Here is a 144,179-nt window from a genome sequence, read left to right as displayed (position 1 = left end):
CAGCATACAAGGTGCTCGATGCAGGTGTAACATGGGCAGGCTGAGAAAGACGGAATGGAGCTGCGGAAATCACCCCAGCTGCTCCAAAGACCACCCGCAGCCCTCAGGCCCCTCTTCATTCAGACGCTTAGCATGCTGCCCTGTTTACCACGAAGCCACCCCACTGTGTCAACAGGGCCTCAGAGGCTCATTTGTACATCAGCGCAGACCACGACTGTGTGAGTCCGTTCTCAGGGATGCCTGGGAAGCCACCCGTTGATAAAGATGATTGTGTGTAGACGGTCATCTTGCCAGGCCATAAGCAGACTACGTGAGTCTTCTTGGTGGAACTTGGTTTACAATCCAATGGTGCATCTTGTTGTGTCTTCTCAAAGCCTTGCAGGTGCCACCACCTTTTTCTTTTATCCTTCTGATACGTATTTTACAGTATTGGCGAAGAGAGACGGAAGGATAGGGAACAGTTGAGATAGCTAAGGAGTTAGGAATTTGAGGGGTGGCTAGCTCAGGAGAGATTGTCGTGGAGGCTTGCTATGAATGGTCCGCAGTTGGTAGCACAGTAAGGCGTGTCTGAGACCCTCACACACACGGCCTCTATCTGTAAACTGAAGATCCCGCACGGCCCAAGCGCCCTCCTAGAGGGCCTTCATAGGACCGACAAGTGCGTGTCTAGACAGCACAACTCAGTGGTTCTTGAGCACAGCGCTTGGACAGATCATTCCTCAGGGTCTCTTTTCCTCCCCACTTCCTTGGGCCATGCTCCTGCTGTTCCCCCTATAATAAACCTATGAGACCCTACATGCTCTCAGCCTCTCCTAACAGTCTGCCACCCCGGCCCACCCAATGGACCACTGAGTTTAGGACTCTGGACTTTGAAATGGCTTAACGATAGGTCAGTCTTGCGCTGGGATTAGCCCCATCATGCTTATTTAACCAGGAATGAAACTGGCCTCTTAGGCCTAGAGGCGGAGGTCACTTGGTGGAAGAAGAGAACAAAGTGGGTGCCTAGGTGGTTCAATCGTTAAACATCTGCCTTTGGATCAGATCATGATCCTGGGGTCCTCGGATTGAGCCCCACATTGGGCTCCCGGCTCAGCGGGGAGCCTGCTTCTCCCTCACCCTCTCCCCCTGGCTCTTGTTCCCTCTCTCACGGACTTTCTGTCAAATAAATAAATAAGATCTTAAAAAGAGAGAAAGAGAAAAAAGAATTTCTTAGGTATGGGACTAACCATCAAAAAAGTTGAAACAGGCAAAATTTACATCTGCTATGTCCCATACCCTCTGTATCCTTCTCCAACATTTAGCATCCTGATCTCAGGGCACAAAAGTAGGAAGTGCCTACAACCTTAGTAGACCTTGTAGGTCTGCCCAGCCCCCACACCTCCGCAAGTCCTAACACTAATCAGCCTGTCCCTTGCCCTTCTATGGGAAAATGAAAAACTGGACTCCAACTCCTACTTATGCTAATTTTGCAGAAATACAAAAGACCCCTGCCCTGGAGGTGAGCTCTCGAACCTCGGAAAGAATGGCAACCTCAACTCCCAGCATAACATGGCTCAGATTAAGAATCCACAAGGGAGTTCCTGTGCAGGTCAACAGGGTTAAGAAGAGAGCTGGGATATGGTCAAGCAAAAGGGATTTTTCCTCCCAAAACTAAGAAACTAAATGATTAGGGTAACATAAGAAAGTTTTGAAATTTGGATGCAAAAACACACTTACATGCCTAATGAACATCAGATTAAGAAAATTCTTCATTAAGATGGTTTTATTTCGCATGTTAGAGTCCTAACTCACAAACACAATATTCTTAGGAAAGTATCTTTTCGATTCACCTGTTTTCTAGAGCAGCCCAGTTTTACCCAAATGATTGTTTCTTAATTATAAAGTCTAATAATCAATGATAGGGAATTTTGAAAGTCTCTCATTGCATACAACTTTAAGCATTGCATAAATAACGAACTTTGATATTCTTCAGAAATCAAACCTCCTATCCTCCTTTCATTTATATTTACACAGATCTACAAGTCAAACATGGGTTTATTCAGCTGATGAGGTAGAATGCACAAGGACATTCACACATGGCTGTGGACATGCTGGGATCAGACCCACATGTCCAAATGGTACTGGACAGCAGAGAGCCTTTAATGAATGGGCATTCTGGAAATTAAAAATTAGTATCACTAAGAAACTTTCTTTAACAACAACAACAACAACAAAAATCACTAATTAAGACATCAGTGATTTATACCTTAACAGGAATGATTTTAAATAACCAGTTAAGATTAATCTTTGACATTCTGACTGGCAACTTTTAAGAAATGGAAGTTTAAGACAGGAAGAGGAGGTTATTTGAGAATCTAAAATACTAAGGTAAAAATAAAATAAAATACTGAGGTGATGTTGCTTCATTAGTTCCAGAAATATATATTGACTCCCTATTATATGACCCTGGGTTGAGAATATAGCCTCTCCCTTGGCAGAATTTACAGACAAGGGAGGCTGTAAGCACCTGGGAGTTTTGCTCCCTGAGGGGGTGGGGTGCAGAATTCAGAAAGGGGAGCCCCAGAGACTGGCTTGCTCAGGGACTCCAGATTCAATCTGTTCCTATTTTGCTCTGTTTCACACTAAAACAACATTTATTCTTATACTCAAAAAATTAGTTACCCCGTGGGTGTAATAATTAAATTTTATTAAATAATTTTATGTATGCCATATATTATATATAATGATAGATAATATAATATAAATATAGCACACATAATATATATGTAATATATACATTTTATATAAAATTATATAATAAGCTCTGAATTAGCTTGTAGTAATAGTCCTGAGCTTATTACCTTCCCTTCTGTTCTCAAATCATACCATATTTTATGGACATTGACAAGCATCTTCTAGGATGTGAAAGTGTTTACCTTATCAATTATCTCTGTTCTACCAAAAGGGCTCAGGATTGGACTCTTTCTCTACTGACCATGGATAATTCCTACAAACCTTTAAATTATAATAAATGGACTAACATCCTAAATTGTAGCTCTGTCTCCTCAAGTGGAATACCTAAACATTTCAGATTTCGGTTAAATGACATTTCCTATAATTATAAATAGCTGTGTATAGCATCAGCACCAGTGTTTGAGTGTTATCTCTACGATTATTGTCCAAAATCAAGGCATATCATCTTGCATGAGCAATGTGTGCTGCTATTTTAAGCAAAAGCTTCATGGAAGAACTTCAACTATGCATGGTACAAATGCTCATAATCGTGTTTTAACATTACTAACTTTGAACGATTACTTTCATCCAAATAAATATTTAACTACAAAACAAAATTGTTATGAAATTCATCTGGGGTCTTTCTGAAACTTCTTCTTCTTTTTTTTTTTTTTTTAAGATTTTACTTATTTATTTGACAGAGAGTGAGATCACAAGTAGGCAGAGCAACAGACAGAGAGAGAGGGGTAAGCGGACTCCCTGCTGAGCAGAGAGTTGGATGCGGGGCTGGATCCCAGGACCCTGAGATCATGACATGAGCCAAAGGCAGAGGCTTAACCCACTGAGCCACCCAGGTGCCCCTTTTCTGAAAATTTTAATGTCAGTAGGAGCCAAAGGATAGGTGTCTTTAAAGGGCTCATATCAAAACTTTCGAAGTTTTAGCCTCCTGAATGATACTCTTTGGGAGTAATTATGTTGCTAGAACGTCATATACTTCTCACCTTGTATCATGTTATATTTTATCCCAATCTAGCTACTTTCCAACTGGCAACCATGGGTAAATTACTTAACTTCTTCATGCTTGAATTTTCTCATCTAGAACATGAGGATAATTATATTATGTGGATTAAATGAGTTAATACATACAGAAAGCATTTAGAGAGTACCTAGCATTTTTGTAAACATTATTTAATCATATTTGGCTGACTGAAAAACATCCAGGCCAAGTGATATTAATGGTATTAGAAAAACAGACCCTTCTTTTAGTAAAAGAAGTACATAATATAAATATATAATCAGCATGCCCTGGGGACAACCCAGATGGGAAATGTTATACTGTTAAGAACTTCATTTAGAAACTCTGGAATTTAAATAAGCATGGATTTTTTTTCCCCCCTGGGGCAATGTGGGAAAAAATATTTTGAAAATTTTACAAATGTGTATACCTTTACCCATGCCCATTTGCTATGGGAAAATCATTCTAAGGATCACGTGCACAAAAATAAATTAGAAATAACTGAGGATATTTGCAAAAAATATATAGTTATGGTATTTGTCATATCACAGTATCCCTTATAGAGCAAAAAGAGAAAGAAAGAAAATTGTATTCAACAACAGCCAATTGATTACCTCACTGTGTACAATTAAAATTAATGGAACGTTATACAGTTATTCAAAAATGATATTTTAGAGGGGTATTTATTAAATGAGAATATAAGCTAAAATATCAAGTGAGAGTCATAAAGCAACATGTATTATGATTCCATTTTGTTAAAATTCCCTCCCTGTGTATGTATACATAGATGTCTGAATATATAGAGAAAAAGTGTGGGAGCAAATCCCACAACGTGAATAGTGAATCTCTGCGTGGTTGACTTGTCTGAAGTTTTAAATTTTTCTACTGCGCTATTACTAACATTGAACACGAACTGTTTATTAAAACTTTGTGTTTCTTCCTACTCCCTCCCAAGGAAAAGAAAATCCTATGGGTGGCAAGTTTTGAACGCGTACAGCCCCTCTAATGTCTCAGGCTTAGAGACTCTTGCTGCCTCGTGTCCTGGTTGACAGATCTAGCCTACAGCCAGTCTTCATGGTGCAACTTAACTTTGCCAACCAGCCGGTAAGTAACCAGTTAGTAGCAACTTCAGCAAACACAATCTTGATGAGCTGATCTCCCCAGCCCTAAGTCAGATCATCAGAACGGGAACCGAGAGTTCAGCCTGGACTGTCAGTCCATTTGCTGATCAGACATTAGGGCAAGCCTCTCCGGGCACGGGGTAAGTCCGCACTGCTAAGTGCAGTTCAGATAGTCCTTGCCTTAGTTATTTCGATCATTGTCTCTTTTTATCGAAAAGCATTCTTACTCACTTGGAAGGCCTGACTCGGTTCACATGTCTGGAAAGAAGCCAGTAAGTTTAAGTGATGAAGGAAATGGAAAATCATTTCTTTGGATATAAAGGTAGGAACATTAGCATGCTTCAAGATTGACTGAGACCTTGGCAGGTTTCTGAAGCTTTATGGATTGTTACGACTAGAGTAGCAACTGAGTTTAAAGTAAGAAAAAGCAAAGCAACCACCTTTCAGTGTGTCTGCATCTACTGACTGTTTTTACTTTTCATAGTTTAAAAAATCTTGTGGGGGCGCCTGGGTGGCTCAGTGGTTGGGCCTCTGCCTTCAGCTCAGGTCATGGTCTCAGGATCCTAGGATCGAGCCCCACATCAGGCTCTCTGTTCAGCAGGGGGCCGGCTTCTCCCTTCTCTCTGCCTGCCTCTCTGTCTACTTGTGATCTCTCTCTCTGTCAAATAAATAAATTAAAAAAAAAAAAATCTTGTGAACCTTAGCTCAGGATCATTCATAGATAATGGTTCGATGGTTTTGTCGGAAAGATATTTCCATTTACCTGTGTATATATATCTTAAAGGCAATTTTATTATATCCGGGGACCAATTTTTTAAGTGTCATAATAGAAATTAACGTGCAAGTGGGAATTGTTTAACAGAAATTTGCCTTGAAGCAACCTAAGCTCTACTCCATCTATACTGTTAAATGTGTAATTATCTGTAAAGCCAAGACTTTTCTTTTTTTCCCCTACTGAAAATAATCATTCCCCCTCCCAGTTCCTTTTTTGAATGTTAAGTTTTTCATACCTGGTGCCTAGTTTCTGTATCTGGATTTCCTATTTTCTCCTGCTCCTAGTTCCATATGTAGACATTCTTTTCCATGGTTTCTTTTATAGCAAGACAAAATTTCTCTTACGGAATCCTGTTAAAAGCAGCGATGATAATTATGGGACCCTTTTCATTTAACTAGTGTTCTTCTCCTGGAGTGTTTACCGCTCAGTGATTTTTAGGGGAAAAACAATGTGTCCTTCAAGAATGAGGAAGAAGTGATTTGAAGAGAAAAGAAACCTCTGAAAATAGGAACACTTGACTAGTTTCAAAATAAACAAAATCCGTGTTACTTATAGAAGGTTCTTTCTTGGGTTATCGCTTTATGCTTTACAGCGGCAATAAAGAGAAAAGTTACTCCTCCAAACATTACCGAGACACTTTGTAAATCTCTGGTGGTATCTGAAAACCATTTCTGCGGATGTGGGTGCTCTCTCCATAGGGAGCATTTTCTAATCACGGTGTCAGTGTCTCAGGGAGAACAAGCACAGGAAAAGATAAGCCTCATTGCATATTACTTTTATTGTATGTATGTTATTAACTTTGAAACTGGAAGTGACTTGAAGGACATTAATTCACCTTAAGGAAACTTTCTTGAGCTTCTCTTCTGCTTTATTTTCAAAGTCAGATTACAAGCTAATTTAAATTTCAAGTATTCGATTACATTCCTCTTGAACTGACTGCTCATGATCTTTGCCAAATCAGTGCTCCCATTCAGGGAGAAGGTATTTTAATTCTACTGCAGGCAGGTCTTCTAATGAAGAGGAGAGTTTAAATTCTTTCTACATGGGATAGCACATGATGAATGTTTTTTATCATGAAGTCTGAGTCAAGCCTACATAGTAGTTTGTATACCAAATTACATAGAAGGTTTTTAAATTAACATCAGAGAAATGTTCTGCAATAGGAATAAATGGCATAAAGTGCCTAACAGATTAGTGGAAAAGCACTATAGGAGCCCAGAGGGCAGCAAGAGAAACTGCTCACCCCATATCTTGATGGTATTTGGCACATGTTATAGACTAAAGGAGCATTTGCAGTTTTAATCATCTTCCTCCAAAAGGTAGGCATAATATTTGCATGTGTTCTTTTTTTTTTTTAGATAGATTTATTTATTTATTTATTTATTTATTTGAGAGAGAGAGAGAGAGAACACAAGCAGGCAGAGTGGCAGGCAGAGGCAGAGAGAGAAGTAGGCTCCCTGCTGAGCAAGGAACCCAATCCCAGGACCCTGGGATCATGACCTGAGCCGAAGGCAGCGGCTTAACCCACTGAGCCACCCAGGCGTCCCTGCAGGTGTTCTTAATGTCGTTTAAGAACATATGCAATTTGAATATGTGATATGAGTCAATGCCAGGATTTAAGAAGATAGTACCCCGTGCTCTGTTACCTTGAGGGTGAGTTGGGGGTACAGGAGGAAATTAGTTAATTTCATTTTGCCTACAATGAGCACAGCTTATCCACAAAGAGTGGATCCTGCGTTTTTGGATGAAGTAATTAGAAATTCCTAAAGGTCTTGATACTTCATCGGTAGTGATGGCTGGTCCAACAGCTCAAAATCAATACTCTAACTTTTTTAGATGTTCCAGGCAAGAGTCAGGGCCCTGAGTAGATGGGCCAGAGCCTCTGGCCAAAAAACCCCAGCCTAGGACAGGAACAGAAGAGGAAGCACAGAGAAGGAAGATCTTTCTTGATTTGTAATTACTACTCTTCTTAATTTCCTCATTTTTAGCAATGGAACTTGAGCAGAATTTCCTCTATTATTTTTTTTTCTTCTGGACAAACAACTTCATTTCTGTCCTCCCAAAAGATATCCAAAGATGTATTTTATAGGGAAAAAAAAAATACTCCAATGACAACCAAGAAGGAGCAATACTGAAGCACTGTCATTTCAAACTCTGGCTGGACTCCGTGGTGTGAAATTAATTGGAATTTCAATTAACCTATCTTCTTTTTTTATATACTACTTTTGTGCTGTTCTGTAGTCTGTGTTCACTCAGGCCTTCATACATATTTCTTTCCAGCATTATTCTCGGACCTAAATTGCAATGAAATGGAATGTATTACACCGGATTTTTCATATCTGAATAAACCGAAGTCATCCAACTGCAAAACACATTCCACCTGCAAAATTCCATGTCAAATATTAGTGATGTTTCACATTTTGTGGAAACGTGTCCCACTGTGAGGAACCTGTACGCTGGGTCATCTGTGCTTCCATTGATAAGAAGGGGTCCTAAAGAAAGACCATAAGCTATTGCATAAAGACAAGGAAATTCCAATATTATGGCATTAATAAGAACAAACTACTGGATCAGTGAACCAGAAGAGCCTAGAAATATATCCATAAATACACAACTGATTCTGGACAAAGGAAATCAGACAACTCAATGGAGAATAAAAAATATTTTCAATAAATGATGATGGATTAGCTGGATATTCATTTAGAAAAACAGTAAACGTAGACCCCCTACCTCACACCAAAATGATCAACTTGAGACAGATCACAGACCTTCAAGTTAAAATCTAAAAGTGTAAAGCCTCTAGAAAAAAACATGAGCAGGGCGTCTGGGTGGCTCAGTTGGTTGAGCGACTGCCTTCGGCTCAGGTCATGATCCCCGAGTCCCAGGATTGAGTCCCACATCGGGCTCCCAAATCCATGGGGAATCTGCTTCTCTCTCTGACCCTCCCCCTTCTCATGCTCTATCTCTCATTCTCTCTCTCAAATAAATAAATAAAATCTTAAAAAAAAAAAACGAAAAAAACATGAGCATATTTTTGCAACCTTGAAGTAGATTAAGATATCCCAAATTCACACACACAAAAAAACTCACTGTTAAAGAAACAATCGACAAATTGTTTCTTAAAAAAATTAAAAACCTCTGTCCATCAAGTGATGCTGTCCAAAAAAAAAAAAAAACAACATGAAATGGGAGAAGATAGATCTAATACATATATCTGAAAAAGAACTTTTAGACAGAAAAAATAAAGGGCTACACATTAATTACAGAAAGACCAACAATCCAACTTTTAAAAAGGGGAAAAGACTTCAATAGACACTTTGCAAAAGAAGATACACAAGACATGTGTAAGCACCTGAGGAGGTATTCAGCATTAGTTATGAGGGAGATATGAATTCAAACCCAGTAGGGCACTAGTTCATGGCCACTCAAGTCACTAAAAATAAAGACAATACGAATTGTCGGCAAAGATGTGGAATAACTGGAGCTTTCGCACACTGCTAATGGGAAAGCCTGAAGTCAATCACACATTTGGCCCCTGACCCAGAAATTCCACTCAGGGGTATAAGCCAAGATACAGAAAAACATACGTCCACAGAAAGACTTGTGCAGTGTTGTTCCCAGCAATTTTATTCCAAATGCCCAACTGGAAACAAGCCAAATATCCATTAACAGAAGACCAGAGAAAAGGCAACTGCACTATGCCCACAGAATGGGATACTACTCAGCATTAAAAGGAACCAGCTACTGAGACATGGATGAATGTCTAACATGGATGAATCTGGAAGACATATTATTTTTTTTTTAAGATTTTATTTATTAATTTGACAGACAGAGATCACAAGTAGGCAGAGAGGCAGGCAGAGAGAGAGGAGGAAGCAGGCTCCCTGCTGAGCGGAGAGCCCGGTGCAGGGCTCGATCCCAGGACCCTGGGACCATGACCTGAGCCGAAGGCAGAGGCTTTAACCCACTGAGCCACCCAGGTGCCCCTGGAAGACATATTATTGAACTAAAGGAACCAGAGCAAAGGGTATTTACTGTGATTCCACTTATATACATTTAAAAACAGATAAAACTAATTTATGGCGCTAGAAAGGGGAAACTGACTGCCAAATGGCACGACAGAATTTGCTGGGGTGATGGAAATGGTCTACATTCTGATCAGAGTGGTTCTACGAGAGTCTATGTTTCTTAGACCTTATTATCAAACTGTACACTTAACATCTGTAAGTCTTACCTCAACAAATATCCCATACTCTATTAAAGGAACGCTATTTCCAACATAGTCTCACTACAAAGTTTTTAAAGTCTTACTGCTGATTTTATGTCTTAATTAAAAACTATTTTTATTTCAAATTCTTCTAAACTTTCCAACCTCTTATTTATACATAGTATGCCATGCATATATAAAGAAGAAAGAGGACTCAGTCCCCCATGAATTCATGTCAGTTATAATTTTACTCATTTGAATGTCATGTTGCACCTTTATGCTTAGATTTAGATGACTCTATTAGGACCTGAGAATTTTTTTTTTTCTATTTATAGGCCCTGGGAAAGCTTATTTTCAACAGTTAACCACTGTTAGCACCCATTTAAAACACCTCTCTTGTAAGTTATTGTTGACTCTTCTGCTTTTTACCCGACCATTTTTTCTTTTATCCATCTCACATTGGTAATAAAGCAGTTTTCTGGAAGAAATTAAAATGTATTTCACAGGAATATTCTATATCCCTTTGCCTTTTTTTTTTTTTCTGACTTGTATGTCACATACACAAACTCACAGTTAAGCATCTCAAGGTCCTAGGAGGCTTTAAGACAGTCTTGGGTTTGAATACCTATTCTGTTCTTTACGAGTTATGTGGATTTAGGTAAAATTACTGAATTTCTTTATGCCTCAGTTTCTTCTGAAATAAAAACAGCTGTATGGATAACTAGTTCACAACTTTGAGAGGGGAGAGGAGAGAAGGAAAGGTGGGAGTTGGCTTCCTGAAGCTAATAAGGGGCTGTACCATCTGTAGAAAATTAAAAAAAAACAAAAAACAAAAACACCCCAGCCAAGCCACATGCAGACAATTCCAAGACATATCAGTGATAAACTGCCTGTCCCCAGGGACAAAGCAGACGAGATCAAACCACTATGGTCGGCCCACCTGTGAGGGTGAGGGGCAGGAACAGGAGAACACAAGACAGGGGGTGAGTCTTCTATTCAGTTCTGGCCCAGGAACAGCCAATCTTCACCAAAAACTTTCTCTGTGCCTGGTCCCATCAGGAAACACCTGTTCCTTACTTCACCCTTGCCACAGTTCTATGAAGCAGACACTAACTACTGTCACCACTTCATAGGTCAGGAACAGAGAGAGGTCTGTAACCTCAAGGCTGCCAGTGAGAACCGGTAGAAGGAGGGGCGCGCGGGCAGCGGACCCTGCCATACACCTTTGCCACCATGAGGCCACACTTCTGCTTCTGAGCCTCTGAGCCTTCATGGGGACTTCTAAAGGAGACTGGGAAGGGAGTGGGATGGGTCCACCAAGGGGGTCTCGGGACTGGAAACTGTCGTCTTGGAGAATTTGGATCCTCAAGCTTGATGCACAATGGCACAAGAAATCAGAACAATGAAGGGGGCAGGGCCTCCAATTAGATTCCTTAGGAACATAAACTAGTTTCATTTCCCAATATCCAGGAAATGGGGAAGAGCAGCCTTGCCAAAAACACTGCGTGTAGCTGTTTCAGTGTGGGGTGTGTGTGTGTCCAGCAACCCCAGCATGACCTCACCCATGCCAGCATCAGGTGCCTGAAGGGCCTTGGCCTGATCTCCCCTCAGGGGCCCAAGACTTCAGCAACGAGAGGAGCCACCTGCTCCAGCAGCCAGCAGAAGCGAGCAGAACTCTCAGGCAGCCTGTAACCAGCCAAGTGTGCTTCATGGCAGTGAACTCGCCCCTCGGCTACAGTGTGATGTGGCTATATATCAAGCAGTAATTAGATTTTGCCACATTTAACACAACCCCTCCGTTGCCCTCATTTACCAGGCCTGGATGGCTAAGAAAGGCAGACCGTTCCCACCGAAAACAACAGACTTCTTCACTGTGAGCCCGGTGTCCCGCCTTAGCCCTCGAAGCACAAGACAGCCACGGAGAGAACGTTCTCTGCGTCCGGCTTCTACGACGATACTCTGTAATTACACCGGTGATGGGGATGGAAAGGGCACAGGGAGGGAGGGGATCTATCCTTATCATACTGGAACACACATTAACCACCAAAGCCTATGGAAAATAGAACAGCCGTTCAAAGAAACTACGCATTAGTACAAAAATGTAATTAACCCATCAGAAAAGCATCGGAATCTTCACAGACACACACGCACGTGCACACACACACACACACACACGGAAAACTATGCAAACTAAGCTCTCATTTGATTTCAGTCAAAGCAAATGCAGCCTTCATTTTAGGCTATAAACATGTCAAACTGGGTGATAAGGGAGACCTTGGGCTATGTGTGAATTATGCCTTCACGAGGATTTTATTTCTAAATATGATCGGGCCCTGTGAAAATGCAACCTAATACGGAGGTTACAGAGAAACACCAATGTTCTCTTTTAGTGTGACCTGAAATGTTTTTTATTTTACATTTCCAAACATTCTGCTTAAGTTAAACAAATTTTGATAACCTGTGGAAATGGAAGTGGTAGTAGAAAAACAACAACATTGAATTTTTATTTATTTTAAACCACCGGCTCTTTTCTCTATGGACTCTTCTGGACAACTTTAAAAAGCTGGGGACATCAATGATTCCAAAATTATGTTATGGCTGCAAATTTTTAGTTTAAAAAAAGTTAGATATTTTAGACCACCGTTGGTGAACTTTGTGAAGGGTTAGATAGTATTTTAGGCTATGCAAGTCACACAGTCTTTGTCATGACTTCTCAACTCTGCACCTACAGCATGGAACAGCCACAGTCAACACTAAAACGGATGATTGTGGCCGTGTTCCAATAAAACTTTATTTACAAAACGTGATAGTGGGCTGGATGTGGTCCACGGGCCATCATTTGTCAACCTCTGACCCAGACTGGCCTAAAATCAGTGTGGAATCTGGTCTTTTAAATTGGAAACTGATGCTTCAGAGCAAAACAGATACACAAATAAACAATCCTTTGTATCAAAGTGTATAATGTTAGATGTGGCAAGTGTTTCTCAAGTTTCTGTAAGTTGCTAATTTTTATCAAGCAGCAGAAGACTTGAGGGTGTTTATCCTTTCTTGCACATAGCACATTAGCAAGCAGGTGTTAACGCTGATCACAGCTGGAAACAGAATATGTCCGAAAGTGTGACTCAAGATGGCTACAGAAAGTGTTCTTAAAAAGGAAGGCTTCAGGGGCGCCTGGGTGGCTCAGTGGGTTAAAGCCTCTGCCTTCAGCTAGGGTCATGATCTCAGGGTCCTGGAATGGAGCCCTGCATCGCATTGCATAGGGCTCTCTGCTCAGCAGGGGGCCTGCTTCCTCCTCTCTCTGCCTGCCTCTCTGCCTACTTGTGATCTCTGTCTGTCAAATAAATAAATAAATAAAATCTTAAAAAAAACCCACACACACAAAAAAAAAAAACAAAGGAAGGCTTCATTGGACAGGGATTGGATATCTCCCCAGGCCCAAAGCACCTTAAAAAAAAAAAAATCACCGCTGTTAACTTAAGAGCTCAACTGATTCACTCAACTTGAAAAGGGCACTGAAAAATGCTGTGCTTTGGCACACAAAACATTAAGTGTGCTTTGGCACACAAAACATGATGTATTCTCCAATGACAAAAAAGAATCTGTGTTCACAGGTTAAGGAAAATTAATTCAGATGTAATCTTTAGATGAGGAATGGTTAACTATTTAAAGGCCAAAAGGAAATGTAACCAGAAATGGGGAAAAAAAAAAGATGCTTGCGGGGGTGGGAGAAGGGGGATGAAGTTGGAGACAAAACAAGATCCTCGGCCATGCAGTCAGGTCTGAGCATAGCAATGCTCAGTGTGGGCAGAAAGGACAGGTACTCTGGACTTACAGCACCATAAATCAGGGTGCGTACATTCAAACAGGCTTGCCCTCTGACTCCACTGCTACTGTCCTGGGTGACAAGGCCAGCCTGGTGTCCTCATTCCAGAAGGTCAACCAGTTGAAACCCAAACTCTGAAGGTTTGCCGCTCGAGCCCTTTCTGGAGCAAGAGAGGGCATGAATAACTGTCTCCGTTCCCAAAGATTTTCTATCACCGCCCATGTAACCCTTTTTTTTAAAAAAAGGTACTACTTTGACAATGTAGTAATTCAATACTAGATTAAATCGCCCATCTGATAATATGGAGAACTGGGAAAGCAAAACAAGAAGAGAAAATGCTACAGAGTAATTGTTAATTTGGAAGATTTAGGAATAAATATGTTAATGAGCCTGAAAAAGAAATTTATGAACTAAAGGGATTACTTATATAAAAGCACATGTATCCACAGGTAGAGAGATCTTCTGTTTGTGAGGTACATGGCTCTCCCCACTCCCAGTAACTCCAAAGGGGCGTGAGCTCCATACACCAGCCCTGGGGCTCTTGATAAATGCAGATTACACAGGGGTCCAGAGCCTACTCCCTCCCCTCCTCTCAACTTCCCTGCTCTTTGGAGTCTCAATCTTTTCTATCTGCTGAAGTCCCAGTGAGCACCCTCCTATTTTTGTCTATTTCTCAGTTTAGTTGTGTCTAACTGAAGACGTATAGCAAATTAGCAGAGGCTGGGTGACTCAGTCTGTTAAGTGTCCAACTCTTGGTTCTGGCTCAGGTTGTGACATCAAGGTCATGAGATCGAGACCTGCAACGGGCTCCACACTGAGCATGAACCCTGCTTAAGAGTCTCTTTCCACCCTCTGCCCCGCTCCATTTGTGCTTGCTCGATTTCTCTGTCTTAAAAAAAATAAAAATAAAAAAGGCAAACTATACCATATACCAGCAAGTCATGTGTCTTCTGAAAATGCCATCTTGAAAAGCCACACTGATTGCTTATCCATTCTTTGGTAATGAAGTTGAGGTCACCGATAAGATACACAAATGCTCTGCTTGCTCTTACTCAGCTGGGGTTGGAAGGAGGTCTAGGCTTACACATCTATTTGCCCTCAGAAAGAAGAGATCTGCTCCTAGTTAGTGCTAGAATCTTCCCAGCATGAGGTGACAACAGGGTTTCATATCCAGCTGTACTTCCCTACCCACCAGGGTCCAACAGATAATACCATATGTTGAAAGCAAACAGGAAAAAAAGTGTTAAGAGTGAGTTGAAGTTCTGGAGAAATAGAAAACACATTTATCATGGAGATAAATCAATTGGAAATATGTTACTGGAGTACCAATGCTTCAGCCTTCAATCTTTTTCTTGCCTATCTACACTGACTATCTTGGGGTCCTCATGGCCTTAGGTCCCATACATGTGCTAACTAGTTCCCCATGTGTAAGTTCCCATGTGTATCTTCTCTCCAGAATGCCAGACTGGTACACCCAGAAGCAATCTGGTGTCTCCTTGTGCCTATCATCAGCAGCTCACACTTAAGGGGCCCAAAGCTGAGCTCCCGGTACCCCTCCTGACCCTATTCCCATCCTGCTCTTCTCAATAAATGGCATCATTTTCCTTCCAGCTGTCTTGGCCAGAAACCCTGGAATCATCCTTAATGCTCCTTTCTCTATCACACTATGCATCCAAGATGTCATTAAATCCCATACACTCAGTTTCAAGATACTCTCAGAACCTGACCTTTCCTCATCACCCCCATATAACTGAACCTTAGCCCAAGTTGCCAAACCTGTGCTCTGAGTTACTTCAAGTGTCTTACTGGTCTCATGCTGTCTCAGCACAGAAGTCAAGGAGACTTTGTTAAAATGAAGGTTGGACTCTGTCACTCCTCGGTCCTTACCCCTCTAATGACTTCCCATTGCCTTCAGGGCAGCAGCCGAAACCCTAACAGCTCAACGTCCCTTTCCACTCTGGCTCCAAACACTCTCTGACCTCACTTCTGATAGCATACCTCCCCCCACCCCCTCTTCCACCCCATCAGTGATGCTCTCCTGGCTGCTCCCTCTGCCTGGGGTCCTTTCCCACAGAAACCTGCATGACTGGCTCACACTCTCTGAGGTACAGGCTTGACTCAAGCATCCCCTCGTAATCAGGCCTTCCTTGGCCCCCCTACCTGTATCAGTTTTCTGCTGCTGTGTCATAAATTGCCACAAATTCAATTTGTGGCTTAAAACAGCACCCAGTTAACATCTCCCAGTATTTGTCAAGGCCCAGGTATGGTTTACCTCGGTCTTTGGCTCCAGGTCTCACAAGGTTGCCATCAAGGTTTCTCTCAGGCAGCTTTCCTTTAGGAGCCTAGGGTTCTCCTTTGAGTTCCTGTGGCTGCTGGCCAAATTCAGTCCCTGGGGCTGCAGGACTGAGGTTCCAGTTTTCCTGCTGGCTGTGGGTGGGGCCTGCACTAGTCGAAGCAGCTCCCACTCCCGCCATGTGGCCTTCTCATGGCTCACGTCCTCACGGCCAGCAGGAGAATCTCTACCCCAGTCTGCTGAGATGCCATCTTATATGACATTACGGAAAAGCCACAACATGCTCTGTGGGCCTCCCCACCCAATACAAGGGTTGTCCTAGAGCCTAGCATACCCTCTAAAATGCTACTGTCTCATCCTACAACACACACATCTATCCCCATCCCTGAGTTTCCTGAATGCTACTTTTTACCACTTGAAATATCAAATATTTTATGTATTTTTCTTCCGCATTTCTGCTCCATCTCACGGAAACAGAAGCCTCTCAAGGGCAGAACTCACTGTCTGATTTGTTTCCTACTATATCCCCAGCTGTAGAAGAGGCTCAAATACATATTTATGGAATGAATAAATGATTTCCTCTGTAGCTTTGCTTTAAAACCGTCAGCACGTCCACATCTCCGGTTCCGCCGCTACCCTGCAAATTACCATGTCCTCTTCGTACTGCAGTTGCATCGCGACTTTCAGTCGCAAAAGATGAAGCTAAATGCTCTCCTTCTCAGAGGTACAAAGCTCTGAAGTTTGAGTTTATGTATAGCTTTATCAGCCAACGATGTGGCGAGAACTCCACCGTGAATAGTTGCAAAAGCAGCAGCATTTTTTTTGCTTATGTGAATACAGATATGTTCCCTGTCTGGTTCCCAGGCTCAGAGATGGCTTTTATGTCTGTTTGTTTGTATCTTAAAAATTCTTCAGTCGAAAAATGAATGGAAGGAATAGGAAGTAAAAGCCAAACTCCCTTTGAACACTGACCCTGAGAAAACCAGGAGTATGTGATTTAAACAAGGAGAGAAGTGGGGTATTCCAAAACAACAAAGAGCCTATCACTATGGTAGTAAATTATCCATCTCATTTAAAGGGAGTGTTGCATTTTTTTTGCAAGGGATAGGGCAACAAGCAAAGCCAAATGCTATCAATGTGAAAGACAACTCCATGTCAGTTACACATCGGGTACTGGGCACCCATTTTACCCCAAGTGCTTCTGGTTAGCGAAGCTGTTTGGACAAGAAGAAAAATGTGCAGGCACTTAAAGCAATACTCATCAGCCCAACTGCATCAGCAAGTTAATAACAAATCGATCATTCACCTGACATGCAGCCTGAAAAACACTTATCCATGGTCTCTATTAAAATTAACCAAGTTCTACCCAGTTGATCAGAGATCGTACAAAGCAGCCTGATTCTTTTATCTTGTTTAAGCTCCCCCCACTCTCGTTTATTTTACTAGCAGCATTTCTATTAATGTAACTCAAGGAACGTAATAAGTTTCTAGATCTCCCTTGCCACTGATAAACATTCGCTTCTGAATTCCTGGCTGGTTCCTGCTTCTGGCTTCTCCCTCTTAGCATAATACAGTTTCCAGGTTCATCTGCCAAACACAGTAACTCTGGCAAGTCATTCCTCTGGTCATGAACTGAGGGCAGCTCCCTATGGTCTAGCTTGTCAAGTTCATAGCCTTCCCTGTGGCCCCGCTTGTCAAGTTCTTCTCCTGGATTAAGCCCTTACTTAACCTGGGTCAGTTTGGTTTCCGTGTTAATTGTAAGACTCTGCACACTTGACTCCAGTCCTCATCTGGCCCCCACTGGCCCTGGAGTGACTGGCTGAAAGAATACAGATCAATGATGAAAACCACAAACAGTAAACTGTAAACCTTACTGGCTATAAAGACATCTCTTAATATGAAGACAGACGACTGCTCTTTCCTATAGAACTATAGTAGGGTTGAGAAAGAGAAAGCCTATAAAACATAGTCTTCAGCTTCTCAAAGTAAAAGTGTGGAGGTACACTTGGCATTTCCCAAGTATCTTAACTGAACTTTCTGTGGAGGGAGAATTCTAACACAGCCCCCAGGAATTCCCAACCCCGTACACATCCTGCATAATCCCAGGACAGTCAATATAATGGATTTTACTCCTGTACTCAGGGATGTTATATGGTGCCTTACCCTTAGGATAGGGAAATTATCTGGATGGGCCTCACCTGATCTTATGAATTCTTTAAAAGCAGAGTTTTCTCTGGCTGGGCACAGAAGAGAAACTAAAGAGATGGGAAGTGACGAAGATCTGATGAGAGGTTCTGCTGGACCTGGGCAAGGAAATGCCAAAGGCTTCTAGAAACTCCTAGGAACTAATGGCAGCCCTTGGCTGAGGGCCAGGACATGGGGATCTCAATCCTGCCAAAAAACTGAAGGAGCTTAGAAACTGATTTTTCCCCAAAATCTCAACCGAGAACATAGTCCAGCCAATACCCTGAGTGTGAGATTGTGAACGGAGAATCCGGATGAGCCATGACTTGTGAGCCATGACTTGTGAACTAAGAAATGGCTGCTTGTGGAAATTTGTTACATAGCAAAAGAAAACTAATATGCTTTCATTTAAGCCAGACTCTGTTGACATAAAAATAACATTATCCTAAAAGTACCTCCTCCCATCAACGCTCAGGATTATCAACTGTCCTCATGGGCATGAATGTGTAACCAACAAGTGAAAAAAAAAAAAAGAAAAGTAGAAGCAGCACTGAAGGAAATCTCCACACCTCCTATAAAACCATGAAATCTGAGGACAAGCAGGACATACACATTTTTTAAAATGATTTTATTTACTTATTTGAGAGAGAGAGAGCACAAGCAGGCGGAGCAAAAGAGGGAGAAGCAGGCTTTCCTCTGAGCAGGGAGCCTAACGTGGGGCTTGACCCCAGGACTCCGGGATCATGACCTGAGCCAAAGACAGATGCTTAACAGACTGAGCTACCCAGGTGCCCCAGGACATACACATCTTTAATGATAGTGACTTTTTTTTTTTTTAAGACCGTGACTATTCTAAAGATAATCACATATAAGCAATACTTCTCAGAAATGTTAAAATAGGAATCAGCCCTTCTGCAATAGCTTACTAATGTTAACATCAGTAAGAGCAACATTAACATTACAACTTATTTAGGTTTGTATGATATATATTAGGAAAAGTGTTCATCTTTTATTCATCAAAGTAATAACTGATTATCTACTATATCCTTTGTAAGTGCTTATTGACTAATTCTAGGGAATGCTAAGACACACATGCCATCCACATATTATAAGAAAAGTAAATATCAGAGGATGTTTGTCCATTGCTTAAGAGTAGATATTTATTGTTAAAATATAAATATTCAGCATTTCATTTTGCTTTTATAAGCAATCCTGCTATTATTTCAATTTATAGACATTTGCTCCATTTCTATTTCATGCTAGGCTCTCTGCTAGGCACTACTGATAAATAAGGAAGCCCCTGCTTTTCAGAAACCCTCAGACTATTAGAAGAGAGCAAAACAAGTCTATTAGAATTAAAACAAAGGCACCTGAGTGGCTCAGTTGGTTTAGTGTCTGGCTCTTGATTTCAGCTCAGGTCATGATCTCAGGATTGTGAGATCAAGACCTGCCTGGAGCTCCTCACTGCAGGTAGCGCCTGCTTAAGATTCTCTCTCCCTTCCCCTCTGCCCCTCCTCACCCCCTGCTAATGTGAACACTCTCTCCAAAAGGAAAAAAAAGAAAAAAAAGGAAGAAAAAGAAGAATTAAAACAATTTCAATCAATACAGTATTATTACTGGTATGTGTGATGTATAAGATAGAGTATACTCTGAGACTCAAATAATGTTTGGTGTGATGGTGGTGTGATCAATTAAGAAAGTGTATACTTAATTTGTTTGTTTATTCACTTGCGTTTTTTCGGTTTCACAAATGAATGAAATCATATGGTATTCGTCTTTCTTTGACCTATTTCACTTAGTATAATATTCTCTAGGCCCAGCCATGTTGGCAGAAATGGGAAGATCTCATTCTTTTTGATGGCTGAGGAATATGCCTGTGTGTGTGCGCATGTGTGTGCACCACTTCTATATCCTTTCATTTACAGATGGCTACTTAGGTTGCTACCATATCTAGGCTATTGTAAATAATGCTGCAACCAACATAGGGGTGCAAATATCTTTTTGAATTAGTGTGTTTATTTTCTTTGGGTAAATACTCAGTTGTTGAATTCCTGAATTACTGGATCATATGTGTATTTATTTTTAAATTTTTGAGGAACCTCCATACTATTTTCTGGATGGGCAAACTGGGTGTTGGGAGTGGGAGCTGCAGGCTTCCAGTTATGGAATGAATAAAGTCATGGGGATACAGGCACAGCATAGGCAATATAATCATTGGTACTGGAATAGCGCTGTATGGTGACAGATGGTAGCTACACTTGTGATGAGCACAGCATAATGTGTAGAGCTGTTGAATCACTATGCTGTACACAGTAAACTAAAGTAACATTGTGTCAACTATAGTTCACTTAAAAAGAGAAATAAGATGGCATGAAACTAAAGAAAAAATGTTAGAGTAAAATAAAATCAGAATTTTGAAAAAAAAAAAGTATATATTTCCATCTATCCATCCATCCATCCAAGACTGTGAAGAGTTATACAGAAACATCTAACCTAATTAATGGCAGTTCTGACATTTGTTCTATGCTTAAGAATTGTGACCAACTGCATTTTTTTAGTTAAAGAAAACTAGCTTTTCATGAAATACTTGTATCCACTGTCATCTGCTTACATATGAAAGGAGACAGTTCTTAATCTGTCACAATCAAGTTTGCACATGTCTAAAACAATAGCCCGAGTACCACAAAATGGTGCCCATCCATGGGAAGGGTGCACCAATTAGTTCACTAACTTCTAAAATTCTCCAAATAAAAAAGTTATATTAAAACCAAGCTGACTTCCCAGAAACAGAGTAGAGTATATGAGAGTTTGGGACTTAAACACACGGAACATTTCATTCTTGACCCAGCAATGTAAAATGACAATAACCATGAAATTGGAGAGACAGAGTGATTATAATAGAAAATACTCAACATTACAGTTTAAGAACACACACACACCAAATATCTATCATACCAGTCTTGTTGAGAGGAAATAAAAATCCTCATCCCTATTATAAAGATTCTTCTTACATGAGAAATTACCCCCAGGATAATGCTTGTCTAATTTGGCATTTATTTTTAAAAGAATGAGCTATGACTCTTCACATAAGCTGTTTTCAAATTCCACCACTAAAAATTATTCCTAAAAGAAATGTCTTAAACTCAGTTGTCAGATGTTTCACATCTGCTGTGAGCGCTAGACAGAGTCAAGGATGCAAAACATCGTGTTTGGAAACAATAGGCACATAATGAATGCACAACTGAAGGAAATGAAGCAAACAATACCTAACCCAAGGCTTCAGTTTATATATCAGCTGTAGAGATGCAGCTAATCCACACACAGAAAATTTGAAAGTGATAATATAAAACAGTAACACACCACCACCAAGAACCGTACACTTAGATATTAAGGTGGTAAATTTTATGTTGTGTTTTTTTTTAACCACAGTTAAAAATAAAACAACCAAAAAAAAAAAAAAAACTCACCAATAATTCAAAACTAACTGTGAGATCATAAAACAATAAGGGTTATAAATTCAAGTAGAGTTTTGTCTTTAAAGGAGGCATGAGATTCTCCTTTGGTTTTGCTGACTACAGCCTGTATTACCATTATTTAGCTAGGCGAAGCAAGGGGGCAGGGACTCTACCCCAGGGTGAGAGTGAGGAAATGAGCAGCATTTGCAAAAAAGCATTCAAGATCTCCCATAGATCAACAGAGCTGAGGAGGATTCTGAGTTGGAGAACAGAAATGGCTAAAAAGGTAAATCAGAGCTTGCCTATGGCAAAAGGTGGGCACCCATCCTACCTTATTTGTACCTTTTACCCCCACAGTCTAAGGCAGTTAGCAAAAGGTTTTTAAGAATGAAGGCGACATGAAGACTATTTTATCAAGATGCCCCTACAGGCAACATACAAAGTAAACCAGAAAGGGAATGCCCGAGGGACGGAGTAACCAACTGGAGACAGCTTCAGCAATGTTAGATGGTGAAAGAAGACAGGTGCTTGACTTGGAACTCAGGAAAGACAAAAATTAAAGAGCAAATATGAAAAGTCCAAGAACCAAAATACTTAATGAGTGACTGCTGAGGAGTCCAGGTGATTCTCCAGTTTTTCCAAAGATGGTTCCTTAGTAACAACCTCAGTGGTACTCTAGCAGAAAAGCTAGGAGAATGGTTTTAGCAGGAAAATCTGGAGATCTGTGAACTAGTACATTTAATTATGGAGTAGATTATCGATTAAGTGACTCGAGCAAGTGACATAAAGGTTGAGATAATTGGGGTGCCTGGGTGGCTCAGTTGGTTAATCATCTGCCTTTGGCTCCAGTCATGATCCTGGGGTCCTGGGATTGAGCCCCACATTGGGCTCCTTGCTCAGCAGGGAGTCTGCTTCTCCCTCTGTGTGTGCTCTCTCATCTCTCTCTCTCAAGTAAAAATAAATACAATCTTTAAAAAAAAAAAAAGGCTGAGATAATCAATGTGTGAATAGTTGGAAGCAGGTATGGGTGTGATGTTAAGGGTGCAAAACGACCTAATGGCTGAGCCAGAGCCCTGGTGTGAGCGCACATTTCAGTCACAAGAAGTGGATGGACAAGAGGGCAGGAAGCAGAGGGGATGAGAGCCTCTGACCTAGCAAGACAAGAGAAAACAGCAGCAAGTCAGAAGGTCCTGAGGTCAGGGGTAAAAGGAATATAAGTGTCCCAGATCTATAAATCAGGATGGAGAACCTCCAGAATGTACCAAAAAAGAGGCAGTGCTGAGGGAAGGCAGAAGGGAAAGGAAGGACCAGGGTGAGCATGAGCAGGACAGCAGAACACCCAGACATGTTGTGAGGTTCAAGGCAGGGAAGGGAGATGGGTAGACTCCACAATGGAGATGACGGAGTCAGGGTTCAGCAAGGTGAGAACAATGGTGAGGTCAATGTAACATTCTTTTAAAAGTGAAAAATATTCAGCAGCACCAAAATATTCTCCACCAAACATGCACCAAAGGAACAGTCAATACTTCTATTTTTATCCTCAAAATATGCCTGGCTTTGTAATAATGGACTATGCTTAAGCACACTAGCATTTCAGGCTGGGTTTAGGGATTATTAAGCAAGTATTTAGAACCAAACACTGAATTTCAGCAGCACATATATACCCCAGGGAGTGTGAATCCATTAAGCTTTTATGCTAATAACTGTTCTGGGGAAGTTGAAAGAGAGTTAAAAGAAAGAAGCTAAAGTTTAAATTAAGTCCAACTCTGACATTAACATTTTTTCCCCCAAATTCTCAAATTGGTGACCAAGCACACCAACCTCCTACATGAAGAAGCTATTTTTAAAAACACTAAAATCTCAATATTCATTACTGGCATGAAATAGCCTCTCAAGTATTACAAGAGAGCAGTCATTTACCAAAACAAGTATAAACTGTACAAAGAATTCCTCTATTACTGTTTGAAAGGAAATTACTTCTTCAAAGATTTACAAAGAATCATTGCTTGATTAGCATCAGTTTAAAAAGAAGAGAGAAGGGAAAAGAGAACATGATTAATTCCAGTCTCAGGAGGCCTCTGGTGCCCCTGGTCAGCTTCGGTGCCTCAGTAACCAGAACCAAAGCCCAGGCCCAGTGGCTTCCAGGGACAACACTGAGGACACAAGAGAAAAAAACAAACATGGCGGCTCCCAGTACATCCCAGATACAGCTACAGTTTAGGAATATATACCCTAGCCCTCAAACCTCACGACAAGCATCCTACCAGATGCAGACCATGGATGCCACAGCTCAGGTAACTAATATTTACCTTTTCTCTAGACAGGCCAGGACTGCTAAAATAAGGAATGGGAATTACGTCACCATTTGAAATCCTTCAGAAGGCTCACGTCACTGCTTCCAAAAGATGGAGGGTATCTCATTCTTGTACAATCTTTACAGTTTTCAAAGGAAAGAAATCTACTGAGTTTCCCTTTTCCGCCCATTTGGGTTCACTCCAGGAATACCATTTCAGTATTGTTTGAAAATGCTCTCTACCATCACCCAAATTTGAAATCTTCCAATGAACTTTTGATTTGAAAGCATGTGAACATCACAATTGTTCAATAACACCAGCTCTTGAAATCTGTCACAGATACAAAACAGGCTCCTCAGTTTAAGCCATAAGACCTGCGGAACCTATGTAAGTAAAGCAAATTCCTTCCAGCATTTGTCAAGCCATCAAGCACCGCATATTCAATTGGACACTGATCACTACAATAAATCGTGACCCCACAACCGTCATTTGGCAGAATGCCACAGTCTAGTGTAAGACAGGAGATGTAGTCATTTGAGTGGCACAACTAGTGGTTGCTTGACTTGACATAAGTCATGTTCTTACAAAAGTGAATTGGGGTAGGTGATGCAAGTTGAAGATTAAGACATGAGAATACAAGTTCATGTATTCATCTGTGGTAAGAAGTGCACAAGAATTTCCTTCTTCAAATCTCTGCTCTAGTGGGTTCCTCAAGTTGAAAGGGCAGGGAAGAAATTATGTTAAGTGGTACTGAGACATTCTGATTATCTCGGGTTAACTGGTGACTACGTGCTTAATTAAGACTCTTGGTATACACGGTATAACAGAGAAAACCCGATGCATGGAAGTACAAGGCTTCACTATACATATGACAGTTAATGTCTGGGTTCTGACAACCTCTCTGTGCCTCAGTTTCTCTATCTATGAAGTGGGCACGCTTCAGAATTGCCACAAAGCGTACAAATAATTTTGGAGAATGCAGCAATCCTAGACGAGGAAACAGTTCAATTCACTCATTTGCTGTCTATTAGTAGAGTACCCGTTGGGTGTCAGGCACTGCTCTAGACCCTGGGGATAGAGCAGTCAACAGACAAAACTTCCTGCCCTCATGCAGTTTACCATGCATCTCGACTAGTCAAGACCCTCATGGCTGAGCAACACAGGAGCAAGGGAGAGTGTGATCATGTTTTCAGAGATGGGATACAGCTGTGTAGACCTGATTACCGCAGATGTATCCAGAACTGCTTTGAGTGTCTAGAGAATGCAATTCCAGTGTGCTCTGAACCACACAACATGGCGGACTCAGGGCTACGCCTCCCCATGTAATAAACATGGTCGTTAACTATTCTAATTACACAGATGTACACCACACTGACTTACTGTCTGATTACAATTAATTCACTCCACTAATTTTCACGAATTTTTTTTGAAGATTTTATTTATTTATTTGTCAGAGAGAGAGAGAGAGAGTGCGCACAAGCAGGCAGAGTGGCAGGCGGAGGCAGAGAGAGAAGCAGGCTCCATGCTGAGCAAGGAGCCCGATGCAGGACTCCATCCAAGGACCCCGGGATCATGATCTGAGCTGAAGGCAGGGGCTTAACCAACTGAGCCATCCAGGTGTCCCCACTTCACTAATTTTTAAAATAACTTTTTAACAGACTATTAAGCTTCAACTTCTAATTAATTAAAGCTGCTTAAAAAGAGAGCTTTATTTTACCCCATTAACTCAGGATTTCCTAAAACTAAATAGTGTAAGTGTTCTATAACCTCTTTACTACTCAACGTCTTTAAGAGATACAGTGGGTTGAGGGCTTTGTTTCAATTCACCCACACAGTATTTTGTCCTTATCTCATGAGGATTTCCAAGTGCTACCTGATTTGAAACAGAAGTGGGGCTTTGTTGAAGGATAGCCGTGAGTCTCTACAATCTGACGTGTGAGTGAGTTGTGTTGGCTTGAAGCTAAGTGACAGCTGAAATATTTCAAGCTGGCTTTTATTCTATGACTCTCTGTTGGGTGAGGTCTATAATTTGCAAAATTACTAAGCTGATTAGTTTGTAATTCTAATACCCACAGTCTGGCCAACTCATGTCCATCCAAATGAGAAATTAGTACAGGGACTTATTTTCATTCTTCTGTTGCAATCCTACCAGCCTCTTTATTTACCTGGCAGCGGCTGCTTTCATATGGGCATGTCAGCATATAGAGGTTTGCTATGTAAAATAATTTTTTTTTCACTTCATTCAAATGTAGCTTTGATACACGAGGGTGAGCTTATAAAGCATGAACTATTATCATAGGTGCAGTATGTTTTTCTATATGTGCATGGATGTTTTCTAAATAAGGCTATCAGTTAGCTTATACAGGGTTGGGGATACAGCGGTACAGGCGGCCAATGATGCCATCTGAGAGATGTCATGACCATGGTGGTCTGTGTTGAGTGGCACCCTAGGGCCATCCACGATTCATTTGTGCAAGTGTATGTGGTGCCTTGAGCACCCAAATATCTAAGTATGAATCCAGGCTGCTGCAGAAACTTATTTCCAAGTAGCACAGTGCTTTACGCAAGCCCCCCAAAATTTAAGTACCAAATGGTTGTCATATTCTTTGGTTCAGATACCTCCCAGGAAAGAATCAATGTATACTCACACAATCAAACCACTTACACAGGAATCAGGGGCTGTTGTACTAATGTTTCAGAAAGGGACAATCCAGCATGTTGTTTAAGAGAATGGAATTCTAGAATCAGTCTGATTACATTTCCCTACTATTTCTATTACTATTTCACTACTGTTAGCTGTGTAAGCCGGGATGAAGTCTTTCACCTCTCTATGCCTCAGTGTCCCCATTTATAAAATGGGGATAATAGAACATAACCCAGAGCCCTTATGAGGATTAAATAAGGTAATACATGTGAAGTACTGAGACCAGTGTCAGACCACAGTAAACAGTGTTTAAGTGTTCAAATTTGGAAATCACTGTCATTGGGTAAGAAAATCAAAGCAGGGAGAGATTAGGTAACCTGTCATGGGTTTAAGAATTAGTCAGTGATTTCCTCCAGAATGGAAATTAAACCTCTTGATTCACAGGACAGAGTTTTCATGAGACCAAACTGCTTGACATCCCAACTTTCTGACGAAGGTAAAACCCACGACTTGAAGTCATTCTCACATCTGAAAAGCAAACCGCCAGGCACCTGAGTGCTTTGATCACGGACATGACTCCTCCTCCACAGGCCACCAGGGCTGAGGCACGGGGCCTCCTGAAGCCACATGCCACCAGTGCCTGGGCTGACATTTACCAGCCCCCCTCTCCTTGTGGGGAGACACACACCCAGTGGACAAACAACTCCAGTTTACACAATCAGCCACCAAGAAGGCTCCCAACCCAGAAGGGAACAATCGTCCAAGAGCTCTCACGTCCTGCCCTGGCGAGCTGTCCACTGCTTTCATTCATGGTCTTTAAATATCAGACAATCCCTGAGGCGTTACACTCCTACCCTGGAAAATCATGTCATTCATCTCCGTTGCAAACAGTGTCCGCTCCCGGAGCCCTGAGGGAGAGGGATGTATTCTGAAGATCAAAGTGTCGCTCAAAGTCTCAGGGACCGAAAGGAGTCAGGCCCATTTCCACAGTGTGGGGGCGGGGGAGCAGCTAGACATCACAGGTAGGCCTGGCATGCTAATGAACAGATGCTTTTTCTCTATTTCAATTCTTCTACAAGGATCCAGGGAGATCTGATAACTGGTTTTGATGCAGATGGCAGCTCTTAGAGAGTGGAAAACAGCATGACATCCAGGAAACGACTTCCTCACCCACCTCTTCACCTAGTGGAGTGGAAATAGCAGTCTCATCCCATAAACTTTAGCACACGGTGGGGGGGCGGTGCACGCATTACCCCGGTGACACAGCTGTCCAGAGCACCTCTTAAACCCTTCCCTAGGGGCTGCCGTATTAGCATCACCGAACTAGTTACCCTCGCTTACGAGAGGAGACAGAGAGAGCTCACTGCGACTCTGCACAGCAGAAAATCCAAGTAAACCAGACGGGTGAATGCACTAGAAACAGACATGCTGTGTGAAACAGTCTGTGTACAAAGCAGCCAAAACCCAAATAGGTCACACCATATCGTCTCTGCAGGACGTTGACATCTTACCCACAATTCTCATCGCTGGTGCTTCTGGCTAGAAAATCAGGAAGAAGCACCCAAACCTTGTTCCTCAACAGCTTAATAAAAATGCAGACGTTCTATTTTTACATCAATTAACATCTGTGATTTTAAAATGTCTTCCATCATAAACGCAATTAGTGTAATATCCTGGATCAAGTATGGAGCATGGTGTCTAAAAAAAAGGAATAACAGGATTTTCAGTCCAGTAACATCACTTTTTCTAATTTACCACCTGATTATCATGGTCAAAATCAAAAATTGTATGTCTTGCGAAGCAGAGAAATCAGAATCTACTTCTCTGAGTGGTAAACACGAGGAGGTTAAGGCTTGGAGACTTTATACGGCCTATCTGAGGTCAAGTCCTACTAAAGAACTGAAGCCAGATCCCCGTTTACTCCCTGTATGACAGACTCAGGGACAAGGAAGTATCTTTGATTCTCAGTGCTGCTTCCAGACTCAAGCAAAAGTCAGCCGTCTGCCAACCATCTGGCGATCAGATCACTGCAGGATTACCAAGTCCTGTAGCTAAAATGGAGAACGTGGTGAGACACACGCTAGTTTGGGCAGCATCCACACTTACCAGATGGTTCACACCAGGAAGTGCTGTTGACCCCAAGTTCTTCCTCCACCAGCCAGAGTACCCCAGAACCTTGAAGCCACATGTCTGTGACAGCTGGTGACCACTATGGTGAGCACACTGCACCACCCAGGGCAATGCCTTCACCTTCCCTATCTGGCAATGACACCGCCCAGCATGCAGTGCACCTGCTGTGATTTCCTCTGGCTGTGGCTTCCGTAAGTAGGAATTCCCACCAATCCAAACGAGTGAGGGGAGAGACACAGTATCATAAAAGAACGTGTGCTGACGTGGTGGCTGAAATATCACCACGAATTAAGTGACAGGGACCATCAAAAATATCCAGTCATGGTGGAATGTTTACAGTTTTGGTAAAAGGGTAGAATAGGAGAAGAGGCGGAAACGTGACCATGGTTTACATTAGTGTGGTCCTATTTCTCGCTGGAGTGAACACTTCCACTTACTGCTTATTCACGTGGTTAAGTTACTGTGATGTACGCTAGCAATTACCATTTCCCCATTTCTAACCCCCCGCCTTAAACAAAAAACCCCGTGCATTTGTCACTAAAATTTATTTTACCAATAAACCATCATATGCCATCTGGGCTGCTCAAGTAAGGGCAACAGAGAAAGGAGAAACATCATGAGTGGACATTTTAAGCCTCGCTGAAAATAGAGTTTAAAAAATGCTTGTCCTGATCTCAGGAGAGACCATCCAGGAGCACCTGTGTCTCTGAGTGTGCGTATATCTTCTCTTGGTGAGCATTATCTCAGATATTGGTAAAAATGAAATGCTTAGAGAAAAACAAACTGCTCTTGCTTTTATGTTCAAAAAATAAACTGTCACAGAATGTAGATGAATTGGCTTTGGGGACAGAACAACTTGTGCCCAAATCAAAAGCAGGAAAAAGTAAATGCCCTGCAGGAAGAAAAGAAGAAGTAAGAGAGAGCTGAGGCAGGTACAGCGTGTCAAAACACAGGTGACCTTTAGAGAAGGAAGTGACCTCTCTAGGCAACTCAAACCACTGCGAGACAGCAGAGCGGGATTCAACTCTGAAATTCCAGTCACCCCTCCCAGGGTCCAACAGACGGGCCTGGCTCTGATCACAGCCGATACAACAGAAACAATTTACCAAATTACTATTTTAAAAATTGTGTGAAAAGAGTACCAGGGAATAAAAATTTCAAGACCGTGTGATCTCAGTGCGATCCCACATTGATAAGATTTTCTACATGGATGGCAAAGAGTTCCAAGGGGAGCAAAAGAAATCAGAGCTGGTGACAAAAGCCTTCCTTAGAACACAAAACCCAGGGTGCTTTGGGGCTGCCGTCAGCCCTCTGCCCCCCCAGCATGGGATCTATTAGGTATTAAACACATTACGTGAGGGAAAGGAGTTCAGTCTCTGAATCACACGGAGAATAATCTAAGCTCTTAGCAATATTCACAGGACCCACTCACGGGAGGCTCTCACAAGCACATTCTCCCAGCTCTCTTAGTATGAGGATGACTCAGGGCTCAGTTTACCTCCCTGAAGCAGGGCCAGTGAGGATGCCCTGGGATTTCCAGCCAGCCAGGATAACTGTACCCTAATCCCAGGCACTGCAGGTGACACCGTGCAGAATGACCTCAGAAGGACAAGCAGGAAATGCAGTTGCATAAACTAACATACCGGTGATAGGATTTCTTCAGCTCCTTCAGGAAATTTCTACCAAAAACATCTCTGTGGCCCAAGAGAATGCTAAACTTACAGAAGTCCAGGATTAGATGAAATCGATCTGGCAAATTAAGTGTGTTGTTTTCAAAGGCAGGAGCCCAATCTTTCCATATGGTTGGTACTGTGGACGCCCAAAGACATGTCTGTTATGTGAACTATTAGATGAAGACATAGAAATATGTGACTGTTTGGGAAATCCCAGTGCCAGATCGGCTCTAATAGGTCCCAGATAAAAGAAATCTATCCCTTCCTGGGGTGGGTACCGATGCTTAATCACTTTCAGTAAGATTTAATGTACTAGTTACGTTCCAGAAATATTTCAATTACATAAAAATACAGGGAGAATAACAATAGAAAATGATATCTTTGCTGAATTCCTACAAATATTTTAAGTGACGGCAACGAGAACATGGTCTCAATTTTCTCCTCCATAAAACCAGGGAACTGAAGTGAAATCCACATCTCTAACTTCAGCATGTCATGATTTCCAATGCAAACACAACACAGCTCCTGGTATAGAGAAGAGTCATCAATAATGTTCCCAGGGCTGAAGGGGAGGCACGATGGAGCTTCGCAACCTCATTCAGAAGGAGTAATATCTGAGATTTAAAATTCAAGTGAAAAGAGGCTAACACGCATTTATACTTGTGCTAGCTATCATTCAGGGAGAGGAGGACAGCTCATTTTTTTTCAATAGGCACAAAGATCCTCCGAATAGTACCTTTTGAAGATTGAGAAACAAAAATCGGGTGAGTTCTTAGGTCAGAACAATCTAGAATTCATTTGGTTCCTACAGCCTGCATTTCAAACCCAGACAGTCCCTGCTTTGTCATGTTTTGGTGATGCCACTCTGTCCCGCTGACAAAGGGAGAGGAGCTTCTGAGATGGAATGCTAATCAGGGTGGGTGGAGAGGTGTCCCTGAACAATGAGAGGGAAGAAATGTTTGCTCTCCGATTCTAATCAACTTAGGAAGCAAGTCAGAAAACATAGCAAAGAAGGGTACTCATTGAAAAGGGATGCTACTAGAAAAACTTTAAAGACTGTTAAAACAGAGCCTCTCATCTGTACGACTTAAGTGTACAACCATTTTAAAACAATAAAAAAGACACATTTCCCCTTAGAGAAGGAAAGCCAAATTACACATTTGGGTATGAAACCTGAAAAAGCACTAAGTGCTTTTTTAGAAGAATCATATGTAGTAAAAGTTAGAATTTATGTACTGTAGGTAACAGGCTTTCTAGGTTAATCAGAGCCTAGGATTAGAAAACCAAGTTGGCAAAAAAGGAAAATAACAACAACAACAACAACAACAACAACAACATGTACTTAACGCCACTCATATATGAAAGATCTATCAACAACCCCTGAAAAACTGAAACATACCATCAGATGTTTTTCTTCTTCAACTAAATAATAACAGAAGGAAGGAAGGGAGGAAGGAAGGAAGGTAGGTTGGCTGATTGGACATTAATCAGAAAATCTCAGTCTAGGAAAATCTGAGTTTACATTCCAGAAACTCAAAAAATAAAAATTAAAAAACAAAAACAAAAACAAAAAAACAGGACGCTCAGTACTTAGAAAAGAAAAATTCAAATATTCCTAAGATTTTAAGATTGTATATTACATATATACAAATATATTCCTGCTTAAATGGTTTGTTCTGTGATGGTACTCAGATTAGATCTATACCAAAAGCAAAGAAGTCTCCTTGAGAGTTTGAACCAAAGCTTACCTTAGGGTGGAGTGGGGAGGGGTACGGAGGGGAGGGGCTCACCAACATTCCATTCAGTACAGCAACTAAACCACTCCTGGTTTCCAGAAGCTCTGACTTGTCATGCTACAAATTTTGAGAAGTAGCTGCACTCTTTTTACTCGTTCAATCTCAGGACAAACCATAATTTCTGTGCAACCATGTAACAAAGTCAAATGTTTTAAATTGTGCAAATCTCCAAAAAAATCATAATGATTATGTCAATTTATATGCAAATACAAAAATTTTAAAGAGCATTGTGAAAAAAGATTAATGTCTACTGCTGGGAAGAATGCTAAGCCAGTTCAGGAGTCACAGTTCTAGATTTCTATCATGAGGAATAAATATTGGCAGATAAGAGAATAAGTCTGATTTCAAACAGAACTTCACACTTCTGGCTGAGCCTGGGTCTTCCCTGTGAAACACAATCATAATACTGTTCTCTGCCAGAAAAGAGTGATGTTAATAGAAGCAGAATGTTTTCTTCCCAAATTAGCTGAGGAAAGATGCAGCAGAGGGCATTGACAAAACTACTCTAAGAGGTGGACTTAAGGCTCAGCCACTGGGTGGCTCAGCAGTTAAGCATCTGCCTTTGGCTCAGGTCAGGATCCCAGGGTCCTGGGATCAAGCCCTGCATCCGGCTCCCTGCTGAGCAGGGAGCCTGCTTCTCCCTCTCTCTCTGCCCCATCCCCACTTCCTGTTTGTTCTCTCTCTTAAATAAATAAAAGAGAGGTGGGGGCGATTTTAACTCCATATCAGAGATGTACAGCCAGGAGTCTAAGAGAGAGGCTGTCCCTTCCTCGGGTGGGACGGAGGTCTACCAGAATACAAGTCATAACAGAAAGGGCAGGGGTTGCAGCATCATTGATCAAAGCCGGTTGCTGCTATTAGTTTGAATTCTCCTTGGGACCTCTGAAGACGACACCTAAGGACAGAAGGGCCTGGTCCATCTCAGAAATAGCCAGGAGGTGGGGGTGCAGAGAGGGAGGAAGGCAGACAGAGACGGAGAGAGGGCATGAAGACAAAGAGGTAGTAGGAAGGAAGGGCAGAAGGAAAGACAAGACAGACCCCAGGCTATCAGCATTGCAAGCTTTAGACAGACCAAAGAACTGGTTTCACTGCTTCCAAATATATGCAAAAAGTCACTCCCATTGAAAGGTCTTTATTTATAGTTCAAATTGAATTACAGTAATACTAAAGGCAAATTTGAAAAGTCATCATATTCTTGGTATTCTAGCAAGGGCACTTTCAGTTCTCCAATTGCCTTGCTGTGTTTTTAAGTTAGTTCCCATCTTCACTGAGCGTGCTCTCTTCAGGCACAGGTGCAAGGACAACAAGACAGGCTCTCTCACTAGAGGGGCTCACACATTCACATCCTAAGGTGACTCATAGTCACTTGAATGATATACTCTTTTCTTTAAAAGACATTCTCAAGCCATGGAATGTCATTTGTTTCAAGTGTACCAAAAGCAAATATGTTTTAAAAAAAAAAGAAAAAGGGCAAGAGGGGCGCCTGGGTGGCTCACTCGATTGGGTGTCTGCCTTTGGCTCAGTTCTTGATCCTGGAGTCCTGGGATTGAGCCCCTATTGGGCTTCCTGCTCAGCGGGAAGTCTGCTTCTCCCTCCCCCTCTGCCCCTGCCTCCCAAGTTGGGCGCTCTCTCTCTCTCTCTCAAATAAATGAATAAAATCTTTAAAGACATGGTAAGAAATTCTCTACTATACTGAAGACTCAAATGTGTTTGGCTCAAAGTATAGGAAAAAAGCATGTCAAAGTTACTCCTGAAAGCTTCACTTAATTTAGGTATAGTAGAATCAAATGTTATTAGAGTTCAGTTTCCTTCCCCTTTTATAGTTTTGGAACAACCACATAACATGGGTGATAATACTTAAATATATTTAATACTTGAGAATGATGAAAGAAAGGCATTATCTAATGAGAAAAAACAAAATATTTACACATATATATTGTGATCAAAGACATGTATAGGTAGGAGAAGGGATCCTAAAGTTATAAAGATCCTAAAGTTATAAAGATCTAATATCTTTATTCTTATAGTAGTTTTACAATTTCATAAAAATCCAAGAGAAGGCTATCTTTCTTATTTAAAACATAGACAACTAATAAGAATAAAACAATGAGAGGAATATATAACTTTGTAACTATTCACTCCAACAGTTAATCATAAACAAAGCCTTTCTGAATTAACTTTTGTGTCCAATGTGTGAGCAACGATTTAATAAGCTAATGATGGGATTTTAAAAAATGCTTTCAATAAATACATATGGTCTGGTAGACAAACTGATTTTGTAGCCATATTTTTAAAAGATTTTATTTATTTATTTGAGAGAGACAGAAAGAGAGAATGTGAGCATGAGAGTGGGGAGGGGGCAGAGAGAAAAGTCTACTCCTGGCTGAGAAGGGAGCCCAATGAGGGCTTGATTCTGGGACTCTGATCATGACCTGAGCCAAAGGCAGACGCTTAACTAACTGAGCCACCCAGGCACCCCCTGAATTTGTAGCCATTCTTGCATACTACTGTTAGATATTAGCCCGCACTTAGGGTCACCATATCTGTCCCATTCTGCATACATTTGCTAACAATGCTATTGTTAGTTTACCATTGCCCCTGAGGGCTACCATTTGCTGAGTGCACTATGTGTCTGGCATAATGTATTTTACAGTCGACAACATGTGGGTTAGGGGCACCAACCCCTATGCAGTCAAAAATCTACATATAACTTCTGTCTCCCCCAAAACTTACCTACCGATAGGCTGCTGCAGGCTGGAAGCCTTCCTGAGAACATAAATGATCGACTCACTGCATTTCATATGTTACACATATTACATACTATATTCTTAAAATAAAGCAAGTAAGAGAAAAGAACATGTTAAGAAAATGATAAGGAAGAGAAAATACATTTACAATACTGTACATATGTTTATGGGGAAAAAATCTGCATATAAGTAAACCTACACAGTTCAAACCCATGTTGTTTAAAGGTCAACGGTATAGGACCACCTCTTTTCATGCTTCTAGGAACCATGAGAAGTGAATGTGATTATCTCTGCTCTGCAGAAGGGGATTGTAACAAAAGCTACTAAGCATCCCGCATGCACCCTTCTATGTTGCAGCTCACTCATTAAATGCTCACAATAATCCTATGAAATGGCACTGCTATTATCCTGACTTGACAGATGAAGACACCAGGGCACAGAGCAAACAGCTTTCCCAGCATCACATACATTACATGGCAGGGCCTAGATCCTCAGAACACCAAAGCCACAGTCTTATCCACCGACCCCAAAGAATTTGGCTCTCCACGGCTGCCCTCCATCCCGCCTAAGAGAAGGGCTATGAGAGCAGATAGGAAAGGGGCCAGGGCTGGTGCAGTCAGAGCTGAACCCCCTCATCCACAAGCCAACTCTTAAATCTGGCTGGGACCCACCCCTCAAGTTTCCCTGAAGAAACTCACAATAAGGAAACCGAAATCCAACCTCAAAGCTGGCACAGCTCAATGGTCCCAGGAACACATGACCCAAAGTCCAGGGCTTTTAACTGACCGGAGCACAAGGCATCACAGAATAAGAAGCCTTCTTCTGAACAAATGCCCCATGTCCATTCAATGGTTCCCAACGTCTTACCTACTATGGTCCACTAAGTGCCCAACCACACACTAGGCTCTCAGTTAAGCCAGGGGCCCACCTCAACAGCTAACTGTACAGGGAAACAAACAACATGAGATACAGGCTGTTGGGATCATGGCCAAGTATGCTCAGATACCGTAGGGGGCCTCAAGGAGGGAGAAGGTGGGGTCAATTCTAACAGTGTGTGAGGAGGTTAACGAAGCCTAAAGGAGAAGGCAGGTAGGGAGCTGAGTCTTGGAAGGGAGGCCAGGAAGTCTTATTCCAGGAGGAAGGCGGGAAACCATGGTAAGAAGGTAAGAAGCAGTCCCACTGGGAGGAAGACACCTGTGTTGGCAATGAGCTGACTCCCTTACAACTCCCAACCTAAAGACAGAAGCCCTGTGAAGAAATGAGATGAATGTCCCAAGCATCATGATGGAGTATATTTGCTATTGAAGATGTTTTCCGCTGAGAGAGAAGTTCCCCATTGCCACCCAGGGATCCAAGATGAGGGTGCTCACCTTGACCTGAGTGAAATTCCCCAGGGAATACCGCAATGACTAATACATATTTTTAAAAGATTTTATTTATTTATTTGAGAGAGAGTGAAAGCAAGAGAGATCCCAGAAAGAGAGGGAGAAGCAGACTCGCTGCTGAGCAGAAAGCCTGACATGGGGCTAGATCCCAGGACACTGAGATCATGACCCAAGCAGAAGGCAGATGCTTAACCGACTGAGCAACCCAGGCGCCCGGACTAATGCACTCTTAATTGCCATTTCAGTTAGAAGGACCAAGAAGGAGACAGAAATCAGGTGTTCTGTTCAGCAGAAATTATGAAACCACCTTTGCCCCTGATATTTTCGCCAGCTGGCTTTGAGCACCTATGACAGATTGAAGGCCTTTATTAACAATAGGAGTCTATGCAAGGAGACGAAAAGAACATGCTTGTGCCTCAATTTAAGCAGTATTATCTCTGGGGAGCATCTTTTGTGTAGATAGTCATATTCTATGTTATAGATCTATGACATCTCACTTTTGTGCAACCTATGCATTATGTGAGTGATTGCACAAAATATAGCAAATCTCCCGACATCTGAGAATGTTTGTGAATTCACTAGTCAGGAGATAGTACACTGCTGCGGCTTTACTTATCCCGGGGAGCGACTGCTGATTCCAATAGTTCAAACTGGGGAGGTTAAATATCCACAGAATTCACAAAAAAGCCACTGCAAGTAAACACCCAGGCAACTTCAAAGAGGGCCGGGAGAGCCCATACATTTCAGGACCAGTGGGGTCAGTGAGAGCCAGGGGCAGGAGTTGAGGTCAGCCTCTCAGCCAGACCAGCAGACAGTGTGGTCCGGTGGGCAGCACGTTCACAGAACTTTCTGCCAATTCCTCTCATTCCTGCCAGGGCGAGAGAGACAGGGATGGAGCACATGTGCCCAAGAGAGCCAGCTGCAAGGAACAGACTTTGAAAAGATGAATGGATGAATACTCAGAAAGGGGGCAGGGAGGGGTTGGGGAAGGGAGGGAGGAAAGAGGGAAGAAGGAAGGAAGAGAAAGGAACAGAGAAAGGAAGGAACGGGAAGTTGGAATGGAAAGGGTGGACATCTAAATTCTGCTCAACAAATAATCATCAGGGTTACGCAAAATTCTGATAATAGATGTTTTCACATGGAATTACCTTTTATTTCCCTTTCAGACCTCCAAGAGTCCCGGTAACGTTCAATTCAAGATGCAGAAAGAACAGGGTAGATGCTCTTGTTGTCCAACTGGGGATTTCTAAAGGGAAAGGACACAGATTAAAAATTATTCCAGAGAATAAAATTAATCCATTTTTAAAGGATCATTAAAAAGAGACCAATGTTGGGGCACCTGGGAGGCTCAGTGGGTTAAGCCTCTGCCTTCGGCTCAGGTCATGAGCTCAGGGTCCTGGGATGGAGCCCCACATTGGGCTCTCTGCTCAGCAGGGAGCCTGCTCCCCCACCCCCCATCCCCACTCTGCCTGCCTCTCTGCCTACTTGTGATCTCTCTTTCTGTCAAATAAATAAAAAAAAAAAAAAAAAAAGAGAGAGAGAGAGAGAGAGAGAGAGAAAGAGAGAGACCGATTTGCCTTGAATGAGAGACAGTATATTTCTTCATATACCGGGGGGGAAAAATTGAGCCCAAAGCCTCTTTCAAATATAGCCGTTCTAGCCAACTTTAAGTTGATTCTAGGAGAAAACAGAAATCAACCATGGGGTGGGCTTTGCTTGTGCATTTATTGGAAAACAATCCCAAGGAGGCTGTGTACTGCCATCTCTCTGAAGTCCCCAGCCCCAGTGGCTCTGTGCCCCTCCAATCCCACAACCCCCCACATGCCTTGTCAGTCCATCTAGGTCACAAAACCACGCAGGACACAAGGTAGCCCCTCACCGACACTGGCATCGCTGCGGAAGGAAACACACGTACTTCAGAAACTTTCTTAATGTTTCTAAGCAAATAAAACATTACAAAACAGGGACCTCAGCTTGTCTCGTTATCCAAATGCAGTTATGCATGAGCTCACACACATGCCCAGTTATCCTGAGGCTTCTCTCTCTTGGAGGCAGGACAGACCTCGAAGGCAGCACCGTCCCAAATTGTGAGCACACAATGTTTCGTGTTTAGGAAGGAAACAATTGACCAGGCATGTACTCAGGCTCAGAAACAACGTGATTCCGTTTTACAAATGGAGAGAGAAACTGAGGCTTATTGAGGAAAGTCCAGTCCACAGGTCTTCTGACACATAAACGCTTTCATTGCATTTGGATTCATCCTGAAAGAATTGTTCTCTGAATATCCAGCAATGCACCAAGAAAATACCATGGTGGAAAATCTAAACATCTTCTCCATCATCTGCTTTCCTTGTATATCATCAATCCAAATAACTACGTCTTTGTTTACTTGAAAGTGGGAGCTAGAGACAGAGAAGGAAAATGCTCCGACTGCAAAAGGTATCTTTCCTTTTTTTTTAAAATTGAGATTTACTGTATATTTTCCATGGATGTAGGAGTAATCCACAGTAAAATCTTTAAGGAGGCACTTGTGACTTCGACAAACAATGGCTTAGAACCACTTCACTAAGGTCAATGCCAATGTCCCAACCCTCATTATCTTCTTTGTGGAGTAATGTGTAATGAACGGTATGTCAGAAGTTTATTAGTAAGGCTGTAAATCTTGACCCAGATTTTGCAGAGCTTTAAAAAGAAAAGAAAAAGAAAAAGAAAGCCTGAAAATGTCTATTTAAATAACAACTAAGACTGATACTTCCCACACATTTAAAACTTTCAAAACAATCTTCTTTCCCCTGTCCCTGTACCTAACCATGTTCAGCAAGAATATAAGTAACAATTAGCACCAGATTAAAATAGAAATATGCACTCCCAAGTTCTACAGCTCTTTTTGATTATTTACTACCTGCAATTTAAGGTTTTATCCACCTGCAGAAATAGATGATTCCAGAATTCAAACGAATAAAATCATTTATATTTAACAAAGCATTAGAGAAATTTTTAATTAAATTGGGCCCAGAGGTATTTGAGATTAATGGTGACTCATAATAACAAAGTAAAAAGTTTTATATTTAACAATTTTTCCAACGAGCATTTTTTGCTTTGCCCTAAACTGTATCAAAAATTCCTTTAAAAAAAAAAATCCTTTTCATCTTTATCATTATTTTTGCCTTTTCCTTCTCACACTTTTGAAGAGAAAAACAACACAGAAGTCAGCTCTTCTCCTAATGACTGAGAAATGTCAAAGTCACATCATTATGATCGGGTTGAAGAATAATACCCTACAGGAATTTCAGGATTGGATTTTTCCTCAAAGTCGCCATGTGACGTTAAAGCCATCCTGATAGAAATAATTCACAGCACATAGTTTCAAGCTAGGATTGCGTGGTCAGCTGCTGTAAATCCACTCCTTCCACATCTAAGGAAATGAAAGCCCAGAGTGGTGAGCTGACTTTTCCAAAGTCACACAGCTCAGCAGGTCCCGGACCTCAGATTTCAGAGATGCCAATCAAGTGCTCTGTTAGATCATAACTGGTTTTTACTTTTCATAAATAAATGCTTCAGAGCTTGTAATTTCATCTGTTTTCTACAAATCTCTTACTCTACACAGCGTGAACACCACTCGGTAAGTCAACTTCACTTTATGTTAATATGAAACACTACTCAAAATTATCAAAAACATACTCTGCCTTTTGCTCCACTGGAAAAAACAGATTAAGCCATTCATGCCCATGAGAAATTGGAAATAAAATTTGAAGAGAAAAACAACACAGAAGTCAGCTCTTCTTCTAATGACTGAGAAATGTCAAAGTCACATCATTATGATCGGGTTGAAGAATAATACCCTAAACGTATCTAACCTAGATACGTCTACTCTAAAAATAGACTTTCCCTCTCTTTCCCTCTCTTATTCACAGTCAAATCATAATCATAGCTTTGCTACAACACATTTTCTAGAAGATTTTATAGATAGCTAGCAAGCAAAATGTAGGTGTTCTACAGTAAAAGCTTATATAAGCAGTTTGTAAAGTAAGAATTTCAAGATATTTCCCTATTAGATCCACCAGTTCAGACAGAACCCTTATTCTCTAAAATTCTGGAATCACTCAAGAGCACTTAATTTACCTAGATCAGCAACTTATTATCATCAAGAGTCATTTGTTGACGCCTCAATTACTCACACTGCACAGTGCCAGGTGCAAAGGAACCCAAAAGCATGAGACAGTGTCCTCGCTCTCTGTAGGCTGATGAGGGAGATAATTAAGGAGGCTTTCATAGTGGCATCTGACTGAGTCAAGATTTGCACGTGATGAATGTATATGTGTGAACGTTTGCTTAGAGTGCTAGTTAATAGAAATCACTCAGGTTTTCTCAGAGAATACGAGTTGACAGATTTTGTCAACAGAACAGTTGGCCCTTGACCAACATGGGTTTCAACTGTGAGGGTCCATTTATACCTGATTTTCTTTTTTTAATAAAACAGTACAGTACTGTAAATGTATTTTCTCTTCCTGATGATTTTCTTAATAACATTTTTGTTTTCTCCAGCTTATTTTACAGTAAGAATATAATATAGAGTACATATAACATACACAGTATGTGTGAATTGACTGTTCATGTTATAGGTGAGGCTTCTGGTCAACAGCAGACCATTAGTAAAGTTTTGGGGGAGTTAAAAGTTACACGGGGATTTTCTACTGCATGGAAAGGGATCAGCCCCCTCACTCCTGTACTGTTCAAAAGTCAACTGTATAGGTAGGGAAGCAGGGCAAGATAAATTAAAATAAACCAACAGATAACAGAAGACTCCCTCTAGTCATGCTCAAAACAGCAAAAAAATGGTGCAGGAAACAAAATCATCCTTTGAATGGGATTCCTTTCTTGAAAATAAGTCAGCAACAAAATACCTCCCTTATATTTATTCATAATCACTCATTCATGGTACTAAAACTCAGTGCCAGACCCCCTCCAAAAAAAACAAAAAACAAACAAACCAAACCACTGGGGGAGGGGGCGACAAGATTTAAACACTTGCAAAAAGAAAATAAACAAATGTCAAGTAAGCACAGGAAGAGATATTCAATATAATTAGTCAGTAGGAAAATTCAAAGTAAAACCTTAACGAGATAACACTAAAAACTCACAGGAATGACTAAATTTAAAAGGGCAAAAATATCAAGTGTTTGTAAGGATATAAAGCAATTAGAAACCTTATACAATGTTGGCAGAAAATCCAAAAAGTCACAGGCACTTTGAAAGATAAATGGTGAATTTCTTTTTTTTTTTTACTTAAATTCAATTAATTAACATATAATGTATTATTAGTTTCAGAGGCAGAGGTCAGTGATTCAGTCTTATATAATACCCCATGCTCATTGCATCACATGCCCTCCTTAATGTCCATCATCCAATTACTCCATCCTCCGAACCCCCTTCCCCCTCCAGTAACCCTCAGTTAATTTCCTGTGATTAAGAGTCTCTGATGGTTTGTCTCCTTCTCTGATTTTGTCTTGTTTTATTTTTTCCTCTCTTCCCCTATGATTCTTTTTTTCTTAAATTCTGCATGAGTGAGATCATATAATTGCCTTTCTCTGTTGACTTCTTTCACTTAACATAATAACCTCTAGTTCCATCCACATTGCTGCAAATGGCAAGGTTTCACCTTTTGATGGCTGCATAATATTCCATCATCTATCTATCTATCTATCTAGATCGATAGATACACACCACATCTTCTTTACCCATTCATCTGCTGATGGACATCTGGGCTCTTTCCATAGTTTGGCTATTACGGATGTCGCTGTTACAAACATTGGGGTGCAGGTGCCCCTTCAAATCACTACACTAGTATCTTTGGCGTAAATACCTAGTAGGACAATTGCTGGGTCATAGAGCAGCTCTATTTTCAACTTTTTGAGAACCTTTATACTGTTTTCCAGAGTGGCTGTACCAGCTTGCATTCCCAACAACAGCACAGGAGGGTTCCCCTTTATCCACATCCTCCCCAACATCTGTTGTTTCCTGGCTTGTTAATTTTAGCCATTCTGACTGGTGTGAGGTGATGTCTCACTGTGGTTTTGATTTGCATTTCCCTGATGCTGAGTGATGTTGAGCACTTTTTCATGTGTCTGTTGGCCATTTGTATGTCTTCTTTGGAGAAATGTTGATTCAAGTTTTCTACCCATTTCTTGGTTGGGTTATTTGGTTTTTGGGTGTTGAGTCTGATAAGTTCTTGATGAATTTTGGATACTTGTCTTTTATTTAATAAGACATTTGCAAACACGTTTTTGCTTTCTGTTAGTTGTCTTTTAGCTTTGTTGACTATTTCCTTTGCTGTGCAGAAGATTTTTATCTTGATGAAGTCCCAATAGTTCAGTTTTGCTTTTGTTTCCCTTGCCTTTGGAGAAGTGTCTAGCAAAAAGTTGTTGCAGCTGAGGTCACTGAGGTTGCTGCCTGTGTTCTCCTAGGATTTTGATGGATTCCTGTCTCACATTGAGGTCTTTCATCCATTTTGAGTCTATTTCTGTGTGTGGTGTCAGGAAATGGTAGAGTTTCATTCTGCATGTGGCTGTCCAATTTTTCCAACACCATTTGTTGAAGAGACTATCTTATTTTTCCATTTCCTGCTTTGTCAAGGTTAGTTGACCATAGCATTGAGGGTCCATTTCTGGGATCTCTATTCTGTTTCATTGATCTATGTGTCTGTTTTTGTGCCAGTACCATGCTGTCTTAATGTTCACAGCTTTGTTACAGAGCCTGAAGTCTGGGATTGTGATGCCACCAGCTTTGTTTTTCTTTTTCAACATTCTTTTGGCTATTTGGGGTCTTTTCTGATCCATACAGATTCTAGGATTATTTGTTTCAGCTCTGTGAAAAAAGTTGATGGTATTTTGATAGAGATTGCACTGAATTGAGATTGCTCTAGGTAGCACAGACATTTTAACAATATTTGTTCTTTCAATCCATGAGCATGGAACATTCTCCCACTTCTTTGTGTCTTCCTCAATTTCTTGTAAGAGTATTGTATAGTTTTCTGAGTACAGATCCTTTGCCTCTTTCGTTAGAAGCAAAGGTTTATTCCCAGGTTTTTTCCTGGGTATCTTAAGGTTTTGTTGCAATTGCAAATGGGACCGACTCTTTAATTCTCTTTCTTCTGTCCAACTGGGCAGTTTCTTATAAGTTAAACACACACCATATGACCCAGCAATTTCACACTGAGGTATTTACCCAAGAGAAACTTAAAGTCACAAATTCCCAAGGCCTGTACAAGAATGTTCATAGTAGCCTTACTCATAATAGCCCAAAACCTGAAAGAACTCATTTATCCATAACTAATGAATAAATAAATTACGGTATAGCACACAAAGGAACACTACTCAGTAATTAAAGAATTACTGATGCATACGACAATATAAGTGAATCTCAGAAACCTTACACTAAAAAGCCAAACACAAAGGACTAAATGTCCAATTCCATGTATATGAACTTTTTGAGAAGGCAAAACTATAGCAGTAGAAAACAGATCAGTTGTTACAAGGGGAGATGGGGCTGACTGCAACAAGGATGACAGAACGTATGGTGGGGATGGAAATGTTCTATATCATGACTGTAGTCGTGCTACATGCCTGTGCATATTGTTGAAAATTCACTGAATTATACCCTTAACATCAGTGAACTCAAATATATATTCAGTATACTTCAACAAAACTGATTAAAAACGAAACTCTGGGCCACCATCATGTAACCTGGAAATCAGTAACCTCATCAATAAGACCTGAAAATCCTTCAGCAGATGGCACTCCACATCTTCAAATATTTAATAATCAGTGGTGGGTAAGTACCAGCCAGGAGACCACAAAAAAAGAGAAAGAAAAAACCAACAGTCAAATTTACTGCTTATAGGGAAACTAAATTATTCCATTTTTCTACAATTCCAATATGTTTTGGCTTTATAATAGATTTCCAGAAAGTGGGCTAATAAAATGTAGTCTAAAACAAACCTCCTCGGGGTGCCTGGGTGGCTCAGCCAGGCAGATGTTTGTCTTCAGCTCAGGTAATGACACTGGGGTCCTCTGAAAGAGTTCTGAGTCCAGCTCCCTGCTCGCTGGGGAGTCTGCTTCACCCTCTCCCACTGCCCTCCACCCCCACCACTCATGGTCTATCAAATAAATAAATAAAATTTTTAAAAATCTTTAAACAAATAATAAAATAAAATAAACCTCCTCATTGTAAAAGAAAAGTCTTCCTAAAACTATTGGTGATCCAGAGGTGCCTGGGTGGCTCAGTCCTGATCCCAGGGTCCTGGATCGGGGAGTCCGTTTTTGTCTCTGCCCCTCCCCCTTGAGTGTGTGCTCTCTCTGTCTCTCTCTCTCTGTCAAATAAACAAATAAAATATGGGGCCCCTGGGTGGCTCAGTGGGTTAAAGCCTCTGCCTTCGGCTCAGGTCATGATCTCAGGGTCCTGGGATCAAGCCCCATGTCGGGCTCCCTGCTCAGCGGGGAGCCTGCTTCCTCCTCTCTCTCTGCCTGCCTCTTTGCCTACTTGTGATCTCTGTCAGATAAATATCTATCTCTGTCAAATAAATAAATAAAATCTTAAAAAAAAAAAACTGTTGGTGATCCATGTAGGGTAATATATAGGAGACTGAAGAATTACCAAGAAATGCATAGGAAAAAACCAGCAAGTATGGAAACGTGAAGAAATATGGGTCAGCTTATAAATCAACTCCAAAATTATTCTTTAAAACTCTTTGATATGTTGTTTGGGAAATAGCTCTTAAGCATCCACAGAGCTTTGACCTGATCTACAGGACATGTTTATCTACAATGTAAATAAATACTTAAGATAGGCTTATCAAAGTTACAGCTGACTCAGAGGTTAAAAATGGCTAAAATATTATGTAACAGAATCATGATTCTAAATGTATAGAGATGGAACAATTTTATAGTATTAGTGTCAAATATAGAGGGAAAAAATGGCATTCATTCAACAAATATTCTCTGAGGGGCTGCCATGTTGTTGGTAACTAGATGAGAAAAGATACCAAAAAAGCCCTTTCTTTGCCCTTCCAAAATTTATCAACCAAAAAATGTAAGTAATGCACTCCACCATAGGAGTTCTAAACTAATTAATATGAAAAAGACCTACAAGCCTGAGTTTATCACACTACTCTTTGCCAATGGCATAAATACTAGTGAAATCACAAGCTGAGCTAACAGAATTATCAAATTCCATATACATACACACAAGTACTACTGTGCTTCAAATGGGCCAGCCGCGTAGGGGTGCGGATAACACGACATTACACTCTGGATGTACTCATTACAAGTCCCATTCCAAAGCCCAGCTTAGGTGCCTCCATCTTCTACCTGTTGCCATCCACCCAGTGCTTTAGTCCCCAAGAGCGTGCACAAGCCTGGAATCACCCTGTACCTCCTACACAATCCAGGCTCTGGTAAGAGCGTTACATACTGTCAGATCTTGACAAACTGAGGCACAGGCCGATGGGGAAAAGACCCAGCAATATTGCAATCACCTAGGGAAGTGGAGGTGGAAGGTGGAAGGAAGAGACATCATTCTGAGGGGCAGAAGTTAGAGGGGCAAATATGGCTTACGAAGGAGCATTCCAGCCCTGACCAATCTCAACTTTGAAGAGACTGCTTCATGAGGTAGGGAGACCGGGCAGCATAAGTTCACTGAGCTGACAATTTAGCCCTCTTCTGTTTCCAGTACTTCATCATAATGTGCTACCTGTCATCCCACAACCTGTCTCCCAAACGAACGTCCAGATTTCCAACCTTCTGCATGGATCCTTCTCATAACCGTTGAGGACCATGCCCACCTACCCACCCTCATGCCTACGATCCTTCTGTTCTTCCAGTGACTCTGTATCACGGACAGGATCAAAGCCAAACACCCCTCGTGCTGGCAGACAGGGCACCCTATCAAATTCGCCTCTCCTGCCAATCTCCCTTATATGCTGGGTCCAGCAGTCCTGAATCACTGCAGAACACGCTCATGGGTCTGCACTCCTTCTTGCCTTCATGCTGTGCCTTACATTCACCGCCTGAAATATCCCATACCTCCTGACGTGTGTCTGGAGGCTTCAGCCCACGTGGCCTCCACACAATTCATACAATCCCTCCTCTGAGGAGCCCTCCATGCTTCACCACTTCCTCCTCTCTGTGCCCATGGCGCCTTTGGTCTCCATGAAACCATTCACCCCAGATCCAAAGATTAGTTACGGCTGTATCTCCCTGCTGAACCTTAAACCCCTGCCTGGTCCTCTTAATCCCTGGGACTTAGCCCAGGTCATGATACTTCATAGATACTTTTGATGAGTCAGGGGTTCCAAGATACCCCAGTTCAGTATGTCCTTATACCCATCAGCAGCATATCAACTGGGATTTTGTAGTGGGTACAGAGTGAGCCCAGGCAAATGGTGTCATCTTGGGGCTACAGAAGACTTTCTAAGACCCTCTAATGATTCCAGGCAGCCTTCACTGGGATAGAGCAACAGAACTAAAATAATTACCTCATGGACACTCTTGGCTATTGCGAAGTCATTTGGGTTCAAATCTTGCTTTCCCACCTTCACTATGTGACCTTGAGTAACTAACTTAACCTCTTAAAGCCCAGATTCCCTGGTCCACAAAATGCAGATAATTGTATCCTTACCTGAAAGGATCACCGAGGATTACGTGCCAATGTGTTATAAAGGAGGTAGTGAAGGAATCAGGATGTGGCAAACGTCCCCTGAACTTTGTCCTGCCTACTTTTCCATGAAGGAATGGAAATATTACCTGCTCTGGGATAAGGTATTTCAACAAAATGTGCAAAAATGCCAGGTACACAGGAGTCACTTGATTATAAACCGTTGATTTCTAAACCTAGAAAATTATCCTTTCTTTTAAAAAAAGACAGGATTATACAACTAGAGACTCTTGAGGTTCAAACCAGAAAGACCATAATCACCTCACATAAAACTCCTCACATACCGTGAAGACTCCTTCAAAAGAGGCTTTTTGTGGATTCCAATAATTAATGTATTTAGACTGAATTTAAACAGATCCCTATATTTCTCTAGGCTTTACAAAAAAAAAAAAAAAAGCGCACTCAAAAGTTTCATTAAATTCACTCAAATGTAGCCCATCACTTTTGTTCATCTATTCTCCATGAACAATAACACTTAGCAAACCATATTTGGTCAAAGAAATGTTCTATCCAAGATATAAATTTCTGAAAAATGTCCCAATGGAAAAACCTGTAAACGGCTTACTACAGTGTCCATGTCACAAATTTATCTTAAGGATAAATGCACCTGTTCCAAACAACACATTTTGTAGAAAGAGTGTCATTTCAAATATTCACTTTTAACACTCAACACAGAGCTTATTACACAAATATGTGTTTATAAACCCAGCACTTATTGACTGGTTTATAATCCAATTACTAATATTGTCATTTTTCCAGGGTTTTTAATGATTTTGAGTCAGTACCTGAAATAATATCTCATTTAGAAAAGATTAATAAAACTCCAAAGCAAACAGTTTATGGTAAGTAGTTACCAGCTGACATGCCTGCAACAGCTGGGTGGGACAGTATTTAGATGCACCAACGTGAATATAAAGCAGGAGTAATTCTGATATATTCCGCAGGACTAACATGCTACCCTGGGAAGAAAAAAACAGAGGAGCTTCCTTCCTTGGAAATTTTCAAACTTGAGGGGCACCTGGGTGGCTCAGCCAGTTGAGCCTCTGACTCTTGATTTTGGCTCAGGTCAGGATCTTAGTTAGGGTCCTGGGACCAAGCCCCCTGTGTGGGGTTCCAGGCTCAGCAGGGAGTCTGCGGATGGATTCTCTCTCCCCTTCTCCTTCTGCCCCTCACCTTGCTCATGCTCTCTTTCTCCCTTTCTTTCTCAAATAAATAATCTTAAAAAAAATTTTTTTTTTCAAACTTGTGGAGTGCCTGGCTGGCTCAGGGAGGAAAAGCATGTGATTCTTGATCTTGGGGTCGTAAATTCAAGCCCCACGCTGGGTATAAGGGATTACTTCAATAAATAAAACTTAAATTTTCTTTTGAACTTGTACAACACTAGAGATTTCCTAAATCCAAAATATAACTTCCGAAGTCACTGTACTTCTTTGTCCAGCAGAAAGTATTTGCAGAAAACATGTATTTTGTAGTTACTCAAATTTTTATGTGCAAAATCCCTTATTAACCTACATTATGGAAAATACTTCTTCCAAGAAAAAAGCGCAGCAGTAAGAAACCTCCTAACCTAAGACAAAAAGCATTTATCTTTTCTGGAAACTGATCTTTAAATTGTTATATTTAAAAATGTTTTGTTGTGGTGAAATACCCAACACAAAACTTACAATCTAAAACTATTTTTAAGTGTGCAGTTCAGGGGGATTAAATGCATTCCTAATGTTGTGCAACCATCACCACCATCCATTTCCAGAACTCTCTTTATCTCATAGAACGGAAACTCTGTACCCATTGAACAGCAAATCCCATTCCCACTCCCCCCTCCCACTGACAACGACTTTCTGTCTCCATGATTTTGACTACTCTAAGTATTTCATGTAAGTGGAATCATGTGGTATCTGTCCTTTTGCGATGGCTCATTTCACTTAGTCTATCTTCAAGGTTCATCCATATTGTAGACCGTGTCAGAATTTCCTTTGTTTGGAAGGCTGAACACCATTGCATTCTATGGACATACCACATTCTGCTAACTTACTCCTCCACCCATGGACACGTGAGTTGCTTGAATGTTTTAGTTACTGTATATCATACTGCTATGAACATGGGTATACAAATACCTCTTCAAAACCCTGCTTTCAGTTCTTTTGAGCGTACACTCAGAAGTGCAACTGCCGGATCATATGATAATTCCACTTTTTTAAGTTACACTTCTTGGATGAGTAAATTAAATCAATGAGTAATTAAATCAATCACTATGTTCCTCAAAAAATAAAAATTATCTAATAATACTTACATAACCCTACCATGCCAAGAAATTATGTCAACAAAATTCTGTTTTCCGCTATGATCATAAACTGGTGATTTCTCATTCTACCAGGAATGTCCAAATCCCAAAAAAGAGGGTGTTGATGAGATGTTTTGTCTCTCTTCACCTTTTTTTTTTTTTTTTTTTTTTGCTTTAAAAAAATGAGTCTCCATGATATATTCAATGCTGGACCGCAGGGACTCTAAGAATCAATTACACTGTTTGTAAAACACACACACACTCGTTATGCTCATCAAACATGCAGGCACAGCGGCTTTCCCACACTGTTGTTTTTTATTTGGTCCTCAAGAGACTAAAACTGTTCAACAACGCCAAAGTCTGGGGCCCTTTGTCTAGGTGAGAACTATCACTGGAGTCCCTTTCAAGTACTTCCCAGAGTAGGTGGCAATGATATCAGGCCAAAGAATCTTCTACTTTTAGCTTTCTCTTAAAAAAGCTATTCGTCTCATTAATAAGCAAGGAGAGAACAATGCCAACATCAATGCTGGCATTTTCTGCCGTCCTATAAAAACTAAGCATAATCTTAATAAAACGCAATGCAATCTACTGGGCATTTATTTTTTTTAACGTTTAAATACATGCTTTTACTGAGACATCAGGTTTTATATTATTAGGTTTCTTAATCAGTGGTATAATACACTTGATATAAAATTTACCATCTTGGGGTGCCTGGGTGGCTCGGTGGGTTAAGCCTGTGCCTTCGGCTCAGGTCATGATTTCAGGGTCCTCGGATCAAGCCCTGCATTGGACTCCCTGTTCAGCGGGGAGCCTGCTTCCCCCTCTCTCTCTGCCTACTTGTGATCTCTCTCTCTCTCTCTGTGTCAAATAAATTAAAAAATAAAATAAAATAAAATAAAATAAAATTTACCATCTTAACCATTCTCCAGTGTACAGTTCGCTGGCATCAACACATTCCTATTCTTGTCCAAGCATCACAAACATCCACCTCCAGAACTCTTTTCACCTCGAAAAACTGAAATTCTGTACCCATTAAATATAAAAAATAAGTTCTGTACTCTACCCCCCACCCCTCCCCCCACCCTCAGTGGCCCTGCACCCCATATTTAGCAACTGCTAATTCTGTCTCCATGAACTGGACTTCTTCAACTACTTCGTGTAAGTGGGATTATACAGCGTTTGTCCTTTAGAGACTGGCTCATTTCACTTAGCATAAGACCTCCAGGTTCATCCATGTTGTAGCCGGTGTCTACTGGGTACTTATTTTTTTCTTTTTATTTTTTAAAGATTTTATTTATTTGAGATAGAGAGAGAGAGAGCAAGCACAAACAGGGTGAAGTGCAGAGGGAGAAGTGGACTCCCGTCTAAGCAGGGGCTCGATCCCAGGACTCCAGGATCATGACCAGAGCTGAAGGCAGATACCTAACGGATGGAGCCACCAAGGGGCCCCTCTAGTGGGCACTCCTGACCTCACGTATCACAGGAAAGCTTTAGCCATCAGAACAGAAATGTAGAGCCAGACGCATCTCAGCAGTGAAGCCCTTGTCAACGGACAGTCCTGACAGAAATCACTGTGTTTATTAAAGCAAGAGCTGGACGGTACCAGCAGGATCCAGGAAGATGAGCATCCACAGACCACAGGATGCTGCTCGTGCCTCCCTTCCCAATGCTGCTTCCAGCAAGTCAGAGAGTAGGGCATGGGAGCCAGCCCACCTGGCATGTCTGTAAAATCAGTTAGGGTACGGTTTCACTGAGGACTGAACTTTTCATTTTTCATGTCTGCTATACCCAATCTTTAGGGCTTCGGGGAAATGAATGTTAATATATATATTCCCGGCCAGGAAAAAGTGACACCATTAGTAAACATCGAATTAATGGCTCTGTTACATTTAAGACAATTTTCTTATCTTTTTTTTTTTTTTAATAGTAGTAAACTACTTCAAAATTACATAATTCATCTTTTTGGATTTGTTTTCGATTATTCTAAATTTAAAGTCAATTAATTAACATATAATATATTATTTGTTTCAGGGGTACAGGTCTGTGATTCATCAGTCTTATATACATATTTTTTAAGATTTTATTTATTTATTTGTCAGAGAGAGAGAACAAGCAAGCACACACAAGCAGGAAGAGCGGAAAGCAGAGAGAAAGCAGGCTCCCTGCTGAGGAGCCTGGGATCATGACTTCAGCAGGAGGCAGACACTTAACCTACTGAGCCACCCAGGCATCCCACAGTTTACCTATCTTGATGGTAATACCAAACTGTGTGATAAAAAATACAACTTGCTCCATAAAATTCAGCATTTATTACATGATTTTTTGTAGCACTTTTTGGCTGTGTGGCTATTGTATATAAGCCTTATTTCCCCCAAATAAATTATATACTTCAAAAAATATAGTCTTGGAATTCTTTTATAACCATTTCACATTATTGTTCACAAAAACTAGGTATTGGGTAAAATGCTACTGGTTGATTAAAAAGGAATTGATAGGACCATCAAACACATATTAAATAATGGACTGATCATAAAAAAAGTGGCTAAACAAGGGGGTATTTATAGCTTAGTAGTTACAGGTGTTTGTTTTGTAGACAAACACTTACCAATTTAAATCTCAGTTCTACTCAGAATTGTTCTGAATTAAATGACAACACATTCAATACCACTGGGTCGAAACCTGAAATACAGTAAATAATCCATCATGTTTCAACCGTTAGTGGTAGTAATGTTATTGCAATGGACCTCTTATGATGGTATTAGGAAGCAGTACCTCTGGGAGGTGGTTAGGTCATAAGGACGGAGGCGTCGTAAGTGGGTTTAGTGCCCTTGTAAGAGAGACACAAGAGAGCTTCCTCACCCCTTTTGCCCTCTAAGGACACAAGACTAGACAGTTGTCCACGAACCAGGAAACGGGCCTTCATGATACAAAGAATCTGCCTGAACCTTGATCTTAGATTTCCCCGTCTCCAGAACTGTTAAGAAATGAACGTTTATTGCTTAAGCTACCTAGTCAATGGTAGTTTGTTACAGCAGTTTAAAAAGACTAAGACAGCTATGGGTCCACTTTATGTATCTTTAACTTCTCCTGTTTTCTGACTTGTATTTGATTGGCCATTTCATAACTGAAAAGAAGTCTGTCTCAGGGCAAGTGCCAGAGAACAAGGTTTGATTTTATTCTTATGTTCTTTCAGATATTTTATTATTGGGTATCTCTAACTAGGGGTGGCTCATTAAAATTGTATAGGTATCTGATTTTAATCTTGGAAATAGGAAAGAGGAGAAGCATCTCACTCAACACATTCAACTTGCACTGATCATCTGCCAGTGTTCTCCATTGATCAAACCTGACCATAATCCAGAAGACTCACTGAGGGATTTCAAACTGTGGGGCATTTGCTTTAAAAAATGTATATGAGACTTCCATTTCCAATTAGGATACAGAGCACGTAGAAAGGGCTTTGATCTTGTGGTCGCAAGGAATTTCACCTGGACAAAATAAAAACATACTTTTCTGTGGGTCAGTCTAGCAAAGAGTAGTAAGACCTAATTTCAACAAGACCTAATTTCAACAAGAAACAAGCCCTTCACGAAAGCCAGAGTAGGCGGCGTATCTGAAGGCTGGGCCTGGCTAGCCTGTAGAGCAGGATGAAGATTCCACAGACAGACCTGAGCTGGCAGGAACACGGAGACACCAGCCTTCCAGGACAGTGTGAACTGGTAGGACAGACAAACAGGAATCTGGAAGAACAACAAATGCAACAGCAAATTACTGGTAAGTCTTCCCATTTACCCCCATACCTGCCTCTCCAAAAACCAACAGAGAAACAGTGAAGAGGTTAGAAAGCTAAGAGAAATCACATAGCCCACATATTCTCATGGTATCTTAAGCTCTGAATGCGAAGGGGAATCAAAATACCTAAAATGGTAGCCCAACACTCTCCCAGTTGAAATACTGACAGAGATAAGAAAAGAAAAAAAAAAGGAAATCAGGTGAACTCAATCTGATTAAAAGTGCAACCCAGGCTTTAACTGAATTCTAAGGGATATGAATTTCCAGCTCCTCACCCTAATCTCCATGAAGAATGAAGAGCTTGCACACTCTGAGATTTGAAACAAAATATTATACTTCAGTTTTTACTGTTTTATTTACACCATCTGGGATACAATTTTTAAAATTACAAAATATATAAAGAAACAGAAAAATGTGATCCATAAGTAAGAATTAACCTAGTGAATAAGAAAAGAAATATGGATGACTCCATTCATGAAACTAGTAGTTAACAACTTTAAAACAACTACGATAAATATCTTAAGGAATATATAGAAAAATAAGCATATACTGGGAGGAGATTTGAGATATATTAGTATAGAATAGAAATTCTAAAATAGAACTAAATAAAAACCCAGGATTAAAAATACAGTATTTGAGTAAAAATTTATTGGATAGGGTATCTCCTGAAGTAAGGTAAATAAAAGCAAAGATGGGCTTTGGGACTGCATCTAAATGAAAAGATTCTGCACAGTGAAGAAAACAAAACTAAAAAGGCAACCTGCTGAATGAATTTGCAAATGACATATTTGAAAAGGGTTAGTATACAAAATATTTATTTATTTATTTATTTAAAATATTTTATTTATTTATTCATGATAGAGAGAGAGGGAGGCAGAGGAAGAAGCAGGTTCCCCACTGAGCAGGTTGTCCAATGTAGGACTCGATCCCAGGACCTGGGATCATGACCTAAGGCAAAGGCAGATACTTAATTGACTGAGCTGCCCAGGCGCCCAGTATCCAAAACATATAAAGAAGTTATACGACTCAACACACACACACACACAAAAAAACAAAAAATAACAAAAAAAAACCCACCTCAAATAATTTGATTAAAAGTGGGCAGAAGACATGAACAGACACTTCTCCAAAAAAGACATCCAACAGACACAGGAAAAGATGTTCAACATAACTCAACATCAGAAAAACGCAAATCAAAAGTACAATGAGATATCACCTCACACCTGTCAGAATGGCTAAAATCAGAAACACAAGAAACAACAAGAGTTGTGAAAAATGTGGAGGAAAAGGAACCCTTGTGTACTATTGGTAGGAATACAAACTGGTGCAGTCTCTTTGGAAAACAGTATGGAGGTTTTTCAAAAATTAAAAATAGAAATACCTTCCATCCAGTAATCACTTTACTGGGTATTTATCCAAAAAAATATAAAAACACTAATTCAAAGGGATACATGCACCCCTATGTTTATAGCAGTATTATCTACAATAACCAAGATATGGAAACAGCTTAAGTGTCCATCCATACATGAATGGATAAAGAAGGTGTGGTAAACACACACACACACACACACGCACACACACCCAGGAATATTATTCAGCTATAAAAATTGAATGAAATCTTGCCATTTGCAACAACATAAATGGGGCTAGAGAGTATAATGCTAAGTGAAATAAGCCAGTCAGAGAAAGACAAATACCATGTGATTTGACTCATATGTGGAGTTTAAGAAACAAAACAAACCAGCAAAGGAAAAAAAGAGAGAGAGAGAGAGAAACCAAAAAAACAGACTCTTGAGAACAAACTTATGCTTACGAGAGGGGAGGGTGGACAGGTGAAATTGGTGAGAAGGATTAAAGAGCTCTTATCATGATGAGCACTGAAGAAGGTCTAGAATTGCTGAATCACCATACTCTACACCTGAAACTAATATAACATGGTATGTTAAAAATACTGAAATTAAAATGCACAACTTTATTAAAAAAGTGAAAATCTGAAAAAAAAAATTTACTGGATGGGCATCACAAAAGACAAGTCAGTGAGCTTACATTTTCCAAATTAAACACAGAAAATGAACAGAAGAAAAATGAACTAAGTAGCAGTGACGTGAGAAATAATATCAAACACTTCAGAATATGAATAATTAGAGGAGAGAGAACAATGGAATTTAAAATTTTTCCAGAAATGTGAATGAAATGTACCAAATTTGAAAAATATCAAACCATTAACTCAAGACGCTCAATGAATCCCAAGCAGAAAAATGCAAACAAATCCACACTTAGGCATATCATGGTCTAATTTCTGAAAACTCACCATAAGAAGACACAAAAATTAAAAAGTAAGAAGGAAGGCAAATATTACAAGGGAAACTGGAAGTTATACACAAACAATGAATCATGGAATACTACATCAAAAACTAATGATGTACCATATGGTGCGTAACATAACATAATATAAAAAAATTTAAAAATTTTTAAAAAAGAGCAAGAAGGTAAAAATGACATTACATACAGGAGAACAAAGATAATAATAATAATGGCCAACATCTCATAAAGAGCAATAGACGCCAGAATGGAACAACCTACCCGAAGTGCTAAAAGGAAAAAAGAGAAAACTGTCAATCTAGAATCCTGTGCTTGGCAAAATTACCCCTCAAAAATGAAGGCACCTTAAAGACGTTTTCAGCTAAATGAAAGCTTAGAGTATGTGTCACTAGCAGATCCACATTACAGTAAATGACATAGGAAGTTCTTTAGGTTGAAGGGAAATAACACGAAACAGAAAAACTCAGATTTACAAGAAGGAATGAAGAGCAAAGACCTGGAAAAAGTGTGGATAAATATTTTAAAGTTTTTTTAAATTAAAAAAGAAACAATTATAATTGGCTGTAAAGCAAACATACTACCGTATTATGCAGTTTATAACTTATGTAGAAGTAAAATATATAGCAACAGCACAACAGATGAGAGGAGGGTAAATGGAAATGTACAGTTGTAAGATTCTTAGATTAAACTGGAAGTTGTAATATGAATTCAGCATAGATGAATCCCTAAAACAGCCAGTAAAAATAAAACCAAACCTTCGCTTACTAAAGAATACTTAAATAATCCAAAATGAGACAAAAGAAAGGACAAACTCATCAAATGAATAGATTACAAATAATGAGAGGGCAGACTTAAAATTGGCCCTATCAATAATGACATTAAATGTAAATGGACAAAACCCTCAATTAAGAGGGATTGCATGGAGCACTGGGTGTTATATGCAAACAATGAATCATGGAAAACTACATCAAAAACTAATGATGTACTATACGGTACTAACATAACACAATAAAAAAAAAGAGAGAGATAATATTCAAGATTGATCAAAAAGTAATAACTAACTATATGCAACTTATAAAAGACACACTTTAAGTATAAAGGCCAGACAGGTTAAAAATAACGGGATTTATAAACATACATACACATACACACATACATATGATGGTGTGTGTGTGTGTGTATGTATACACCAATCATAAACAATAGGTATGGCTACATTACTATCAGATAAAGTAGACTTCAAGACAAGGAGTATCCCTAGAGATAAGAAGGGGTATTATATAATGATCAAAGAGTCAATTCAGCACAAAGACATTAAGAGTGTTAAGAGTGTATGCACATAATTATAGAACCTCAAACTAAATGAAGCAAAAATTTACAAAACTAAAGAGAGAAAGACACAAATCCGCAATCATAGTTGAAGACTTTGAGCATCCTGTGCTCAATAACTGGGAGAACAAGTGGACAAACTGATAAGGATAAAGACATTTTAATATATTTATTTGAACATTTAAAAACATAATAATTAACTAGTGTATATGTTCTTTCTTTCTGGTTTTTCTGCTGTTTTTTTAGAGACTTTACTTATTTGAGAGAGAGAGCAAGAGCAGGGCAGGGACAGAGGCGGAGGCAGAGAAAGAAGCAGACTCCTCACTTAGCAGGGAGGGCGATGTGGGGATCGATTTCAGGACCCCAAGATCATGCCCTGAACCAAAGGCAGACTCTTAGTGAATGAGCCACCCAGGTGCCCCTATATGTTCTTTTCTAAATAAAATTCACATTCTATAGCCCTGTGAAATGGAAACAGAAGCCTAAGCTTTTTGGGGTTTGAGAATAAGATGTTCCAAAACATATGAAGTGCTTAGAACAGTACATTATAAAATACAGAGGAATTCTGAACACCAAGGTACATTTTTGAATAATTTTTTAGGAATTCCATTGGTTTCCTTTAAATCTTAAGAAACCATAGGACATTAATACTGATGTAGGTAGGCCCTTATAGTCACATATTTCTCAGTTTTTGGCCCCAGTACAAGTATTAAATACCTCATTAGTACCTTTCAGCTACTAACTCAAATGAAATATTAAATCAAACCAAATACCAAATATCAATAATCAAAAATCAAATATGAAAATCAGTACAATCCAAGATACTTAACTTGATGATATCTTCCTTCACAATTTATTTTTGAGAGACTCTGGTAATCTTAGCAGAAAATACTGCTGTAACGTCCACTGAAATTTCATTTAGAGAAAACCATCGCTTTGTGTTCATGCCCCTCAAACCCATACAAAAGAGACTGAATCCCCTCTCCTCCAGTTTCCCACCCCACACTGTACAAAGTTCAAGCCTAAAGCAAACCTGGCTAACACCTACCTTGCCTTGGGTAGATAGATGTGACAAAGCTCAGATCTGATCTGCCTCAGGAAAACCTCCCTGGGCTATTATTCCCTCCCCTCCCTTTTAGGCTAGCACATTCTGATCACTCCACCATCTCTTCTGGGCTCCTTGGGGCAAAGAACATTGCAGGTGTCTGCCTGGAGAACTGTGGTGCAAAGCTGTACCTCAGGAAAAATTTGGTGAATATGTGGAGTTGGGTAGGGAGCCAGTCTTGGGCGTTGTGAAAAACCATTCTCTTGTGCTTCCCTGGCCAAAAATTGGACCTATAATGTAAACAGTTCAAACAGCAGTCAGAAAGGCCCCACGTGGGAAGGAACTGAGCTCCACGCCCTAACCAACAGCCAGCCTCAACTTACCAGCCTCCTCACTGAGCCCCCTCCCATGCATCTGCTCCAGGCCCTGCCCAACCTCCAGGTGACGACAGCCCCAGCCACACCTTGACTGAAGCCTCCAGAAGACACCCCGAATCCCCCACACAAGTGTCAGGATGGGACACTTAACATTTTTTGAGCCACTAAGTTTTGGGGTCACTTCTTATGTAACAAGAGATAATACAGATATTACTTGAACTCCTAGCTTCCTTTTTGCTCAGTATAATCATTTATCTAAAAGTATCTATTTCATAGATTAAAAAAAAAAAAATCAAAGAGCCACAGAGAATACATGCTCTAGTTCCCTCTGGCCACCCTCACCAAAGAGACATCAGATTTCTCAGATTCTAAAATTGTTTAAAACATACCCTAGTTTCTGTTTGGTGAGGTATTCAGATTAAATGGGTCAACTATATAATTAAACCATAAAAATAGAATGAGTTGAACGATATAGTAAGAAATAGCTCAATATTCTTTGAGTTAAGTTTGTTTCCAAATAGGACTTATTTTAATTATAGAACACACATTTCATTAGATGTTTCTTTAAAACCCTTATAACTTTTTAAAACCATGTTTCAGTTCACTGAAGGCATTTTTACTTAAGGGCCTAAGACTAAATTTAGAAATCACCTTTGCTATATTTATTCCTCCAAATTTAATCCATTTAATAATATCTACATTAATTTTTGTCGAAGTAAGAAAAATTGTTCCAAGAGTGTACATTTTATGTACTCTAAAACAAACAAAAAAGAACCTAACTGTCTAAAAGGACATCAAACTCATCAGCTAAAAGACCAAAAACTCCTAAGAAAAAAGGATATCATTTCACAAAAACATTTTTTAAACCTGAGGAAATAAGTACATTTTCATGGCCCAAAGTTTTGATGTTAACAAAAACATCTTAGAATGGCATTTAAAAATATTTTATGAAGGTTGAACATGCTCCAAAAACAGATTTCCATTAAATTTTAATTAAAAATAAAACATAGCTTCATCATAGTCTTGCTTCCTAATGTCTAAAAATACTTAGTAAATGGTACCCCCAAAAGCAAATCATAACTCATTGATACTTTAGACTGAATATCCACACAGACTATAAAGACAAATGCAAAATGGCTAGGGAAAAGCAGACATATATGTGGCTTATTAAGCAGAAATGATCTATTAAAAATTATGGATTTTGTTTCAGATTCTTTGTTTGTTTCGTATTCTTGATGAGAAGTTAAAGCTTATGACAGAAGGCAGATCTTGTCTGGGAGAATGTCTGTAACCCTTTCGGGCCTGCCCAGCATTTTCTTACAGGACATCCACCTTCAAATAACCTCTGTCTCCTTCCCTCCTGCACAGGCTCTTGCCAACTTTACTGTGCCTGGGAGCTCTCAATGTAGCACCATGCACCCCTAAAATGAGGACTTCACCCAGATCAGCCGTTCCACAACAACAAGGAACCTGTTTGAAATTCAATTTCCCAGGTCCTCCCTGGACTTACTAATCAGAAACCCTGGGAACAGACCCGCAATTTGCATTTAACCCTCCAGGTGATTCTGGTGTGCTGGCATCTGTGAACCACTGACCCAGATCCAGGACTCCCAAAGCCAGCTGTGCAGCACTATCACAAGCTGACCTCTACGGTGCCCCCAAATTCCTACTTGGGATAGGGCCCCTGGGGAACTGGAGAATCCCAGAGGTTCTTATCAATTGACGGTGTGGACCACTGCAGTAGGCATTCTTGAAAGGCCTTTGGAGGAAGAACTGACATCTGTTTTGCCAAGTCAGCCCCAAGAGTTCCCGTTTTGCTTGGGTGTTTGCCAAGCCAGAGAGAACGGAAGGCAAAAGCATATCTCTGCACATGTGGAGGCCAGGATCTGGATGCCCAGAAAATCCCCTTTCCTGGGAGCCACGTGCCCCAGTCTCATTTCCAGCACAGTAACTGAAGGCCGGCCACCTTGTTCTTCTCCTCCTCTGCTTGCAAGCATTTATCAGTTTATTTCGGTGTTAAAAGAGAGATGTGACCTTATTTTCCAACACTGTGCCCTTGAGAGAGTGCCCTGAATAGATTCTGTTAAATCTACCGTGGAGCCAACTCAGCTTCTAAGGCAAGATGAAATGAACCCAAAATCAGAAGTCAGAAAGATCATGCTAGAAATGGCGACAACCATGTGGGTCATGGTGAAGCTGGTATGTGTCAGGATAAAAATAATCTGAGTCTCAGCATAGGGGACAGGAAGCTGACTGTCCAGCCCCCTCTGGAACCCCCCCTCACCAGTCCAAACAATAAAGGATCCATTTACATGGTGGCTCAATCTGGTCTGGGACACCTCTGACCATCATTAAGTTACCTTCATATCACTTTCCCTCATGGCTGGATAATCTGCACAGCATACAATCCTCTAATCCTTCCTCCCCACAAAGACCTTTCCAGTATCATCAAGTACTATTTACTGAGTGTGGGCATATGCCAGGCTGGGGCAGCTGTCTTGGACAGGATAATAGTTCATCTCCACATAAGCCCCTAGTGTGTGACTGAGACTGCCACTGGGCACATCCCAAATCCTCTCCCCTCACACTCTTACACTGGCCTTGGCATTTCTTGCTGTTACAGTCCATCTTTGATACATATAGGTAAAGATTCTGGAACATCAAGTATTTGCCTTCATTTGCAGTACTGAGAGAAATCTTTGTTGGGTAAAGCCCGGCCAGTTTCAGTTCCAGAGAAAGTACACTATCTAATTCCAAAACAGTCTTTTAGGATGGGGAGATGCTCTAGAAAAACCCATCAGATGGGAAAACCCATCAACGATCCCCCTCAGGCCTGCAGTGGGGGGGTCAGGGAGGGGAGGTAGTGTTGGCAGAAGGGACATGCCAGGGGAGAGTGAAATGCAGGACTTCTGGGAGCCGCTCCGGGGAGGAAGGCACCAGCCAGAGAAGGCAAATGTGGAAATGTTCACTCCATTTTGCCATTTCAGGGAAATGAGATGCACCACCAGGGATGGCCAGGCTGGGGAGGGTGGTGGGAACGCCTCCTGCCCACAGCTAACACTGCACGCAACTGTGGCTCACTGAGTCCATGCGCTGTACCAGCTCTTCCACTACCCAGTGACTGGAAGATTCCATCTCACCTCCTGACACAAATGTCCCTATTAGTAAGGTAGGACCACAGTAATACCAACACTGCAATGTTGTTCTGAGAAAGAAATGGAGTAACCTTAGGTGACCTCCAGCAGGTTCCCCCCACCCCCACCGAGGCACGGGAACCCAAAGGTATGTCTGCCTCCCATGGTCCTCCAACCCCTCCCAGAGAATGCACTGTTTGGGGCCCAGAAACATCACCAGATCCCCCTCTGAGATTTTCTAGACAAGAAATCATTAAGTTGGAAGATTTTTCTGCCACAGGTCTCCATAGAACTTGTGATTTGGGATGTGAAAAAAAAGTGACCACTAAATATTCTTCTCATCTACAAAAAAATAAATAATTAAAAAGCTGAATGCCACTGATTTAAATATTTAGTATGAAAATCTCAACAAGGTCAAATATACAACTCATACCTTCTCAAAATAAAGAGTTTTATACAACCCACTTACAGACCAAAAATTACATTAAGAAAGCCTCCAGTTTCACTATAAATCCTGCTTCTTTCACAAAAAGATGTGAGATACTTTGAAGAAAAAAAATAAAATCAGAGAAAAACAGACCTAGAGAAAATTAAACACAGAAACAGGTCAAGATAGAGAAGAAATTGATCATAATTTTCTACTAAGTTGATTACAGCTGAGCTTTGATTTTGCTTCAAGTTTATTATCTATAATCAAATCATTTGCCTTGCATGTTTCGGACAAATTTTTGAGGGTGTAAAGTGTAGAGCACACTGGATGGTAACAATGCAAGAGGTACTTACTGACCTCTCCACCAAAATACAGGAGGAGGTGTCACCTGGCTGCCTCGGGAATCTTCTTCAGCCAAAGCAGAGAGTGTGATGGGTGAGAGGGCTGGCTACTCAGTCAGGAAGATGATTCTAGAAGGGTCTAAGACAACTCCTTGCCACCTAAGTGTTACTGAGTGTCACCTACTTGGAAGACCAAAGCTGACAAAATCAAAGCAGTGGATGGGCTACGTAAAATCTTGAAAGAATCATCCACAATAAATAAGGCTCTTAGATTGATAAGAGCTCAGAAGATTCATAATTCTCAGCAGAAGTTCCAAAAGCCTGCCCAGATGCAGAATTATCCACTTCTGTGTGAATGCAGCTGTATACGTACCTAGTGGGCAAAGCCAGAATGTTCTGAGAAATGAGTTTGAAGGACCCACTCTATTACATGGCTCCAATAAACCCACAAAAATATAGTGTCAGTGTTTTTGTTCTGGAAATGTTTCAAAGTAGATATTACCAAGCTTTCTACCATAGCAACAGAAAAATAACCTCACATACTTACATGCAGAATCTAAATAATTCAAACTCACAGAAGCGAAGAGTAGAATGGTGGTTGCCAGGGAGGAGGGGGTGGGAGAAATGGAGAGATGTTGGTCAAAGTAACAAATTAAAAAAAAAAAAAAAATAGAAAGAGAGGGCTCCTGGGTGGCTCAGTGAGTTAAAGCCTCTGCCTTCAGCTCAGGTCATGATCCCAGGGTCCTGGGATGGAGCCTTGCATCCGGCTCTCAACTCAGCAGGGAGCCTGCTTCCTCATCTCCCTCTGCCTGTTCTCTGCCTACTTGTGATCTCTGTCAAACAAATAAATAAGATCTTAAAAAAAAAATAGAGAGAACAAACTTTAAAAAAAGAAGAGAGAATAAACTTTTAGTTGTAAGATGAATAAGGTCTAGAGACCTCATATACAACATGATGAGTACAGTTAATAATACCCTATTGAAATTTGCTAAGGGTGTAGATCTTCAATGTTCTCACCACACACACACACACACACACACACACACACACACACACAGTAACTTCATAAAGTAGTGGACGTGTTAATTAGTTTAACTGTGGTCACTAGTTCACAACGGATACATACACCAAGATATCACATTGTATGTCTATCAATGTATGTCTTAAACATAAATTAGTTTTGTCAGTTATATGTTAATAAAGCTGGAAAAACATAAATAAAACCAATTAGGAAAAAACCCTCCATAAATTAATATGCTATGTATTAAGCTGTTAGATATGAACCATTAAAGATAATGATTTTAGTTTCAGACCAATTAATACCAAGCCATTCTTTGTGGCAGCAGAGCAGAAGTGATATTCTTGCTGGGCAGCCAACACACTGATGTGTTACCACACAATCCGTGATTTTACGGGGGTTTTTCTTTCCCACAAGATGAAATTTTGAAGTTAGGGACAATGCATTATTAATCTTGATTCTCAGCACCCGATGTAGTGCCTGAGCATATATGAACTAAATACATGTGTGCCATGAATGAACTCCAGACCGTCTGGCAGAACATGGCTGATGTGGTATACCTTCTTCCAGACCCCTGAAACCTGGTCAAACTTGACCTCTTCACAAACGACCTTAGTTTATATTCCCTCATGTGACTAAAATGGAATAAGCTCTTTGGAAGCCTGAGAGCATCCCTAGTCTGTTCCTGACACAACAATTGATACAAGATCTTTTTTTTTTTAAGATTTTATTTATTTATTTGACAGACAGAGATCACAAGTAGGCAGAGAGGCAGGCAGAGAGAGAGGAGGAAGCAGGCTTCCTGCTGAGCAGAGAGCCTGATGCGGGGCTCGATTCCAGGACCCTTGATCCCAGGACTCTGGGATCATGACCTGAGCCGAAGGCAGAGGCTTTAACCCACTAAGCCACCCAGGCGCCCCTATACAAGATCTTCTAAGATCTTGTATAGAACAGCTACAGACACAGCCATACAACAGACCACTACCCTATGTACTCTAAATTGTTCTTGAGCTTATCAGAGGAGATGTTTCAAGTGTTTTACAGAAACCCAGATAGAAATCTAGAGAAGCATTCTGATCTTCTGGGCTAGTAACCTGATTTAAAAAAAAAAAAAAATGAGGTTAGCTTGGCATGATTTGTTCTTAGTGAAACTATGCTTGCTTTTAGTTATTACTACTTCCCTTTCTACAAGTACACAACCATCTGCTTAACACTATGTTTTAGAATGCTGCTGCTGGAGTGAAATAATTGAATTATAGAGTCTAGAACAGCATCCTCCCATGGAAATACAATGCAAGCTGCAAAGGTGAACAATATGTTATTTCCAATCCTCTTGTGGGTATACTAAAAATTAAAAAGAAAAAGATGAAATCATTTTTGACAATATATTTTATTCAACCCCATCAATCCAAAATACCCCCCAAATATTAATGAGTTATTTTACATTCTGTTTTCAAGCTTAATCTGCAAAATCTGGTACTTTATGCCTATAGGATATCTCAATTCACGCTAGCCATGTAGCCCATGCTTGATAGCCATGTGTGGCCAGCGGCCCCCATACTGGTGCAGGTCTAGGATCTCGTCGCTTTCTGAAAAATCGGGACATCTGACTTGATTCTGGCACCTCTCATCTTCTCCGTGATCTCTCAGGATATCATCAATAGTGGTGCCTTGATCCCAGCCACGAACCCCTTCAGCATCTGAGAGATCATTCACCTCAATCTTGAGATGCAAACTACTCACATAGCAGAGTGGCTTAAGATGGAGGCAGATATGCACAAGAAGCTGCTGGCTTAAGTATGATTTATGCCCTCTATCAAGTCCTACAGTAGTCATAAGGCAGAGATATACTTTTATGCCCTCACATTCAAGTAACTTCAACATCATAAAAGACATGATTGTTTCTTCTGCTTTTTTTTTTTTAAGATTTTATTTATCAATTTGCGAGAAAGAAAGAGAGAGAGAGAGGATGCACGGATGTGCAGGGAGAAGCAGGGGGAGAGGGAGAAGCAGCCTCCATGCTGAGCGTAGGGCTCCATCCCATGATCCCGGGATCAAGACCCAAGCTGAAATCAAGAGTTGGATGTTCAACTGACTGAGCCACTCAGGCGCCCCCTCTTCTGCTCTTTTTTTTATTCAGACCATATACAGTCAAGGAAAATAATTAGAGAGGAGGCATGACAGATGTGTTTTAGGGTGACCGCAATCGCATAAAGCACAGCAGAGGTGAACAGGCACTCCGGACAGAATGAAGAGCCCGTGCAACGCAGGGAGACGCCCAAGGGAAGGGCCCAGAGGGGCACGGAAGCCACATTGGGAAGAACTGGAAAGGCAAGTTAAAGGGACTTGGTTTTGAGCACGTGCTCTGGGCTTGGAGCAGGTGAGCAATGTGACAGATGGATACCTCAGCTAATTTTGGAGACAGTACAGTGGAGGTAGGAAAGGGAAGAAAGTTCAGGGCAGGGCTATCAGCCAGAAAGGACAAGATGGCCCAGAACTGAACTAAGATGGAAGGAAATGAGGGGCAGGCAGAAGAGATATTTCAGAGTTAGAAAGAGAGGGAAATACAGAGGGGACGTCAAAGGGGACAGGGGTCCTGACCTCAATATCAAGATGCCACACTCCAGCTGGAAAGAGCCATCAATCTGAAAGCTTCTCCCCTTCACGGGGCTCATTCCCCATGTCAGTGTGAGCTCAGCTGCAGGGCAAGAATTCACCCCTTTCCAAACACTTTTAGGGATTCCTACAGTGTCATTTCATTAGACCACAAAGCATCAATGAATTGACTAGAAATCTATAAGCAGAGACAAAAGCTGTCTTGATTGCCAGTATGTTTGCTATTTTAAGGTTGGAGGAATTTATCCTCTTACTGGTAGGATGCTTCATATAGGAGTTTTCCTTCTCTACTTACCAAAATGCGAGGGAATAAAGTACCTGCTGACATATTCCATTTATATTTTTATTCCAAGAGGGGGTAGGGGGACCGAAAAGTGACAGAAAAAAAGAAAAAGTAACATAGCTTTATTTTTCTCCGAAAATAGATGAATCTTGGCTTTATTGATGCTGAATCCTCCATGTCAAAGAAGTCATCAGCGAGATGCACATGACCGTGTTCACAAGATACCCTGACAATTCCAACAAGGGCAACAGGACACTTCGGAGGATGGACGAGGTCAGAAGCACCCCTGAGGTCACCTCCATTCTACTACAGGCAGTGACATGGCATGAGGACGACAGAAGTCTGCGCATCAACTCGACTGGGACACAAGGTGCCCTGATACTTGGTTGAATGAGTATGTACCTGTAGGGATGTTTCTGGATGAGACTCACTTGAGTGGACAGACTGAGTAAAGCAGATCGCCCTCCCCCACAATGTGGGTGGGCCTCATCTAGTTTGTCAAAAGCCTGAATACAACAAAAAGGTAAAGGGAGGATCTGATCTCTGTCAGCTGCGACACCCGCCTTTCCCTCCCCTCACTCTGGAACTTACACCATGGACTCCCCTGGGTCTTCAGCCTGCAGATGACAGATGTGGGACTTCCCAGCCTCCATAACCTCACGAGCCACTTGGCTACAACAAACCTCCTTCAAAAGGAGATGGAAATAGAGACAGGGAAAGAAGTCTATTGGTTCTGTTTCTCTGGAGGACCCTGACCAACATGAGGTATCTATGACTAACAAATTCTACCTGGTCAAAACAAAAAACTCCAAATTCAAATGGGGAGTATTTAAGTATTTCAGACACACAATGTTTGAATATGTCTTAGTATCCTGAATTAAAAGGTCCTCGGGATGCAGTCTCTTTATCATTAACTCACAGTATCTAAACACCTTTTGGGGAAAGGTCTGAAGGGCAGACAGAGCTCTTCAACAGCTGAACGCCTCACACTGAAATCACTCTGGAAAAGGCATGTGGAAATAGCAATGGGGATTAACAACTAAAGCAGTCTGGTCCTGTGCCGGTGAATTCTAAGAGGAAAAAAAATACCTGAAGGAGAAATCAGATAAGCAAAATAGGCCATACGAGCTGGAGTATGTGACAGTGGGTCAACGGCAGAGCCACTTCTGACTGGGAAAGCGGCCACTGTGAAGTTCATATTGAACACTGGACCTCTACACACACACACACACACACACACACACATACACACACAGCTACATGATATGCATGGGACTCCCATCACTTCTGTGGAAAATTCACTTTAAACCAATTTCCAAATAACCGTCAGGTAGGATAAACCAATTTCCAAACGATAACAGATAGAACCTTATTTCAACTTTCCACAAAATATAGGTTTATATGATTGTAATCCTCTTCCCGTATTAAGAGCTACAAATACAAATTCACTAACAGGAACTAGAAAAATAAATCTTCATTAAGTGAAATAACTGAGTTGTTAGATAGCCAGTCTAACCCCTCAAAGATGGGTGCCACTTTGGCCAAAACATTATGTAAAGATTTACATGGTCACACATCCGATTTGTGCTGTAGGTTAGAACAAAGTCCTCAAAAGCTACAAAGAACATCCCTGACCAGTCACATTCAGAACCAACACAAAGATTTCTCCTCTTCTCTCATGGTCACTAAATAAGAACAAAATGTCTTGGGAAGAACAACATCAGATTCTTAAAAATCACAACATTCCAATTAATGATCATTTGAATGAGCACAGGCCACGGATAGATTAAAAGAATTTTTTAAATCCTCAACTCCTATCAAGAGTACAATAGTACAATTAAGTACAATTTCACCTTGTTTTAACCATGGAGTCAAGGCACAGAAGTGTTGTCAGGATTCACTGGTATTTCTCAACACTTCTGAGTTCAGTTTCTGTTTCTGACTACCTATGGAAGCACTGACCCCCATGGTAGCCAGAGAAAGAAAGACGACAAATAGTTTGCACGTGTAGGTGAACAGACACAAGCATATACCTATGATTGCGGAGTGTGTCTGCATGATATGAAAGTGGGTCCTTACAAAAAAAAAAAAAAAAGAAAGAAAGAAAAAATTTAAAAAAAAAAGGAAAGAAAAGAAGTCCTTACATTTTATTCACTTAACTTTACTCAAAGAACACAGTCAAATAGTGAGGAGCACTGTGACAGCTTAAAAGCCTGGAAAGGAATATATAAAAATTCTTATTTCTAAAACGGGTATGATTTCCCTTTGCGAAATACAAATGCATCCAAATACCCTGAGCAGAGTCATTATAGTGTGATGTGGCCTCGTAAGTAACATGATCTGGCTCAGATGCAGGGGCGAGAGCCCTCAGTCCAGACTGCTGACTACGCAGGTCTATCAGACGGCGGGCTATGGCCCCAGTTTCAGGGTGGGGTTCTGGAACATCCAGGGCAGTCTGACAAACACTGGTTGCTTTTCACAGTGGGTATATTTCTCTACCTTGTTTCCTCTTGTGGTTTTGATAGAAGGACTAGTTGCCTGAGGGACGTCTGGGTGGCTCAGTCAGTTAAGCATCTGCCTTTGGCTCAGGTCATGACCCCAGGGTCTTGGGATCAAGCCCACATGGGGCTCCCTGCTCAGTGGGGAGCCTGCTTCTCCCTCTGTCGGCCGCTCCCCCTGCTTGGGCTCTCTCTCTCTCTGACAAATAAATACAATCTTTTAAAATACTTTGAAAAAAAAAAGGAGGACGATGACGATAACAAGGAGGAGGTGCCTGGGAGCTCTGCCATCTCATGGACCAGGGAGGCCTTGGGTGGCATTTGGCTTGAGCAGGAAGCTAGTGATGCTCTCTGAAAGACGAGGGTGAGCCAACGAGCGTGTCCTGCCCCCAAGAAATCCTTGTTTTTGAATACAAACTCTGGCTCTCCTCTGACTCTCTGTCCCCAAAATATGTGACCAAGGACTGTCTGAAGCCTGCCCGCTGGGCTTCAGGTACCCCACTGGAAAGCCGGTCAACCCACAGCACAAACGCCAAGGTGAGGGCAGAGTTCTGCTTTAGTTCTGGCCTTTTTGCTGTGCCTTCAAGGTCCCAGGGAGGCAAAGATCTCCTAACCAGCAGGTCACCCTCGGACCCCACCAGGTAAGCACTTACAAGGCCCTGAAAGGGGCCTAGTGTGGCTCTAGACAATGCGGATTTGGCAGCCGCCGTGTCAGTGTCCCTTTCAACCTGAGAAGGCGCTTTCGTCATGGAGACAAATTATACTGTTCTAGTTCGACACGGGGGCACTGAAGAAAATAAAGCAGGATGAAGGGAAAAAGGGTGGCTGGAGAAGGGGCTACCTTAGCTCCCGGGGTCAGGGCGAGTCTCTGAAAAAGTGACTTTCAGCCTGTGACCTGTATGATGAGGACATAAAGGAAGCGTGCAACACAGTAACACAGAACAGCAACTAGCCTCGGTGAAGTGCTCCCCGTTTTGCAAGCACCATCTTACTGAACCCTCCCAGCAACCCTATGAAGTAGGTACAACACGAAATAGGTTATCCCCATTTTACAGATCAGGAAACTGAGGTTCCAGAAGCCTCCATAACTCACTCACGTTCACACAGAACCAGTCTTTGCACCCAGACAGACTCACCTAGAGAACTGTGTCTCGGTAATGGGCTGGCCTTCAACTAAGTGTTTGGCCTGGAATTCTCATGGCCTAACAGCCCTCACCCCGGCCTCACTCTGCCCTGCTCCTGGTACCACAGAAATAGAGCCAGTAATTCCCCATTCTGAATGTACACACAGGGTCCGTGACTCCCCTTGAACCTGACAAATACGGACCATCACAGTTTACTTGATCTCTGACACCAGTGGGTCTGTCGTGCATGTGGGGGCAACAGAATGAATGTCTGTGAAGGCCTTCTCTACACATTTTTGAAAGTATCAGAAAGACTACCGACACTGGATGCAATTGTCTACATCAGCCTCTAATCCCGAGGGAGGGGATTCCATTACATACGACCCACAGGTCTTTCCAAAAAATAGGATTCAACTTGGATCACTGATAAACAAACAGAAATAAAATACAAACTGTCTCGAGCTCCAGAACATACCATATTTCACCAATTCTAAGACACATCTATTTTCCCATTTTAATATCTGAAATCAGGATTCATATGTCAAAGCTTATTAACTGGCAGAATGTTTTCTTTTTTGGTGTTAGTACAATAAAGATGCATCTTAAGAGCAATAATGGGTTTGGTTAGGAGAAATTCAAAATTGTGCAAACCTCGGGTTCCCCCCTCCCATTTCCTTTCTTTCCTTCCAGTCCACCTGGCTGGTAACCATGACAGCATTTTATCTCCCCACTTCCACTCTTTTCTGGCAATCCATTCTCCATAAGCAGGCCATGTGAGCTGCCAGATTGCACACTAGAGCCTGGCCCTCCTGTGTCACACCCTCAGCAGCTCCCACTGCTTCAGAATAAACAGAAATTCCTCCCTTCCCCCCACCCCCTGGGGTCTGCAAGGCCTTATTGATCTGGTTCCTCTGATGCTATCTCCTGTTCTTCACAAAGGCAGGTTCTGCCTGCCTCAGGATCTTTGCATAAGCTGGCTGTCCTCTCTACTGAGAGACCTTGCAGAGATTGCCTCTCCCCCACCCCCATGTAAGTCTCAGCTCAAGCAACCTCCATGGAGCCCTCCCAGACCACCCCACCAAGCTGGGAATGCCACCCTCATTCCTGACTGCAGTTACTACTGCTTCAAACTAGCTTTTCACGGGGCACTTGGGTGGCTCAGTTGGTTAAGTATCTGTCTCTTGATTTCGGCTCAGGCCATGATCTCGGATCATGGGACTGGTCCCATGTTGGGCTCTGTGCTCAGGAGGGAGTATGCATTGAGGATTCTCTCTCTCCCTCTCCCTCTGCCCCGCACCTTGAGTGTATCCACATGCACACAAGTACTCTCCCTCTTTAAAATAAATAAATAAATCTTAAAAAAAAAACCTAGATTTTCATTTATTTATTTTATTACCTTTTTCCTCTACTTGATACCATAAAACCTCAAGGGGGCAAGAACCTAGTCTTTCCTGGGCACTACTTATCCCTAGTACCTAGGTGCACAGTGAATCCTCTAAAAATAGACATTTAACATAATAATCATAATAAAAGAAATTACCAAACGATATTCTTTCTCATAGTTACTTTCTTTTCATTAAGTTCCAGACAATGATACCCCCCGCAAAAAAAAAAAAAAAAAAAAATTGCTGGCAATGATTATTTTGAAGCATATCTGTGATTCCTCCTGAAAAAGACCAAAAAAAAAAAAAAAAAAGAAAAAGAAAAGGAAAAGAAAAGAAACAAACTTCCAGTGGAGCTTTTAAGGAGCAAATGCTCTGCCTTACAACAAAACCATTAAAAAATTTCCCATATGCTTCTAAATTTATCTTTAAAAGCTTTATCTGGAGCTGGACAATTTCAAAACCCATTGATCTTGCTCGGACGTATAAAACATACCACGGAATTCTTATAATTCTAGAAACCTGTCTGCCAAATGACATATTGTTTCCTTTTGCTTACTATTCACCTTTGAACTTCCCTCTCAAGTGTTTACCATTTTAAAATCCCAGCTTTTGTGCTAGTTCCAGTTTAAAATTGTTTAATCATCCACATGTTTACTATTTTTGTCACCAAACATACTGGAAAGAGGAAGTAAATTGCTTCATCTACTAACTACTAAAGTTTCAAAAAAACAAAGAAAAACAAAAAACCAGCCTTATGTCTTTGAATGCTGTGTTCTTATGTTACTCTCCTTATGAGACTCGAAATGTTAAAAACATAAACATGACATGCAGTCCCCTTTCACAAAAAGGAGGAAACCTAACGTGTCATAATAGGGATATACATGATTTAAGGTCATTAACCTTGTACCACAAGAAATCATCTAAAAAACAAACCCAGGCTTAAAAACAGGAGGAAAATGTATTCTGCAAACATTTTGAAGCCTTGCCCATACCTTCATTATCTGTAGTTCACTGTGTGGGTGATGACAACCAAAAGCAATGAGAAACCGTACGTCTTACCACTTTCTCCAAAACCTTGCATGTGAATGATCCTGTTAACTTATCCTTTCAAACTTCAGAATCAACGCTACCTTTAGTTTCTTGGGTAAACATTTTGGGTAAAATTTGTGTTCTCTTCTGAACAATTCCCCAATACTACTATTTTGTCTTTCTAGAATGCTTCCAATACAAAAATGATCACTAAAATTTAAGCTCTGGCTAAGGTGTAAAATTTAAAAAAAAAAAAAAAAAAGAATACATCAAAAGGAGTTTGATCTGGTGTTTCATTAATCATTGTAATGTATTTAATTATTTGATGTAGTTAAGTGATGGAAATGAATAAAGCTCCTTTAACCCAAGGGGAGGAAAGTTAGTGGGTACAGGGGAGGCTAGGACTCTCACCAGATCACCTGAGCAAGAAAGCCAAAAACAGACCCAGCACGACTTCATCTTCTAAACCATTTGCACTGGCCTTTACATAGCTCAAAGAAGTTAAATCTGCCAGCCTTCTCCTAAGTCCTTCCGAAATAAGCACTCTTTAGTAAGTATTGTGAAATCTCAGGGGTTTACCTCTGAACATCAAAATGAGCTTTCTCTCTCCTGTTTTGGACTCCCAACGCTACCCAGGAAATTCAAAGCATGTCACTGAGTTATGACGAAGAGACTTGTCGGTATCAAACCCCAAAAGAATGCAGTGAGCACCTCCTGACTGTGCAAAACAGACATTAGTCCACATGGTGTGCTGGAAAGATCCATGGGTTCCACAGGCACACTGTCCTGGGGTTAAAATCGCAGCTTTGCTACTTAGTAGCTATGTGACTCAGCCAGTCACTTCATGTCACCTGAAGAAAGAAGGTAACAACAACTATCCTGCGTTGGAATAAAGAGAATCCACTGTCAACTGCCCAGGACCAGCCCAGTCCCCCAGCCAGCCCACAGAGCTAACCCGGATTACAGTCCAGAGAGCCCTGGTTCTGAGCCTTCTTATTCACTCCCTACCCTCCGTGCTCTACTAAATAGAATGAATATATTTTTCTTGGATGAGTCATGGCTTTGCAGAGTTTCAGTCTTCATCCTGAATATCAGGGCTCATTGCATCATACTGGGGGACCCAGAAAAATGGTAAAAATCAGAGTAAATGAGAAGCTGGTTTCTTAAAGCCATGATGCAACTGAGTTTCTTATCATTTGTTTCTCTCTCTTCCAAGTTAAGTACTGAAAAAAAAAGTCCAGGTTAGTTGGAGATCCTCTAGGCTCAGAACGAACAACCTTAACCTATCATTAAAAAATAAGAGTAAAGAGTACAGTTAATTAAATAAGACTTTTACAAAGCATTGTTTGTCTTAACACCTGGAATACTATGGTTTTCAGGAAGAAAAATCTGGCCGAGTAAATAGTCCAAAAAAGGTGGAAATACAAAGGAGAGACTTTTTAAAACGTTTATTCCTAAAAAGATTGTTAGATGGTACCTGTGTAGTGAGAGCATATTTTGGGGGAGAGGGCAAGCAATAGGATTACTAATTAACCCCTCCAATTCTACCTGACCACAAATGCACCTTGCCCACCAGCATTACCCACAGCACCACCTACTGTCAGACTGTGCCTACAGCAGCTTTGGTACTGCTGGGCCCCAAGAGTTAGCCATGTCTTTGATTAGCTAAGTAAACTGTTGAAGAATGAGAGAGATATCATTTCAAAGTTAAAAGGGCGTGGGGGAGGACCCCAAAATGAAAGTAAACCCCTGACAATCTTTTAAAATATCTAGGTGGCAAACACAATCATTTGGTTATGGACACATGGCAAGTACGTAGTTTTCATTTTTCCTATGTTAGCTAACTAGGCTGCTCGAAAGATTTGGAAGCACAAATAAGAATGATAAGATCTGGTTGATGTATATACAATGCGCATGTTTATATTTTATTACCTTTTGACCAAGTGGGAGTTACCCCACTGTTGTGCCACCACGGTAGAATTTCAAGTAGTAATGGGAAGTATTATTGTCAACCTGGAGAATGAGGGTGTTCAGAATGGGGTCCAGATGCCACGTTTCCCCGATGTCTAGGCTCCTCCTTAGACATTTAGGCCCTTAAGGATAATTAAGTCTCCTTATTATGAAAAGTACCTGGATGTGACAGCTCAGGACTGTGTTCTTGCCCTTACAGATCTGCTGTATACTGTGCGTAAGAATGACACACAGAATGGATTGTCCGTCATAAGCAAAACAACAACCCAACCTCAATTCTGATCTAAAATTAAACTAGAGTCAAAAATAGACCATGACTTAAAAGTGCTGCGATCTGAAAAACAAAACAACTGTTTTCCAAACAAAAAAACACATGGACTGATAATAAAAATTAAAAATAAAACTAGGTGACACTTACCTAGCAAGTGCTTGGAGCAGCTAGGCGCTGCTCCAAGCACTTTACAGATTATCAGGCTGACAAAGCATGGTCACCTCCCTGTTCAATTAGTGACTCTACTGTTATAAGATCTATAGTCACAACATAAATACCATGGGACAAATCAATGGGATGTTATGGACAAAGAAGTCTGGCTTATCATGACCTCGCCCTTACGTAAAATAACTATGCTTAATCATTAGCTCATCTGAATGACCAGGGGCTGTGATGTCACAAAACAGGAACAGGTTAGTACAGGTATTTTCCGTGGAAAGACTCCACGTGTAAATTGGGGAGAAGAGGCTATATATGGGACTTCAATACCAGCAGGGAATATGAGGACAATGAAAGTCATTATTTATACTGCAAAGATGCGTATTCTACGATCACATTCCCCTTCTCAAAAACAAACCGGTTTGCAGTCCTTACAATGCCAGCCACGCAATGTTGTCACAGATGTGTGCCAGATTTTGCAGAGGATATGGCCGTGAGGAAAAACCCAGAGTTTGCCCGTATCTTAGGCAGCAAAGACAGCCTGTTCACTTTTGCGGCTCAGTGAATCTGAATAACAACTTGAAAGGGTTAAAAAGCCGGCGTTTTCTTTCCACTTTCCCGAGTAACTGAAGCACACAGCAAAGTTATCTCTGCTACCCTCCCCACCATTCTGCGCGGAGGGAGAACTGTCACTGCCATTTCCACCACGCAGCTCCTCCTCCAACAACAATCAGAGGGCACTAGGCTGGGCAGCAGGCACCGGCGGCTTCCCACAGCCTGCACGAGCTTTGCTGCCAAGTTATGAGCTCCGCTGGGTGACGGGGGCACGAATGAGCCAAGGATAATTTCATTCTACTTAAAATATGTGTGCTTTCAAAGAAAGTGGAGACGATCGAGACCATGAGTGCAGCTGGAGGGGGTAATCAAAAACAAACTTTCAGAGCCTCTAAATCTAGATCTCTTGCAAGAATTCCCAGACGGCGATTAGGACATACTGATACCCCCTAGATATTTAGCCCCCGAGATTGGGAACGACGCAAAGAGCCGTCCCCACAGCCTTCGCCTACCCAGTGCTTCAGCAGCAAGCGGCAGGAGCGCTTTCACAGCCCGCCGCTCGCGCCCCGCAAGCCCGCCCGGCTCCGCAGCGCCCCTGCCCGGCCTCCCCACCCATCCCGGACGCGCAGCGAGCGCCTCCTCTCGCGGCCCACCCAGCGAGCCGCGGGGTCCGTCCGGGCCAGTGCGACTCCCCGGCCCTGCTGGATGGACACCCACGCCGGGCGCGGAGGCTTAGAGGCGGATCCCGCTCCGCTCCAGCCGCGCGCAGCTCGGGCATTGTCCGCAGTCGGGGTGCCGCGCGGCCACCCACCCGACCCCCGCCCTGGCCCGGCTCCCGGCCCAGACTTACCTCGGCCGCGCTCCCTGGCCCCGGGCGGTGCGGCCCCGGCCGGGCTCCAGGCTCCGGGGACGGCAGGGAGGAAGGTCGGGCCAGCCAGGAAGGGGGTCCGGGCCGCCGGCGCCGCCGGCGCCGCCGGAGGACCGAGCGCGGGCCGCAGGGGGCGCCTAGTCCTCGCGCCGCCTCGGCGGGGCCACGGATAGAGACCTGACCCGGTTAGCCAAGGGGTCTGGGGACTCAAGGCCGTGGAGGGCCCGGCTGGCTGCGGCCGCGATGGTTCGGTCTGCACCGAGTGGGAGGGCTCAGGCGGGCTTCGCGGAGCGCGAGGGAGGGAACTTGGAGCGAGTTGCTGTGCCCCAGAGCGCGTGTCCCTGTGGAGTGTGCACGCCCCTATAGAGCGCCCCGCCCCGCCTCCGTCCCGCCCCCTCCCCAACTCTCCCTGTTCCCGCCCCCTCCTGCACCCCCACTTCCAGCCTGGCCGCGTCCCTCCGCTCTATCCCCTCCCCCATTCCCATTCGGGTTCCCACCTCCAAACCCCTCCCACAGGCCCATCCCACGCTCTCACCTCCAAACCCCTCCCACACGCCCGCCCCCACTCCCACCTTCAAACCCCTTCCACATACCCACCGCCGCTCGCACCCCGGTGGAAAGAATCCACATGATCTCAACTGCTAGGAAGCCTTAGATCAGACCACAGCGCACTGAGGATCTAGAGTCTGTTTTGTGAATGTGATAACCTCACCTGGTTAGCCAACCCATCCAGATGATCTTAGTGCCTGACATTTGCTATGGACTCGCTTGTACATAGTCGGTGGAACCTGCCTAGCATTTGTAAACTTAATTACTGCAAGCATTTTTAAGACTCCAAAAAATGTTTGGAAAAAACAGTAAAGAATATAGAAAAAAATCTCAAGTACGATGTACAGCCCCTAGAGTATGGGGCCAGCTGATGTTCCCCAATTAACTAAATGTTTCAGGGTACATCAGGATCCATGTCATAATGTGCAGTTGGTAATGTTTTTCTTCAGATTTTCTTAATTACTTGGTTTTTTGAGGTTTTTGTTGTTTTAGGAATACTAAGCACATTCTACTTTAGTTTTTACTATTGGGAACTCTAGTGGATGAAATCCATATTTATCAAAACGATTGAATGAGATACAAATTCACAACATAAATATTTCTCTAAAATATTTAGTAGAGATTTCTTTATATTTTTTGTACATTTGAAATGAAATTGCATTCATCCCATTTCCTCAGAAAGATCATCTGTATTTGAATTGTGTGACTTGTTTCTTTCCAGTTCAGAGATTATCAAATAAATAAAACTCAGACTTCCACAATAAATTTTTGGCTATTTACAAGAGAACCATTTTAAGAAAGTGACATGATACTGGGTTTTGAATGGAACTTTCCTTCGGCATACAATTGCATTCCATGTGATGGTCACACACTATGTTGTGGTCTTCATTAAACCCAAAAGTCGTGTTAATGGGAGAATGAAGTTATTTTTCATCATTAGCATAGCAAATCAGAAGTAATTCTTCTCACCCCAAAGTAAGCTATTAAAAAAATTAACTTCTTTGTCTCAACTTCTTTTTAAGAATTGCTCCCTCACAGCATATATGACAGACCTTTCCTGTCATTGAAGGGGTCCTTGACCCAAGCCTGCCAATGAGAGAGCATTTCATGCCCCAGGCGCAAAGGGAGGAGGGGAGATACCCAGGATCAAATCCTGGAGGGTGGGGCTCCTTTTTCTGAGCTAATATGGCAGCTTCCGAGACTGTGATCTGTAAGCCTGAAGCAGCCACACATAACCTATTGGAGAAGAAGGCCACATGAGAAGAAAGCCAATTGGATAACAGAGGGGAAGAGTCCTGATGACATTAACCAGCCCCTCCAGGCAGCCACCTCTGAAAACAATCAAAACCCCAATTTCTAAGGAAATGCACCAATCAATTGTCTTTCTAGCTTATTGAGAGTTAGATTTCTTTCCAAAATACTCACTTATCAAGCCATAAAAGATTCCCATGTGATCCAGCCTTTGAAAATCAGGGATGTAATCAATGAGTCCTAGTTTCTCTATCACCTAAATTGCTTCTTCATAATAAAATAAGGAAGCCTTAACTTTTTTAGGACTAAGGTTCTCATTTAAGGTATTACTATTGCCCAGTGTAGATTTAATATTTTCACATTGCCCCCCTTAAAACCAAAAATTAATAAAAGATGTGGTTAGAAAACCAGAAAGAAAACAATAATATGTCTAAACCATCACATCCTAGTAAATTTTTTGTCTTGCCAATTATTCCAATAAAACGTGCCTTCATAATTCCCAATACTTTCCTCCTTTCTGGACTGAAAATTTTAGGGCCTGCTACAGACTTTCAGGGACTGTTGAAATTGGTTTGTTGTGCTGGAATTTTTCTGTGTTGCATATTGTTCAGGAGAAGTGGGCCCTTGGCCTATGCTTGGAATTCTTTTGTTCCACAGAAATTGTCTCCCAAAGTATGTAACAATATTGCGCTAGTACCCTAACAAGCATCCATATGTTAATTGGTATGTTGCCTCACCATAAATCACAGGTCACTTTTGGGTGGCAAGGGAGTGGGTCAGACAGATATGAAGATGTTGCTCTGAACCTCTGATTGCAAGAGTGGTTTCTAAAGGATAAAGGGGGGGGCTGGGTGGCTCAGTCAGTTAAGCGGCCAACTCTTGATTTCAGCTCAGGTATTGATCTCAGAGGCCTGGGATCTGCACGCTCGGTGGGGAGTCGGCTTAAGGATTCTCTCTTCCTCTGCCTCTGCCCCTCCCCCTCTCACACTCTGAGCTCTAAGATAAATAAATCTTTAAAAAAAGGGGGGGGAGTTTTCCTTAGTTTTTCTTCAGATGGGTATGTACCTGGTCATGTCAACAACTAGTGAAATTTCATGCACAAAAGCCGATGAGCTGAATGATAGTATATCAGAAACAGTTTTCAGCCCCACAAAATGTACAAGTAGACCATCTCCAGAAACATAACAGGGGAGATTAGGAGGAGAAGTAAAGAGAAGTTAGTTTTGGAATCCAGGCCCAGCTCTGAGTGACACTTGTTCAAATGATTGGCTCTGATTCTCCATAGGAAAACTTCAGTCCAGTGTTCAGAGGTTTGCCACATCCTTGTGCTGGACCCATGTAATGTCTGTGCCATGTCCTTGCCCTGGAGTGGTACAGAGATCTCTCATTTAACCTGGGCTCCCATCTGTCCAGAGTCCCCCCGAGAGAAATAGTGTACATCAGTAGTTTTCAAACCCTGAAACACTCATAACAGTGCCAAGTCTCCAGTCAGGGGGAGGAGGGATAGGCATATATATTTTTTTAAGAAGTTCTCCCCAGATATTGTAAGGATGAGCCCGGGTTAAGTAAATGTCTCTGAAGGTGTGCTCTTCATTCCACAGAAAGAAACCTGACAGACCATCTGATCAGACTCCATTGACTTAGAATTGTATGTAAAATTAAAGTTATTGATTGAACAAGCTCCATTTGTCTTTTTTCCTGAACAGCCTGTAGTTCTTCTGAGGTTATAGAAAAAGCAGGGAGGAATGCTCTTTGGGAGGAGCAGGGTAGATTTGCCAGAAGCAATCACACTGAAAAAGGACAGCTCTCAGCAAGGCGGAAGATAAGAGAATCGCTAACTAGAAAACATTGTCCACGCGTTATCACCCGGAAGAAGCTACTCCACCAGAGGCAACCGCTCCCAGGGTTATCTCTTATTGCTTATTTCACAGTTTATTACATGTGCATGCTCATGATCAGAGAAATCAAAACAATTGAATTATGTTCGTGAATACTGACCTGCCTCATTTAATACCACTAACAACTATCATTTATTGAATATTTGGTCTGTGCTACGCAATCTACATGCCTCATTTTGAATTGTAGCAATGGCTCTAAGCATGAATGTTAGAAGCCCCATTTTAGGAACAAGAAGCCCAGACCCAGGGAAGGTCAGTGACATAGCCAAGGTCACAGAGTTAATAACCGAAGGATTTAAACTGGTCCATGTGACCTCAAAGCCTATATAATTTTTATTCTAAACCAAACTTGTTTCTGAGTCCTACAAATCATCTAGTTAATAAGATAGTGCCTGGCCACATGTGGCTATTTAAATTTAAATGAATTAAAATTGAATTGGATGAAGACTTTAGTTTCTCAGTCACACTAGGCAATTTTCAAGTGTCCAATAGCCGCGGGTCACTAATGGCTACCCCATTGGGCAGCACAGACAAAAACCATTTCCATCATCATGGAGGAAAGTTCTGTTGGTACTTATTGTCTCTATCACCGATAAAGAAAGCCTGAGTTCTCTGTGATTGAATTTTTCTAGTAAACTGCTCCCACTGTTTTGATGCAGTTCTTTCTAAAACATGTAATACGTTTATGTTCCCGTGTCTTAGCTCACTTGAACTGTAATAACAGAAATACCATAGACTGTGTGGCTTACAAGTAATAGAAGTTCATTTCTCATAGTTCTGCAGGTTGGGAAGTCAGAGATCAAAATACCAAGGGATTCAGTGTCTGGTGGGAGCCAACTTCCCTGGTTCATAGATGGCCCTCTCACTGTGTCCTCAGGTGGCAGAAAGGGAAGGGAGCAGGAGTCTCTGGGGTCTCTTTCTGAGGCCACTAAACCCATTTATGAGGACTCCAGTTCCATGACCCAATCACCTTCAAAGGCCATGCCTTCTGATGTCATCACCTGGGGAGGTTAGGATTTCAACGTTTGATTTTTGTGGTAGGCAAACGTGAATGGCAGCCTGCCTTAATCAGTAGAGCACACTGAACAAAATGCCCCTTTAATGCCTCAGTGGACCCAAGTGGCATGCTGTGGGGCTCATGCTTCTCTTTCCTCCTCTTTTCCATCTTTGTTTCTTGTTTCTCTCAGACTATCTACCACACTGCCGTGCTCATTAATGTCTGCCCTAGCCTGTTTCTATTTCTGCCTACGCATTCTTCCTATGCGTTGTCTGCCAGTTCCATGTCCCCAACTACTGCTAATTTACCAGAGACTCCAGAATTTTGGTCTCTAACGTCCGTCTCATTTTCTAATCTTCAGAGAGGGTTTCATTTTGGTTTTGTTTTTGCTTTTTCTTTGTCCTAGCTCTCTACTGGACGGTGCTACTCAGCACGCTTTCTGGAGGCCAGCAGTAGCTCTGAATTGATTGTTGTTGTGAGAAGAGATGAGGTTAAAAAGTGGAAGCTACCATTTAGAAACTTTTAGAGCCATTTGTCATGGCTGGAACATTATATTGCATTGTATTTTATAGTCTGTATGCAAACAACAGACTACAGTGGGTCGGAGATTAAAAGCAAACAAACCAACAAACCCAAATGTTGTACCTGACTCCATCCAGCTATCTCCTACAGCCCCTGATGCTCGCCTGTCACCTGTTAATAGCTAAAGTTATCCTTTTAGCCCTCTCCCCCTGCATAAACACTCCCTCTCATCAGTCAGAATCCAGGCAGGAAACAGGGACTTGAATATAGGGAACTACTTACAACAATTCTCAAGAAGCTGAAGGACAAACAAGAAACGGGAGTCAGCCTAGATTTGAGCGGGAGCCAGGAACTCCACTATGGAGAACACAGATGAAGGAGAAGCTGTTATCGTTGGCACCCAGGAGCTGGAGCTGATGACCGAATGTTCCCCCAGCCGCCGCCCCGTGGTGTTGAGACCATGAAGGGCGCATGGATGCTGCCTGTTCAATTGAACTGCATGAACTGATTTTCCTAGTCTGTTCTTGACACCAAACATAATAGAAAATTTCCTGAGAAACTCTAGATTGCCAAATATTGTGTATAACAAGTTAATTACCCAGAGGAGCTGGAAACTGCTGAGGTCCTTTCCAGCTCTAAAGCTGGTCTGTGCCTCAGCCCTGAGAGGTTGTGTCTGCTTTTACAAAATAAATACATAGTGGCGCCTGGGTGGCTCAGTTGTTAGGCAGCTACCTTCGGCTCAGGTCATGATCCCAGAGTCCTGGGATTGAGGACCCCATGATGCTCCCTGCTCTGTGGGAAGCCTGCTTCTCCCTCTCCCACTCCCTCTGCTTGTGTCCCTCTCTCACTATGTCTCTCTCTGTCAAATAAATAAATAAAATATTTTTTAAAAAGTAAATATGTGAACTCTTGTTATTATTTGGTTCAGAATTTTTATTTGCTTCTGGATTTTCAAAACTTGTGGAAGAATTAAGCTGCCAGAATTTGCTTGCATGGTATATGGAGTACTAGGAAAATATATACATCTTCTGGGTCACCTGAGTGGTTCTGTTGGTTGAGCATCCAGCTCTCAGTTTTGGCTCAGATCATGACCTCAGGGGTATGGGACCAAGAACCACTTTGGGCTCCCTGCTCAGCATGGAGTCTGCCTGGGATTCTTTCTCTCTCTCCCACTGCCCCTCCTCTGTCTCCCTTTTAAATAAATAAATAAATAAATAAATCTTTAAAAAAATATGTACATACACCTTCTGTATTCTCATGGTATGGAATAATGTACCAAACATATGGAGCATTTTTAAACTATTTGTGGCAAGGTGAATTTAGAACATTAAGCTACTTCTTTAATAGAAATATAATTCATTTTGTGCACAGCTCACTAATTCTCATTTTCCCTGGAATCAAAAATCAAAAGTGGCATGAATAACTAAAATCGCTGATTTCATTCAAACCTCGTCCTAATCAAATATTAAACCAGACCGTTAGTAGCCAGAAAAATGAACTAATTTGAACTTTTCTCCTCCTTTCTACCTTTATATGGTGGAGATGCAAACGAGCAAAATACATAATAACCAGGAGAGAACAAGGAGAAAAGGACAAGTGAGGGAATATTAGGTCTCTGAGCCACAGATGGTACTGATACATAATAATCATTTTCCTCTATTTAAAACAGGCTTAAAGTAGGCATAAAGACATGAGTCTAAGGGTTCAATGTGCATTTCTCCCCTTGAACTCTTTTTCAAGTGTATGTTACAGCTTCTAAATGTTTGGTAAAAATATACTCAGAATTTCATGTAGGCATTCTATTTTTCAGTCACCTGGATTAATCTGAAGGATGAACAATGTATTTCTGACATCTGCAGAAATCACCTGTAAATTATCAGAAACTTCGAACAAAATGTCAGAGTGCGTTTGGTATGGATGTGAATTTTAGCTCATTCACCCACTCATTCCTCCCTCACTTATTCTGTCACCAAATCTCTCATTTTCAATGTTTTCACTCATGCATCTAGTCATTCACATCTTACCTGTGCTTAATAAAACAGCTTTCCTGGTTCATTGTGTAATCACACAAACCAGTCAGATGTATTCTTTATTACCTCTTCGACATTATTCTTCCATTCTCCGAATTGGTAAAAATCAATCTTTTGCGCAGTACTTCAATAACTAACTCATTTTATTTACTCACGAATTACACATACTATAAATTTTCTGCTAGTCTCACCACCAACAGTCAAGACTTCTAAGTAGATATCCTTCTAGAACATCCGCAATTGCGATTTGCCAGCTAGTTCGTCATAGAGGGGGGATGAGATAGAGGAACAGAGGGAGAAAGGTTAGAAAAAGACAGAATGGGGTGACAAAGAGAATGTCTTTACTCCCCTGTTTTTATTCCAGCCAATCCAAATTCTTTGTCCAAACTCTGCCAGAGAATATAAAGAAGACTAAGTCGTAGTACGTTGAAATATTTTGGGAAAAAACAAATCAGTCTATGCTTCCATTTTGGGATTATTGATAGAACAGAAATATGGATACACAATCAATACAGGCTACAAAAATCTTGATACATAATTATGGCACTTATCAATATTCACGTCTTCCTGTGACAGCCTCTACTTTCTATTTATCTGTGAGTTGGGAGTTTTATGCAAAACAGTAAATAGAAAATTTAAATACTACCATAATTTTCTTCTAATCATCAACTATAATAACCTTCTGAATTTTGGATTGGCTGGGTTCCAAACTGTTAGAAAATATCTTAATTGTGCTGTTCTTAGAAGGTCTTCCTATGTTTCGTTTGATTAGATTGCTTATTTCTCAGAACTCAGACCTCACTATGCATTAATAAATTGTCCTCAATTGATGGTATTCGGGTGTCTCCTCATTAACCTCATTACAACTGTAAGCCATATGAGAGGGGGATGCAGCTAAACGCCCTTGTGAAATTTCTCACACTACTTAGCAAAACCAGAGCACTTGACAAAATTTCATCAGATACTCACTGAGGTAAATCCGTGCTCTGATAGTGGCGTAATTATTATGTCACTTCATATCCATCAACTTGCCATCCCTCAGAACTGGCCTAAAGTTCTATGCTGCAGCCTTTCTTGCAAGACCGAATGGAACACAGGAGGCTCTGGCAGCCTGGAGAAGCCCCAATTCTGCACGCTGCTCGGGGCACCTGTTCCACCTGGCAGTGCAAAAGGGGAATTACGGGAGGATCCAGCTCATCCTTGGGCTTGAAAAGATTCATAAAGCCGCATGTTTAAGAAATGAAGAGCAGAATGTTCTTGTTAATTTCCTGTGCCTAAGGTGTTATTTTTTTCTCTAAAGGAAAATATTATATTGGAGAAAATAGAGTTGTGATGACTGTTTTGGTTCTAAACAAGATGTGAATCACCTAGGCAGAGTGGTGAAGGTGGTAGGGGAGTCACAGTAGAATGGGGTTTTGGAATCCTGGAAAGCTGGAAGCAGAGGGGTTCTTTGGGCGTGGTTGACAGCTGATTTTGCTTTCTTCCCCCAGTAGCACAAGGCCTCGCTAAAACTTCTCCCTCCCCCGCCATCTTATGCAGATATAACTGAAATTTAACATTGCATAAATTTAAAATGTGCAGCATAATGACTTGATGTATTTGTGTACTTTGAAATGATTCCCACACTAAGTTCAGTCAACATCCATCACCTTGCATAGGTGCAAATGTTTTTCCTTGGGATGAGAGCTTTTAAGATCCTCTCTTAGTAACTCTCAAATATACAGTATAATATTGTTAACTACAGTCACCAGGCTGTACATTACATCCCAGAACACATTTATATTATAACTAGGAGTTTGTGCCTTGTGACCACCCACACCTCCTCCCCAACCCCCCGCAACCATCCGTCTGTTCTCTGTTGATAGGAGTCTGAGGTTTTAGATTCCACATAGAAGTGACAGTACATGGTATTCGTCTTTCTCTGTCTGACTTATTTCACTTAATATAATGCACTCAAAGTTCATCTGTGTTGTTGTAAATGGCAGAGTTTCCTTCCCCCTTTTTTTGGCTGAATAATATTCCATTGTGTATATACGCCACATTTCCTCTGTCCATTCATTTGTTGATGGATACTTTGGCTGTTTCCATGTCTTGGCTATTGTAAATAATGCTGGAATGAACATGGGGGTGTACATGCCATTTTGAGTTAGTCTCCTTATTTACTTTGGATAGATACCCAGAAGTGGAATTGCTTGATGGGTAGTTCTATTTGTAATTTCTTTAGGAAACTCCATACTCTTTTCCACAGTGGCAATACCAACTCACATTCCTACCAATAGTACACAAGGGTTTCCTCTTCTCTACAGTCTCTCCAACACATATTTCCTTCCCTTTTGATGATAACCATTCTAATAGATGTGAGACGATACCTTGTTTTGGTTTTCATTTGTATTTCCCTGATAATTAGTGATGTCATTGAGCATCTTCTCAGGTATTTTTGGCCATTTGAATATCTTCTTAGGAAAAATGTCTATTCTTGTCCTTTGCCCATTTTTAAATTGAATTATTTGTGTGTGTGTTCTGTTGTTGTTGTTGAGTTATATGAAATCTTTATGTATTCTGGATGGTAACCCCTTATCAGATAAATGGTTTGCAAATATTTTCTCCCATTCAACAGGTTGCCTTTTTACTCTGTTGATCATTTTTTTTGAGGCACAGAAGCTTTTTAGTTTGAGGTAGTCCCACTAATTTATTTTTGGTTTTATTGCTTGTGCTTCAGGTGTCCTAGCCAAACATAAATAAATAAATAAATAACATTGCCAAGTCCAATGTCAAAGAGCTTTTCCTTATGTTTTGTTCTAGGAATTTTATAGTTTTGGGTCTTATATTTAAGTCTTTAACTTTTCCTGAGTTAATTTTTATAAGTGGTTTAAGATAGGGTCTAGTTTCTTTCTTTCTGTCTGTCTTTTTCTTTTCTTTTCTTTCTTTCTTTTCTTTCTTTTTTTTTTTTTGCATGTGAATATCCAATTTTCCCTGTAAGACTTATTGAAGAAACTGTCTTTTTTTCTAGTGAGTAACCTAAAATTTATTTGGAACCACAAAACACCCCGAACAATCAAAGAAATCCTGAGAAAGAAGAATTGAGCTGGAGACATCACCCTTTCTGATTTTGGAACTATTATTATAAAGCTATAGTAATCCAAACAGTATAGTACCAGCATTAAAAAAAGATTCATTGACCCATGGAGCAGAAGTAACAGCCCAGAAATCAACCCACGCATACCTGGTCAACTAATATTTGGCAAAAGATCCATCCTCACTGGAGGAAAAACATTTTTTTCCAGTAATATTCTCTTAAATCATAGTTTTAGCTATTCCAGAATGAAGAGGCAAGCCCAAATACAATAAGAGTAGGCAGAGGAAATACTGATTTATTTATTTACAGTCAATATTGTAAATATGTATTTATAAGCACTGAATAGTTATTGCTCATAAAATCCTGCTGAGAGATGCTTTCCTGCATGGTGTAGGCTATCTGTAGCTCCATCTAGGTGGCTATATACACAGTTCGTAATTTATATTCCTCGTTAGTTAAAATGGGCTAATTAAAGGGGATATGTTCCGATACACACAGCTTTCCCACCAGTGTATAGCCCCCCTGACATGTTGCATTTTACATATAGCTTTACAAACACAGAAGGTTATCTTATATAAATATAAACAACCTACTCCTTAACTTGCATTTAGCTAAATTGTGTATGAAATAGATACTATGTCTGTTTTCCTGTGCCTCAGCTTCTAAAAAAGATTTAAGTTAAAAAGTATATATATATTTTTATATGATAGGTAACAAATTTCAATTTTCAATGTTTCATGTGGTCAAATAATGTTTAAGAGATACTGAGAAACAACCCAGAATATATAATTCATATGAAAGATCATACGCTATTATGAAATCTTTTATGCTACTAATTTAGCATAAAATAATTTTAGCTTTCCTGAATGATGACTCCTTCTAGACACTGAAATGTCACTACAAAATCTTCCTTTATTTTGAGCCATAAGACTCATATAAGCAGTATAAATGTTTAATGCTTATGGTATATTTGCAGACAGTTTAGACTGTGAAAATACTTAATTTTTGATGCCAGTCATATTACATTTTGTGCTTTCTCCTTCACTTCTATTTTACTCACATGTATCTTAAATACATAATTTACTTTTTATGGGTATATCTTATTTTTATTCTCAAATAAATAGAATGATTGGTAAGGACCATTGTACATTTTGATAAGATGAGTTATAACAGATTCATTAGACATCTGTAGAAGTTTCAAGACTATTTAACTAAGGACTGGCCCTGAAGTTTAAAATTATTCAATATCCTCTCTACACTCTGGTTTCTGCAGAGCTGTCAAAAAAGCCAGTGATCTCCAGTGCCCAACTCCACAGGCCACACCACAGGTGTGGCTGTCCCTGGGGGAAGGCATACAGAAATTCTGGTGCTAGAAATTTTTATTTTGTGATTTTTTTCTGTCTTTCCTTGCACAGACACTGATTTTCTCTCTGGTGCAATAGATCAAATGCTGTAACTCTAAATGTACTAGAAATCATTTTGCAGACTATTATGTGACATGAGTAAATAATTGTGCTTTTCATAAACTTCTACTTATCTGCTTATCTCTATATATGTACACATATTAATAATTGCAATGAGAAAGCTTTGCCATTCCTAATGAGTGAGTCTTTTAATGGATAAAGCTATTTAAATGTAGCTTATTATATTTAAGAGAGCGTTTTAAGAAACTATTGCATGAGGAATAGATTGGTTCATGTAGGTTGCAATCTTCTGCCCTAACTGCAACACTAGAGTAAAGTGATTACATAATTTATAGAGATGCACCGATCTATAATTGAGTTTGGTCATAATGAGAGATTTTCCGATGAGCTACTCAAACTGTAGAGAGCCCATTGTGCATATGATGCAGAAGGGCTGGAAGGAGTCAAAGTTATCAGCAAATTATAAGATGTCATTTCAATCCATGGGTAATTTTTTATTTCCTTAAGTAATAGAATAGACCCATGAAAAAAACATAACAGGTAAACAATGTCAAATTAATATAATGCAAGATTAATTTCAAATAAATACCAAACAGATGCTGTATGGAGAAGTCAGATGGGAGGGGTGATTATAAATTTTTTTTCGAGGAAATGAAATTTTAATACAACTTTATAAAATGGGAGGGTTAAAAAGAGGAGCATAGGGTTTTTCTGTTAGAGACATTACAATTATAAATAAAATAAAAAGAACTGATAAGTGCTCTTAGAGTCTATGCTGGACAAAGATTTAAAATAGGAAGTTAACTTCAGAAATGATGAGAATAAGAATCATGAGGAATGACACACAAGCCAGTTAGATCGTTGCTTCTAAACAATGTTTCCAAAGATTCTAGATGGTCATAAGAAAGTCACTGGTCATTCAGTATTAACTTTTTTAATTAATTTATTTGTTTGTTAGTAACGTATGATGTATTATTTGTCCCAGGGGTACAGGTCCGTGAATCATCAGGCTTACACATTTCATAACACTCACCATAGCACATACCCTCCCCAATGTCCGTACCCCAGCCACCCCATCCCTCCCATCCTCTTCTTCTCCAGCAATCCTGTTTGTTTCCTGAGATTAAGTCTCTTATGGTTTGTCTCCCTCCCGATCCCATCTTGTTTATTTTTTTCTTCCCTACCCCTCACAAACCCCCACCCTGCCTCTCAAATTCCTCATATCACAGAGATCACATGATAACTTTCTCTGAGTGACTTATTTCGCTCAGCACAATACCCTCTAGTTCCATCCACATCATTGCAAATGGCAAGATTTCATTTCTTTTGATGGCTGCATAGTATTCCATTATATATATATATATATATATATATACATATATATATATATATATACACATACACACACCACATTTCTTTATCCATTCATCTGTTGATGGACATCTAGGTTCTTTCCATAGTTTGGCTATTGTAGCACTAACTTTAATATAAAATATTCTTGTTGAGTACTTTTAATCTCTGTTAATGGGCATGATTAAATGTTAAAATAAGATTTTTTAATGTATAAAGAGAAATATAGAGTAATATGAGTCATAATTATTTGATGTAATATTCAACAATTTTTTATATAGAACAAATGTTTTAAAATTGTACATAAAAAACAATTTTGAGATTTTGAAGTAAGGAAAGGTTTTAGTTGTTTTTAAAATAATCTTAATTTTCCATTCAGATTAGTAGGTCTAATATTACAGATATAGCAAAATAGTAGTAAGCCCTCATGAATTCTCAAGATCCCAAAGAAAATAAAGCAATTGATCTTTAAGATCTTCTTAATCATTAAGACTAAATACAAAAAGAATTCCTTTTCTCATTAGTGAAATTGATGAGGTCATTGAAAATGTCAGAAACTAAATTTTTTGATGACTTCTTAGAACTTTTTAAAAAACGTTTCATAACAAAAAAGTAATAAGTGAGGCATTGACTGAATACACTGTACACTTAATTTAATCCTTCCCCCATAATAGTAGAGAAAGATTATCTGGAATAGAGAAGAAGTACATTTCCTGTTATAAGCATATCATATATATATACATGTATCTGGTATAGCCATTACTCAGATTTCTTCCTGTTTGTCTTTCCTGATAGGCAGCTCTGATTTACTCTGTATATTCCCATGAATAAATGACCTTAATAAACCTAAAGGCATTTTTCCACATTTGTGGGGTTGAAATTTCTTAATAGAGGTAAGGCGGCAGGCAGAAACATGCTTGTCTAAAAGAGTTCTTATAGATAAAAGTTCCATTGCTTTAAGCAAATAGTAATTATTCAGAAAGGATTTTAGCATAGTGTGTGTTTATCATGAGATATTTGTAAAAAGAATAAAGCATCTAAGTTACACAAGACTATAACTGCACCCTGGGCAATGAAGAACTTACTGTATTTTTCCACATGTTGAGGTAAACCACATAATGTACAAGAAGTAGAGTAACTCCAGCCACAAATATGCCTGCAGAGTTCTGGCTTCTGGTCCTTTTACTTGGATTTCTTTTTTCTGCAGTGATAAGAAAAGCTTCAAAATTCATAAAAGAGACCCCAAGAATAATATTTTATAGAAGAGAAATCCCAGGTATTTGAAAAGATTACTTGGATGGCAGCAACAGTATACTGTTGATGCTTCACCAAATGACAGGCAAATCATTTATAACAATTTAACTAATCCAGAATTAAGGAATCTAAAACACTTTTTTAACCTAAAATATTTATATGCTGAAGATAATGTTTGTATGAGTGTGTCTAAATAGATTCTTAGAATTCACAGCGCAAGATGAGACCTTTGCAGTTATGTACTCAACAAACGACAAGTGTAAATTACGTTGAAGGTTTTTACAATAACAAGTCAAAATTAGGAGGATGGCTATAGAGGAAGATGCAGTAAGAATGGACATTTCATTAAAAGTGTTTACTCACTAATTCAGTAGTTTGTTAATTCACTTATTCATTTAAGCAACATACATGGCAAAGTTTCTCTAAGATGATGCAGCAGAAACAAGCAGACCAGGTTCTTATACCATATTCTCACAGTGGGAGAGCAAAATAAGTCACATAATAAAGATTGCATAAGATCTAGGTGATGATGAGGATGCTTGTTTATCATAGAATGATGCTACAGAAAGCCAGTGACTGAGGAGGGGTGGGGTTGAGTTAGATCATGTGGTGCAGAAGGTTTAGTTGGGAAGATGGCATTTGAGGAACCAGCCATGCAAAGATGAGGGCAAATTGTATTCCAAGCAGAGGGAATGGCTGTGGCAAATGCCCTGAAGGAGAAATCAGTTAGGTGTATTTGAGATAAAGGAAGACAAGTACAGAAAGTCTGGACTTTTAATAGCTCAACTTAAATGATTTTTCAACATTACAATACTGTGAAAGCAATATGTATTTTCAGGAAAGACCACACTTTGCATTTTGAATTTGGATCTTTTCCTGGACTAGCGTTACATGATAGTTTCCTCTGTTGTGACGGGGCTGGGGGGTTGGGGGGGCAGCGGCAGAGAACCACAGCTCCTAGGCACGAGGGCCAACAACCAACACTCTTGCAACCATTCTGTCCCCATGCAACCATTCTGTTTTCCACTTGCAGTACAGTATTCAATACATTACATGAGTGAGTCAACACTTTATTATAAAACAGACTTTGTGTTAGATCATTTTGCCTAACTGTAGGCTAATATAAGTGCTCAAAGTACATTTAAGGTAGGTGAGGCTGAGCTATGATATTTCACAAGTTAGGTACATTACATGTATTTTTGACTTACTGTATTTTCAACTTACAATGAGTTAATTGGGACTTACTCTATCGTCTAAGTAGAGGAAGACCTGTACAACTGGACTTCAGTGATCAAGGAAAAGTTAGTGTGAGTTTGGAAAAGTAAGGCTGTGGTAAGAAATGTACATTTTACTCTGCGTGCTTCCTGAAAGCTGTGTAATCTGCCTTCTGTTCCTGCAATACCAATCTAGCTGAGATGTCACAAATTTGCAGGGTGGTGGGGCAGGATAGTTAAGCATAGTTAAGACCAGCTTGGAAATTTCACAGTGGTCTGGGGAAGCAGATGGAGGAGGTAGCTTGCACCAAGGTGGTAGTAATTAAGATGGAGGAACTTTTAATGAATTTCAGTTGTACTGAAGTACAGCCAGTGGGACTTGAAAATGGATTGTATATTAGAAGTAGGATGATCTAGAATAAGGAAAAATGATAACCCTTTGTGATAAATAGTGACAACAGAAAATGCAATATAATGCAAGCTAATGAATTACCAAAAGGAAAAGTCCTGAGGGTCAAATAATCTTAGCCTTTGATCTGAGAGGATGTCTAGTTCAATCTCATACCCAAAGTGCCTACTTCATCATGGGCAGATGGCCTCTGCTTAAACACTAGTGATGAAAACACCTTGGCAAACCATTATTTCATTAATGAAAGCCCACCTCAGTCCTCAGTTCATAAGCCAAAAATGAGATAGATTTGGAACCTTTTGTTTCATAAAACTCATCTGTACTGGAATGGTATATTTGGGAAAAGGTTCAATTCAAAGTCTGAGAAATAACCCTTTTTTCACTCTTTGTTTTGGCTAGTTTTTATTATCACATTTTAAAGATAGCAAACAATTTTGTGGGGGAATTGGAAATAGGTCATAGGAGAACAGGGAAGAGAGACAATTCTTTTTTTTTTTTTTTTGCGGTTTCTTTTATTTATTTATTTATTTTTTAATAAACATATAATGTATTTTTATCCCCAGGGGTACAGGTCTGTGAATTGCCAGGTTTACACACTTCACAGCACTCACCATAGCACATACCCTCCCCAATGTCCATAACCCCATCCCCCTCTCCCAACCCCCCTCCCCCCAGCAACCCTCAGTTTGTTTTGTGAGATTAAGCGTCACTTATGGTTAAGAGAGACAATTCTTAAAGTTTCTGAGAGTCTGAGGATTGTGGCAGACAACAGACTGGTCAGTTGTTCTGAATTTTTATAGATGACTAGGCATGAAAAAAGTGACATCAATTAGATAAGGAAACTATTTTATTTTGCAATCAGAAAGAAATTTGTAGATTTAAGAAGCAAACTATTTGAAAAATTTTTTGTGTTTTATAGCCCTAGAAGATTAAATTAGAAAACAATTGGTTCTGGGTAATCAAGACCATGTATTGAAAGTAGAGAATCAGATGATTTTCTATTGTTAAGACTACTAAGTGAATTAAAACTTTCTTAGTTGCATGATTGATTGATTATAAGCCAAAGTATGATAGAAATATTGTTGATTCTGTTTGGGGGTCAGCAGAGATTTTGATTTAGTTAATAGAAAAGAACAGAAGAAGAGAGATGTTATCACATAGATGTGAGAATTTCACAATGCATAGATCATTTTTCCAGTGAAAAAATGATGATCCTGCCATTTGATAACTTATAACCTATTGGATTAAAACATGCACAAAGAAAACAAATAACATTAAAAAAATTTATTCAAAGCTATCTGAAGAAAGAACAAAATTAGAGGAATCTTACTACTAAGTACCAAGATCTGTTATAAAGCTACAGTAATTAAAACATAAAAGTTTAATAAAATGAACTGCATCAAAATTAAGAAGTTCTGTTCATCAAAAGGTAAACCAAGTAGGACAAGACATTTGCAATGCATATGACTGACAAAAGGCTTATATACAAAATATGTAAAGAACTCACAGACAACAAAAGAAAATGGACAAAAGACTTAGACAAGGATTCCCAAGCAAGGCTCTCCAAATGACCAATAAGCGTATTTAAAAGATGTGTTCAGCCTCATTAATAATCAAGGGATACAAATTAAAAACACAATAAGTTACCACTACATACCTACAAGAATGAGTAAAATTAAAATCTAAAATCCCTGACAGGGTATGTAATAACTGGAACTCTGATTCATGGTGTAGGAGCATAAGTCTGTGCAAGCACTTTGTCAGTGTCTACCAAAGCTAACCATACTCAGACTCTTGGACCCAGCAATTTTACTTCTCAATATATGCCCCAGAGAAATGCATAGATACATGAACCAAAAGATATGCACAAGAATGCTCACAACAGCAGTATTAATAAGAGCCAAATATAAGCAAACCCCAATATTCTCAGTAGTACAACAGATAGGTAATTGTGGTATAATCATAATATACGATGAAATACTCTATAACACAAAAATAAATAAGCTACTGATCAGTGCAACCACAAGGGTGAAACTCAAACTCATTATTAAATAACAGAAGTCAGATACAAAAGAATGTGTGCTATATGGTTCCACTTATATTTAATAGAAGAGCCAACTATTAGAAATCAGAATAGGAGGAATTTGGGGGATGGGGGACAGGGTGGTACTAGTAATTGGGAAGGAGCATGGAAGGCTTAAGAGGTGTAGTTATTTGATGTTTCCTTAATAAGTGGTAGCTACACAGAGGTTCACTTTGTGCTAATCCAGCAAGCTTCCACTCAAGATTTGTATATTCAATTATACTTTAATTAAATATATGTAAGCATGTAAATCTTTATGGTTTACATTTTAATTAAATATATGTAAATATATGCTAGAATGCCAGTTATATGTCAATCAAAATTGTATTAAAATGTACAAAGAAAGGAGCTACATTAACACTACAAAATTTCTAAACATGAACATAACCTATTACATCTCAAGCAGTACAAAGTTGCATATAATTAAAGGAAAAATATGAAACAGATTTCAAAGAAATCCCATCAGGTTGGGACAATAAACCAAATCTTCAAGGTGAAGCTTGAGAGGTCTAAGTATTCAGTTATTTTTGTTTAAAACAATAACAACCTACTCTCAAGTAGACAACAATACATTTAAAAGAAATCCTGGGGGTATTAGTGAGGACACTGAAATAGTTAAAAAGTAGTCTGGATAGCAGCTCCTATGTGACTCCCATTAACTTTTTTCTAAAAGAGAAATAAAGATACTGAAAATAGAATGAAAAGACCAAAATTGTCATTCAACCTATTGTAACAATTAGACTATATTTGAGAAAATTTTCCTGAAGGTATCAAAGAGGATCGGTGGCGTTGAATTAAGAATTACAGTTGTTAGCCTGAAGCTATTTGGTCAGATGAAGTGGAACAAAGCTACTGAGAAGAATTAAGTTTGGACTCCAGCTGTTTCTCCCTCACTTCCTGCCAGCCCAAAGAGAAAACAAGATTTTGCCCCATTCAGACAATGGACAATGAAGACAATGGCCTCCTTATTTGTTCTCCCCACTTTCACCAAGAACTGCTTTTCTTGCTTGGAGATGGCTCCTTCCTGAAAAGAAGGAAGGAAACTGAGTATGGGACCTGCAGAGCATGCCCAGTCTAGGCAGAATCTCAAGTGGGGCCTTGGGTTTGTGAATGTCATAAAAGAATCTTATCAGAGAAATAGTCATTGGGCAAAGGAAACACCTGCCATACTCTACGTGAGCTTCATGAAATGAAAATCTGTTAGGCTTTGATAAATGTAATGAAGGCAATGATGGAAAGGGGTATGATAACCTGCTGCTAGATGGAAAGATAGTGCTATATAAGATGGGGTGCTCAAGGAAGCCACTCTGAAAAGATATCTTTGAATGACCATCTAAATCAAAGATGATCTTTGATGACCACCTGAATGATCCAGTGGAATCAGCCAAGCAAGTGAAATGTTCCTGACAAGGAAGAAACTAGTGCAAAGGCCGCAGTGCAAGAGTTAACCCAGTGTGTTTGAAGAACAGAAAGAAAGTTCATGTAGATTTATTATCATTATTTTTAAACTCTGCTAACTGTCCCTAATGATTTAAGCTTCTACCATTTTTGCTTCCTTTTTGAATTCTAATTTGCTATCAAATGTACTTTTTCTTCAAGCTTGATGTTATTTGTCAATTTAATAAACTTATATTCTAGGATTCATTAGAATTATTGGTAATATTTTGAGCAGGCCCAAATTGAGAGAAACCCAAAGAGAGGGTCATTCAAGATTCTACTTGAGGGTAACATTTGGTAATTATCCATTTTGGATAGGGATTCACAAAATTACATAACTGCACGATTCTTCAACTTACCATTTTTAATCATTGTAATAATAATAACTGCCATTTTTAAGCACCTAATATGTGAGGGCTTGGAATTGGATTGTGCATAATTCTCTAAACAAACTTCATCGTATCGTGCCTGATAATTACCTGGGCCTGCGAGAGGCTGGGTAAATTAATTTCCTGAAGACCACAACTAGGAATTAGAACAGTTAGTACTCTGACATAGAAGTGAGTCCCACTAAATGCATTGGAATTTCTCATGGTTTGGTGAAAATATTTGTTTCTTCCCTAGGGATAGATGTTCCCCAAGATTTGGTTTCAGCCATTGCACATACTCTTCTAATTCTTTTTTTTTTTTTTTCCCTGCTCTGCTAATTCTTAAACCAGACCCTCTATCATCAGGTCACTTTTACCTAGAATACACCTTCCACTTTTTTTCATCTATTAATTATCTACATATTTTTCTAAGACCGTGCAAGTGTTATCTCGTCCTTGAAACTCTTCTTTTTGACTCCCATTCCAATATCCTCACTCCCCAACCTTCCTCTAGATTAGCTTGAGGAAAACTGACAACTCTTTTTTTCCTATAAACTTTTTGAGGTAGAATGGCAATCACTTCTCTAAGCTCATTCAGGAAGAGAATGTGTCGACCCTGTTTTTAGTCCCTTCTCCTTTGGTTGTTCCATGGTCCTCACTGCAATCAGTGATACTTCTATGAATACTACAAATCTAGTGATGTCATCTCTTCAATGACTCCCTACTGTCTTCAACATAAAGTCTAAACTGTCCAGTCTGGTCTGCTATCAATTTCATGGAAAGGGATGCATGAACCATTGGTTTCTGAAACTTCTGGGCAGAATTGGTCAATAGTTATTCTTCTTGCCCTCTGGCATCTTTCTTGTTTTCCTCTATTTCTAAAATATAGTTAGATAGATAGATAGATAGATAGATAGATAGATAGGCACTAGAAACTCTAAAATAGAATATTCTTGGTCTTTTAAGTAATTTAGAGAAGGAGATATCAACCTGGGTCAGGACTAGGGTGAGTGGGACAATTGAGGAGCATAGCACACACAATTTAAGGAGGTTCTCACTCTCAGGGTCAGTCAAGCTCCAGTCACCAGGGGAAGGGGAAAGTAGGTTGATCTGACAGAATGGGTGAAGAAAGTGAATCCATTTGTGTTCCATGTGAATGCTTACTAAAGAGTGATGTCAGCAGAAGTGAATTTCTATTGATCAAGTGAGAAGATGACCCATTCTGTAGATACCAGTCAGCTTCATCCTTGACTGCCCCTGTCACTGCCCGGTGGATTCATGAATGAAATGGCCATGGTGGCAAAGATGGAAGTTATGCGTGGGCTCAGCAAGATGGCCTTCCACTCACCAAGTCTGATCTGACTATAGCCACTACTGAATGCCCAGCCTGCAACAGAGATTAACACAGTGTACCAGCTATGGTACCGCTCCCCGGAGTGATCAGCTAGTTACCCGGTGGCATGTTGACTACTTTATAAACAACTGCATCATGGAAGGGGCAGCACTTTGTTCTCACTTCAATAGACAATGACCCTGAATATGGATTTGCCTTCCCTGACTACAATGCTTCTCTTAACGCCATCATCCATGGACTTATTAATGCCTTATCCATCAACACAGGAGTCCATCATTGTTTCTGATTTTTGGAACTCACTTATAGCAGATGCAGAGCAGAAGTGGGCCCCAGTTCATGAAATTAACTGGTCTTACCTTGTTTCCCACTATCTTGAAAGAGCAGGTAGACTGGCATTTTGAGGACTCACTTATAGCATCAGTTAGGTGACAGCACCTTGGAGAGGTAGAAAAACTTCCTCCAGGATGCAGTATGCACTACAAGTCAATTGTTTCTCCCATACGCAGGATTCAGGCATCTAGGAATGAGGGATTGGAAATATCTTCCTCTGATTCCTGATGATCTACAAGAAAAATTTTTGCTTTCTGTTTCTGCAGCTTTGGACACTGCTTATCTGGAAATCTTAATTCCAAAAGATGAACGTTTCCACCAGTGGGAACAACAATAATTCCACTAAGCTGGAAGTTAAGACTGTTACCTGGCCACTTTGGGATGCTTTAATCAGTGAACCACCAGGCAAAGAAAGTTGTTACTATATTGGCTGGGATGATTGATCATGGCCATTAAGGAACAATAGGGTAGCTACTCCACAGTCGGGGTAGGAAACAGTATGCTTGGAATGTAGGATATCCCTTAGGGGCACTTCTCAGTTACTTTCATGTCCTAAGATTAAAGTCATTGGAAACTACAAAAAGCCAATTCAGGCAGCATTGCTAATAACTAGAGCATTCAAGAATGAAGGTTTGGTCACTCAAGAGAGAACAACCATTACCAGCTGATGTACTTTCTGAAGGCAAAGGGAATTTTGAATGGGTAGCAGAATAATTTAGTTATAATTACCAGCTATTACCATGTAAACACTTAGAGAACTAAATATGGTAATAGTTGAGTATTTTTTCTTATCTAGATATGAATGCTTATATTAACCAGCATTTTTGTTTTCTTCACCTTTCTGTTTCCTAGCATACATAAGATACATTAATAGTAGTTTATTTTATATCTATTTAGGTTACAAAATGTCAAATGAAGAGTGTAAATCATCTGGAAGAAAAATGAACATCAACCTGAGACCCAGAAAGGTCTTTGCATACATTCTGGCAGAAAGTCTTACTGTTTTTATTGTTTTTATTGTTTGCCTCATGTTTGGTAGAAATGTGACTTTGCTATTATTTCTACTTGAACACTGAGTATGGTTTGAAGAGATATGTATGGGTGGCAAGTTGATAAGGAGTGAACTGTGATTTTGTGGTGTATTAAACTCATCTTCAATGAACTATTTCTTCGTGTTCTCTTCCCTGCATATTTCCAATTCAGGTAAACTGTAGTCATATTTTCATGCAAGATTTGGAATACAGAAGTAAAGTAATGGCCCTTCTGTATATCTCCTTGGGAGGTTGGGGCAAACAACCTCTGTACCTCATTCATGTTGGTGTTCACCTCTTGGCTTAGCTCCTTGATGTATGGGAACACCTATGTCTGCAACTCTTCCACTTACTGTTAAATCCTCCTTCTGCTTTTACTGATGAGCCAGTGTGCTTTAACTCCATTATTCAAGGTGTCAGCTTCTCCTGCAGGACGTGAAATTCGTCATGGTAGAGGCAATAAGAACTGGTAAGGGTCCAGTGTGTCTTCATGGGTTCCAGATAACTCATAAGTTTCAGTTTATATTCATGGGTTTTAGCTTGACTTTGCTGTTCCTCACTTTATATCTATCTTCCACTCAGAATTATCTGTTCTGTTCCAGCATTAAAAAAACAACAACCTTAAAGATTCTCACAATTGTATTATCGAATTCCCATTACAAATGCATATATATGTAAAACTCTGAAAGATACAGATACATAGGAATAAATCTAACAAAAGAAGCTAAGACCCTCAAGCTGTAAGCTACAAAGCATTGCATAGAGGAATTTTAAAATTACCTAAATAAATATAGTGATATATACAATGTTCATGGATTAGAAGACTTAAAATTATGAAAATACAAGTATCCCCAAGATGACATAGCAATCTGATACAATCCTAATCCATATTCCAGTTGACTTTTTTCCATAAACTCCAAAAGGCAATTGAAAAATGTGTATTAAAATGCAATGAACCCAGTGACAGATGACACAGTTTTGAAAGAGGTAATTGAACTCTCACAAATAGGACTTATCTTATTTGATTTTAAGGCTTATCTTACAGTAATTGAAACATTTTGTTGTTAATGAAAAGATAAACATAGAGATGAGTAGAACAGAATAAACAGTGTGTCTGGAATATAGGAGGTATGCTGGGGCACTTATTACTCCTATATGCTGTGAATAAATCCACACATATAAACCAATTGATTCTAGGCAAAGGTTCTAAGAAAATTAAATGTAGAAAAGGTAAGATTTTTATACAAATAGTAGTGAACTAACTATGTATTTGTACAGAAGAAAGAAATCCTCAACTCTTCACATCATAAACAAAAATTAAAACAGATGTAGATCTAAATAGGGAATCTAAAATTCTAAAATCTTTAGAGGAAAATATGGGAAAAAATCTTTGAGATTTTAGAATAAGCAAAAATTTATTAGATCACCCAAAGTATAAAAAATAAAAGAAAGAATTGAAAAATTGGAATATAACAAAAGCAAAAACTATGTTTTTTGAAAGACACCATTAAGAAAACTGAAAATTAGAGTGTTTTTCAACACAAACAACCAATTCTCCAATTTTCCAGACACCCAATCGGGTGTTCAACAATTCAATTCAATTCTGACATTAACTACTTAGAATTAGCACAGACTCCATAATTTAAAGGCTCAGTCCTACAGGACTGCGCCCCACTTCAGATGACAGATGCAGGTCTCAGACCTCCCAGACTTCTCACTACCCGGCTGTAGGTTGGGGGTTCATAAGATACCTTTGTAAGGTTTGACAATTTTCTAGAACGGCTCGCAGAACTCAGACACTTATGTTTACTAGTTTTTATGAAGGATACAAATGAATAGCCAGATAAAAACATACATAAAGCAAGGTCTGGGAGGATCCAAAGCACAGAAGCTTCTGTCCTAGTGAAGTTGGAGAAGGCTACCCTCCCAGCCCATAGATATAGAGCTCAATCTCCAGGTGACCCCTTCCCCTCAGGTAGATGGGTGGAGCTTAAAGTTCCAATTGTCTAATCACTTGGTCTTTCTGGTGATGATCAGTTCTATTCTGAGGCTTTCTAGTGGCCTTAACTTAAGTCATTGCATTAACATATACTCAAATGTGGTTGAAAGAAGCTTGTTATGAATAACAAAAGATAGTTCTGAATAAGTCACATGGATGAAAGGTACAGCACCTGGAATATAGTCAATAGTGTTGCAATAACATATGATGGCAGATAGTAGCTACACTTGTGGTGAGCCTAGCATAATGTATAGAGTTCTTGAATCACTATGCTGTATGCTTGAAAGTAATGTAGCATTGTCTGGACTATACTTAAAAAACCAAAAAGTCATTAGAATCATTCAGGAAGTTCCAAAGGTTTTAGGAGCTCTGTGCAGAGGACAGCCTACAAACACCAAGTATTTATTTTTTTATACCTCAGCAATTCAAAGACTGGGAGAAAATATAACATATGTATTTGACAAAGAAGTTATAATAAGAGCATATCAAGATTCTTATGACTAACGACAAGAGAAACAACTAAAAAAAAAAAAAGACTACTTGAATGTACCGGCTAAAATTGGACAATATACACATTAAAAGATCCTCACCGTCATTAATCATGAGGTGAATGCAAAAAAAAAAATTAATACCATCACGCAGTCAATAGAATGGTTAACATTTAAAAGACAGGTAGGTCATACTAAGTATTGGTGAGGATGTGGGGCAATGGGAACTCTCACATACTGCTGATGGGAAAGTGAAAAGGAGAGCCTACATGGGACAAAATTTGCAAGTTTTTTAAAAGAGTTAAAGATATACCAATCATATGACCCAGTCATTCAACTTTCAGTAATTACCCAAGGAAAACAAAAATGTGTTTACACAAAGACTTATACACAAAAACCCCTAACAACCTTGTCATAACCTAAACTGAAAGCAACCCCAATGTTCATCAATAGGGAAATGGATAAACAAATTGTAGTATATCCATACCATGGAATACAACTCAGCTGTAAGAAGGAACAAACTATCCATGTGCACCATATTGGTGACTCTCAAACACATTATCCTGAGCAAGAAGAATCAGGGCATAAAAGAACCTTTATGGCATGATTCTGTTTGTACAAAATTCTAGAACATGCTAACTAACCTTTAGTAACAGCAAGCAGCTCTATGGCAGCCTAGGTAAGGGAGTAGAGGAGGATGAATTGCAATGAAACATGAGCAAAACTTGTGGGTGATAGAAATGTTTGTTATCTTGATTGTGGTGATGATTTCAAGAGTATATACATTATATCCAAGCTGATCAAATTTACATTTTAATACATGAAGTTTAATGTACTTCAATGATACCACAATAAAGTTGTATAAAAAGAAATATCCATACCTAGAGAGAAGGTTAATACTGACCTAATAAAAGCTCTGATGATTTGCAGGCATTGCAGTAAGTAAAACATGATTTTTTCACCTTTTCTTCTAAAACATTTCTCCCTTCCTTTGAGCTCTTCTTGTTCTCTCACTCCAACCATGGTGACACGGATGTATGACTCAGGCCATGCTGGTCATGTTACTCTCTCCCCTGTTACAGAGATGGGAATGTAACCCAAGCCAAGCCTCTCAGTGTCCTTCAAGATTAAAATGGAGCTGGCAGAGAAGACTCCTTTTCTTTCTGCTGTTAGAGCCATTAGGATATGAGTACAAGGCTGCTGGGAACCTCTCCCTTTACTATGTGGAGAGTGTGGCACTTAGAATACAGCTGACATGGAGAAAGGAAAGATGAAGGAAGAGACAGAGACATGAAGGCCTGGAGCCAAGGAGACAGGAAGAGAAGGAGGAAAGGTGAGTGAAAGATGAAGGAAGAGAAGATAAGAGGGAAGAGGGAAGAGGGGAAGGAGGGAGATACTACACTTGGATATAGTATCCGGCTTTCTCCAAGGCCAGCTTGACCTCTGCCCCTTCCCCACCTCCCACCCCTTGAAGATAACTGAGCCAATAAACTTCCCTCTTTAGCACAAGGTGATTTAGGTTTCTGTCATTTTCCACAGAAGATTCTTGAATGATACTATACTTATTCAGTGTCATTCTTTTAGACTGAGGCAAGAGGTAGGATTTGCATTATTCTCTTTCACCTGCGTTATCATTGCTTAAAAAGTAGCTCATTTGGTCCAGGTTAAGTGCATAAAAGATAAGATCTCTTAGTATGCATTTCTTTGAAGACTTTTCTCTCTTCTTGCCTGTAATTTTTTTTTTTTCTTAAGGTTTTGTTTTCTTTTGTGTGTGTGTGCTTGCGTTTTTCTTTGTTTGTTTGTTTTGTTTGTTTTTGTCTCTGGAATGCAGGCTGCATTTTTTATTGGCAGTTTCAGTCTCTGGTGGGTGGTAAGGATGGAAGTTGAAATGAATGTGTAGCCGAAATCAAAATGTTTTCCTAATTCCTTCTTCCCAAACACACTGTACTGGTTTGAGTGTAGGGTGACCCACAATTCTTTTTCTCCATTGAGCCCTATGAATGCAGTAGATTGGATAGTAAAAATTTGCCCAAGACTCTTGGCATATCATGTTCTGTCATTCTTAGTTTACAACGCAGAAACAAGTTTATTTTTTTATTTTTTTTTACTATTGTCTCAAGATATTAATGGAAATTCGGGAAAAAGTGAACCAAGTGGTATTTGGACCTTTCCTTGTTAAAAGGGGAGTCTGGCAAGTTGGTCTTTTAACATATTGAGTTATTCCTTGTTTCCATCAGACTTCTAAGTCTGGAAACATTTAGATTTCCATTGGTGTTTCTCTGGTATGGAAACCCAAAGGTGTGAAGTTTTCTTTGATGGTGAAATGTTAGTTGTCTTAAGGGGATAAAAGAGAAAATTTTCTGGAGAAAGAGCCAGCCCAATATCCCTCAAGGGAGGACATTATGTACTTGGGCTACTAACTCTGTAAAGTTGGCCCTACTTCCAAAAGTTCAGAAAGCAGCGCGTAGAGCAAGAATAATAATTGAAGAGACTCTGGAAGTAAGAACACACATCTAGTCAACAGAGAGCCTATGGAACATCCTCAAACTGGCCTCGGAGGGTTCCCTCCATATTTACTTCTTGGTTTTTCTCAGTTAGTGAACATGATGGACAGGGGCTGAGAAGGTGGGAGAAAAGTCCTGGAAGCAGTAATTTATTCCTGGTGTGTTTATATTAGGGGCTTAAAATGTTTTTTTTTTTTTTTTTTTTTTCCCCCTAGAAGTTCTAGGCTTTGTAATTTGAAACCTGCTGTAAGAGAATATTCTTATCTAAATGTAGAATTGTTGGAGGAGCATTGCATGTGATTTATACCATAGTTCCAAATGTCTTGCAGTGTATACCTCCCCTAAACAAGCAAATGGACTTATTTAATGGCAAAGGGTCTTACAGATGGTGTTTATGGAATTCACCTGGGTAAAAGGCACAGCTCAACTTGGCTCTGGAAAACTTGCTTGCTGACACCATACTAACACCGGGGCTCTGAGAATTTCATGAGAATTCCACCCATATTCTTCAAACTCATGAAGAAGTAAATAATGTTATAAAATTTGACGTCAGAATAGTTGTTATAAATCCTCAAATATTTCTTCCATTACCTTCTGTCAGAAAAATCTGTTTTCCATAATGGACATGTAGTTAATTACCTTGAGGTAATTAACTGGTGAGCTTTATCCTTACAACATTACGCATCTCTTTTATTTATGCTTAGGGAAATTGTCCTCAAAGAATGAATTTTTAAATGAATGATATTTATACTCTGTTAAATTTGGGACATGAGATAATGCACAGCAAACTTTTATTCCTTGTTGGTTCCCTTTATTTTCATATGCTTTTCAACCAGACTGGCAGAATATAAAATATTGATTAATAATCTATAGAAAACATTTTAAAATTTTGAACACGTGTGCATGAAACACATTAAGCAGTAATTAAATTCAGGTCAGCAAGCTGGAAACCCTCACAGACCTCTAAAAATAATTATAAGTAAATTTAGTAGGGAATTTTAAATAGAAATTTTAATTGGAGAAACATTTTTCTCGTCACTGTTTATTATGTAACTTAAAAATTATAGTGTACCTTGCTGATGTTTTTTAAATCTATTATTAACATAATTTATTTATTAAAGAGAATGAGAAAACTGTACTGCTAACCCTCCTGACTCGGTCATAAATCTTTACTGTTTTGCAATAAAATGCATTTCCAATAACGCTGAATATATTTTCCACCACACTTTATTCTCTTGGGCTTTAGCTACTCTATGTTCTTAACATTATGATATATGTCACCAAATGAACCAGATGTTCCTTAGACTCTGAAATAGAAGATCTCATTAAAATGTGCATGTGTGTATTTTCTGATCTCTCATGGGAGTTATTTTTTCAAACAGTATCAATGCCAAAGATTTCCAATTATTTTTTCCTTATTTACTTAATCAGGGCAGAGCTCTATGAAGCTCTGGACAAAATGAATGTAAGAAAATCAAATTGATAGTCTGGGGACCATGACAACAGTGTTCGCGTATGGTACTTCCTTAGTCTCGCCTTTCTGTGCTTTCAACCATTCAGCAACATGTATCATGGGCTTTCTTTAATCTATTGGATAAAACTTGGGGAAGTGATACCAAGAAAAAAGAAAGATAAATATTCTCTGCACCCAGAATTAACAATCAACCAATACAAAAAGTACAACACACAGGAATAAACATAAAAATATATTTAAAGAAAGCACACATACACGTAAAAGCATTCAAGAAACTTCATGAAGATTATTTTTCGAAAAATTATTTTGATACAGAAATATACGTAGAATTTCAGCCTTACTCACTGTATGAGTTGGCTTCTTATAAATACTTGATACATAAGCAGATGTGACCAGCAGTGAACCACAGGATGGGCTAAACACATGTTTGCATATGCTTATTTCCTGTAGAGGATGTGTATCATTTTAAGTCCTTAAGATTCATACTGGATTCTCAGCACTTCAAAGAGGTGAAATCCTCTTTGGAATACCTTGTACTTCTTAATATATATTAACGAGAAAAATCTTCTTTAGTTGTGGAGAGTGTATTGATTTCTAGAATACTTACTGGATAAATATGTATTGCCCAAACTTCAAGGAATAGATTCTTTCATTCATTCAAAAATATTTACAGACAGCTTATTATGTGCCTGGTATTCTTACGGGTGCTGATGACATGTGAGCAAACAAAATAGACAAAGGTTTCTGTCTGCTTACATGGAGCCATTGTTAAGTGTGGAAAATGGGTCAGGAAAACCAAATAAAAGGAACATGGTCATTTTAGGGACCGGTGCTATGGGGAAATATAGAGCAAAGGTGGAGGATAAAGAGGTCCAGGACCAAGACCAGGAAGATCTGAAGGAGGTGAGAGCTATCTAGCTCAAGGTGGCTGTCTAGCTCAAGAGCTTTCTGACCAGAGGGCAGAGCAAGAGTCAGAGCCTTGCCAAAGGAGCAGCAGGTTCAAGACCCACAGAAGGCCAGAGGCCGAGGAGCATGTGACATGGGGGCAGAGAATGGGAGACCAGGTCAGGAAGGGAAGGGGTGGGGGAAGTCCAGGAAGCTCAGTGGGAGGCATTTGGCTTTTATTCCAGATGAGATGGGAAGGTTTGGGAAAGTTTGGAGCAGAAAAGGTGACATAACCACAACCTGATGCCCATTTTAACAGGATCTCTGAATGGGGCTCTTCTTGCACCCCTCACCCCCTATTTTAAATCACAGTTCTATTTTGGTAGTAATCTCATTCTTTCTTGGTAGAACACCTGTGGTTGTCACCTTCTAGCATGTTTAAATAAATCACATGATTTCAGGATCACACATCAGTCCATCATATATTAGTAAGCATACAAATACTTTATTACTGATATAAAAACATTCAGGATTACGAGTTTATCCAATATAAAGAAATTTTTCTCAACCAATATTGTAGTATTTATGTATGGTTATGGTTTATCTGGCTAAAAGCTTCACGTTTAAGGTCCCCTGATAGGGATGTCCAAAATCATTTACAAAAATGTAGCAAATAAAATATTTTGCTTTATTATTATGCATTAAATTCTTCTGACATTCTGCACATGCTCCATCAAATAAAAATTATAGTTTCTCTCCGGTCACAAGTGCCCTTTATGAGAAATGTGAATATGTGAATTTACTACCAGCATGTGTGAATTTACTACTGACTTGGAGTCATCAGAATTTGGGTCCATTAAAAGGAATGGTAGGCCCTTTCTGGTGGGGATTATGAAACAGGCAGCTTGAGGTTGGAAGCTGAACAAGGAATGGTAAAGTGAGAAAAAAAAAGTAACAGAATAAGAAAAGCAAGGAAAAGTCTGAAGAATATTTACCTTCTACTCCTTGAAATTCTCAGTCATTTTTGTGAATCCTTTCTCCCTGGACTGACTTTTTGTTTTTTAACAGCTTTACTGAGAGGTAATTTAAATAACATAAAAGTCACCCATTTCAAATGTACAATTCTGTAGATTTTCCTGTAGTCATGGAGTTGTTTTGCCTTATTTAAATGTTACCCAATCCTTTGAAGTTCACCTTTGGTACATTTCCGTCCCCATCCCCACTCAGCCCCTTTCTCAACCCAAATTTTCCAAACCTATTCCAACTCTGTTCTTTCTCTCGTAAGTAGTTCATTGATAGCATTGTCCTCACTTTTGAATCACACCAGAAATCTTGGGTTAAAGCCTGATGGAAGACGTCCGGGTTCTCTTCTCATTCAGTGTGAACACCACAATGGACCCCACCTTTGAAATGTCCCCCTTCCTACCATTTCTGAACCTTGTTTCAGGCCCCCCTAAGTCCCCACTTGGATTGTTATGAAGATGTCCCGAATGAGTTCCCACCAGCAGAGTCTTCCCCATTTTAACCTACTCTTGCTCTTGTCTTGTCTCTCCCAAATCTGATCATCTCTCTCTTCTATCTCAGACCCTTCTGTGTCTTCTGGTGACCTATGGATACATCCATATTTTTTTGCGGTTGATCCAGGTTCTTCACCACGTGGCTCCAGTTTATGCTTCTTGTCTCATGTCCTACCCTTCTCTTGTCACACATTCTGAAAATTCCAGCCACTGTGTTCGACACCACTAGGCTTTGGTGTTTTTATACAGACAGATACTTCTGCACATATTTATCTTCGTACCACTGTTTCCCCCTTCTCTTTTGTCTGCCTGGGGAATTCTCCCATCTGCTTCATATACAAAACATGATACCAGCATGATGGAACCTTTCCTGAATACCCAAGACTATGTTTCCAGATCCTTCTAGCTGTCACTACATACAAACTTCTTCTGCCTGAATGTTAGATTGTGATCACTTGGTCCATGTCGCTTTCAATTGCTAAGGGGAGTTCTTCAAGTCCAGGGATGTCCTGTCCTAACCCAATGCTTTGCACTATTCTCAATTCATAGTGGGACTCAATATATGAGGCCGGGCATCTCTAAGTAGATCTTCACCACAATTGACATCACATTTTTTCAGGAACTAGCAAAAGAATCTCTTCGGTGCTGGTCTGGTTTGGGAATTTTAACTCTATGCTGGTTTCTCTTTTCGTTCACGTCTTCAGGATTTAAGAATAGTTTTCCCACAGAGCAGAAAGCTTGGCATCTTAGAAACAGATAGGTAAGGGATAAAGAGTGTCCCTTCTTTGGGATCTGAGTCCCACAGAGCTCAGCTCTCCTTTTAGTCCCAAGGGTCTAAGTGACAACAGAGGGGGAAATAAAGAGAAATTGGAAGGTAAGGCTATAGGTAAGAGAACTTTAGTAAATTTACTGAAGGTTTAGAAGCAGTAGAGATGAAGAGGGAATAGTGAAATACTGTGAATGTGACATTAGATTTTGAGCATTTAAAAAATCCATTCCCCAGTAAATTCCTATAATATAACAACCAGATGGTATATTTTGCTTTTTAAGATTTTTAACCTTTACATTTATGCTGGTTTCATGAAGAGTCATTTGAATTTTAATGATCTAGATTTTCAACAGGAGATTGCGGCTGATATAGTTTAGGGTGCCTGCCTAAAGTTTAGGGTGGGGAGATGTGTCCCCATATAGCCCCTTCTACCCCAGGTGGTGTGTTTTTGAGCACATGACCCTGCCTTAATCCTTTGCCCACTCTGCCCTTGGGTGGGAATTGACAAGGACTTCAAGGTCAGCCAATCCATAACCTCTGAGTGTAGCTCTAGTTCACAAAAGCCGGAGAAATCAGGTGTTTTGCCTTTTGAAGTAAGGCACTCAGAAAGAAATTGCCAAAAGGTATCCAGAGGCAAGCTGAGGGGGGTGGCTGTCATGGGTTCCACTCAAACTGAGTAAGTGGGTATATCTGGAGAAACGCACAGTGAATGTAAGAAACAAAGGCAAACGAATGGGGTCTGAGAAAGGGATAAAGAGGAACAGCTTTGGGTGCCACTGTGTACACCGTGCACATTCTTACAGTAACCCCACCCCCAGTCCTCTTTTTTTGAGTAGATTTCGGTCCCTTTTAACCAAATAACCCTTGCTAAAGCACAAATATTCTGGTATGCTTTCTACAGATTTTACTGTAAGAAAGGAACATTTTCTCCGAATCCAATCTCCTTGACAAATATCTTTACGGTATTTTTGGCACAACTTAAACACCTACTTGGTGGCTTTTTGTTATATATCAAGGTCTGTGTTAGCCAGTGGGCAAGTGTCCCTTAATTTTGAGCATACTGATGTGCTGTTAAATTAAAGTAAGTATCTTATATATATTCCAGTAGCAACTGCAAGCTTGTGGCTACCTGTTACTATGATAGCAGCTGCAGGCATTGTCACTTCTTGGCCTGCAAAGGCAGAACCTAATATTGCCACCTGTTTGAGGTATAAAGTTGAGTGGAGCCCTGCCAGGGTATATAGAGACTGCTACTGGTCAGGGCCTCCAGATGTTCCCCATAAGGTTGGGTCACTTTGTGTCATGAGCTAAATAATGGCCACTCAGAGATATCAAGTCCTAATTCCCGGAATGTGCAAATATTACCTTATATGAGAAAAGAATTTTGCGCATATGATTAAGTTAGAGATCTCGACATGGGGGACATTATCCTTGACTATCTGGTGGGCCCGAAATTCAGTCCCAAGTGTCTTTCTAAGAGACAAGATGGAAAGCAATGTGACCACGAGGTATGATGGGAGTGATGTGGCACAAGCAAGGAATGATAGCAGCCTCTAGAAGCAGGAGGAGGCAAGGAAGAGTACTTCCCTAGAGCCTCTGCAGGGAGCAAGTCTTTGCTGACATTTTGATTTTGGCCCAGTGAAAATGATTTTGGACTTCTAGACTCTAGGACTATGAAGGAATACATTCCTGTTTTTTTTTAATCCACCATATTTGTGATAATTTATTGCAGAACAACAGGATTCCTTGTCTTCAGAAATCAGAAATGGAGAGATGCCAGAAGCTATTGATGAAGTTTCTTAGAGAAGCACAACGAATAAAGAATTTCCTAAGTTGGGATCATTTGGACCTCACAGATTTTATGATTGTGGGGATTTAAGGAGCCTCTCCCTTGATCAGTGACTGCAGGTCGCCCTTAACTTCTGTTGAAGAATCATGTCATGGGTGCCTGGTTGGCTCAGTCGGTTAAACATTTGCCTTTGGCTCAGGTCATGTGGGATTCATTCTCCCTCTATCACTCCCCAACTTGTGCTCTGTGTGTGTGTGTGTGTGTGTGTGTGTGTGTGTGTGTCTTACAAAAATAAATAAATAAAAATTCTGGGAAAAACAGAAAAAGGAATCATGTCATGCCTCAGGTGTCCTTGATTCTATAACGACTTGGTTCAGCTTTGATGCACAGAGATCGTTTTGAACTGATGCTTGCCCTTAAATGCTTATAAACTTGAATTACTATTTGGGAGGCTGTGGTACAAAAAGCATCTCCAACAGAAGACAGGTATATGTGAAGTGTTAGCTCTGCACCAGGTGACACTTCATGTTTGGAACTATGGCAGCAGTGACATTTGGAAGTCTCTTGTGCAATGTATGAAGACCTGAATTTTAGGGTCTCCACAAAAATGTTTATTGGAAATGATGGTATAAGACACCACTGTTGTGTTCCTGCTTACTACCATTTGATCGTTAGTATAGTATTTGTTGTCAATTGTTAGTGTGTATTATCTCCTATTTCTAATTTGTTGAGTTTAGATTTTTATTATAAATAAGCTTTGAGTTTTATCAATTTTTTCTGATTCTATTGAAAATATTATGTTTTTTTCTCTTAATCTACTAACATGTGTGCTCAATTATTTGAATAAATGTTCTAACGTTAAACTAACCTTGAATTCCTGAAAGATAGCATTTTGATACAATTGATTGTACTTTCACATATATTGCTTGGATTGATTTAGCTAGAAGATATTCCTGAGTCTATGCACAGGAGTGAATTGGTTTATAATTTAATTTTCATTTGCTTTTCTTATATACTTTTGGCATCAAGATAATTTTAGTCTTATGAAATGAGATTCAGAGTGTTCTCTTTTTTTCTCTTATTTAGATGATTTTGTAAAATATTGAAATAATTCACAAAACAACCAAATTCTATATTTTCTTTGGGTGAAGATTGTTAAATACTGATTCAATTTTGTTAAATATTATAGAGCTGTTTAGGTTGTGTATTTCTTCTTTAACTAATTTTGTTTAACGATCCTTTCTACAATGTATTTTAACCAAGTATTAAAATATAATAGGTTAAACAGTCATCCATATTATTGTATCCTTTTTAATTTATGATTTATCTGTATTGTATCCTGCCTTCTCTGTTAACCATATTTGTGTCTGTGTACAGATTATCTCTTTTTGTCTTGATCAGTTTCAGCAGAGATTTTTATTGTAGTCTCTTCAAAAAAACACTTTTTGGCTTTCTTGATCTTCATTATGATAACAGTTGCTGAGTCCTTTAATTTCTGCTCTTATTTTTATTATCTGACTTTCATTTTCTTGGAACCAATAGTTTATGTTTTTCTCTGTTTTAGTTTTGACATTTGGTTCATTAAATTTCAACTTCCTCTTCTTCTAAGGTAAGAATCTATGGCTATAAATTTATCTTTAAGTACTGCTTAAGTTATGCCTTGCAATTTTCGATATATAGTACTTTCATTCATTCTGGGTACATTCTACTTCCCCTTAAGATATAGCCTTTAATAAATTAATTATTTAAAAATATAATTTAAATTTTCCCAACATATTTAAAAAATTTTTTTAAGTTTACTTTTCATTTTATTATAGACCCATGCTGTATTCTATATGATACTGAATGTTGTGAACATTTATAAATGTTATGTATGTGTTTACGAAAGATATATATATACTCCGAAAGTTGGAAAAGCTTTCTAATTATAACTACTAATAAAACATTTTTTCTAACTTGCAACCAAGGAACATTTTAAGTGATCAGAGGCCATGTCCTCTATAAATGATTTTACTTCTTAAGGTGTGTCTCTCTATGAGTTTTCCCTAGATTAACTGCATCAGAATCTCTGGGGTGTTTGCTAAATCTTCAGATGGATGCAAACTATTCCCCCACTCCCCAGCGATTCTGATTCAATAGTTCTAGGTTCTAAGACAAGGAATGTACTTTTAGCACGATTTTTAAGGTGACTACAGAAAGCTGTCCCCTGGGAGGTAATGATGTAATGCTGTTAGTCCTCAGTATTTTTCATTGTTTAATTCCTTCTTTTGTTCAACAAATCATTTAGATTTTATTTCTCAAAGAGTACTTTGTGAACTATAGCGATGATTTTTTTTTTTTTAGATTTTGTTTATTTGAGAGAGAGAGAATGAGAGAAACCAAGAGCACAGGGAGAGGGACAGGCATACTCCTCACTGAGCAGGGAGCCTGACTGGAGTCATGACCTGAGTGGAAAGCAGATGCTTAACTGACTGAGCCACCCAGGCACCTGTCTATCAATAATTTTTTGATGACAAAAATAATTATAAAATAAATCACGGTGTAATTTCCTATGGTATGTAACTGATAATACCTTCAGGCTGATTCATGACGTAGTTCTTTTAGTCTGATGGATTTCTTCCTTTCTTTCTTACTGAGATTCTCCTGTTTTAACAGAGGGCCAAAGAATGCTATTTTTTTTTTAAACTTATAATAGTTTATTAAAACTCACATGTCTGGATCACAGTCTGGATCATGGCATTTAGTATTACACTATCCTCTATTTTGTATGCATTGGTTTTATCTGCTTAAATAATTTGTTTATTATTTGATATTAGGAGCTGTCTTGTATGTGTATTTACATATTCACTCCAACATCTAGTATGATGTGGGCAGGTGAATGTTTTTAATTATTATATATTTACAATATACACTTAATATAGTGAATAATGCTTTTTAAAAAAAATTTTTTTTAAAGATTTTACTTATTTATTTGACAGAGATAACAAGTAGGCAGAGAGGCAGACAGAGAAAGAGAGAGGAGGAAGCAGGCTTCCTGCTGAGCAGAGAGCCCGATGCGGAGCTGGGTCCCAGGACCCTGGGATCATGACCCGAGCCAAAGGCAGAGGCTTTAACTCACTGAGCCACCTAGGCACCCCGTGAATGATGCTTTTAAACTGGTAGTTTTCAAAGGTTACTTTTTTTTTTTTTTTGTATATCCTTTTTCCAAGTTAATGAATTTCAGGGTCTTGAAAAAACAGTATCCACTTCAAAAGTGATATGGGAGGATTTTAAATCCCTAAGTATTTTTACAAAGTCCTTTACTTCTGTATTAATTTTTCTTTCTCTTTGTGATGGGATCTAAGGAAGGATATAATAAATGCATCTATATACAATTATAATAATAACATTTGTAAACATCCTTCTTTTTTCATTTTATTTTATTTCTTTTCAGTGTTCCAGAATTCATTGTTTATGCACCACATGCAGTGCTCCATTCAATACGTGCCCTCCAGAATACCCATCACCAGGCTCACCCAACACCCAACTCCCTCCCCTCCCAAACCCTTAGTTTGCTTCTCAGAGTCCACAGTCTCTCAATGATTTGTTTCTCCCTCCAATTTCCCCCAACTGACTTCTCCTCTCCATCTCCCCATGTCCTCCGTGTTACTCCTTTTGCTCCACAAGTAAGTGAACATTATTTAATTTACAACATGTTTTTGCTTTTTAAAAAATCTATTTAGTCCTAACAATAATCCTTGAATATGAACCTTTATTTATATTTGAGAAATGGTTCAGACAGGTCTAAGAGACTGGCTTAAGAGCAAACTAGTATTAAGATGTTTTTGTGTTCCAAGTGTTTTGTCTGCATGGCAAATAGAAACACATCCAAGTCTGACCAGACAAATACATTTCACAGAACAAGCGTTAATAAGGATATGAAAACAACTATCAGACAAAGCTGATTTATTACACTTCCTGGGCAAGAAAGACCTGTATGTGGAGACAGAGCCTCAGCAGTCGATCAGTGGATATGTACATAGAATAGGGTTTTGACTAGTTGTAATAGAAGTGGGAATGGCTGGCTCTATCACAGAAGAAAAAGAATTTCATTGCTCCCAGACTCAAGTGGGGCTGCGTTACCATGCTCAACATTCTGATTTAGCTCAGTATATGGTTTATTTATTCTGCTCTTGTCCCTGATATGATTGTAAACACTAAGTTCTCCAGGTCTATGATTGTAAAGAATAAAGCCTTTCAATATCATGACGTCAATGTTGATATTGAGAACAAGATTTATGAGTGTGCTACCCTTACTGCCTATTAACCAGAGAAACTTCTATGGATTTACAAAGCATCCCAGTGTGCCTACAGAATCTTGCCACTGAGTACAGTAACTTTATCAAAGTACTAAGGAACCATGAAGTGTGCTTAAAGAATGGACATCGAGGGACGCCTGGGTGGCCCAGTTGGTTAAGCAACTGCCTTCCGCTCAGGTCATGATCCCAGCATCCTGGGATCGAGTCCTGCATCGGGCTCCTTGCTCGGCAGGGAACCTGCTTCTCCCTCTGCCTCTGCCTGCCACTCTGTCTGCCTTTGCTCGCTCTCTCTCTCTCTGACAAATAAATAAACAAAATCTTAAAAAAAAAAAAAAGAATGGACATCGAACAATAATGACCCACAAAACCAAGTTACCTTCTGATTCAGTTTGAAATGAGAAGACTATATATGCACAGATGCAGGCTTTTATCTACTGTTCTTCTTTGATTTATCCTAGCATATCAGATCTTCATGGTGGTGGATTCATAATTATCTATTTGGAAAACTCTCTGCAACTGTGTCTGAGTCTGAATACGGTGAGCACCATATTAGTGCTCAATGCCCACTGGGAGGTTATTCATTATTTTCCTGTTTCCTAGAAACAGTTCTAAAATGGAGCATTCCTTAAGCTGAACTTGAGCTATAGGTCAGGGAACCATGGAAGCCCCAGAATTACATTGAACTACCCAAAGTTTCCTGGGAAAGGTTTGTAAGCTTCAAGTGGAGATCTGCAGAGCGTGTTTGTAGTATTCTCATTATAAAATCAGACTTAGGGCATATCCTTATATTTCAATCCTAGAATTTCACCAGACTATGGAAATTTCTCTTTAGGTTAAAAAGTATTATTTGGTGAGATGTTAGTCAGGCTGAATTGTTGGGTTCCATTTTTTAAAATTGCATCATTTTTAAATGTATCAGATTCAGGACTAGTACAAAGTAACTTTGGAAGATGAATTTAAAACTGTAAACTGAAACAGCATGCATAGTAATAGAAAGGCTCATGACTAACTGACTTTGTCATTATCTACTTTACGTGGGTTTGGAAATGGCATCTGGAGAAGAAAATAGAGAGTAAGTCTCAAGAACATATTATAACTCAGGGAAACTTCTTTTTTCATTTTGTAGAAATATTGACTTGAAGATCAGCACAATAACAATCATATAAATGAAGCTGGATGTTGCAATCTGATACCTTGATTTCATCCAAGACTATTCTTCTAAATTTAATGATGTCTTATAGACCCTTAAAAATATTTTCATAAATGGATTCTTCTAAGCTAAGAACCAGTACATCACCATTTCTACTAAGAAATCCCTTGAAAATGTTTTTTTCTCTGTTGCTTGAGTGTAACTCAAGATCTCTCAATTGATTTTTCATTTCTACGAAACCACTGAAATGAAAACAGAAGAGAGGCATTTCTCTAACCTACTGATATTTCTAGTGAATAACATTTTTTAGCATAACTAAGCAAACTGATATCACGTTTGTAATTAAGCAAATTAATTTATTACCTACTCTACCTAATTAAGAAATCCAAATTACCTTTTTAAATAGCACGATTTGAGACAAGGGAATCTGCCACATCTGTTGGTGAAAATTCATGAAGTTAATTCAGTGTAATTTTGCAGACTTCACCTAGAGTAACGGAATTCTGATTGAAAACATTCCAACTTCAACTGTGGCTGACTAGCTTCCTTGGGGTGAAGAAGTTATTATGACATGCATTCCTGAGGATGCATTGTAGATGATACTCCCTCAGTAACTTCCAAGTCCTAAATCATCAGTCCAAGTGGTGATGGGGTTTTGTCCAGGGTGTGTGTGTGTGGAGGGAGGGTGGTTCTGAGTGAAGAGAAACCTCCATGGAAGCTACTAGTTCTTCTGAGTGACAATACTGAGTTTGTCTCTCCCACCTTTAGCTAGAGTAAGTTCCTTGCACCTTTTTTAGAATGAGCATAGACGCAGCCTTGTTCTTCTGGAGAGTGGATGGGAGCAATTCTTTCTCTGTCCCTGAGGTGGAAGAGAGAAGAAGCCATTGTCCTTCTCTCTTGGCTGACACTGGAGAATGCTTAGTGAGCACCTCTAGAATACTTGCAAAGTTCCTAGGCACTAAGGAAAAATCATAATGACTAAATAATTTAGGAACTAAATAATTTGGACATGGGTGGAGCTGGTCAAAATAGAAACAAAGGGCAAAAAGGAGGAAAAGATACAAGAAAGACAAAAAGAGAGGAAAACCATGAATGAACGTTTTGGCATATGCCCCTTATAAACTAAGATTTGGCTCTTGATGAAAATAGGTACGGGACTCCTGAGTGGCTCAGTGGGTTAAGGCCTCTGCTTCGGGCTCGGGTCATGATCCTGGGGTCCTGGAATCGAGCCCCGCATCGGGCTCTCTGCTCAGCGGGGAGACTGTTTCCCTTGTTCTCTCTGCCCGCCTCTCTGACTACTTGTGATCTCTGTCAGATAAATAAATAATCTTAAAAAAAAAATAGATAAATCTCTCAAGTCAGTAAGAAGTAAGAGGAAAGAGAGAATCTGGGAGAATAGTTTGAATCAACTTTCAAGTTTATATACCCTCTCACTTTTTACCAACATTTCTCTTATATTCAAATGAAATGAAGTATTTTTTCATTATTTTTTCCACAGTTAAGTACTTTTTAAAATGATAGATAAAAGAAAGTTTTCAAGGTCTGGACTTCACAAACTGGAGACCTAAGAAACTGGGTTTTTGCTTTGTCTTCCTTTTTTTTTTTTTTTTAACTTTCCACAAACAACCTCTTCCATTTTCAACTTTGAATTGTATACAAAGGTGAAAAAAAATTATAGTAAGAGTTCTTCCAGCAACACTCCTATCTCAGTAGAAAATAAGAAACCTTAGAAACTTAGGAAGAGAAAAGGACAGATTTAAGCTCTCTCTGAGAACTTAGTTATTGCTTTTACAGACCAAGTTTTGAAAAAAATGTTTGGAAAAAGGGCCCAGTAGAAGGTCAGTCTAGGAATTTTTTGCAGTTCCAAAATAGTGGAGAACCTGCATAAACAGTGGTTTCCTTTCTGCCCTTTGTTAAGAATGGCATTTAGGAGCAGTGGCCAATACCTGCAGAGCAGGCATTTCAGACCTACCTGAAGGTACTATGAACTTGGAGTGAACTTTACTTGAGCCAGAATTCTCTTCTGTATCTACTCCATGCCCAACACTTGAAAGTTCTGGGAGAAATACAGTAGCATCTTAATTCACCCATTCCCTACTGGGAAAAGTGCTCAACTGGGTTAATTGAGAAAAAAGCAGAATTAAGACATTCTCAGTGAATAGGTCCACTGGATATTTCCAACAGTCAGGCTCTGGAATTGGTGGTGGTTGTAGGAATGTGAGCAGAGTTGGATCTATCATTAGATCAATGATAGGTGGTGATAGTGAAGCAAAGGACTGTGGCCAAGCAAGGTGAAGGGACACAGCCAAGCTATTGGAAGATGCAAAATATCTCCCTGCTTTTCCTGTGACATGACACCTTTGACATGTTTCTAAAGGGGAAGGTGGTCCCAGTGAAAGGATTTGTGACAAAGAGAGAATATTTTAGAAAAGCTGCTGTTCTCTGTCCATGATTTGTGCCAGGGACTGTAAAGAGTGGAGTGTTTATCTTTTGGGGCCCAGATCCTTTGAAAAGTCTAATGAAAGCCATGAATCCTCTCCCAAGAAAACTGCACATGCATTCAAGCAATTTCAAAGGATTCACAGTGTCTTAACCCCTCCATGCTGCTATAACAAAAATACCATAGGCTGGGTGGCTTATAAATAATAGAAGTTTGTTTCTCACAGTTCTGGAGGCTGGAAGTCCAAGATCAAAACACCAGCACAGTTGCATTCTAGTGAGAGCCCTTTTCCTGGTTTATTGTGGACCTCCTTGCTGTGTCCTCACACAGTGGAAGTGACAAGGGATCTCTGTGTGTGTGTGTGGGGTGGGGTCTCTTTTATGAAAAGAAGAATCCCATTCATGAGGGCTTCACCCTCATGACCTAATCACATTTCAAAGGCCCCACCTCCTAATACCAGCATATAAATTTTGATGGCACATAAATGTTCAGACCCTAGCACACAATTACTTAATTCCTAAACATGTGTTACAGGTAAGAGCTGGAAGTTTCTGCCAGGTTGGTTAATCTATTTTCATGGTAGAAGAGACAGAGTCTTTGTTGACTGACCGAGTAGAGTCATGAGAGGAATATGGGAGAAGATACTGGTGTAGTAGCAGAGAACTTGACCTTTATCTCAGAGGTGATAGGGATGCCTGTCAGTGTTTTAGTGTTGTGGAACAATATAATAAAATGCTATTTTGGGAACAATCACAAGAGTAGGATTTTTTTTTTTTTAATCCAAATAATGCAGCTTCTCCTCATTTCCTTGGATGATTCCTGATTTCAAAGAGCTCCATTCATAGGCCCCAGGGTTTAGGACTGGGAAATGGGTTGCATATACTCAGTCACTCACCTTCCCATGCCTGTCCACACAGATGATACTAATTCATTGTGATATTCTTTGCCATGGAGGATACATATGTATTCACTATCCTGGCCAGCCAGTGATCCAGGAAGACTGTCTGTCACACAGCTTTGCATGTATCATGTAGGATAAAACCTACCTGTCTTTCTTGGATTGGACAATAAAATTGCTACAGTCACAGATCCCAAATCCTTGATACAGAACAAGAAGATTAAAAGATTATTCCATTCTGATGTGCCCTTCCAGATGGAAAAACATTAGTGTGTCTGTGTGTCTTAACCATTCCACTCCTAGAGATATGGAATGACCCATGTGGTGTTTTGGGAAGGAGAATCTGAGCATGTTAGCCTAGCCACTTTCATTTGGGATTTGTTGCCTATAAGCAATAAGCATTCTCCTTGACTATCCCTCTAGGGAAGGCTCTGTTGGAGAGAGAAATGTAGGGGAAAGGTGAGGGGCAACCCTGTCCTGGTCCCACATTGTCCTTTGCCTCAACCTGCCCTGGATGAATTTTTAGGGTCCCTAGTTTGGAATCCTTTTGTCTGAGCCACATTCTCCAGTCATGCCCTATTCTTCAACTGCCTTATTCCATTATCTTATTTCCCAGTTGTTTAGAAATTTGTTAGAGATCACAGTCGTGCTCACTGTAGCACTATCTTTAAAATCCCAATAGGCAGAAGAGGATGAGCTGCAGAGAATAACACGGAACATTCAGAGTAACTGCTCTGTTCCACCAGTGGTATAATTTAATTAGTTTGTAAAATTAAAGAATCCTGGAGCTGGACAGGTCCTTTCGGAAAAAAAATAGTAGTATTATTTAAGGCAAAGTAGTAGTATTTAAGGCTTAGACCAATGATGATAACTTTTTTTCTGGGTAAGGATAACAGACTGTCATAGTACTAAGAGTCCTTAGCTCTATTCTACCTTCCCCTTCCTAATAATGAGTGCCAATCAGTCCCAAAATAGCAACTTATTATACACTCAGAATGAAGACACAAACTTGATGAAAATGAAAATTACACGTTTAAGTTGTCAACATATCAAACTTATTTATCTCATTATTTTAATGAACAAATGCAAATATTCTTCGATATTTTCAGAAATACATGAGCCATAATATTTCAAAACCACAATTTTTTTTTTTTATTTCTTAGGGAAGACTGCTGAAGAACACCTTACTGTATTTTACCCTCTCTCCCAAATAAATAGATTCAGACCAAAATAGGAAAGTTGGTAAATTATACATATATCTTGATTTTGATTTTACTTTCATGTAATGACATTCCCATCTATCTGGAGAACCTACTTTATTGTGAGTCTTCCTTACTGGAATATGGAGAAAACTTTTTGTCAGCAGACATGCATTTCAAAAATTTTTTTTGAATTTAAAAATTTATGATTCTCCATTTCTCTCCTTTTTAGAATAAATGAATTGCCAGTTCTCGTGTAACTCAAGATTATGACTCCAAAACATTGTACTCGATTATTAATGCCATGTATCACAGGCAAAAATGGCAACTTCCATATGGATTAATATACTCTTCAATCTTATACCCAGTTAAGAACTTGTACAGGGTCATTTTATTGATCACACTTAATGAAGGTGCCAGTGCCTTTTTTCCATGCAGACAAAAGAACTTTGAAATGGAAGAGGAAGAGCTCACATAGATTCACAGGGTTCTAGTGAGCAACTCTTAAAGTGGAATGCTCCTTGTCTTGCATGTTCTACTGATAATAGACCAGGTAGGTTGCAAAATCCTCTCTTTAAATGTAATAAGAAAGATGCAGGGAAAGAGGGGAAGCTTGTATTTTTCAAACCGTCAGATTTGAACTTGACATAGTACTTCACTTATGCTGTATCCCTGCCATTCACCATCTGTTCTGCCTCGAACACTCGTTCATGGAGAAAACTGAGCCCAGGACAAGAGGGTGTGTTTCCTCACCATTCAAAGAGCCTGCCTGCTTCATCATTTACAGATGTTTTTCTCAAATATCAAATATGACAGTGCCTTTGCGAGGCCTGAAGACTTTCAGATACTATACATTTTCCCATGAGAATTAAATTCAGGTTTATCTTTTCCTATAAGAACTAGAGTGACTGAATATCATTTAGCAACTGATCCATATGCAACTCTATGAGTCCTATAGAGATTACTATACTTCCTTGTCTGGGAGACCTCTCGGGCATCTGGAACAGACTTTCCACAGCCTGGAAGTTGTCACCGATGCCAGTCCTTCCTGTACCCAGAGCTCAGTGCCACTAGGACTTAGTCTCCTCTGTGATGCCCCCTATCCCATCCCGGGAAAAGAAGCACAGCTAGGCAGGAGTGCAAGTCTCTTGACTACATTCTCTCAAAGTGTGCCTTCTCAGTGATTCCTTATGATCCGTTGACATGATGGGTAAAAGCCTCTCATGAAACATAGCTTTAGAGGAGGCACGGTAAAGCAAGATGGTAAGACACAGAGGGAACCTTTGCCAGCTTGCTGCCTGCTATCTGGCTGGCTTCCTCGAGTATAAAAAATTTCCTTTCTCTGCCTGGGAATACACACATGGTCCCCAACTCAATTTATCAGGCCTGTCACCATTGCCCAGAGGAGCCTTCTGTGCTCTACAGGATAGACTAGATATTTTCTTTATCTTTGTCAGAGGAGGCACACACCAAAGGCTTGCAATGCCAGAGGAATGAGGAAGTGACAAGGATTAAGTAATGCTTCTATATCCTCTTGACATTCTAGGCAGGGGAAGGAATGCCTCCTCAGATCAAAAGACAGTGGCAGAAGCTAGCCAAAAAAGAAAGATTTCAAGAAACGAATGGAAGGAACAGGAGGGAAAACTGCACAAAATTGCACAAAGCACCCCCCCCCCCAATTGAGGCTCTTCCAAGGAACAGTACCTTGTGAAGAAGGAGAAGCTCTCTCACTAGCAAGGAACACATATAGGGTCCTGGTAAGGGCAATAGCCCAGCTCTGGGTGAAGGAGTTGTCTTAGCAGCCCATGACGCCATCCAGGGATTGTTACCTGCCTGGTTTTATAGGGACGGAGAACCTGCCTACACAGGAAAGGCAATTTGAAATGGGAAGAGAAAAGGCACTTGACAAAGACCCAACTTTCATTAGTCTCCTTTAAGCCCTATTTTGACTGGGCTCCTGTCCTTGGGCCTTGACCTCAAGAACAAGAAGAATCCTGCTGGATCAGTTTAGTGAGAATCCCCTGCCCTTGGTACCTGATCACCCTTTATATCTGATCAAATTCCTCACCTCCGCCCCCGTCCCATTCCCTATGATTATCTGGTTCCTCTGCCTGCCTTTTGCAAGAATCCTGCCAAGTTAGTTTAACCAGAACCCCCCTCCCACCACCACCACCCTCCTGTTTCTTCTTAGTACTTTTCACACGGCTCCTTGGCTCTAAAGGCCCACTTTTCCTTGCTGTATCTGGAGTTGAGTGTAGTTCTATACTGAGATTTCTTTTCCCCTATTACAATAGTTTTTGGCTGAATCTGCTTTTACCTCTTTAACTGCTGTTCATCTCTGGATTTTCTTTGACACACCCTGTAGGACTATAAAACTAGATGGAGGTCAGCAGGTAAGGTCCAGAAAAAGAGGATTGGGTGGAGGACGTTCTGGATGATTCTCAAGAGGCAGCAGACCAGGGAGTTTTGGTACTGGTGATGACCCAAGTGAATCCAGCATTTCCGTTCCATTCACTCGGCACTACTGGAGGCCTGGGTTTCAGGAGCTGCTTAAGGGATGAATAAGCTTGTCTATAATCTCATGATGAGATAAGAAAATTACTTCAGGGGATGAGAAAAACACAGACATGGCTTTTTTCTTTTTTAATGAAGGGGTATTATTTTTACTTTTATCCTTTTTTATCACTAACATTATATATAATAATGGAAATGCTAGATGACAAGGAGGAGCAAGATAAAGGAAGTAAAAAATCAACCACAGTTCTACCATCTAGGCATTACCATGCTATCATCTGTGCTCCTGGGTTTTGTTTTTGTTTTTTTTCCTGTTTCTGTACATATGCCTCAAATAAATCAACTTTATTGAGGTATAATTTACAAACAATAGAGCACACCCATCTGATGAATTAATTAATTTTTTAAAAATTCCAGTATAGTTAACAAACAGAGTTCTATTAATTTCAAGTGTACAAAGCACACCCATTTTAAATATGCAGTGGGATGAGTTTGACAAACATATACAAGAGTGTAATTGCCGTCAGTATTAAGGTATAGAACATTGCCCCCAAAGGTTTCCTTTTGCCTGTATAAAGTCAGTCCCTCCACCTGTACTGCAAATCTGGGGCATGCTCTGTTCTGCTTTCTGTTATCAGACACTGTTTTCTCTGTTCTAAGAATTTCATAAAATGAGATTACGCAGCATTCACCCTTTGGGTGTCCGATTGCTTTTGCTCAGATTGTATTTTAGCCTCAACCATGTTGTTACACGAGTTCATTTGCTGTCATTGCCAGATAGCATTCCATTATATAAATATACCATAATTTATTTATCCACTCAGCTATTACTGGACAGTTTTTGGCTCTTCTGAATCAGGTGCTGAACATTCCAGGACAAATCTTTGTGAGCACACACATTTTCTTTTCTTTTTTTTTTTTTATTAAATTTATTTATTTTTTTTTAATAAACATATAATGCATTTTTATCCCCAGGGGTACAGGTCTGTGACTCGCCAGGTTTACACATTTCACAGCACTCATCATAGCACATACCCTCCCCAATGTCCATATCCCCAGCACCCTCTCCTGTCCCCCCTCCCCCCATCCACCCTCAGTCTGTTTTTTGAGATTGAGTCTTTTATGGTTTGTCTCCCTCCCAATCCCACCTTCTTTCATTTTTTTTCCCTAACCCCCAACCCCCCCCCACATTGCATCTCCACTTCCTCATATCAGGGAGATCATATGATTGTTGTCTTTCTCCGATAGACTTATTTCGCTTAGCATAATACCCTCTAGTTCCATCCATGTTGTAGCAAATGGCAAGATTTCATTTCTTTTGATAGCTGCATAGTATTCCATTGTGTATATATACCACATCTTCTTTATCCATTCATCTGTTGATGGACATCTAGGTTCTTTCCATAGTTTGGCTATTGTGGACATTGCTGCTATAAACATTCAGGTGCACATGCCCCTTCGGAGCACCACGTTTGTATCTTTAGGATATATACACAGTAGTGCAATAGCTGGGTCATAGGGTAGCTCTATTTTCAGTTTTTTGAGGAACCTCCACATGGTTTTCCAGAGTGGTTGCACCAGCTTGCATTCCCACCAACAGTGTAGGAGGGTTCCCCTCTCTCCGCATCCTCGCCAGCAACTGTCATTTCCTGACTTGTTCATTTTAGCCATTCTGACTGGTGTGAGGTGGTATCTCATTGTGGTTTTGATTTGTATTTCCCTGATGCCAAGTGATATGGAGCACTTTTTCATGTGTCTGTTGGCCATCTGGATGTCTTCTTTGCAGAAATGTCTGTTCATGTCTTCTGCCCATTTCTTGATTGGATTATTTGTTCTTTGGGTCTTGAGTTTGCTAAGCTCTTTATAGATTTTGGATACTAGCCCTTTATCTGATATGTCGTTTGCAAATATCTTCTCCCATTCTGTCAGTTGTCTTTTGGTTTTGTTAACTGTTTCCTTTGCTGTGCAAAAACTTTTGATCTTGATGAAATCCCATTAGTTCATTTTTGCCCTTGCTTCCCTTGTCTCTGACAATGTTCCTAGGAAGAAGTTGCTGCGGTTGAGGTCAAAGAGGTTGCTGCCTGTGTTCTCCTCAGGATTTTGATGGATTCCTTTCTCACATTGAGGTCCTTCATCCATTTTGAGTCTATTTTTGTGTGTGATGTAAGGAAATAGTCCAATTTCATTTTTCTGCATGTGGCTGTCCAATTTTCCTAGCACCATTTGTTGAAGAGGCTGTCTTTTATCCATTGGACATTCCTTCCTGCCTTGTCGAAGATTAGTTGACCATAGAGTTGAGGGTCTATTTCTGGGCTCTCTATTCTGTTCCATTGATCTATGTGTCTGTTTTTGTGCCAGTACCATACTGTCTTGATGATGACAGCTTTGTAATAGAGCTTGAAGTCTGGAATTGTGATGCCACCAACTTTGGCTTTCTTTTTCAATATTCCTTTGGCTATTCGAGGTCTTTTCTGGTTCCATATAAATTTTAGGATTGTTTGTTCCATTTCTTTGAAAAAAATGGATGGGATTTTGATGGGATTGCATTAAATGTGTATCTTGCTTTAGGTAGAATAGACATTTTCACAATATTTGTTCTTCCAATCCATGAGTATGGAACATTTTTCCATTTCTTTGTGTCTTCCTCAATTTCTTTCATGAGTACTTTATAGTTTTCTGAGTATAGATTCTTTACCTCTTTGGTTAGGTTTATTCCTAGGTCTCTTAAGGTTTTGGGTGCAACTGTAAATGGGGTTGACTCCTTAATTTCTCTGTCTTCTGTCTTGTTGTTAGTGTAAAGAAATGCAACTGATTTCTGTGGATTGACTTTATATCCTGACACTTTACTGAATTCCTGTACAAGTTCTAGCAGTTTTGGAGTGGAGCCTTTTGGGTTTTCCACATATAGTATCATATCATCTGCAAAGAGTGATAGTTTGACTTCTTCTTTGCCAATTTGGATTCCTTTAATTTCTTTTTGTTGTCTGATTGCTGAGGCTAGGACTTCTTGTACTATGTTGAACAGCAGTGGTGATAACGGACATCCTTGCCATGTTCCTGACCTTAGTAGAAAAGCTTTCAGTTCTTCTCCATTGAGAATGATATTTGTAGTGGGTTTTTCATAGATGGCTTTGATAATATTGAGGTATGTGCCCTCTATCCTTACACTTTGAAGAGTTTTAATCAGGAAGGGATGCTGCACTTTGAGCACACACATTTTCATTTCTTTGGGTAAATACTTGGGAATTCCTATGTCATGGTGAGGGTATGTTACATTTTTTTTTTTTTTTCTTAATAAGGAGTTGCCAAACTCTTCTCCAAAGGGTCTGTACCATTTTTTTTGTAATCCTAAAAGTATGTATAGCAGTCCCCGTGGTTTCACATTTTGTCAACACTTAGTAGAGTCAATCTTTTTAATTTCAGCCATTGTACTGGGTACATACTGGCATTTCCTTATGGCTCTAGTTTGGATCGCCCCAATGACAAAGGATAGCATTTCTTTTCAAGGGCTTATTGGCACCCCATTTTATATATATATAATATATATATTTATATATAGATATATTTATATATTACATATATATTTGTGTGTGTGATGAAACTATTCAAATCATTATTAATTAAGTTTTTTATTTTCTTATTATTGAATTATCAGAGTTCCTTATACCTTCTGGATACAAGTCCTCTGGTGAGAGTTACATATTGTGGCTCTGCTCTAGTTTGTGGCTTGCTTTTTCATTTTCTTAACAGTATCTTTCAAAAAGCAGATGTTTTTTATTTTGATAAAGTCCGACTTAATCAATTTTTAAATTTAATGACTTACATGTTTTTGTGTGTGTTCTAGCCAAGAATTTTTCTTTTTTTTTTTTTTTTACCCCAACTTCATGAATATATCTTACTATGTTTTTCTTCTGGAAGTTTAAAAGTTCATCTCTAAGTTTTAGTCTATAATTCATTTCAAATTAAAGTTTATTTGGTGTGAGGTAAGGATCAAATTCATTTTTATTTTATTTTTGGGGCACCTGGGTGGCTCAGTGGGTTAAAAAGCCTCTGCCTTCAACTCAGGTCATGATCCCAGGGTCCTGGGATGGAGCCCTGCATTGGGCTCTCTGCTCAGTGGGGAGCCTGCTTCCTCCTCTCTCTGCCTGCTTCTCTGCCTACTTGTGACTGTCAAATAAATAAAATCTTTAAAAAAAAATTCATTTTTATTTTATTTTTTCACACAGATACACAATCATTCCAGCATCGTTTCTTTCTTTTTTTTTTTTTTAAAGATTTTATTTATTTATTTGACAGAGAGAGATCACAAGTAGGCAGAGAGGCAGGCAGAGAGAGAGGAAGGGAAGCAGGCTCCCTGCTGAGCAGAGAGCCCGATGCGGGGCTCGATCCCAGGACCCTGAGATCATGACTTGAGCCGAAGGCAGCGGCTTAACCCACTGAGCCACCCAGGAGCCCATTCCAGCATCGTTTCTTAAAAACACTATCTTTTCCCCAGCGAATTACCTTGGTACTTGTTCAAAATCGATTGTCCATAGAAGTATAGATCTACTCCTGTACTCTTACAATTCCCTATTAATCTCTATGCCTATCTATACACTAAAAGAACCCTGTCTTAATTACTACAATTTTATAGTAACTTAAAATCAGAGCATGTATGTCCTACAACTTTGTTCTTTTTCAGATTTGTTTAGCTGTTTCCAACTTCTGTGTACTTCCACAAATATTTTAAAATGAGCTTGTCAATTTCTGTAGTAAGATCTGCTGGGATTTTTATTGTGATTTCATTGAATCTGAGATCCATGCTGGTCCCACAGAAATATGATGTGAACCACATATCATTTTAGTTTTAGTTTTAGTTTTTGTTTTTTAAATAGAATTACTAGGCTAATGGAGTTGAAGAGTGAGAACAACAAAGAGTGCTTAGACAGGCAGCATTGTTTGTTAGAAAGAGCTTGGAATTTGTAGATAGAAGATCTAAGTGTGAATCTTGGGGCTCTCTTCTGAGATCTTCCTTTGGCAAGTTCTTTAATCATTCTGAGCTTTGTTCTATTTATTTGTAATACAGGAATGATAATGCAACTTGATTCTTGAATGAGATAATGTATCAGGAAGTCAATCATTGTAGGTTCATGGAAGTAGAGAAAAACTTCTCATTCCTTTGGGACCCTTTCAATTTTATGCTTTGTGTGTAAAGAAATAACTTGTAAGGATGGGTTTTGCTGAATGTGTACCTGGTGTGTAGTGAGCAAAAGTACTAGGTTTCTATTTTGTCATTACTGTGTAAGTTGAGGCCTAAGATAGTGCTCAAATAAATTACTTTTATTAATGACTGGAATCATCTCTGATAGGGAGGGAAAAGAGTATTGAAATGCTGGCACGATAGAGGGGATTTCAATGGACAGAGCAATGACAGACAGAAGCACATTCTCTCAGTGGTCATCAACAGATCTCTACCAACAGAGCATAAAAGCAGTGGCCAATACTATCCAAGATGGACAAACTCCAGAGTATATCTGCTGAGGGGCTGTCTTGCTAGTTGGTTGTGGAATGCCGAGCATTCCAGTTTCTTCCAGCAGTGGCAAGTAATCCCATTTGTCTTTAGCTCAACATTTATTGCGTTTACCTTCCCCCCATTGCTTTCTGGTGGCTTCAGAATAAAGGAGAGGGAAGCAAAGAGTGATAAACACCATTTATCCCAGTACCCAGATTCTGTCTTGATTAACTGTCAGCTTCTTTTAAACTAGCTTCCACGTCTATTATAGCAGACCGAAAACCACAAATTTGTTAGTTTCTGAAAACCATGAAAAATACCGTTACTCATTTTGGTTAGTACCAATGATGTCAGTAAAGCATTTTACAATGTTTTCAATGATACGAATGCATATACGATGAAATCACAGTTTTAGGATTGGAAGAGATCATTTCCAATAGGTAATATTTGCATAAAAAAAGGTGTTCATATTTTACTTTTGCAGGAAGCTTCTGGATCTTTTGTATGCTAATATATTGTAAATCTCCAAGAGGGAAAATGTAGTAAACAATATTTCACTAGCTCGAAGTAGCCTTAGCCCTTTTCTCCCTTCGACCGGTCTAATATTTTTTGGAACCGATTTTGTGAATTCTTAGAATCCTTTAGAATTCCATGCTTCCCCAGAATCTCAGGTACAGGATTTAGGAATCCTGTACATGAATATCATCTATGGTGATTCTTTTGAGTTTGAATGTTATCACTGCTTAAACCCACACTGACAGGGGACTTCTTATGAGACAATTCATTCAATGTAAAGTCAGCATTAATTTTTTAAGTTTTTATCTTTTATGTATTTGATCTGTACAATCCAAAAGACGAGTTAAGCTCGTTTATTGCTGGTTGTGTAATTGTACTGGTTAATAAATCAATGTCAGTCATGGGAAAGGTTTGGTGACTCACCAGTGGGATTAGATTTAGCCTTGTCATATTTAATAGGTTCTATCAATAACGTAAAGCATGGGTTGGCCAACTTCATCTATAAAGGACCAATAAGTAAATATTTTAGGCTTTGCAAGTCATATGGTCTCTGCTGCAACTATTCACCTCTGTCACTGTAGCACGTTGTGGACAAATGAGCGTGGCTATGCTCCAATAAAACTATTTACAAAATCAGGCAGCAGGCCAGGTTTGGATCACAGTTCATAGCTTGCCAACCCATGACTTAAAGGAAGATGAAGAATGTGATTTTCAGATGTGCAGATAACACAAAGCTAGGAGGGCTACCTATTACTTTGATCTAGTATAAAGTCAGGGATGCATAAAATAGTAGCTCTCTTTATTATTACTGTCATTCCTATCACATGGTTGAGTTTCCAAATTACCTGAAAAGGGTGAAATATGGGCAAAAAAGCACAAGATTAAAATGTAAAAGTATATATGCTTCCTTGTTTTTCCGTTAAGAAATATCTTGAAACATATAAAATTTGGAAAAACTTGTCGTAAGAGAAGTTCATGGGACAAAGTATATGGGTAGTTTCCAATTAAGATGCACATGTTTATCTGTGCATCCTGGCAAATCCCTAATAAATTGGATTACTAAAAATATTTCTAGGTATAAAATAAATTTTATATAATGTATATAAATAATATAATATAATAAATTTATATATATGTATGTGTATATATGTGCATATATGTGTGTATGCATGCTCCACAAGAGCAAAGAGACTGTAAGAGAAGATAACTAGAAAGCTAGAAAGCAGATGAATGGATGATTACTGATTTAGCACACTTAAGAAACTTGAATCTCAGATGGCTCCAGTAAAGCTGAGAAGCATCTGATTTACACCAAACTGCTCAAAGAGAAGGTTTGGCAGCACCAAGTCCCCCTGGAAGATGGCCACAAGTGGGCTTGGAGCCTGGAAGACTTCATGAAATCATGTTTAAGAAGCTGGAAGCTCCCAGATTCCCTTCTCACTCTGGTAGAAGATCGGAGGTACATCTCTGTAGGGGGTGGGTGAAGTAGTGGATCTCTGGCTGAACTGGAGGACTTCTGGTGGAGCTGAAAGCTGGTGTTCTTCACTGAAAGTTGGGGATTATAGGAAAGTGTATTGGTATTCAATACTGAGACTTCCTTATGACTACTTCTAGTCCTCTTCCCGCAGCTTGACCTAGTATGCTGGCTTCTTCACTCCAGGCAGACATTAGAAAATTATTCCATCAGCCAAACAACCCTGGGGAAAAGACCTAAAGATATGAACATTGGAGGTTCTCCAACTAATGGGCTTAGCCAGATGACCCTTTCGTGACAACCATAATTGACAAGCCCTATTCTCTTCTGTAGAGCTCCCAAGCAGCTTTCTGGTGCCCAAAAAAGAATATGAAAGAGACCAGTACAAGAACAGAGAGAGAGAGAGAGAGAGAGAGAGAGATAGGGAAAAAAGCAATTTGGAAGAAACAGAGACAATACAGAAAGAAGATTACTTAAAACATGAAAAATGAAAACTATTATTAGAGAGATAAGGGAAGCTATTCCATTGATGAGATAAGAATAGAATGCCACAAAAGAAAAGAGCATTCACAGATTAAAATAAGTGCTCTTAAAATTAAAAGTATAATAGTAGAAAGGGAAACACCAATGGAGTGATTGGGAGCTACAGTTTTCCGTGAGTCCAGTCAGTGGAAACAGCCTCAGCCGCCCAGTAGAGACCAATTATTTTATGAAATACTCTTAGAAAGCATAACAAAAGACAAAGTGTGGAAAATGGAGAGAAAAGGTAAGAAAATCAAGACTTCAGAAATTTCAACATCTGAATCATAGAAGACTCAGAAAAAAACATGAAAACAGAGGTGAATTAATTATTAAAGAAGGAATTCAAGACAAGGTTCAGAACTGACTGACTCTGTTTTGCACAAAGTATCCAGACAGAATGAAATAGATGAACTTTCACAGAGAGATGATCCCAAGATTTTTCAGAGAAAATATTATAAGCCTATATGTGAAAGCCAAAAGTCTAAATGAGTTCAGACTTATCAATAGCAACATTGGAAAGTAGAAGACAGTAGAGCAATCTTGCAAAATTCTGAGGGAAAATGATTCCAGCTTAGAATTTACAGAAACCATCAATTAAGTGAGAAGGTAGAAGAAAGACATTTTGGGGCATTCAAAGTCTCAAAGAAATTACTTTCCATGCACCACTTTTTGGGAAGTTACAAAACAATGCATCCCATCAAAATATGCAAGTATGCTCGGGTGCCTGGGTGGGGTAGTCGCTTAAGCTTTGGACTCTTGGTTTCTGATCAGCTTGTGATCTCATGGTCATGGTATAGAGCCCCACATCAGGCTCTGTGCTTAGTTCAGAATCTGCTTCAGATTCTCTCTCCCTCTCGCTCTGCCCCTTCCACTCATGCTCTCTCTCAAACAAATAAGTAAATCTTAATGTGTATATATATATATATATATATATATACACGCACACACACATGTGCGCACACACACACACATACACATACATATAGGAGTGGGTGTGTGTGTGTATATATATATACACACACACATACACACACACACACATACATACATATAGAAGTACACCAGTACAGTACACCAGTACACCAAGCAGGAAGTCATGGGATCCAGGAAACAGAAGGTCAACAAAAGAGAGAGGGAAAGGATTAACCAGGAAGATAAAAGGGGTCCTGAGCGAGTACCCAGGTCTGATTAGAGAAAGGCAGAAGCTCTGGGGAGTTTTTCTTTAAAAAATTTGTTAACCTGAAAAATAGATGATATGTTGGCTGAGCTGAAAGGAGGTTACAAGGGGGGATGGGTTTTGGGTTTATACAACTGGGGAAGATAAGCACATTGCAACCCAAGCAAATGAACAAAGAAAAATAATTATTACCTCCAGGGAAAGTGGAAAGGTTTTCAGCAATGAATGGCACATGACTTAGCTATGAATATTGCATTCCTGTCATGATGATGTAAATGCTAAATAAGTATAATCACAATGGTGATACTGGGAGGTTGTGAAGACAGGAATACGCACAGGCATGGTATATTGAAAAAGAGATAAATCTTTACCTTCTGTTGTGGGAAGCAGATTATGCTTAAAGCTACAGAAAGAAGCAATGTAAATATGTTGTTTTAAAATAGAGACACATATACTGAAAGGATAAGGGAAAACAGTTGAAATTGGGAGGCAGGAATTAGGGAAAGGGCGGGGCATGATATGTTGCTTTTTTTTTCCAACAAGGCATTGACAGGCTTTGTGACTTTCTGCCATTGAATAACTTTGATTTAAAAAAAAAACCAAAAACTAAATTTAAAAATATATGGGTTGAATTCCATTGATTTTGTGTTAAACTTGACTATTCCCCGTTTCTTTTTCACAGTGTCCTATTGTCACTCCTACAAAGCATGTGCAAAATTTCACTGCACCGAAAAATAGATTTTGTAGTTTGCAAGTGGGTATGATCCGTGTGTCATTTAGAGTTATCAAGCCCACCAGGTCCATTCTATTTTATTTTTAATAATACTTCTATTTCAAAAGCATACAAGGCACATATCATTATAGAATAATATGAAAGCAGAGATGAAAAAGAGGAAGGAAAATAAAAATGAACCTTAGTAAAAAAACCTCTGAGAAGTGCTTATTAATATTTCATTGAAATCCTTTTCAGACTTTTTCAAAAAGGTGATCATACAGATTTGCAGCTTCTTGTATGTTTTTATTCCGAAAAAAATCGTGGGTATACTTTTGTATCCAGACATACCTATGTCACAAATAACTCAGTCTAACTTTGAACGTTTAACTTATTCTGGGCTTTTTTCCCCTCTTTTATTGCAAACTTTGTTGCATTAAACATGCCTTGAGCTAAAAAGTTTGTGTATATCCTTAGTTATTTGCTTATAATAATTTTCTGGAAACTAAATTATGGAGTCAAAGTGTATGCATGCATATTTTTAAGAGTAAAATGCTAAATGGGTACAATTAGAAAATATACATTCATAAAAATAGATACATATTCAAACTGATGAAATTACACAGTGAATATCATGAAATCACCACTCAGGTCAAGGGATGAAACACTAATGACTCTCCAAAACATCCCCCAAACTTAGCCACAAGTCTTTGATCTCACCTTCATTCTTTCTCTAGAGAGAAGGATTATCACGACTTTCATAAATATCATTAGCTGGCTTTTCTTTATAGTTATATTATCTATATATGCAAACTTGTCAGACTTTGAATTTATATACTGTATTCTTTTGTCTCCCTATTTTCTGGAATATTCTGCTTGTGAGTTTCTGCCACATTTTTGCCTATGACTGTAGATCATTTATTTTTACTGACCTGTAGCCAATTTTGGTATTCGAATAACTTTTTAAAAGAGGAGAATTCACAAAATAAAGAACGTGCAGAAACTAATAAAAAGGATAGTAAGATGAATGTAAACCATTTCACATGAGGAAACAGTCAGGTTTAAACTGGAATAAACCATTTGGGGAAACAGGAAGACTTTCTTCTTATAGGTGAACTACCTGATAAATACAATACATGAACTCCTTCTGTTTGATTCTAGATAACAGAATAAGCTTCAGCAGATACTACAATCTGATTCCACTTAAATATAAGAATAATGTTGCTAACAATTCAAGTCATCTGAATAAGCAATATGCTGCTTTGGGGGTCATGAGTCCCCTCTTGCTGGAAGTTTTTGTGCAGAGGCCAAATATGGCTCAAACACAGAACATACAGATGGGACTCCTGCCTTGGGTGGAAGTTGGGTTGGATGTTTACTAAAGCCCCTTTCAACTTCAAAGTTCTTCTTCTTTGTGACTACTTCAGATACTGGAGGTGACTCTGAAGATCTGATAACATGATGTGTACAGAGAGCCTATTATCCAAGGGATTGGGGAGCAGCTGTTTGCAATTTCCACTGTTGACAGACCAAAAGGAAATGGCCTTTGGTTGAAACAGTGGAAATGTCAGAGGAGAGGAAACATGAACAGTGAGAGTCTGCCACAAAAGAATCATCGCTGGAGATTTGTAAAAGATGGACATGTGTCTTTCTTCAATGATGGAGGCACATAACGCCGTTCAGTGTGTAGAGGCTATGTACCCATCCACTTCTGACGTTAAGAGCCAATGCCTACTGCCATTCCTAACAACTTGCTGGGGGCTGTGGCTCCACGTCCAATCAGACTGGGGTCACTAGGAACAGCCTCAGGCACCAGTAGAGTGAGATTGATTATTTAAATGAAATATCCCCTCATTTGGCAAGCCTTGTTTCTCTTACAGATTAAGAAAGTGGAATCAAGAAAAATTAAGTGCTTTGCCTAAAGTCCTGCCTCCAATCTACTGCCAAGAAAGAGAGGAAGGAAGGAAGGAGGAGAAAATGTCATATCCTTTCTTCCTCATCATATTGCTTCTGTCTCCCCAATTAGGTCCATTGACTAATACCTTGAGAATTCATAGATTTTGGACAGATAATTGTTACTGAAAACAAACTGCATCCCTAAGCACTTGATCAAATCCTATTTTAATTGTTTTCTAAATTTTCCTGAGGAAAAATTCTATCTACATTTTTTTCTATGTTTGAACATTTGCAAATATCTTCAGTGGAATAAACCGTCAGAACTCGGAATGAAAATTATTATAAACCGTGATTATAGGATATGAAGCTAGATAATATTAGATAACATGTGATTGTAACCTTCTTCCATGGATGAGAAGGCCAAGGTTAATTCTTGGATCCTTTCATTGAGCCTTTTATAGAGCAAATTAGTAAACTTTACCACCACCAAATCTCATTCATTCATTCTTCAATAGCATAAACTGAACACTTCTACGTGCTGCATAGTGTCAAAAATGATTTTGAGGACAATTGATTTCCTCATCAGAATACATAAAATTCTCATAAATCCTTGAACTATCCATTCATATGATATAACTCTGACAACTGTCCATTTTACTCCATTTTGTTTATCTCTAGGAAGTAGATTTTTATCTTGCCTAGCTTTCTATTTGTGCAAGCTTGCATCATTATGTTGCATGCAAAATCCAAAGCAAAATTTAATCATGGTGTTGAAATTATTTTATTGATGGTTTTATTGATACTTTTTTAAAAAACCCAGCAGTTAATGCATTCATATATTTCATATCATTCAATTCCATCAGTATACTTACAAATCATAAGGAGATGTTATGTAAGTGATAACACTTATTGGTAAAAAGTCTTCTTATTAGCATTATATCTATCTAAATTCTAGTTTTATTCTATTTGTTTATAATAGGTAGAAAAGCTATTAAGTTGGAAAACAGAACATGGAATAACAAAATTAAAATGCACCCAAATCCTTAACTTCTGATTAAGAAAACACTGTCATGTTTAGACTTTGAGGGTAAACATATGTGATTGGCAGGATTCTAAAGACGCCCCCAGGATTCCTGTCCTCTGGTTATTTGATCCAAGGCTAATCTAGATACTGCTGTGAAGGGACTTTGCAGATGGAATTAAGTTACTAATCAGCTAACCTTAAAACAGGGAGATTATCCTGCTGGATTATCACGATGGTTCCAGTATAATCCTGTGAGGCCTTAAATGACCAGAAGGAAAGCAGGAGAGGGTGATGGGTTAGAGAGGTTAGAGAGAGGACAGAGAGATTCCAAGTAGGAGAGAGATTCCCCTCCCCGCCTTGTGGGTTGTGGGCCATCAGCTGGAGTAAGGAAGCAGGGAGGGGTGAGCAAAGGAGCAAGTAGAGGCCCCTGGAAGCTGAGAGAGGGCCCTGCGGACAGCCTGACCGTCAGCAAGAAAACAAGGAGCTGCAGCTGCAAGGAAAACTGAATTCAGATTCATCCCTAGAGCCTCCAAAATGTAACACAGCCCCCTGACACCTTGAGTTCATCTCTGTGAAACCTCAAACAGAGTAACAGCTGAACACACGTGGATTTCTGACCTACCAACTGAGAGATAATAAATTTGGTCTCTAAGCTTGTGGTGATGTGTTCCTACAGCAAGAGAAGGCAAATACAGAATGAAAAAAAAAAGTAACTCTTTCGGTATGTAAATAGAAAGAAATAATGTGTTAAAAAGAAAGAAAATGAGGGAAAAGACAAGGAACTAATAATGTTATTTTTTTTCCTGATAGCACATACCCATAGGCACATGGAGTGGGAGCTTTTCTATTAGGACTGGAGTCAAGCAGGACTTTGGATTCGTTAGCCCTGTACAGCGAGGGGCCACCGAGGCGGTCCCAAACTTCTATTCCAGGCTGTAGGAGACTGTAGTGGAGCTTAATTAGTATAGTGTTCAATCTTACCACTTTGGAAGCAAATTTGCAAATTATGAAGCTAAGTAGGTTTAGCTTTCCTACACACACACACACACACACACACACTCACACATATATCCTATGATAATAAATTGTTAAGGACACACAGACTTTAGTTAACTCTTCATGGCTAATTTTGGTAGGTTGGTCAAATACAAAATCTAGGCCTGTTCACAGCATTCAGTTATCTGGTGTGTGTGACAAACATGAGGCAGCTTAGCTGTGTGCCAACTCTGTGATCTGGGGCAACTTACTGAACCCTTGTATTTCAGATTCTGCCCTTGAAAAATGGGGATCAAAGCACTATCTAACCTGAGGGATGTTCTCAGAAAGATGTGCGTTAATAGCTATGTGGTGCCAGGCACATCATTTGAGCATGATGTACCAGGTAGCTCCTGTTCTTTTTAACTTCTCAATGGTATGGGAATTTTAATATAATGAGTCAATCTTTGTTCTGTGTGGACAACGCAGCCCTGATGTGGGCGACAATGTATAGGAAAAAGAGAAAGTAGGGAATTTTCAGAATAGGGAAAGCTCAGGGGAGTCTTCCTGGAGGAAGTGGCATTTTAGCTGGACTTTTACATAGGCAGGATTCTCTAAGAAAACCTGGGAAGTTGGATAAGAAGGGCAGTTAGTCAGCATAATACTCAGACAGACCTCTTGGCCTCCTTGGATATGGGCGAGAGCCCACAAATTCCAATTCCATTAATTTTGAGCAAGCATTTTACCACAAAGCAGTCTTTCTCAATAACCTACATGGGGTCTCCAGTCCTAATTTTGACTCACATGGTGTTATTATTATTATTATTATTCATTGACCATATTTAGTGATTTAAGAAATCGTTGAACACTTTCAGGAGTTTTTACAGCTGACTAATTTTATTTTTCTAGGGAATTTGCCTCCACCTGTTTCCATAGTCAGATTCACGTTTTGCATTACTTAATTAACTCAATTGTGAGAAAATTTTTCCCAATGCCTCTATGTTAAGAAGCCCACAGAAAAATGTGGTGTCTTCTGGACTATGGAAGCCATCTTGGAAATGTGTGTGGGAATATTGTTATTTATGCCCTGAATGTATCATTTATTTTCTCACTTCTTCCAGCGCAGCATCATGGATTGGGTGGTAGGTCACTGCTGTAATCCCCATTGTGTCCCAGATGGTGTCATTATTTAATTCCTTATTTATTGGGGGTTTTTCAGTTGGAGCGTTTGCCCTCACCCTGGCATCTTAGATGTCTTAATGACTAATTTATTTCTCACACTCCCTGCCCTTTTTAGAAAACTAAAATCATACTTAACTGGTTTGAGCTGAGAGTCTGTTGACACAGAATGTCTCAAAGTGAATTATACTTCAATTCCTTAATCTTCAGTGTTCATGGGAGATTAATGTTAAAGATAAATGAAATTACAATGATGAGACTTGGAAGAGGCTAATGGATATTCATATTTTTAAACAAATATATGTATCAGGAATATATATGAGAACACAAGTGCCCTTGAGCTAGAATTCCTGTGTTGGAGAGATTGGAATGCCCTTGTTTCTTTGTAATGCTAAGAGATTCCAAAAAGAAGCACTTTTTATTACCAAGTGGAATTAACACTGTCAAATTATTATATTGATGACTCTGATTCCAAGCTTCAAAGTGGTTTCTAAATCAAGTGTTAACACCAAGATACTCGGCGTGCATTCAGGCCCTGTTAGAAAATACTATGATGCAGTTTAGAGAACAATGTTTTCCATTTTCCCTTCATCAAAATGTGCTAAAGTGGACTGACAGCATGGGGACAGGCTCAAAGTCACAGATTTTAGAAACAGTGGGAAAAAACAGAGCTACCAGTAAAATTGTGTGCAGGAAGCTTAAATTCATTAATCTGTTTTAAAAGACATTTCCATCAATGACTGGTCGATTTTGGGTTTTCCCCTGTCAGTTTCTAAGGCTGACAAAAACACAATTTATCACCAAAGAACCTGGATTTCTAATTTTCATTCTATTTCCCTCCTAATCTGGGTTGCTGTGGGTATAATGAGTGTGTGTTAATTCATGTAGGTTTTCTTTGTATACTTTTAATAGTTCAGTGATAGTGTTAGGAAGAACAAAACTGGCAGGTAAACCTGAAAAAGTCCAAAAACTCCTTCCTTCCTTCCTCCCTCCCTTTCTCCCTTCCTTCTTTCCTTCCCTCCCTCCCTCCCACCTTCCCTCCTTTCCTTCCCTTCCTCCTTCCTTCCTTCCCTCTCTCCTTTCCTTCCATCCTTCCTTCCTTCTTTCCATTCTTGAACTGCATTTCATGATCATTAGTATGTTGATATTGAAGTTAAATAGAAAGTGGTTATATAGTTATTATTGCTCCTAAAATCGTTTGTTTATATTTAAAATATCTTTGCCCTGGTGATTTGCTCTTCTTTCCAAAGTGTTCCTTCTTTTCTTGCCACCAGTGCAACCCAAAATGAATCACTTTAATTGAAAAAAATGTAAACTGGCTTCTAACTACCAGACCAGGCATTCAAAGAGATTGCATTTATCTCTAATATTTTTTAAAAAGTGGTGTTTGCTGTTCCACACAGTCTTGTTATCAGGGCATGACTGCTGACTGGTCACTCATTATCAGTCATTCATAATCAGCCTTAAACAGATGGGCCCACACGCCCTACCCTAGAGGCACACTCATTCCAGTCTAGTTCAAAACCCAGCTCAAATGCAGCTGTCAAGGGTGCTTGCTTTATCCCTCCCAAATGCTTGTCAACTGGAAATGTCAGACTTAGAGCTATTTAAGGATCACAAACTAACTGTGCTGTTCTCAGTAATAACACAGTCAAACACACGGGAGTTTGTTAGAGCTGCTTTGCTGGTTTCAGAGGTGAAGCAGAGGAAGCAGTTGCCAACCCAGAAGTGATTTCATCATGGCTTCCATGATGACCGAATTCAAAATTTTTGAAGCTGAAGGGTGACTTTGCCAAGAAGAAGAAAGAGAGGCAGGTGGGCAGATATGCAAGGCAAGAATCTTGGCCCCCTCATATTGTCACCTTCTTATATCCCTGTGAAGAATTCAGCCCCTACCCTGAAGAAATTCAGGGTACTGTGGAGAAGACAAGTGAAGACATGGCAGCCATGAGGTTGTAATGAGAAAGCATTTCTCCTTCCCTAGGAATGGCTGAGGCCACAAACAGAGCTTTTCTTCCCCAAGACTAACTGTAAATGCATGTGACTCTGTAGATAGTAATAACAAGAAGAAACAGACTGAGGTAGAATTTCAAATTCTACCTGGACCATACCACTTACCCGTTCAATGGGATTAAAAAGGGGACACTCTCGTGGGAGTCAAGATGTGTATGTGAGCATGCTTGCTTTAATGTTGCTTCAATTACTCTTGCTTTTCTGAAACCATGCATATAGGACTTTCTTATTTTTATTTTTTACGGCAGCAGAAGAAAGGAAGAAGGGAAAATTATGTTCTGGAGGCACATTTGGGAGAGAATATAGCAAATTATTTCCTTAGGCATGATATTCTAACTGGCAGCTGGGCTGACGTAATTCTGAACAAATTTTCCTTATGTTACTCCATTTAGGGACTGAATTAGGCTCATAGTTTGATAGTGGCAGAAATTATAGCTTGGAAATTGAAGTCAAGCTAAGTAGAAGTGATCAGGTGGGTTACCATGCCCACCTATGATGTATAGAACATATTTTAAGTATTCTACAATGCATATTATTATTATAAATATTTCAAGAATTGGCCAAAGATTAGCCTCCTCCAGGGAGCCTTAATCACTAGTACTCCCCCTCCCTAACCCCATTAGGCATGCGTTTCATGCCTCATTCCAATATTTTTGTCTTTCCCTCTTTCTAGTCAGGGCCTGGGCTTGTGTTTTTGGTGCTTACTTAAGAGTGTAATACTTGACTGTATGGAAATTTCTTGAAAACCAGGTCAGTTCCTATTTCCTTTGATCTACTCACTAGCACTAAGCATTGTATGCTAATTCTCTAAGAATCCTAATTTTTAAGGAGATTCTTATTTTGCTTTTTTCCTGAGAATACTGTTTATGGTTTTGATAGGAGTGAGTTGACTTTTCACTTATTTCCAGGTAAGAGATAATGCCACTTCTAAATAATGGAGAATTGCATTCTCTTGGACCCAGACTAAAGCTTTGAATAAACCCAGCTATGACTTCTAATGTGATGTGAGCAGCATAAAGAGATTTGTAATACATTTACTTTACAGCAAGGAGGAGAGTTTGGCTTAGTGATTTAGGAAAATGAGCATCTCTGAATATTAAGTATTTCAGAGATTAAAGTCCCTAAAGCCCCGGATTTGACAAAACTGGTAGGGAAAAATTTAAGTGAGCTGTTTATAGAGTTGCTATCAGGAAAAAAAAAAAAAAATCATACCTTATAAGGTTTTTTTTTTGTTTTTTTGTTTGTTTTAAGACTTGATTTTTAGGGCAGTTTTAGGTTCATAGCAAAATTGAGAGGAAAGTATAGAGATTTCCCAAATATTCCCTGCTCCCTGCCTAGCATTACCTTACAGGATTTCTGCTTTTTATATTTTGGGTATTGTTAGAAACAAGCTACACAGAACTTTGTAAAAATGGGGAAAGACAACCAGTAACTACGCATGTCAAAACCTTCAGAGGTTGAAGACGGTATTGAGTATGGTTATAGCAGAGGGTTCATTGTAGTATATGTGGAAACCAGGCCAACATCCTTATTTATAATCTACAGTCCCTGAAATATTTTCTTTCTTACTACTAGAATTTCACTGTTTTAGGTAGAGCAATGAGATCTGTTGTCATCTTTTGATTTAATTGTTTCTTCATCCTTTTTGGGGGGAAAGAGCTTATTTTTTTAAGAATTGGGCGACCTCTATAGAAAATTGCATTTCCCAAGAAAATCAGCTTATTAACCCAATAAACTTAAGTCTTTGCAAATAAACTGTTTGATTTCTTTATAACAAAAACAAACAAACAAAAAATAGAAACAACATTCCAAATACCTGTACAATGTGCATTAGGGTAGAAGACAGCCTCTTGTTAGGTGTGAGAGAATGAATATACCAATGAAAAAGGCCAAACCACATAGGACAATAGAACTCTGACCCACAGCCTCTGTAGCAACTGGACTAGAAAGGCCAGGACTTGGTCAATGCCTGCCAGCTTCTCTATTTTTTTTTTTTTTTTTGCTGCTCCCATCCCCATTTCAACTCAGAGCCAACCAGAGAAATACAAGCTGTCCAAGTCAATCACAGAATATAGCCTGCCATATTTAACTCACCTCCAGCCACCCCAGTCCAACAATCTCTAATCAGGGCATTCCCAAAGACTTCTCTTTTGTCCACCATTAACCTTTCCCACTCCCCTGCCTTCCTTGAGCCTCTGCCAAATGCAAGTGATAGTGGTTGACTTCCTTGCTGTAACAAGATCTGAATGAACAGCTTCTGTTCTCATTTGGGTAGTCTTTGTTTATTTCCCCAAATGGAAAGTATGGAGTAGAGTTTTAAGTTTTTGAAAATAAACTGAAAAAATTATCAGTTGTCTTACAAATGTAGTTATTTGCTGTATTATCTACTAAAACACTGAAAGCTTATTTGGCTAATTGCATGACATTTGCCTATAGTCAATCAACCAACAAGTATTTATTGAGACTTGAGACTCCACTCACTATTTAGTGTGTAGGAGTTACTGAAGCTGCATTGGAATAAGTTAGTATTAGACAGCTATCAGCAATCAACCTTGTGTTGAATACCTTCTACAGTTAAGACTCAGGGATCAGACATTCCTGGAAACAACCTGTGGTTTTTCTTTCTATTAGCTCCCTGAACTTGGGCAAGTAATTTTGCTTTCAAATCTCAGAATTCTTGGCTTTATAATGGAGAATAATAAATATTTGCCAGATAGGATTGATGTGTGCATTAAATTAAATAATTTGGTTAAAATGCCTAAATATGACTGATAGTAATAATTGTACCCTATGTGACCATGTATATTACACACCCATCACTATTTTAAAATGTAGGAGATGAATAAAACATAGTTTCTATCCTTGGGGAAATTTCTATTGGACAGGAAAGGATAATATATAGGAAGCATATATGGAGTGGTTGAAGAACTTTGTGAGACAATGAATAATTGTCAGATTGGGTGGCATGATATTTAAGTGCTCAGGTTTGGTAGTGGGAAATTAATGTGGTTAGAGGGGTTTGGAAAGAATGTTCGAAAGAGGCATTAGTGTGGATCTTGATGACTGGCAAGATTGGAATAGGTGTAGCACAAATTTCCACCCATCTACTATTAAATCTCCACCTATCCCCTATCGGAATATCACTCTTGAGTTCCCAAAGGCCCCTGTGGATCGGTGAAGAGCTTCCTTTGCAAGGAATGGAGAATTTTAATTGGCAGACTGTGGGAATTATGGGTGACTAGACAGGAAGGGCAGATTATGGATTGTGGTTTTAAAAATCAAACACATACATTTCGATTTATGTATTTTAAGAGAGGGGGAGGTGATGAATTCTACTCTGAAGTGGTATTTAAAGAAGTTTGATTTAGCTATAGGATGGTTGAAAAGAAAGGTCAGGGAGACTGGAAAGTATTAGAGGAAAGTATTAAATTCTCTGGTTGTGTGATGATCCAATCCTGGGTAAAGGTGGTAGGGGTGAAAATGGAAAGGGAAAACTTCAGAGGAAGAATATCTAGGACTCAGTGAGTGAATGGCTGTGGGGAATTAAATCACATGGATAATTACTATTTATTATCACTTGCTATGTGGAATACATAAGTATCCAGCAAAAAAATGGAGGTTGTACACCCAATTCAAAGACGTTTTCTTGTAAATTGTAGGCATGTTAACTCTGTGAACATACAAAATATGTAGTTTACAGTTTGCTAAGTTTGGATGGTACTTTTTAGTAAAATCCTGAATTAGTGTTATTATGAAACAAGTAAATGTACTTATTTATTAATATCAATTAATATTAACCTTTCATCATTCATGAAGTAGGTTACCAATACTTAACTTTTAGTCAAATGTGAAGTTAGAAATACTATGGAAGTGGACGGTGCACTCCCTTGAGAAACAAGGAAAGGACTGTACTTCTGGAATCTCCCACTGCTCACCAGTTGGCCATTCACAACAGGCTAGCTGCCACCACAGGTCTTACTGCGAGAATCCTGCTTTCAGTGATGTTGTCAATTCTCCTCTCAGCCTGGTTAGTCTTAAAATGGTGGATATATAAACCAAGATGTTTTTTTCTTAGTGAATGTTTCCACTGAATCTTTTCTTTGAAATAGGTGGCATTGTTTTGTGGCAGCTTATGGTGCAATTTCAAATGGTCTTATTAACTGCATGGCCTGGGTAAAAAATCAGGCAATTTTTTTCAAGACTGTTTCATCTTCATTTTTAACAATAAGAATTTAAGTACTTTGAACTCTTAACAAACATCAGGTCCTATGCTGGATGTTCTGTGTACTTTATCTCATTTAATCTTCACAATAATGTTGTAAGACCAACTTTATGATCCCTATATTACAGATGAGTAAACTGAGGCTCAAATTGGTTGAAATGACTTGGTCACTGGCACATAACCAATAAGGGGTGGAGTCAAGATTTGGACCCAGGTTCATCTGAGTCCAAAGCCGTTCCCTCTGTACTCTGTACTTCCTCTTAAAGAAGATATAAAATTAGAGATGATTCCACATTCAGTATGGGAACAGTGAGGCCATTGCCAGGGATATGTAAGCCAAGAAGGAAAAATGACTTGAGCCATTAATATAGTATATGTAATATATTGTATACATATACTTATTATATAATAGTATGTATATCAGGCAAAATAGGAGGAAGGGAGTTGGCTTTGTTTAGAATATTATGAGTTTGGGGTGATGAGTAAACATCCAAATAAAAAGTTACTCTGGAATGTGACTTCCATACATCAATTTTCAAACAACATATATCAAAACAATGGCAACATCCTTTGGCCGTTACTATCAAGAGATGTTTCGTAATCTCGTGTGAGGATCCTGAGAGGGAAACCATGCACCAGGAAGAGTTCCTTTCTTGTCAGACAGACTTAATTTGCAATTAACTCA

The sequence above is a fragment of the Lontra canadensis genome, unplaced genomic scaffold (assembly GCF_010015895.1).
Source record: "Lontra canadensis isolate GAN:19392208 unplaced genomic scaffold, GSC_riverotter_1.0 scaffold83, whole genome shotgun sequence".
Taxonomy (NCBI): domain Eukaryota; kingdom Metazoa; phylum Chordata; class Mammalia; order Carnivora; family Mustelidae; genus Lontra; species Lontra canadensis.
Note: the sequence above shows the minus strand (reverse complement) of the source record.